The 144,179-nt window shown below is 43.6% G+C and overlaps 2 protein-coding genes across 3 annotated transcripts in view; both read left to right on the top strand.

The window, feature by feature from the left end:
• Nucleotides 1-1,079, top strand: part of IPO9 (importin 9) — a 130,031-nt gene extending 128,952 nt beyond the window's left edge. Inside the window, exon 24 of the mRNA XM_044287319.1 lies at nucleotides 1-1,079. This exon is cut by the window's left edge and continues 908 nt beyond it. The gene's annotated coding sequence lies outside the window, so the exon portion shown is untranslated.
• A 14,917-nt stretch (nucleotides 1,080-15,996) lies between these two features.
• Nucleotides 15,997-68,161, top strand: SHISA4 (shisa family member 4). Of its 2 annotated transcripts, XM_044287177.1 has the most exons (5): nucleotides 16,008-16,171; nucleotides 35,415-35,586; nucleotides 62,477-62,610; nucleotides 67,382-67,693; nucleotides 67,799-68,161. In XM_044287177.1, the coding sequence occupies exons 1-5, from the start codon at nucleotides 16,114-16,116 to the stop codon at nucleotides 67,831-67,833; spliced, it is 711 nt and encodes a 236-aa protein (XP_044143112.1). In that variant the 5' UTR covers nucleotides 16,008-16,113; the 3' UTR covers nucleotides 67,834-68,161. The 2 variants fall into 2 exon arrangements, with proteins under 2 accessions (XP_044143113.1, XP_044143112.1); XM_044287178.1 differs by lacking the exon at nucleotides 62,477-62,610 and having other exon boundaries at nucleotides 15,997-16,171; nucleotides 35,415-35,594.
• The last annotated feature ends 76,018 nt before the right edge of the window (nucleotides 68,162-144,179 follow it).

Raw genomic sequence — 144,179 nt, forward strand, 5'->3', positions numbered from 1 at the left:
TAATCATGTGCCGGTATATGCATATCAGTTTACAAACAAATCAGTGAATCTGAAGACATTTGATGTGTTTTCTCCTACGTCCGTCAAGAAAAATAAAATATATAAATAATTTATATCATGTAAGGTCTCAGACATATTCTGTAATATTAACAAAGACATGTCTAGGTGTTTGCCAAGCAAAACGTATATTTGGAACAGTGTTACATAGGCTGATGAAATGAACAGCCTGTGACAGGTAAACTACTTTGATTATTGATTAATTTCCATTCCACTGTAGCTATGTTAAAAGAACTCCCACCCAAAAATTTTCTCTGACCTGCTAGAAAGGTACATGATATAACCTGTAGCGACTAATTTTCTTACCAGTGACTGTCTTTGTGAGTTATCCTCTCCCTTCTGCTTCTCAGCTGTGTCATGTGACCAGCAATCAGGCTCCAAATAACACAGCATCTTGTGTGTGGACAGGAAGTCAGTTTCTCTATGTATTCGTATGGGAGCCTCGGTCTCATAGGAGTTAATAGAGACATAACTGGCTTCCTGTCCTGTCAGTTGGAGATCAGAGAGTTGGTCAAATGACACAAATACAGTCACTGACGAGAAGATCACATTCACTACAGCTTACACTATGTACCTTTCTAGCAGGGCACAGAATAAAATGTTTACCAACTGAATTGAAGTTGTTTTTTTTGTTTTTTTTTTGTATTTCCCCTGCACAAAAATGTTAATCGGTAAGTCTACTTTCACAATGGCGTTTTGGCTTTCCGTTTCTGAGATCAGTCATGGGCTCTCACAAGTGGTCCAAACGGATCAGTTTTGCCCTAATGCATTCTGAATGGAAAAGGGTCTGCTCAGAATGCATCGGTTCACTCTCCATTCCACTCTGGAGGCGGACACCAAAATGCTGTCTGCAGCATTTTGCTGTCTGCTTGACAAAATGTTGCCAAACAGATCTGCCCTGACACACAATGTAAGTCAATAGGGACGGCTCCGTTTTCTGACACAATAGAAAACTGATCCGTCCTCCATTGATTTTCAATGGTGTTCAAAACTGATCCGTCATGTCTATAGAAGACATAACCGGATTCTTTCATGACGGATGCATGCGGTTGTATTATTGTAACTGAAGTGTTTTTGCAGATCCATGATGGATCCACTAGTGTGAAAGTAGCCTTAGTCCCATGTAACCCCAAATGGTACCAATGAAAACTACATCCCATCCCACACAAAGCAAGCTACATATGGTTATGTCTGTGAAGGTTCTCATTTATCCAGGTCATGGTATATATCTGTAAAGAGTAATTCAAGGCAACTGGACAAACTGTAGATTTCTTGAAAACGTTTCACTCATTCTTCCAACGAGCTTTCTCAATTCTGAGTGATTGTACAAAAATTCTGGGAATAAATATGTAACTGAATCCACATCTGGTAATTATACCCAGCATTGGGTCAAAGGTGTTGATTCCATTATCCTACTTGGAGTCAGTAGGTGATAAACTTCCCAGAAAAAGGTGTCAAGACAGCATTGTATGTGGCAGACAATAGATGTCTAACCCCCCCCCCCCCCCCCCTAGCTTCTCCAAGCTTGAATAGAGGTTGGGGGGGGGGGGGTAGACATCTATTGTCTGCCACAAACAATGCTGTCTTGACACCTTTTTCTGGGAAGTCTTTATCACCTACTGACTCCAATTAGGATAATGGATTCAACACCTATGACCCAATGCTGGGTATAATCACTCAGAATTGAGAAAGCTCGTTGGAAGAACGAGTGAAACGTTTTAAAGAAATCTACAGTACGTCCAGTTGCCTTGAATTATTCTTTACAGATATACATATGGTTATATTAGCTGACAGACACATTTGTAGGTTAAGGCTATTGGAACGTGGCGATATATAAAAAAAAAAATACATTTATTACCAGATGTACGCCATGCAACAAAAATCTGCTCGCTACAGTTTTATGGGAATCTCATCCCTAGTGCTCATATACATGACCTTTTAAAAACAGCAGAACAATGAATTCTCTCAACCCCTTCCCCCTATATGCATGTAGTAGGGTCTTGGTAACTAAACAATTGTTGCATTTAAAGAGCTATACCTGTATTTTTTATTTTATTTTTTTAAACGTAACTGTATGAAGGCTTGTTTTTTGCAGGACAAGTTGCAGTTTTTTAATGGCACCACTTTGTGTTACAAAACTTAAGCTGTAAATTTTGAGACATTCACTTTGTGGCATTAATAACATGATAACTTTATACTCTGGATCAGTACGATTACAGCTATACAAAACTTTTATTAATAATAACTGGGGTTTATCATTTTATTTTTTGGCTCCCCTTCATTAAGCTTGCAACTATCGCATTGATAACTTCCCTACTGAGCCAGTACTGCGCAGTTAGGCCAGGCCTGGATCACATGCATAGTGTAGGGCACGTGACCCAGGAAGTTCCGGGAGCCCAATTATAGTGGTTATAAGCCACAAGAAGGGGCAGCCCTTGGTTTTCTGCCACTTGTAACATATAGGACATTTACATTTAGAAAGGCAACTAATGCTAATTTCTGTTTCATTTTCCCTGGAATATACTAGCATTAACAAAATTATACAAAAATATCTTCCCATTCTATATCGGGAGGCTGAATATTCCAGGGTGTTAGGACATGGATGTAGATATGTTTCTAAATTAAAGCACCCATATTAACTACTTTGCCACCTAGTCTTTTTCCTAGTACTCATGTTCACATTGCTACATGGCACAGGCATCTGGGATCATTTAAATGTGGTTACAAAATACATACCTATTGTGACATTATGGAACCAAATAAAATTATACATCATCTGTAATACCAGTCATGTTTATTTAATTTGGTGTAAATCGTGCTGGATATGTACTACAGACAGCTTAAATGTTAGGGATAGGAGACACCTGTCAGACATCTTGAGGCTATTCACTTTACAGAGAAGCATGGAGGAAATATTTCTGGTTTAACTTGTGTCGGTAGTGAAAGAGTTAAAGGGGTTTCTCGCCCATATTCATTGGGGGACACAGGAACAGAGGGTATAGCTATGTCCTCTAGGAGGCCTTGACACTAGGTAGAAGCTGTTAGCCCCTCCCCTGGCAGCTATACCCCCTCCAGCCTGGAGAGAGAGCTTCAGTTTTTTCTAGTGTCAATAGGAGGCAAGACCTCTGACCGCAGGGTAGCTCCTTGAAGATTTTTTTTTTCTTTTTCAGTGGGAAACAGTGGTCACCTTTTTTTCCTATTCTCCCGGGGGAGCATGCCAGCGTTGGCCCACCACACTGCCTCCTCCCCCACAAGAAGAGAAGGTGGACCAGGGCAGCATCGCTCCCCTGCATCCCGCCAGTGGGTCTCACCCATCCAATTCCCTCTTCCAGTGTCCTGCCACTACGGTGCCAGTAACTGAAAGGGGTGACCCTGCTGGAGAAGAGGAAGGGTGACGATGGCGGCATGACAGATAAGTAATACCTGCTCCTGTCCTTCGACCTCCCCCCCCCAACAGGGTGGGGTGCCGCCTCTTCTAGGACTTCTGTCGGACCCATGTCTCCGACACTTGAGCACTCGAGATTGTATCACACAGGGTTTCTGTGAAAGCCGGAACATTCCCCTACTTAGTTTTTCTCTCCCCACGGTCCTGTCCTTTTTAGATCAGGGTTGGACTTTGGTCTGGCCCTTAGTTCTTTGAGGGGTCCAGTGTCGGCGCTTTCTATCCTTTTCCAGTGCCCTCTGGGGCCTGTAAGTACCTTCCTTCAGGGAGTGGCACATATGGTTCCTCCTTTACCGCCTTGGGATCTGAATTTAGTCCTCTCAGCGCTCCAGGCTTCCCCCTTTGAGCCCTTGAGCGAGATTTCACTCAGACTCCTGTCCTGGAAGGTAGTTTACCTTGTAGCTAAAACAGCCATCAGACGGGTGTCCGAGTTGGCAGCGCTCTCTTGCAGAGAACCCTTCCTGGTTCTTCATAAGGATAAAGCTGTTCTCCGGCCTGTTCCTTCCTTTCTCCCGAAGGTGGTCATTGACTTCCATATCAACAAGGAAATTGTCCTTCCCTCACTGTGTCCCTCTTCTGCACACCCTAAGGAAAGGGAGTTACACAATTTGGATGTTGTCAGGGCTCTGAAGATTTATTTAGCAGCCTCCGGTCCCTTCCGGTGCACGGACTCCCTTTTTGTAATTCCGGGGGGTCCTCGCAAGGGATTGGCAGCCTCAAAGATGGCAATCACATGTTGGATTCGGGCTGCAATTGTGGAGGCATACCGCACCCGGGCAAAGTTCTACCCTTAGATGTCACGGCTCATGGGCTCAGAGAAATCCCTCTTCTGCTGGGCAGTTGTGTAAGGCAGCTACTTGATCCTCCTTACACACATTCACAAAATTTCATCAGGTGCATACTTATACAGCGGCGGAAACTGTGGCAGTTTCTTAGATGCCTGCAGGGACACTTGCTTCCATGGGGTTGTGTTTTTTTCTGTGGACTGCTTTTGGACGTCCCATGGTTCCTATGTCCCCCAATGAATATGGGCGGGAAAATGAGTTTTTTGTAAAACTTTCCAGTAAAATCTCTCTCGCTCTTCATTGGGGGACACAGCACCCACCCACTATTGTTGTTCGGCCACAGTTGTGGTGGTTGCTGGTTAGAACCCCGTTGGGTCCTTGGCATGGTTAGTGTTCCACGTTTTTTCATTTGTTGGCTTGCTTCTCCTACTGCTTGTGCACAAACTCAAGCTCTCTCTTCAGGCTGGAGGGGGTATAGCTGCCAGGGGAGGGGATAACAGCTGCTACCTAGTGTCAACGCCTTCTAGAGGACATAGCTATACCCACGGTTCCTGTGTCCCCTAATGAAGAGCGAGAGAGAATTTTACTGGTAAGTTTTACAAAAATCTCATTTTCCCCATCTCAGACAATAGGGGCATATTGCTAGGATATGCCCCCATTGTCTGACAGGTGTGGGTCCCTAAATGGAGCCCTGAAAGTTGCAGAGAGCACATGCGCAGCTTCCCTCTATTTCTATGGGGCCACCAAAAATAGCTGAGCGCTGGCTCAGCTATCTCCGTCGTGGCTATAGAAGTAAATGGGAGTGGTGGCCGGTCATGCGTGGTTTGGGGAGAGTGCTTGGTGGTGGCCGGACCGGAGTCCTCCAGCCAATACTTTAGCCTGCTCCATTCTTGATGTAGGTGTGTCTCCCAGCAGTGGGACCCACATCTATTGGACAATCCTTGCTATATGCCCCCATTGTCTCAGATGAGACAACGCCTTTAATCCGCTAGTAAGGGGTAGGAATCTAAAACAAAACGTTTAACAGGTTTTTTGGCTTTGTGAGACACAAGAACTCCCAAAGGATTAAATTGTAAACAAGATTTGGTTTTTGATTGTAACAGGGATCAGCAACCTTCTGCAGTTTCATAATCTTCAAAAATATAACTATGTATGAATGTCAATCAGTCCATCCACCCCTCTCTAGCTCACCCTCCATACAGATCGATACAGGTGACTGTGTATAATTATTGGCATACATAGACATGTATTGCAGATATCTAAAGTACAATATCAAAATATATGGAGCTAATATGAGAGGTAATAGAATAAAAGGTGGAGAGGAAGAGGGCAATGCTTGTGTTGTTTCAAGTGCATCTCTGAAACAACACAGGCACTTTTTATTTTCCAGTAGAGGACAGTCCTGGAGACAGAGGATCACTAAAGGGAAGATGGGATAGCTGGAGAATTGTTTGGCACACTGACGGGCTGCAGCTCCTCCCAGGGAAGACTGGAAATGAAAGGAGGTGTGGCTTGCTGATGACTGACAGCTGAAACCTACCAGAAGGGAGTAGCGCCAAGCTGAGCTTACAGATACCTGGTGAGCGCAGGGGCAAAATGTAAACAGGAAATGGCCCACAACAATGTACATATAGTGAAAGCATATGCTGCTGACATCTAATTTTAAGACCTTTTTAAAGTCTTCCTAAACTTTTATCCAGTTTTTTTAAAACTCTTACAAATGTCCTAAAAATAATTTTGTAACTGATTTTTGTTTTACTAGCAAAACATAGTGCTTTTTACTACAGCCGTATATGCAGTGTATATATTCGGACTTCTACAGTACAAGCTGCAGTGAGCACCATACTGGCAGGAGCATCGATGTGAGTGCCAGGCTTTAGAGAGGAGTGGGCAGACAGAAGTTCTCGCTTCCATAAGGAGTTCTCTGCTTATGTCTAATTAAAGAATGCAGTGAAAATACATGCTTTTCACCCTTCAAGCCGACTCCATAGCAGCATGTACAGCTTTTAACCATTCCTTAGTATCCGCAGACTAAAATAAATATTTTTATATTTCGAGTCCTCATTCGATGAGTCATCAGATTCCAAAAAAGATACTTGGAAATCAGAGGAAGAGGTGGGAGTAGATCTTCTTTCTGTGTTTAGAAGTAGACCAAACATATGAGAAATATTCCACCACAGCCGCGTGAATCTTTTAACAAACGAGACCCTTCATTTCTTCTCTCAAAGAAGGAACTTCCTCTATGGACTTTTTACAAATCTTTGAAGCATACTTTTCAGGTCTTTAACTCAACGAATGCCACATCTAATAGTATGCAGCTTTTGTGCCAGTTAAGGTCTGCTGGACGTGTCACTGTAAATCAGCTAGAGAGAGAACATGTGCAGAAAAAAGTCCATTAAGACGGAGCTTTCCTACTTGCAGCTAGCTTCCAGGGGGCAACTTTCACCTTTGAAGTTGGCCCCAGTATTTCCACGACTGCACTTAATGTACCTGAGATGTCAGAGGGGCCTTGCCTACAGCATACAGGCAGCATGTGAGCCGCTCCACCTTAGGACACCTGCTGACATTGCTTGCCAAAGTCAAGACACTCAGGTAGCGGGATCTGGCAAACAGACGGGAGGGATGCCCTGAGTGTTCAGTTTCCGCTAATGCAGGCATGTCCAAACTGCGGCCCTCCAGCTGTTGCAAAACTACAACTCCCAGCATGCATGGATAGCTTACAGCTATTAGGGCATGCTGGGAGTTGTAGTTTTGCACCAGCTGGAGGGCCGCAGTTTGGACATGCCTTCCCACACCTCCACTGGTGCAGGCTCCATAAACAGACTTAAACCTCATTCACACGTCTGTTTCACGGATGTGTGCTGTATGTGTTGTCCATGGAGAGCACACGTCCCCATTCATTTTAATGTGTATATTCACACATCACTGATTTGAGCACGGACGTGTGAATGAGGCTTTACTTGCACAAGGTAAAGCCTGGATGACAGCACCTTCTGCCATACAATGATGCTTCTCTCTCCATCTGTCACCTGAGAAGATCAAACTGCCTGATCTGTGGCATGAGAGCCGTGGCAGCTGAAGGCATGTGTTGGTCCCATATTCATATGTGGGTGCATTGCAGGAAAAAAAAATATGTTTTACTATATGTATAGTCAGGTCCATAAATATTTGGACATTAACACAATTCTAACATTTTTGGCTCCAACACCACCACAATGGATTTGAAATGAAACAAACAAAATGTGCTTTAACTGCAGACTGTCAGCTTTAATTTGAGGGTATTTATATCCAAATCAGGTGTTCATCTGATTTGGATGTAAATACCCTCTAATTTGAGGGTATTTACATCCAAATCAGGTGAACACCTGATTTGGATGTAAATACCCTCAAATTAAAGCTGACAGTCTGCAGTTAAAGCACATTTTGTATGTTTCATTTCAAATCCATTGGTGTAGGAATTACAACAGTTTGTATATGTGCCTCCCGCTTGTTAAGGGACCAAAATTAATCGGACAGAATAATCAGAAATCAAACTTTCACTTTTAAATACTTGGTTGCAAATCCTTTGCAGTCAATTGCAGCTTGAAGTCTGGAACACATAGACATCACCAGATGCTGGGTTTCATCCCTGGTGATGCTCTGCCAGGCGTCTGCTGCAACGGTCTTCAGTTCCTGCTTGTTCTTGGCGCATTTTCCCTTCCGTTTTGTCTTTAGCAAGTGAAATGCATGCTTAATTGGATTCAGGTCAATGACTTGGTCATTGCATAGCATTCCACTTCTTTCCCTTAAACTCTTTTGGTTGCTTTTGCAGTATGCTTTGGGTCATTGTCCATCTGCACTCTAGTGCCATGCAATGAGTTCTGAAGCATTTGGCTGAATATGAGCAGGGATAATAGTAAGTGCAATGAGATTCCTGGGCGCCGCTCTCCATGTCTGTATACTTAGTTCACCATGTCAGGATTGGTGAAAGGTCCTCTTTAAATGTGCATGGGAGACTAACACAGCCATGCTAAGACCCACTATAGCGGCCACTTGTACTTCTAGATCTCTATTCGTCTGGCTAACGCAACTAGAAGAGCACCTGGCAGCAGGGACCCCAAGGGAAGAAATACTAGCTTCAATTCCCATGTTAAAGTAAGCTTCAAGTTTTCTATCCGATACCTCGGCAGACCTATTAAGACTCCCAGCCAGATCCTCGGCCCTCTCAAATGCCACACGAAGAGCTATATGGCTCAGGTCATGGTCTGGAGACGCAAGTTCAAAGAGTCGCCTATGCTCAATTCCATGTGAGGGGGATAGATTGTTTGGTTCAGTCCATGAAGATATATTGGATAAAGCATCAGATAAGAATAAAGGATTTCCTTCTGAGGCAAGATTCTACCAACAGCGCCGTTCCTTTCGAAGTCGAAGGCTAGACCGGATCAGAAGAGAAAGGAGGGTTCTGGAAATGGCAACCTTCTAGAGGAAGGGGGAAAGGATTCTAAATTCAACCCTGAATCAACTACAAAACCTGCCCAATGATGCCGGGCTTCAGGTAGGAGGCAGACTTAGAATGTTTTCCTCGGTCTGGAAAAAATGTCAACCTCTCCATAGGTAAAAAAAAATACTATAAGCATGGGGTACAAGCTTGAATTTAACACCCCTCCGCTGGATTACTTCACTTTCAACAGACCATTACGCCGAATAGAAAAAAGGCAGGCTCTAGAATCGGAGATATTATCTCTCTCGCAAAAACGGGTGATAGTTCCAAGGGAGCAAGAAGGAAGCGGGTTTTATTCGCCCATCTTCCTAATCAAGAAACCAAACAAGACCTTCAGATTAATAATCAATCTAAAGAAACTAAACAGTTACATGGCCATCAAGAAATCCAGAATGGAGACAATCAGATCTACAGTAAACCACCTGTCTCACGACTGTTACATGGTAAGGATGGATCATTTAGACACATACTACCATGTTCCCATACACAGAGGATATCAAAGATTTCTCAGAATCACAATATTTCTAAAAGGTCAAAGATGTCACTTTCAGTTCCAGGCACTACCCTTCGGGCTGTCGTCAGCCCCAGAATATTTTCAAAGATCATGGCTGAAGTAACCAGGTTTTTACATCTCCAGGGGATAGTAATTGTCCCGTATTTTGACGATCTGTTGATAGCAGCCCCATGCCTTCGAGATTTTCAGATACAGCTAAAGATCGTCCAGGCGAAAATGGTGGAACTAGCCTTGTTAATAAATATACAGAAATCAGATCTAGTCCCCAGCCAACAAAAGACATTTTTAGGAATCCTTCTAGACTCCCACAGCCTTATGTCTTTTCTCCGTCAGGAGAAACATATTTCCTTGTGTCAGAAGATCTCACTATTCTGCGAGTCCAGAAGAGTGTCAGAGACATCATGACACTATTGGGTCATCTGACATCCACAACACCACACAAGGATCCTACAGAGCTTTCTCTTAGAGTCCTGGCACTGAAATCAGGACTCTTTTAGACAGACGAGTAAAAAAATCCATTAAAGGTAAAACTGTCTCTTCTGGTGGAAGATAAGAAAGAATCTTCAAAGAGGAGTCTTTTGCCGACCAACAGATCAGTTTGTCATAACAACCGATGCCAGCAGCCAAGGTTGGGGAGGTCACACAGAAGATCAGATGGTACATGGCACTTGGAGTTCAGAGATGGCCTCAGCTACTTCAAATATAAGAGAATTGATGGCGGTTTTCAAAGTGCTTCTGTATCTACATCTATCAATAAGGTCCCATCACATAAAGATACTATCCGACAATGCCACCACAGTGGCCTACCTAAATCGGCAAGGAGTGACCAGAAGCAAAAAACTGCAGGATCTGACAGAAAAGATTTTCTGTTGGCCAGAATAAAAATCTGAAATCATTTAGTAGCCATCCATCTAAAGGGCGAGGAGAACATAGTAGCAGATTAACTCAGCAGAGAGAATCTAAGAGTGGGAGAGTGGTCTTTAGACCCTAATATGGTCAAAGAAATGGGGGATTCCGAAGGTGGATCTTTTTGCAAGTCGGAAAAACGGCTACTTATTCTGTTCCCTCTCCAACCGGGAGCAGCCACTAATGGTGGATGCCTTGTCAGGCCCATGGCCAAAAGCTCTCCTTTGTGCATTTCCTCCTTACAATCTGATTCCAAGAGTATTGATAAAGGCGATGGAGGAAGAGGTGCAAATGATACTAATTGGCCAAAGAGGTCTTGGTTTCCTTTCCTGTTCAATTTGGCAGCGGGACAATTCTGGACTCTCCTAACATATCCAGGCCTACTACAGCAGGGTCCGGTGTTCTATCCAAATGTGGCAAGATTGCACCGAACAGCCTGGAGAGTGAGCAAGCTCGATTAAAGCAGAGAGGTCTGTCTGAGGCTGTAATCTCCACACTCTTGTTCAGCAAAAAGGAGACAACTTCCAGGATCTATACAAGGTCTTTTTTGATTTTGCAGGAGACAGTTTGTACCACAGTCAAGGTCCCAATATTCTGCTGATACTGGACTTTCTACAAGCAGGCTTCAATAAGGGACTCAAACCAAGCACCCTTAGGGTACAGGTATCGGCATTGAGCAACCTGTTTAGCGGTAAGACTTGCAGACTTGCCGTTAATAAAACTGTTTATAAGAGGCGCATCTAGACTATGCCCATTTTATACATTCCATTGTTCCACCCTGGGAGATAAGTCGGGTTGGAGGTCTTAATGGATGCACCTTTTGAACCTCTAGATGAGATCTTACTTAATCCCTAACTCAAAAAAAAGCCACCTTTTTACTAGCAACATCAGCCAGAAGAGTAGGAGAAATCCAAGCCTTCTCTTGTAGAGCATAAAACAAAAAGAGGTTGTGGCGCTCACCAGGCTTATTTCACACGGGAAGCACAGTTTGCACTGGAAACCAAGCGCCGATATACAGACTATGGCGAAAGAAAATTTGTGCAGACCTCCAGCTTCCATACAGTGACAGACTTTATTCTCTATGTTGCAGTAAAAACGACAGTGCATTCACACCTACGCGTTCCGGATCGATTATTCCTGATCCTTCCTCATGACAAAAGTGAATAGCTACACTATGTAGACACAGCTATTGATTACCAGGTGAGCACAATTTACATAACACACGTCCAACTTTCGTTCAATGACACATTTTAGTATTGTGAAAAAAGACTAAAAAGTAATTTTAAAAAATGCAATTCATATAAGAACTTCATAATTTACATACGAGCAAAGAATTGGTAATGTAGGATTAAATCTTGCTTGCGGTTTATTCCTTGTGGAACAGAGGTACCCATAGAAAAAAATCCCCAAAACCTCCATGTTTAGCAACTTGCGTTTATAATCCCCTCCCCTGGTGGTGGGGGGGGGGGGGGGGGGGTTTAACCCTTTCCAGGCCTTGTACCTGGAAATCTGTTGTATTGCTCTGATGAACTGCAGCATAATGGAGACTAACTGCTGATACATTCCTGGTTCTGGTAAGGAGTATGTCTGACAGGTGTCTGCGGATGTTTCATCGACAGCAGGAAGTATCTCTTCCATCCTTTTGTAAAAATCCATCATCTGAGCTTGAGAGGAAATATTATAATTTGGACGTCAGAAGATGCCTACTAATTTACCCAAGTATCTCCAAAGAATCATCTCTCTGATCATCTCCTTCTTCAATATCAAGGCCAGCATAAGGGATCAGCAGCAAGCAAAAGTACCATCGCCAGATGGATAAGAGGCACCATCGAGTTTTATCATCAAAATAACCTGACTCCCCCCTAAAGGGATAAAAACTCATTCTACCAGAGCTGTCTCTGCCTCGGTAGAACAAATTTGTAGAGCAGCTACATGGGCAAGTCCAAATACCTAGGCATTATAAGTTGGATGTTCTTCAAAATCATGATTTATCATATGGCAGAAAAGTATTGTCTGCAGTAGTCCCTGTCAATCCTCCTGGAGCGCAGTTGTGAAGGCGCCGGGGAAACGGGTTTATAAGGCTACTTTCACACTCGTGTTTGGTGCGGATCCGTCATGAATCTGCACAAATGCATCCGTTCAGATAATACAACCGTCTGCATCTGTTCAGAATGGATCAGTTTGTATTATCTTTAACATGGCCAAAACGCATCCATCTTGAACACCATTGAAAGTCAATGGGGGACAGATCCATTTTCTACTTTGCCATATTGTGTCAGTGAAAACGGATTCACCCCCATTGACTTACATTGTGTGTCAGGACGGATCAGTTTGGTTCAGTTTTGTCAGACGGACACCAAAACCGTTCGCCTCCAATGTGCAATGGAGACTGAACTGAGCCAAACTGATGCATTCTAAGCGGAGCACTATCCATTCAAAATGCATTAAGGGCAAAACTGATCAGTTTTGGACCGCTTGTGAGATCCCAGAACGGATGTCACAAATGGAAACTAAAACTGCCAGTGTGAAAATAGCCTTACTCTTACCGGTAATTGTTTTCTCAACAAGCCTCCACAACAGTACTGGATTTCCCTACTCATGTTATTATATTTATTTGGGGATGTATTATGTTATTGTACTGTTGAATATTCCAATCCAATACAGTGCATTACTAAACGAGTCCTATCTCATTAACTGAAGCAGGTAAAGGGAGGGGGCCTTTTAAACTTGAGCTTCTACGTTGTTTCCTGTCCTGGGGAGGCGGGGACACCCTCCTGGAGTGCCGTTGTGGAGGCTATTGGAAAAAACAGTTATTGATAAGGGTAACTTACCCTTTTTTATTGTCTTTTAGGCTACTTTCACACTAGCGTTCGTCGGTCCGCTCGTGAGCTCCGTTTGAAGGAGCTCACGAGCGGACCCGAACGCCTCCGTCCAGCCCTGATGCAGTCTGAATGGAGCGGATCCGCTCAGACTGCATCAGTCTGGCGGCGTTCAGCCTCCGCTCCGCTCGCCTCCGCACGGCCAGGCGGACAGCTGAACGCTGCAAGCAGCATTCAGCTGTCCGCCTGGCCGTGCGGAGGCGAGCGGATCCGTTCAGACTTACATTGTAAGTCAATGGGAACGGATCCGCTTGAAGATGACACCATATGGCTCAATCTTCAAGCGGATCCGTCCCCCATTGACTTTACATTGAAAGTCTGAACGGATCCGCTCAGGCATCTTGCGCACTTAGAAATTTTTCTAAGTTATTAATGCAGACGGATCCGTACTGAACGGAGCCTCCGTCTGCATTAATATGATCGGATCCGTTCAGAACGGATCCGATCAAGCGCTAGTGTGAAAGTAGCCTTAGCCCCATTATTTGTAAAGAATTGCTAATTTCTTATATTGGCCTGCCACCTGCAGCTTCAATACCCTGGGTCTCTTCAGAGACCCAGCGCATTGAAATCAATTACAGGCATCATCATTGGCCGGTAATTGATTTCTTGTTTTTTTTTTTTACAGAAAAGTATGTGCCCCTGTAATGTTATGTCACCTATAGAATTGTATGGGTGGAAAAAAGACACCATGCAAAAGTGTCATAACAAATACCAACACACAACACGTGTTTTTGTTTGAAGCTGCAACATAACAATGGAGGTCTATGGGAGAAAAATGCCACTTAAAAATCAGCTCAAGGGTGAAAAAAATGTCTGTGTCCCACTTTTAATATTTACCACAGACTACCGTACAAGATCTAGAGCTGGTGTTTTTCTTACCTATAAAACACAAAAGCAGCAAAAAAAATTGCAGAAAAAGATTGTGTGACACCAGCGAAAAGGTACAGCCACATACAAGCAGAATTATGTGTAGAAAATCTGCAGTTCTGACAGTAGCAGCCTTGTGGATGTAGCGAGCCTCCTTATCTCAGAGCGCCTGCGCTGAATCAACACAGGCGCGCGATTTTTGAAATGCTGACAGGGCCAGAGGAGGGGGCGGTTTTCTGCGGCGACTACCAGCAAGTAGACGCCCTACTTGCTGGTAGAAAGGTAATTAGCATATCATAAAAGTACTTTTTTTTTGTTGCAAAATCTACTGAATGAAAATTATTAATAACATAAGGTATAGCAATATCGCAGGATAGGGATTATAAGTACATTAAAAAAAATAAAAAATACAGTTTAGTGGGGTGACAGAAGCCCTTTACCTCTCCTTAATCCACTTGTTTGCGCAGCTGGCATCTCTTCTGTCTTCTTTTGTGAGGAATAGGACCTTTGATGACGTCACTACGTTCATCACCTGGTCTGTTACATGATCCAGCACCATGGATGGAGAGCAGGCCAAGCTATATACTCACACTAATTAAAATCAGCCTATGGGGCAGACAGGCTGGTCAGGAGTGCAGGACTGAGGTGTCAGCCACCCCTCTAGTACAAACTGCAAAGAAAAAGGGGGTCAGTCAGCACATCCCAAAGCGCAGGGGCACGTTGCTATGTCTGAGAACAACACTGTGAAACAGAACATGCAATGCAACAGCTCACTGCAAACCAAATAAAGTACAAAAATGCATAATAATTGCTAGGGCTATACTTATAAATTAGATCCTCGGGTAATCCACAATAATTGGTGTCATCTGGAAAAACAGATCCGGTATTATTATTATTTTTTGCATTTTTAAAGGTATGCGCATGCGCAGACTGGAAAGCCGGATCAGTTTTGCCGGAACACTTACAGGGAATCTGTCACCAGAATCGTCACCATTAAACTAAAACTATTGTCTTGCGGCACTTACTACCTCCTTTCCAGATGTGCTTTTCTTTCCTAGCTGCTTGGTTTCTATTGCGATAAAATCCACTTTATTTGTTATGCAAATGAGCTAGTAAAGCGCCCAGAGGGGCGTTATTTTTGTTCAAAGGCGCCCAGGAACACCCCCATTGAGTGCCCAGGCCCGCCCTCCAGCAGAGCCCAAGCACGCCTCTCCTTGACTCCTGCTCTACGCCCCCAGCAGCGCCATTGTTCCTGGGTGCCTCTGGGCACCTTACTAGCTCATTTGCATAAGGAATAAAGTGGATTTTATCGAGATAGAAACCAAGCAGCAAGGAAAGAAAAGCACATCTGGAAAGGAGGTAGTAAGTGCTACAAGACAATCGTTTTAGTTTAATGGTGATGATCCTGGTGACGGATTCCCTTTAACTATGTATCTGGCACTAATACACTTCAATATCAGGATTTTTGGCCGGAGCGGAAACTGCAGCATGGTGTGGTACTACTATTTTCTCCGGCCAAAAAAACGGAAGAGGGACTGAACTGATGCATCCTGAACGGATTACTCTCCATTCAGAATGCATTAGGATAAAACTGATCAGCTCTTTTCCAGTATTGAGTCCCTAGGACGGAACTCAATGCCGGAAAAGAATAACGCTAGTGCGAAAGTACTCTAAGTCCATGTGCACATCTGTATCCAGCAGGAACCTGCTCTGCACATTCTGGAAAAACGGAAAGACAAAATACCTCTGCGCCAGCGGCGTCCGCCATATGCCGGATCTGGAGATTCTGGTATTCTGCTCCGATATTGCAACTGAATACCAAAATCCAGACGGAAAGCCGCACCTACCCTCATCTCCTATGGCAAATCCGCAGAAATGTGTGAACCGCTCACCAGGGTGCATTCACAGCTCTATTTTTGGAACCCCCTCCCCAAAAAAAAAGTATAGAGAGAATATCTTAACAAAATATCTGTGTCCGAGGCAGGGCCATTTCGGGCTGACACTCCGGCATGCCTCCTCCGGCATATCAGGCAGGCTCCCACATGAATACATCCTCACAAAATGGGGCGGAATTGCAGAGAGAGGTCACGTGACTGCGCGATACATCATCAAGTACACCACAAGCGTATCCAATCCGGACCTGAAGAAGGCCCGCAAATACCTCGTCTTGTGGCAGAGAGAAGATGGCTGCGCCGCTCCTGGGAGCCGCCTGGATTGTGCTTTCTGCCGTGGCACCCTTCGGTGAGCCTGTATTTATGTATCTGGGCACTGTGTGTGTATAGACGTCAGTAGTAATTGTAGAATGGTGGAGTGAAAGCCCCGGGGCTCCGTGTGGCACACACCCTTTCCTTCAGGAACTGCAGTGTCTGTCGGAGACGGGTCTCCAGGAGGGGAATAATTCTATATGGAGCCGACTATCTGTGTATAATCCTCAACATCCTATTCTTGTAAGGACCACCTTCAAAAGGTTCTTATCTCCCAGATCCTGCAACATGGGACTAAACACTGTAGTTATAGAAAGTGCTGTTGTCACATACCAGCAGCTGGGGTGACTGCTGCAGCCAACCGTGGGCCACAGCAGTGCTTCTGGTAAATATGGCTGCACAGTGGTCACCAGCAGTGGCGTGCCATAATGTGCCCCCTCCATAGTAGAAATCCCCATTTTGCCCCCTTCACAGTAATAATACCCACAGTGCCCCCTTCATTGTATTAATGCCTTCTGTGCCCCCCCTCCATAGTAGTAATGCCCTCTGTGCCCCCCCCCCCCCATAGTAGTAATGCCCTCTGTGCACCCAGCTTTTTGAAGAGAGGGCAGCGCTCATATGAGAGCCGCTTTCTCTGTTCTTCACCTGCTCGCCGTAGCATTTGCAGTGATGAGCAGGTAAACAGAGCAGAGAAGGTAGCGGTCGTACGGGAAAAAAAAGCAGATAACCCCTTTAAAGACATACTTGGAAAACAGAACATACAGGGTAATACAGCGCCACGTACCTCTTACGTCCAGTGACTTCTCTGATGTAGATATTCTCTTTCCTCTTCTTCTCCTGTTAGACCAGACCACCATGGTGACTTCTTTGAGCCACGCCTCACAATGTTAGAGTCTGCATGTAAGGGCTCTTTCACACTTGCATTGTCCGGATCCGTTGTGTACTCCATTTGCCGGAATTACACGCCGGATCCGGAAAAACGCAAGTGAACTGAAAGCATTTGAAGACGGATCAGTCTTCAAAATGCGTTCAGTGTTACTATGGCAGCCAGGACGCTATTAAAGTCCTGGTTGCCATAGTAGTAGTGGGGAGCGGGGGGGCAGTATACTTACCGTCCATGCCCGTGGGGCGCCCTGACGTCACTCTGGAGCGCCCCGGGAGCCGCACGGATGGTAAGTATACTGCTCCCCCGCTCCCCACTACACTTTACCATGGCAAACTGGACTTTAGCGTTCTGGCAGCTATGGTAACCATTCAGAAAAAGCTAAACGTCGGATCCGGCAATGCGCCGAAACGACGTTTAGCTTAAGGCCGGATCCGGATTAATGCCTTTTAATGGGCATTAATTCCGGATCCGGCCTTGCGGCAAGTGTTCAGGATTTTTGGCCGGAGCAAAAAGCGCAGCATGCTGCGGCATTTTCTCCGGCCAAAAAACGTTCCGGTCCGGAACTGAAGACATCCTGATGCATCCTGAACGGATTTCACTCCATTCAGAAAGCATTGGGATAATCCTGATCAGATTCTTCCGGCATAGAGCCCCGACGACGGAACTCTATGCCGGAAGACAATAACGCAGGTGTGAAAGAGCCCTAAGACATGCAGATTCTGCGGTGGAGTTGTCTGTTGTGTCAAGAGTTTTGTACCACAAGTGTGAATTCACTCACAGCAGATTTGTAAACATGTCAGTATTGGCCAAAAATCCATGGGAGAGATTTCTCAAAACTGGTGTAAATGAAACACTGGGTTTATGAATGTTTTACACCATAAAATGGCATAGGGGATGATACATTTCCTGCATTGGATTTCTTCATATCGGTTGATTAATATGTAAGCAATCTGCTTTTTCACGAATGGTTGCTGGGAGATAAGACCCCTTTACACAGGCCTATGCATTGGCAATGATTGGAAACAAACTGTTCATTCCCAATCATTGCCTGATCTTTTAGCAGAGATGATAGTTGCATTTATGTGCAGTCATCTCCTCTGTATTGGGATGAGTGGTCAGTATGTAATCACTAACGGATTACCATTTTGCCTGTTTGCCAGGTGATAAGTGGCACCTTCAGACATGGCAATTATCAGTAACGACCATTCGTATGAGCACTCATCTTGAAAATTGCCCCAATCCTCACCTGCTGATGACTGACCGTCTTCTACCTAGTTTTCTCGCTTTCTCTGTAGGAGATAACTGCCAATCACCAGCAGGTGGGCAGGAGATTAGGAATAACCAGGACTCTTCTCAGGTAGACTGGACTCTTTTCAAGGCCTGGGCTGCAATGATTATGATCCTGGTTCTCGGCAACCACTTTTAGCTGATGTGACACACCGCTGAAATCAACATTTCTGTCACTATTTTATGCTGCCCTCAGTGAGGTCACCATAACGTTGATGACCGGTTCCCTTCAAGTTTAGATGTGTCAGATTAGTCTGAGGTTTTCGTTGCAAATTCTATACTGAAAATCCGCTACAAGTTACAATACCTGTGAATGTGCACATGTAGCAGAAAGTATTCCATACGTCCCCACCGGCAAGTGCTTCATCCTCTCTTTCAGCTCCTGTATGGTTCATTGTGCTGGCAGCAAAATGGATACCACAAGCATTACTTTACTTTTTTTGTTTTAAATAATCAGAAAATGTTGTAAAATAGACAAAAAACACTACTTGTCTCTTCTGTCCTGTGTTCCAGTGCAGACGTTTTAGCAGTCTGGTCTTTCCTTACAAGTGGGTGAGTGCAGACTCGGTGACCCAGATTTGCTAATGTGTCTGCGTCTGTCAAAAAAAGTGATGCAAATTGTTAAAAATTGTAGCTCCTAATGTTTCTAAACAATTTTTGCAGACTTGCTTGGAAACGGGGTGGGTGTTATTAGCATGGGGGCCTAAGATGTGCCATCTTGTGGCACAATTCCGGCATAGAAGTCTATGTAACTCATTTACACGGACCAATGTTTCAGGCAATTATCAGGAACAAACCAAAGCTCGATCATCAGCTGCATTTATATGCAACAGAACCAATGGTTGGTATAGAGTTGGTCTTATTGTCCAGTACAGAACTTGTCTGAGCTCCATCAGCGAAAAACTGACCATATTTGCTTCAGTATTTTCTGCAAATCTGTTAAACGGACAAGAAAAATGAAACGTAACCAGCTCTGGAAAGTTTGCCTGTAGTCCAGACTGCTGCAGTAAGCAGTTAGGCAGATATCCGGCAGTCACCAAAGGGTCTCCTTGTTTAGTCGGTGACCCAGTCTGTACAGGAGCAGAGCTCAGAAGCAGACAGGAAGTTAAGCCAGGGGGCGGGGCCTAATGCTTCTTTCCCTTTAACAGACTTCGGGGACTGTGAAAGAGTATGGAAGCTGCAAAACTGCTGCTGTACGGAGGCAGCATTAACATCCAAGTGTTTGACCGAATAGACTTTGGATCAATGATGGAAGGCTCGATTTGCTCAACACTAATGGAGACAGAGCTCCGCAGTGCAGAGAAGTGATGATAGACCTTCAAGGACCTAAGGCTACTTTCATACTGGCGTTTTGGCTTTCCATTTGAGATCCGTTCATGGCTCTCACAAGCGGTCCAAAACAGATCAGTTTTGCACTAATGCATTCTGAATGGATAAGGATCTGCTCAGAATGCATCAGTTTGCCTCCGTTCCACAACCATTCTGCTTTGGAGCGTTTGCAGCGTTTTTGTGTCCGTCTGACGAAACAACAAAGCCATAGTTTTCTATGACACAATCTGGCACAATAGAAAACGGATCTATCCTCCACTCAAGACTGATCCATCTTGGCTATGTTAAAGATGATACAAACGGATCCATTCTGAACGGATGCAGACGGTTCTATTATCTGAACAGATCCATCTGTGCAGATCCATGACGGATCCGCACCAAACACAAGTGTGAAAGTACCCTTAGTGATGTCACTGTGTGTGCGCACACCATGAGCTTAGTGTTTCCTGTGTCGAATATTATCCCTCTCCATGTAATGACCTCTGATGCCTCGTAACAACAGTCTGAACATACTAGGAGTTGTAGTTCTCTCCTCTTATTTCCCTCTCCTTATAGTGTCCACTGTTGCTCCGTAATAACAGCCTTAGGCTACTTTCACACTGGCGTTTGCATTATTAGTGCGGATCCCGTCTGTGCAGATACAAGACGGATCTGCGTAAAACGCGAGTGTGAAAGTAGCCTAACACGCTGACAGGTGGGGAAGGTTTCTATCAGACATTTTCTCTCACTGACTGTTGCTACAAACCCCTGTCTGGGATATATTTGAGAGGGAACGAGGTTTATCTGGTAGATTTAGTACACTGAAGTTTCTATTACAGCTCCACGTGGTGCTAACCAAATCTGTTTGTACTACCGGTAACTAGGAGATTCCTTGCAACAAAATGGCCACTTTTGCTGTGTGTGACAAGAAGACTAAACCCAGCCCCCTCCTCCTAAAATTCCTGCCTTGCATGCACCAGCATGAGACAGGGGAGAAGGAGACATGGCTGCAGCCTGAGACAACAATGCACTGCCTTTATATTGCATTTTTCATGTTCTTTTTTTTTTTTTATATCTGACATAACAAGAGCAAATAACAACAGACATCTAAGGAGATTGTTACGTTTTGTTGGTGTGTATTTTACCTGTATTCTCCTTTACGTTTTCTACGTGGATGTAGTCTGTTTCTGATGCATTTTTCACGCGCATGAATGAAAACTGCAGGATAACACTCAACATCTCCTAGCAACCAGCATTCAAAAATGGACAGTCCTGTGTGGTTCAGGTTTTTTTTTTGTTTTGTCTTTGTTTTCAATAACCCATTGACTTGAAGTGACCAGTCTTGCAAGAAAAACGGATAAACATGCTGTGATTTCTTTCCCGAACGGAAATATGGTCATTGAAAAACAATGCATATTTTTGCATACATGTGCATATACCCATTGAAATGAATTGAGTCAAGGTTCAGTCCGGCTGCTGTCTTAGCAAAACGCATCCGGATGGAAATTAGCCTTGGGTCTCTAACCTCTGTGTTTAGCTTTCCGTTCTTCTGATCCATCAGAAAAATGACTGATCCATCTTATTTTGGCAGATCATATTTTTTACATTTTGCATGAAGGACTTTTTTTCCCTTCAAAAATAGCTGATGTCTGACAAAAGTGTCACCACCTCATTCAAACTGAACACAGCTGATGCTCAAAATAAGACGGATCAGTTACTTTTCATTTTTCAGTTCTTCTGACAGATGAGAAGAACGGAAAGCTCAACGCAGATGTGAACTCAGAGGTGTATAGCCCAGCACCAAGTTATTATTCAGCCTGAGCCTTTGCGATAAATCTGCACCAACTATAGGATTAGTAAATATAGACCAGTGTGACACATTTTATTCATCACGCTGTCCCCACTAGGACTCGATAAGTTCCCTCCCAGTATGTCTTTGATATTCCACACAGAAGTTGCCTCCCCTCATCTCCACAGGGCTACCACACCATTTTACTGCCCCAGCGTATAGTTACATGTTGCAAACAATTGTCGCTGTAATTGCAGTAAGTTGCTGTCTATATGATTCTGTAATAACTGAGGCAAAAAAAAAACATGATTTGACCTGTGTGAATAAACCATAGCTTGTTACAGTGTGGCGCCCCAGCTTGTAACCTGTTCCACACCCTCCTCCAGCAGCCAGACAACTTACAAGAACTTTGCAACTCCTAAGTGGTCCACCACAGCACGGGACATTTCTCAGAACCCTAAGTATCTTAAAACCTATCCCATGGCTGCATGTTGGAGTTTGTTTCCATCACAGATAGGCTTTGGTGGACTGGCTCCCTCCTGCTTTGACCTGACGACAACACACCATGCCAACCTTGACTACAAGTCCACTGCAAGCTGCTAACAAGCTCATCAGACCTGCCCCAACTCATATTCCCCAAAATATTTACACTTCTTACTACTGTATTATGTGGCTTAGGCGGGTGCTGAATCTCCCTGTATGAAGATTTACTAGAGTACTCCATGGGAAACGAATATGCAAAGATATATGGATATGGATGTATGGCCTAGCTATATGCCCTTGTCAATCTCAAGGCTTGTTGGAAATTCGTATCTTGCATCATAGGTGGCGCTGGTGAGAGAGTTCTCTTGGGATATACCTCTTTGCATATTCTTTTCCCATGGAGCATTGCCAGTAAGTCTCCAGTGCTTCCAGTAAATCTCCACACAGGACTGGTCTCTTTAAAGGGAGTCTGTCACCTCCATATGGCCATATACAGTGCTTACATGGCTCTGTAGCACACCTATACAGGATTGTAACGGTACCTTTGTCTTTGTCTTTAGACTTGTACCAGCAGGAAAAAACGAAGTTTAATTTATATGCAAATGAGCACTCGCAAGTGCCCAGGGGCAGCGTTCAGTGTGTAGGAGCCCAGGCTGCTCTGCCTTCTTTTCACTGTACTCCTCCCCAGCCTCTGCCTTTGCCTGCCCCCAAAAAGTCCAGACCTATCGATGAGGCAAGAGACTTGGAGGGCGGGCAAAGGCAGAGACTGGGGAGGAGTAAAGTGAAAAGAAGGCAGAGCAGCCTGGGCACCTACACACTGAACGCCGCCCCTGGGCACTTGCGAGCGCTCATTTGCATATGAATTAAACTTCGTTTTTCCTGCTGGTGCAAGTCTAAAGAAAAGAACAAAGGTACCATTACAATCCTGTATAGGTGTGCTACAGAGCCATGTAAGCGCTGTATATGGCCATATGGAGGTGACAGACTCCCTTTAAGGACATTCAGCACCCTGCCTAAGCTGCTTCCAAGGTATCTCGCTGAGCCAGCAAGAATACTACTCCTTACTGACGAGGGGTAAGAAACCCAAAACAGCTGTCTACAGGTGATGGTCTTGCTATATTTATTTTTCAAATCCCAAGGGTTGCTGAAAAGTAAAATCTTGACTCATGGGTAGAAACTTACAAAACATGACACTGGCTAGATGGTTCTCATTCTTGGGAGATACTTCTGCATACCCTATGATGTTAAAGGGAGTTTCTGACATTAATGACCTATTTTCATGATAGGTCATTGTTTGTTGGGGGGAGAGAACATCTGGGATCCCGCTGATAAGCTATTTGAGGAGGCCTCCTCGCGGCTTACCAAGCTTAGCGCTGTCCATTGGATAGTGGCTGTGCTTTGTAAAAGCTGAACAGCAGGGGGTCCACCTTAATCCACGTGCAGCCCAGCATCTCTTCTGTCTTCTTTCTTCAGGACTTGGGTAAAGGACCTGTGGTGACGTCACTGCGATCATCACATGGTCCATCACATGATCCATCACCATGGTGATGGATCATGTGATGAGCGCAGTGACGTCACCACAGGTCCTTTTCCTCACAGATGAAGGCAGAAGAGAAGCCGGGCTGCACGAACAAGTGGATTAAGGTGAGTTCAATTATTATTTATCTTAACACCTCCAGCACTATTGTACTATGCATTCTGTTTTAAGAATGCTATTATTTTCCCTTATAACCATGTTATAAGGGGAAAATAGTAAAATCTACAGAACACCTAACCTAAACCCGAACTTCTGTGAAAATTGGGTTTGGGTACCAAACATGCACAATTTTTTCCACACGCATGCAAAACGCATTACAATGTTTTGCACTCGCTCTGAAAAATCGTGCATGTTCCTGCAAAGCACCCACATCTTTTCCCGCAACCCCTGTGTGAAACCAGCCTAAAACTGCTGCCATTTACCTAATGAACGAGGAAACACTTGTTCATGGAGTGATTGTAATCAGATTGGGATCGGATGCATACCAAAAATGGGGCCTAAAGGGAATGAAGTTTTTATTTTACATATTTTTAAAGAATTTATGATATTTTTAATTTTCCATGACTATCTATATTTAACCACCCAACTATTCTGTCCGTGCTGGGGAAAAAGTATTTAACTGTCTGCCTGAGCTGGGCTTGGGCAATAGTAGAAGGGGGTGGGGGGGAGGACTGCTTTAGCTGCTGATATCTCCTGAATGGTAGCAGCTAGAAGAATGCAACTGGTCTTGTTTGAAAGCTGGCGTTGACCTCATTAGTCCAAGCTAAACTTGAGATATCACAGAAATTGAGTCAGGAATAATTGTGGGTAAAACCTGCTTTTACTTTCACTTGCAGCCGCATTCCCTGCACCCTACTTCTAACAGATATCCTCCTATGAACTGAAGATATTGCTGTTATTCTTGTATTGTTTAAAAGCTTGCAATGCCCAAACCAGAGATATGAGCAGCTAAAGCAGCCGCCACCCCGCATGTCATTCTGGAGGAGAATGAGGGCGCAGTTGCAGAGCTGACAGACTGCAGGGGGAAAGGAAAAATGGTAAAAAAAATATATGGCATTATAGTCACTGTATGGACCCACATAATGAAAGTCGTAAATAAAGTGAAATCCATGAATAAATTCCACAAAATGTAAAATTTGCAGTTTTTATTTTTCCACCTAAAAAGAAAATAAGTTATTTAGTAAGGCAGAGGACTGTGATGTGAACATATAAGTCATGGCTTTCCTATAAATTTGGAGGCCACTATACCAGTATAAAGCCAATCAAGTGTCATATGTATCGCACGGCCGTCCAGTAATGACCAAGGACCTGATTGTGACTAGCTAATTGTCACGGGTATAAGCAGTGCAGACAGAAAACTGTACAATGGGTAGGTAGTATACAGAGACCGAGGTATGGGAGCATATTAGTAAGTGTCCAGCTCTAGCTGAGGTAAGTCCAGCTCAAAGGGCACTGACATCAATGTAAAGTGGTCTCTCTGGGAATAGAAGTTACATGGGAACTGTGACTGACCCAAGACGCCAACCAACCCAAACCCTAACTATCTGCCCCATTTAGCTAAAACTCCCACATATATAGCGTCTAGGCAAAAGTTTTGATGCGTTTCATCACTAAGAATCATCAGGAGCGGCTTTCAGTGCACGTGGTGAATAAGAAAAGCGCTGTCACACTGATGGTGTGCGGCAGCGTGTCCGGCGCTAGGATGGCCGTGAAGCGGTCTCCTAGAATGTGTGTGTGTGTGTGTGTGTGTGTGTGTGTATGTATGTATGTATGTATATATGTGTGTGTGTGTGTGTGTGTATATATATATATATATATATATATATATATATATATATATATATAGACACCCCCCCCCCCGGAAGGCAAGGCAGACGTGCGGCCAATGAGAGCCCAGGGAGGTGGAACCCTCTGCTCGTTAACTCCCCGGCGTACCAGCAACCGCACATAAGTTGCCCGCCCTCCTCTCTATAAATAAATTGAGGAGGGAGAACGTTAGACAGAGGATCCCTAGCAAGGACAAAATATCAATTAAGGAACGGGACAAGGCAAGTTAAAATGACCAAAGAAGATTACTCATAACATGTAACGTAATGTAATGTAACACTGTGTCAACACAATAAGACAAAATGTTGAAACATACACTTCCGCACATAAAGAAAAAACAGGCCAGTTGAAAGCGTGACTGTACACAAAGTGGTTTGTTAGTCAATAAAACACGCATAGGAAATATGGTAATTTAATCTTAGGGGACGGACAGTGCCCAACCTAAATGTCCACTGGACCTCTTTTTGGAGGACCCGTTGGTCAAAGTCGCCTCCCCTCGGCGACAGTCTCAATTTCCTGAAACAGAATAGATTGAACATCACCGGAATGATGTATATTGATGTGACATGCGATTGGTGTATCCGCCTTCTTCCTAACATCATTCAGATGCTCACCAAATCTGCGGCGGAATCCCCGGGTGGATTTGGCGATGTACTGTAACTTGCTAATACAAATGCCCAAATAGACCAGGCCAGAGGATCTGCAGTTCAAAATCCTTCAACATCAGATCCTTTGTGAAGTGGTTGTGCTGGTGACGATAAGGCTACTTTCACACTAGCATTTTGGCTTTCCGTTTCTGAGATCCGTTCAGGGCTCTCACAAGCGGTCCAAAACTGATCAATTTTGCCCTAATGCATTCTGCATGGAAAAGGATCCGCTCAGAATGCATCAGTTTGCCTCCGTTCAGTCACCATTCCGCTCTTGATGCGGACACCAAAACGCTGCCTGCCTGACGAAGCGGAGCCAAATTGATCCGTCCTGACACACAGTGTAAGTCAATGGAGATGGATCTGTTTTCTGGCGCAATAGAAAAAGGATCCGTCCCCCATTGACTTTCAATAGTGTTCATGACTGATCCGTCATGGCTATAGAAGACCTAATACAACCGGATCCGTTCATGACGGATGCATGCAGTTGTATTATTGTTTCCTGAGAGCACACCATAGCAGTCAAGACACATTTTGCGGTACTGTAAATGTCCCAGCACTACAATGTTACCCCCTTTATTTGCTGCTTTCAGTATTATAGAGGTGACTTTGTCAAGCGATAACGGACCCTCTAATTCATCTTTTGTTATATCGTTGCTGCATTTGAATCCCTTTAATTGTGACAAACCATCAATGACCAATTTAAAAAAGATATCCTTCGGGGTGGTATCATTAATAGAAGGGTTCAAATGAAAACTTTTTTTATTTTTATATATGGACGTGACAGGTCCTTCCCTCGTGGTCTTTCATCATCAGCTTACCAACATTCGCTTGCATGCACACACGAGTCCCATCTCAACCCCAGAAGAAGGAAAATGGAGGATAAACAGATTTGCTTGATAGAAACGTTTGATGCGGCCAATGAGCTGGTCCAAAATATCCTTCGTAAACACTTGGGTATTTTAAAAATGGATACCAACACTTAGTGGTGGATCGTCCAGCCATTATTTATGGCCAGGGTCATAATATGAAGGATCGGATAGTTCACAGCTTCTTCCAGACTCCGCGTCCAAATACTTGGCTGGGTAACTCGACACAGGGGACTTTTCGCTGCAGTGGTTGTGTTGCATGTGACTCCATCAAGCCGGGACGTACCATAACCAGCACAACCACTTCAAAATCCTTCAACATCAGATGCTTTGTGAACTGCAGATCCTCTGGCCTGGTCTATTTGGGCACTTGTATTAGTGGTTTACAGTACGTCGCCAAATCCACACAGGAATTTCTCTGCAGATTTGGTGAGCATCTGAATGATGTTAGGAAGAAGGCGGATACACCAATCGCATGCCACATCAATATACATCATTCCGGTGATGTTCAATCTATTCTGTTTCAGGAAATTGACTGTCGCCGAGGGGAGGCGACTTTGACCAACGGGTCCTCCAAAAAGAGGTCCAGTGGACATTTAGGTTGGGCACTGTCCGTCCCCTAAGATTAAATTACCATATTTCCTATGCGTGTTTTATTGACTAACAAACCACTTTGTGTACAGTCACGCTTTCAATTGGCCTGTTTTTTCTTTATGTGCGGAAGTGTATGTTTCAACATTTTGTCTTATTGTTTTGACACAGTGTTACATTATTTCATATTTATCCGGAACACTATTGTCTGCCATCAGCCTACTGGTACTCTTTACGCTTTTTATTTTTATTGATTTGATGTTATGAGTAATCTTCTTTGGTCATTTTAACTTGCCTTGTCCCGTTCCTTAATTGATACTTTGTCCTTGCTAGGGATCTGTCTATCTTTCTCCCTCCTCCTTTATTTAGAGGGCGGGCAACTTATGTGCGGTTGCTGGTATGCCGGGTAGTTAACAGCAGAGGGTTCCACCTCCCTGGGCTCCCATGGCCGCACGTCTGCCTTGCCTTCCGGGGGTGTCTCTCTTCCCCTATATATACACCGGCATTCTAGGAGACCGCTTCACGGCCATCCTAGCGCCGGACACGCTGCCGCACACCATCAGTGTGACAGCGCTTTTCTTATTCACCACATGCACTGAAAGCCGCTCCTGATGATTCTTAGTGATGAAACGCATCAAACTTTTGCCTAGACGCTATATATGTGGGAGTTTTACCTAAATGGGGCAGATAGTTAGGGTTTGGGTTGGTTGGCGTCTTGGGTCAGTCAAGGTTCCCATGTAACTGCTATTCCCAGAGAGACCACTTTACATTGATAAGGAAAATGAGGATTGGTCACTCTTATATGGAAATACAGGATGTTTTATTTGACATTAATATTTAAAATAGATTAAATAAAAATAATAAAAAGTATACAGGTATAGTATAAAAATACAATGTAAAATCTTCTAACAATCGTTTAACACAATGTTATATGTTTGTTCCCTGTCAAAATGTCATATATTCTTTCTTGATATGCTCGATTGTGTGACCGAACAAAATTTAGATAGGTACTGGTAGTGTCAAAAACCTCTCTCTCTATGTCCTTCACCTGGACTAGTATTGTCCCAGGTGTGATAGATGATCTAGTTGGTTAGAGAGATAATATGGCACAGACAGTAACCATCTAATTGATGGCAAGAAAATGCCAAATAGATAAAAATGACATTACATCCAACATTCAGTTGTGCAAAAAAATTCTATTAGGCCACGTGAGTAGGCCAGTTCTTAGATCTTTTTCTTATATCTGCACAGGTCTATCTAGATATCTATATTAAGAATAGCCTTCCTACTTCATGTACACAGATAGTGGGTTGTGTCCGCTTTCCAGTTAGTGAATTGTCCTACTGTAGTAGCATACAGATATAATCTAACAGCAATCCTTTGCTTAGGTGGCCAAAGTGATTTACTTATGTCCAAAGTCTGTGTTATACAGCGCTCTGGCTGCCGCACATAAATACTGAAATGTATCCAGCTGATAGCTCCTATGGTAGGTTAGTGCACAGCTACAATGTAAATTATTCGCTTCAGTAGCCAAGGACAGTTCATTCACTTATTCAGTGACAAAGTATTCTTTATCGTTGTACCCACAACTGTGGGCTTACCTTCACTTGCGCCGTCGGGTACGTCGGGACTTGGATTCGAGCCCTTGCTTCGTTCGGTCTGCCGGCGTCCCGGCTATGGAGCCGCTCGCGTCCCGCGTGTCTCTCACAGATGATGTTGGTTCAATGTGAGGATCACAGACCTCTCTGTTGGCGCTGCTAAGTGACGTATTACAATCTTCTGTTACTGAATCCAGGAAATCCTTTTCTTTATAGTGCACTAGATGAAAAAAGGGGTATTTGTCCAAATGCTTGGCGCTGTATAACACAGACTTTGGACATAAGTAAATCACTTTGGCCACCTAAGCAAAGGATTGCTGTTAGATTATATCTGTATGCTACTACAGTGGGACAATTCACTAACTGAAAAGCGGACACAACCCACTATCTGTGTACATGAAGTAGGAAGGCTATTCTTAATATAGATATCTAGATAGACCTGTGCAGATATAAGAAAAAGATCTAAGAACTGGCCTACTCATGTGGTCTAATAGAATTTTTATTTGCACAATTGAATGTTGGATGTAATGTCATTTTTATCTATTTGGCATTTTCTTGCCATCAATTAGATGGTTACTGTCTGTGCCATATTATCTCTCTAACCAACTAGATCAGGGGTGTCAAACTCAAATTCATCGGGGGCCGCATCAGCAGTTTGGTCACCGTCAAAGGGCCGGTTGTATCGGACTTATGGGGGGGGGGGGAGATCTGTGGTGACACTTATGGGGGGGGATCTGTGGTGACACTTATGGGGGGGGGATCTGTGGTGACACTTATGGGGGGGGGATCTGTGGTGACACTTATGGGGGGGGGGATCTGTGGTGACACTTATGGGGGGGGGGGATCTGTGGTGACACTTATGGGGGGGGATCTGTGGGTACTTACAACTACAAGCGCTCGCCGAGACTGAGAGGAGGGAGGAGGCAGGAGGCAGGCCGGGAGGACAGGCGCTGGCAGCGTGAGTCATACGCCATGCGCCAACGCCGCCTGCTTCATTCATAAAGTGGGCGGTGCAGGCGCGTGACGTATGACTCACACTGCCAGCGCCCAGCCTGCCTCCTCCCTCCTCTCAGTCTCGGCGAGCGCTTGTAGTTTTATTATCACTTCCTGCAGGGGCCGCCTGCAGGAAGTGATAATAAAAGGTTAAGGCTGGCGGCCGGCGGCGGGCCACATGACAAGGTCTGGCGGGCCGGATCCGGCCCGCGGGCCTTGTGTTTGACACCCGTGAACTAGATCATCTATCACACCTGGGACTATACTAGTCCAGGTGAAGGACATAGAGAGAGAGGTTTTTGACACTACCAGTACCTATCTAAATTTTGTTCGGTCACACAATCGAGCATATCAAGAAAGAATATATGACATTTTGACAGGGAACAAACATATAACATTGTGTTAAACGATTGTTAGAAGATTTTACATTGTATTTTTATACTATACCTGTATACTTTTTATTATTTTTATTTCATCTATTTTAAATATTAATGTCAAATAAAACATCCTGTATTTCCATATGAGTGACCAATCCTCATTTTCCTTATATATATCCGAATTTTTGAGGGGTGACTCAAGTTTTGGATTGGAGCACCTACCCTGAAAGAATAGAGGTGAGCGGATCCCTTTTTTCTGTTAGTTACCACTTTACATTGATGTCAGTGCCCTTAGAGCTGGACTTACCTCAGCTAGAGCTGGACACTTACTAATATCCTCCCATACCTCGGTCTCTGTATACTACCTACCCATTGTACAGTTTTGTGTCTGCACGGCTTATACCCGTGCTAACTGGTTTTAACAGGCAGAGAAAAATTTTGGTGATACGTTTCTTTTAAATAATGGCAGTGTTATCAGCATGTGGATTCTGGGAAGAGTATGGAGAGCGCCTTAAACAGTGTGAGGAGTCTTACAAGCCAGGCAATGCTCCTCTGGAATTGTGTCAAGAGGGTATAACAAGCTCTGCCTCTAATACTACCAGATGTAAGGCAGCTATCCTATAAGTCCCAGAATTCCAGAGGACCGTTGGCCAGCCTATAAGACTCCTCATTCTGTTTAGACACTATCTATAAGGAGATAGAGTATCCCCCAAATCCTGACTTAGGCCCCTCACCTAGTTAAGCCAGAACTCTGGGCTCTGCTCTGACGAGGAGCCATCAGCCTGAAACAGCTGTCTGCAGATGAGATGCTGACTTATTTATTATCCAAGTCATGTCTCAAGGCCTATTTAAAAAGTAAAACATTGACTTAAAGGAGAGCTGCCTTTCATCTGGTGGCATTAGAGGCAGAGCTTGTTAAGAGCATACATAGCTTGTTTACAGCATGTGGAACTGTTATTCATGTTTAAATGATATGGCAGCATTATTGATGTGTGCATTATATAGTTAACTTATTTTGTGTACGGTATGTGGCAGTTTTTTGTTTTTTTACAGTGTATGGTGGAACAATTTAGATAAACAGTTTTATATATTGCAGTATAGTATTGTAATGCTAATATTTATGTGTACAGTGAATGGTTGCAATATTTATGTCTTTGCATGAGGCGTTTTTGGCTGTGCAATCAAAACACCATAAAAAAACATGGCATAATTGTAGATGCTTCTGCTATGTGGTTTTTGACCACACAGCTTATACAGATGAAGCAAATTGAAATCATCTGCCTTTGACGTCAAAAACGTCTCATGTAAATGCACCCTAATTAAACCCGTTTGCAGGAGATGATGTAAATACGGTTGTTTATAGGGAGCGATTATTTGCTTTATTATGGGTAGTAGGAACAGGACGTGCATTCTGCCGTGCACCATGTAACACATTTGTCTCAAATTTCTTCCAGCTAGCTTCATCATTTAGTAAGTGTGGGCCATAACATTCATTTTTTATTTATTTATTTTTTTAGTAAAATTTCCTTTAATGTTTCCTTTAACCCCTTAGGGACACAGCATTATTTCACCTTAAGGACTAGCCCATTTTTTTCCAAATCTGACCAGTGTCACTTTAAGTGGTGATAACTTTAAAATGCTTTGACTTATCCAGGCCATTCTGAGATTGTTTGTTTGTTTTTTCGTCACATATTGTACTTCATGACACTGGTAAAATTAAGTAAAAAAAAAACATTTTTAGTTATAAAAAAATAACAAATTTACCAAAAATTTGATAAAAATTGCTAATTTCCAAGTTTCAATTTCTCTACTTCTATAATACATAGTAATACCTCCAAAAATAGTTATTACTTTACATTCCCCATATGTCTACTTCATGTTTGGATCATTTTGGGAATTATATTTTATTTTTTGGGGATGTTACAAGGCTTAGAAGTTTAGAAGCAAATCTTGAAGTTTTTTCAGAAATTTTCAAAAACCCACTTTTTAGGGACCAGTTCAGGTCTGAAGACACTTTGTGAGTCTTACATAAAAGAAACCACCCAAAAACGACCCCATTCTAGAAACTACACCCCTCAAGGTATTCAAAACTGATTTTACAAATGTCGTTAACCCTTTAGGTGTTCCACAAGAGTTAATGGCAAATGGTGATAACATTTCTGAATTTAGATTTTTTTTGGGCAAATTTTCCATTTTAATCAATTTTTTCCAGTAACAAAACAAGGGTTAACAGCCAAATAAAATGCTATATTTTTTTTGCCCCGATTCTGTAGTTTGCAGAAACACCCCATATGTGGTCGTAAACTACTGTATGAGCACACAGTAGGGCGTAGAGGGAAAGGTGCGCCGTATGGTTTTTGGAAGGCAGATTTTGCTGGACTGGTTTTTTTAACACCATGTCCCATTTGAAGCACCCCTGATGCACCCCTAGAGTTGAAACTCCATAAAAGTGACCCATCTAAGAAACTGCACCCCTCAAGGTATTCAAAACTGATTTTACAAACTTTGTTAACCCTTTAGGGTGTTCCACAAGATGTAATGGAAAATAGAGATACAATTTCAAAATGTCACTTTTTGGGCAGATTCCCATTTTAATATTTTTTTCCAGTTACAAAGCAAGGGTTAACAGCCAAACAAAACTCAATATTTATGGCTCTGATTCTGTAGTTTACAGAAACATCCCATATGTGGTTGTAAACCGCTGTATGGGCACATGGCAGGGTGCAGAAGGAAAGGAATGCCATACAGTTTTGGAAGGCAGATTTTGCTGGAGGTTTTTTTTTTTTTTTTTTTACACAATGTCCCATTTGAAGCCCCCCTGATGCACCCCTAGAGTAGAAACTCCCCAAAAAAAGTGACCCCATTTTAGAAACTACAGGATAGGGTGGCAGTATTGTTGGTACTAGTTTAGGGTACATATGATTTTTGGTTGCTCTATATTACACTTTTTGTGAGGCAAGGTAACAAGAAATAGCTGTTTTGGCACCGTTTTTATTTTTTGTTATTTTCAGCATTCATCTGACAGGTTAGATCATGTAATATTTTCATAGAGCAGGTTGTCACAGACGCGGCGATACATAAATAAAAAAATAGTATACATATTTGGTATCGCCGCGTCCGTGACAACCTGCTCTATAAAAATATCACATGACCTAACCCCTCAGGTGAATACCGTAAAAAAAAAAAGCTATTTTACCTCTCCTGTCCTTATACTATAATCAGTGATAAGCACGGTGTTCTAGTGGTGATAGGTAATCAGTTCTCACCTCTCCTGTCCTTATACTATAAACAGTGATAAACAGGGTGTTTTAGTGGTGATAGGTAATCAGTTCTCACCTCTCCTGTCCTTATACTATAAACAGTGATAAACAGGGTGTTTTAGTGGTGATAGGTAATCAGTTCTCACTCTCCTTTTCCTTATACTATAAACAGTGATAAGCAGGGTGTTCTAGTGGTGATAGGTAATCAGTTCTCACCTCTCCTGTCCTTATACTATAAACAGTGATAAGCAGGGTGTTTTAGTGGTGATAGGTAATCAGTTCTCACCTCTCCTGTCCTTATACTATAAACAGTGATAAACAGGGTGTTCTAATGGTTATAATCAGTTCTCTCCTGTCCTTACACTATAAAGAGTGATGAGCAGGATGTTTTAGTAGTATTAGATAATCAGTTCTCACCTCTCCTGTCCTTATACTATAAACAGTGACAAGCAGGGTGTTTTAGTGGTGATAATCAGTTCTCTCCTGTCCTTATACTATAAAGTGATAAGCAGGATGTTTCAGTTCTCACCTCTCCTGTCCCTTATACTATAATCAGTGATAAGCAGGGTGTTGGTGATAGAAAATCGGTTCTCATCTCTCCTGTCCCTTATACTAGGTATCTTCATGCTGCTCCAAGGCCCTTAGTTACAATGCGTGAAACTATCCTGTACATGCTCAGTACTAAGGTTCTCCTCTAAAGACCAAAGGAGAAAGTTCACTACTGGTCATGCCTGCAGTCATCTCCGAACTCCTAGACAGAACAATACGACAGTCATAAAGATGTTGTCCGGGAATAAGTAACTTTTCACAAGTCACCCTCTTGTCTCTGCTATGGAAAGAATCAAACTAAGGGTACTTTCACACTAGCGGCAGGACCGATCCGACAGGCTGTTCACCCTGTCAGATCCGTCCTGCCGATATTTAGCCATGCCGCTGGACTGCCGCTCTGTCCCCATTGACTATAATGGGGACGGGGGTGGAGCTCCGTGGGCGAAAGGCCGCCGGACTAAAAGTACTGCATGTCCGGCGGCCTCTCGCCATTATAGTCAATGGGGACGGAGTGGCAGGACATCCTGTCGGATCCATCCTGCCGCTAGTGTGAAAGTAGCCTTACCTATAGTACCTACTTTATAAATATGTGGTGCGGGTCATTTTAGTTATGGGGATACCAGATAGGTCTTAATAGATGTTATCTAATTGCCAGCTAATCAACTTAAAAAGTGTTTGTTTTTTTTGTATAGAAAATGGTGACTAACTATTTTTTCATTTTAATTTTTTGCATTGCATAAACTGTTTTATTGATAGGTTTTTGGCATTTTGTAATATACTAGAATTTATTTATATGCTAGTATATCAGCTGGTATATATAGAATGAACAGGCAGTTGCTGGGGTATCTGTCAGTATGCCTAACAACTGTCACAGTAAAAGATGGCGCTCCTGGGGTCATTCAATGGACCCAGGCCTCTCTGCTTATACTTTTTTTTTATTTTTTTATTATAGGCAGAAATCTCGTCACAATAAATCCCTGTGATGACAAAAAAAGGGCTCCCCCCATGATCTACCTTATGTATGCTCTGGTCAGGATTGACCAGAGCAGAGAAGGGGTTACAAGAGGATTGGAGTGGTTTCTGTGATATTCGCTGTTAGAAAGGAAGTGTGCACTGCTCCTGATCTTTCTTTCCTCACTCAATGTTGGTTCTGTAATGGTCTGGTTGTATGCGGGAACTTGCTCTCACAGGGCAGTACTATTCAGACTGTACACAGCAACATGTTAATGTTTTAGAAGACTACACTGAAACTAATACATTTCTTCTGCTTTTTTTTTAGTATTGGGAGATGAAGACTGCATCGGATACCATGATCCTGCAGGCTTTTGGCGTCCTAAGTTTGATTGTAGATTTGGTACATTTTGCTGCGGTAACTGTGAGCACAGATATTGCTGTATCGACCCTAGTAAATTCATCACCGAGAGGATGCAAAAGAGCTGTCTGTTTATAAGGTGCCTTGGTAATCTTAACTTACTTTCATATATAGATCTATAAATATATGGACTTTGACCAAGCTGTTGTTATTTTAGCTGTCTACTACAGCATACTGAACTTGATAATTAAGGGGTTCAGAGCACTGACCTACATGCTTTATATAAGGGTATTGCCATCAAAATTGGATGAATGATGTTAAAAGTATCTAACATAGGGTGAGTTCACATCACAGCTACATATTTTTGTACTTCTACTCCATTAGAGCAGAACAATGGAAATAACGGAAGTGCCTGGCCTGTCTTGGTGGTAAAGAGCTATAGAATGAAAAAGATTACCTTTATTTTTTTCTTATCCCTACATAAAACAAAACTTGAAAAAAACACTCAGGGCCATTAAACCACAGTGTTTAATGTACAGATTAAGGGGTTAAAATAATATTATTCTTTTTTTTTTAAAAAAAGCTGCATTCTTTATTTGGGTTAAAGGGGTGTCTCAAGTGGCATTTATTATGTAGAGAAAGTTAATATAAGCCACTTACTAATGTATTGCGATTGTCCATATTGCCTCCTTTGCTGGCTGTATTCATTTTGCCTTCACATTATACACTGCTCGTTTCCATGGTTATGACCACCCTGCAATCCATCGGTGGGGGCCGTGCTTGTAAAAGTACTGGCCTCTCTGAGAGCGCATATAGACTAATGCTTTTTTCCTATAGTGTGCAAGCGCAGCCACCGCTGATGGATTACAGGGTGGTTGTAACCATGGAAATGAGCAATGTATAATGTGATGGAAAAATGAATCCAGCCAGCAAAGGAAGCAATATGGACAGTCACAGTACATTAGTAAGTGGCTTGTATTAGCATTTATTATGTAGAGAAAGTTATTTGCTGAAGTGACATATTCCCTTTAACCACCTCACATCCGCCCATAGGATATAAACATCCTATGAGTGGATGTTTTTCTCTGAATCGACATTCTGGAACGTCTATTAAAAGATGGCAGCTGCACGGTAATCATGCTGCTGCCGAGCAGGCCACCCCAGAGAGAAGGCAGGGACAGTTCCTAGGTGTGTGTGTGTGTCCCCCCCCCCCCCCCCCCGCCGCTCCAGTATACAAATATAAAATGTCTTATTCAATTAAAAGCTTCTGTAGAATTCAGGCAAGCCGGACGGCCGGCGTGTCACTCACTGACGTCACTTGCATGCGCCCCCTGCTTCATTCATAAAGTAGGCGGCGCAGGCACGTGACATCAGGGAGTTACGCTGCCGGCCTGCCTGCATTCTACAGAAACGTTTAGGATGTACAGTTATATTAGGAGTGGGGGGACATGTGTAATTACTTTAAATTGAATAAGACATTTTATATTTGTATTGTGCAGCACTGGAGCGGCGGGGCCGGACTACAGTGACTGCATCGGCCCCCAGCTCCTCCTCTCAGTCCCTCCACACTCTCTCATATATCGCAGCCAGCGATGTAAAAATGTCAGCATTCGCCCCATAAGACGCAGGGGCATTTCCCCCCCCCCCCCCCAGGAGTGGGAGGGGCGTGGCCTAACCAGATCTGGGTGTGGCTAAGCGGGACCTAGAAGTTGATTGATTTATTTTTTTTAACTTCATTTTTTCAATCTGTCGGCTGAGGAGTGGGAGGGGGCGTGGCCTTTTGAACAGCTCACTCTCACACAGCAGCACTTGTACTGTCTGAGTGTGAGCTACAGGGAGAAAGTAGCCCTCCCTCCTACCCCTGCAGCTAACAGAAGTTGATTTTTACCTTCATTTTTTCAATCTCTGTCGGCTCAGGAGTGGGAGGGGCGTGGCCTAACCAGATATGGGTGGAACCTGGGGGTGGGGTTTTAAGTCTTTTGAGGGTGGACACATTGTGGCAGGGGGCGTGTCTGGGCTCCTTCCTGCAAGAGTAGTGCCCCTCTGGGCACCTTACTGGCTCATTTGCTGGATTTTCAGAGGATAAAAACATCTATTGCTGGAACAAAGGCACATCTGGAAATAAGGTACTAAGTGCTATGAGGCCATAGCTTTACTTCAACAGCAATTGTCCTGGTGGCAGATTTCCTTTAAAGCTCACCTACAACAGTGAAGAAAAATGGCTGGGTTGTTATGGAAACCTGAAGTAAAACTGTATGTGGAGGCTGAAGGACTTGAGAGCTTCTATTGGCTGATAAGGGTCATTGCTTCTATTGGCTGATGCATTTTTTGGGAATATCTCTGAAACTGTACGTCCTAGAGATCTGAGACCTGTTCTAAAACCTTCCTGGACACTTGATGTACCAGTGTGCCAAATTTCATGATTGTAAATGCAACGGTGCAGATTCCTTGAGCGGACATATATTCGCTTAAGCATCCTATTTTATTCCCACAGTGTTATATTTTTTTTGCCCCATAAGACACACTCCCCAGAGTGGGGGTAAAATGTCCCTGCATCTTATAGAGTGAATACTAATGAGTGCTTCCATATTGGGGTCTGAGCTGAGGTCTTATTAACATTGGGGGTCTGATTGGGGCTGTGAGCTAAGGTCTGATTAATATTGCTGATCGGATGTCTAATGAAAAATATATTTTTTTTCTCATCGTCCTCCTCTAAACCCTAGGTGCGTCTTATAGGGCGAATAATACGGTATGCCTCATATAAAGAGACATGGAGAACTTTTTAGGAAAACCTCCTCCTGTCCGGCACACATACTGCCACACCTCATTTCTAACCAGAGGTCGCACAAAATTTTTTCAAGAAGAGTAACCATACTCCTCTTAACAATTTTGAGGAGTATTTTTAGCCGAGGAGGAGTACGAATTTTGTGGTAATTCATATATATAATGCATAGGCCCACATAACGTTATGAGGCTGATATTTCTGCAGGGAAACCATTGTTAGTCTCCCATGCAGAAATAAATGTAGACAATTTTACAATTATCCAACATCATACACTAAACTTAAGACCACTGCTGCCATACACAGGGCCCACCTGACCAGGGGCGTAGCTAGAACTGACTGGGCCTCACAGCAAATTTTTGTGCAGAGCCCCTCCCCAACCTAAAGGGATTGTTTGGATTCAGAGCTGAACCCGGACATACCCTTATTTTCACCCAGGCAGCCCCCCTGAGGCTAGCATTGCAGCATCTCATGCTCCGATGCGCTCGCATGCCCTGCGCTAAATCGCATAGGGCAAGGATCTGCAAAAAATGCTTTTGCCCTGCGCGATTTAGCGCAGTGCAAAGGAGAGCATTGGAGCATGAACTGCTCCGATGCTCCTGACAGGGGGGCTGCCGGGGTGAAAATGGAGGTATGTCCGCGTTCAGCTCTGAACCCGGACAACCCCTTTAATGGACACACTCGTACACGCACTCGCCACATACATGGACGCACTCGTACACGCACTCGCCACATACATGGACGCATTCGTACACGCACTCGCCACATACATGGACGCACTGGCACACGCACTCGCCACATACATGGGCGCACACGCACTCGCCACATACACGGACGCACTCGTACATGTACTCACCACATACATGGACATGTCTGGTCCTCACAGGCAGCCTGGAGAAGTAGGTGCCATCACCCCTCTGTGCCATCCAGGGACAGCAGTGGAGGGCTTAATCAGTAACCAATTAACCAACTATGGGGGGGGGGGGGGGGCAGGCATTCTAGAGCTCTGAGTGCTGGAGCAGCCAGCCATAGGAGGAGGAGAAGACGGCAATTATACTGTAGAATAAGAATAGGACATGCAATATTTTTTTTGCGGGGCCTCGGAACGGAGCAACGGATGCGGAAGTGAATGGGTCCGCATCCGAGCCGCAAAAACTGCGGCTCTGGTGCGGACCATAACTACGGTCGTGTGCATGAGCCCATAGTAAGGACCTTCAGTGGGAGGAGCTCCAGCACTGCTGCTGTAAGTGGCATTTGCTTCTATAAAGTGCAGCAGTTGGGAGTAGGGGCAGGACTGCTATGGGGCCCCTTCTGAGCTCGGGCCCTTAAGCTTACCTGATGGCTACGCCACTGCACCTGACACTGCCATACACGGGGCCCACCTGACGCTGCCATAAACGGGGCCCACCTGACGCTGCCATACACATATTACATACATAGCTCTACCACATGAACATTACACAGATAGCACTACTGTGTGCACGTTACACACAGAAAACTGTACAAGAGACTGGTTACACTGACATAGCTCTGCTTTATACACACCTTCCATACATAAAGTACCGCTGCATTCTCCTCCAGCACAGTACTACACAGTGCATGTGTTCCCCTAACTCCTCCCACACACGGCTGATCACATGACTGTGACATCAGCACAGGTCCTGTAAGTAGTCTGGAGCTGCTCCTGGTGAGAGAGATGAGGGGCATGGCTTTCTTTATGTGTGCCGGACCTGGCAGCTTTTGATACAGCTGCTCCTGACTAGAAAAAGACCATGTGTAAAAATACGCATGGCTCTTTTTCCAGGGAGTAAAATGGTCTGTACAGGCATTATTCTGCTTCTAACTTCTCTAAATTTTCTTGAAATGTACTGTATTATTGATGACAAAGATTTAGGCTGGGGTGTGAGGCATAATATAAACATGATATATATACATAAAAATGTAACAATTATAAAAGGGAACCTGTCGCCTGCAAAACGCATATTAAACCGACCACAGTACCTACAGTATCCTCCAGTGTGTTGCTAATCATGTTTCTTTCCTTTGTGTTTCTTCATACTTGTTAAAAACGCTGTTTTAATGTTGGTTGGCGCTGTCTCAGACGAAGCTGAGGCAAAACGCGCATCGAGGTCGTTTGCCTGTCCTGTGCCTGCTGTCTCTGCCCTCCACCATGTCTCAGGGTATGCTGTGATTTTTCATCTGATACTTATGGTTGAGTCTCTTTTTGCTTACAGCTTTCTAGTTAGCCTGGTCTATGGGGTCTCATTTATGTATTTATTTTGAGTTTCCCATATGGGTATTGCCTTCTGTCCATGTCTTTATTTGTGATATATTAGGGGCTAGTGTTGTATCTCATCCTGCAAGTACGCACCTAGGTGATGATCACAGATAGTATTACTTTTTAGGGTCTATGTATCACACTACCCCTTCTTTTTTGTGAACCACCACATTGCGTATTTTAGGCTACTTTCACACTTGCGTTCAGAGCGGATCCGTCTGAGACGGATCCGCTCATATAATGCAGATGGTGGCTCCGTTCAGTACGGATCCGTCTGCATTATAATGTTAAAAAATTTCTAAGTGTAAAAGTAGCCTCAGACGGATCCGTCCAGACTTTCAATGTAAAGTCAATGGGGGACGGATCCGTTTGAAGATTAAGACATAGTGTGTCATCTTCAAACTGATCCGTCCCCATTGACTTACATTGTAAGTCTGGACGGATCCGCACGGCCAGGTGGACACCCGAACGCTGCAAGCAGCGTTCAGGTGTCCGCCTGCTGAGCGGAGGCTGAACGCTGCCAGACTGATGCATTCTGAGCAGATCCACATCCACTCAGAATGCATTAGGGCAGTACGGATGCGTTCGGGGCCGCTTGTGAGCCCCTTCAAACGGAGCTCACAAGCGGACACCCGAACGCTAGTGTGAAAGTAGCCTTACACATGCCCTACATGTACTCCATCTTGTGGTGGGTCATAGAGACACCAGCCGGGGGACTGATGCCCAATTATCATGTATTGTCTATTATTATGAAATAACATATATATTTTTAATATACTGGGCATCCATTTGTTGTTTGTTGAACAACATTTTAGGTTTATATAGTTGGTTTTCTTGCTTGCCCTCGATTATGACCTTATGAATGAGGCCTCTTTCTTGTTTGGTTCACTGTCTCAGAGTCAGGCTTGAAGTTAAGAGGGCAGCGGCCTCCTTGCTTCAAGTAAAGCTAAGCCCCGCCCCTTACCCCTCCTCTCTACAATTAGATGGAAGTGATGCCGGGATTGCGCTCTTCTAGCGCATGCGCAGTACGCTGCCTGTTACAGCACGATCTTCACTCTCCCGCGTGCATTTTGTTGACTACGGATGCTCCGGACAGTTGAATCGTGCGCCCGGCTGTCACGCCGTAACGTAACAGCGTACCGTGCATGCGCTAGAAGAGCGCGATCACGGCAGCATGTCCATCTAATTGTAGAGAGGAGGGGTAAGGGGCGGGCTTAGCTTTACTTGAAACAAGGAGGCCACTGCCCCCTTGACTTCAAGTCTGACTCTGAGACAGCGCCAACCGACATTAAAACAGCGTTTTTAACAAGTATGAAGAAACACAAAGGGGGAAAAAAAAACATTATTAGCAACACACTGGGGGATACTGTAAGGTACTGTGGTCAGTTTATTATGCGTTTTGCAGGTGACAGGTTCCCCTTAATTAAAAACTCATCAAAAAAACATGTATGTGTTTGTGTGGGAAAGGGTTTAAGATCTAGAACAGTCCCTAGCAGTGTGTCACGGCTGAGGATGGGGAACACCCTCAGCCATGCGGTGCCAGGTGATGGTAAGGTTGCTACTTGGCCAGAACCACAGAATTAGGGAGCAGGTCACCTCCTAGCGCTTCCCTAATCTGACCCTGACTCCTAGCTGCATGGGCCGCCCTTAAAGGTAGGAGGGCCCATACTCGGGAACTTCGGATCCCTACTGACCCTCCGTCGTTCCCTGAGCTAGGAGCTGGGTAGACAGCCCGTTCCTCCTGGACACGGAGAAACAGGAGTCTAAAGTGGCCAAGCTACAAGGGGAACAGAAACAACTTATGGCAGTGACAGGCAAATGCAACCAACACAACACTCACCTGCCACAGACAACAAAACCTGGAACCCATGTGCAAGTGCTGCTGTTCAGAACACAAACTAACACAGCACACACCAGACATCACACAGGAACCCAGGACCATAAGTTGCAATAATAAGGAAAACCCCACACACACCTTCATAACACCGTGTAACGTAGTTTTATGACCAGAAGGGAGGCCCCCACTGGCAGATGGTAAAGTAACCAGGAGGATGTCTCCAGCAAGCATGGCTGAAGCACCCTCTCTGACTACTGCCTTCCACTGAGGCTTTATAGGGCCAAGTAGCCACACCCACAGTCAGACACACCCAGGGTTCAAAATCAAGAAGAATATAATCAAAGTATGGTGGCTCACTCTGTATACGGTTGTGGAAATGGGTGCTACTAAGTCTGGTATGACTTACCTAGTCATAAATAGAATAATATCTTCCTACACACTCTTACACCCAGGGTTCACACAGAAAGAAGGGAGTTAGCCCTTCCTACACCAGGCAGGGTAGTGAAGCCACACAAAGGGAAAAGCACACAAACACACTCACCTGTTACCGCCGGCAACGGCATGCGTGGCAACCATGTCCTGAAGAACAGCCAGCCGGCCGAGACACTGCCACCACATGCACACAACACCAGACGTTGCCACGGACAACCGCAAGTGAAGGGAGGTGTCTAAGTGCATACAAACATGACCTCGTGCACAACAAACAGACAAAGGAAGGGCACACAAAAACACACGTTGCCAAGGGCAACCGCATGCATGCCTGTTGTCCGTGGCAACCGCACCTGAGGCAAACCACAAGTGCCCTCAGCTGCGGTTGACACAACACCAAACCGCGGGCAACTGCATGCGGCTCCCAAGGAGTCACGACCATGACCAAGGGTCGTGACTAAATGATTGGAGGCTAATACACCTATATATTATGTTTATAGATAATGATTTTAATCCGTATGGTCCACTACAGGTTTTTGATGTTTCACATTGAGCTACAGTTGCAAGAAAAAGTATGTGAACCCTTTGGAATGATATTGATTTCTGCACAAATTGGTCATAAAATGTGATCTGATCTTCATCTAAGTCACAACAATAGACGATCGCAGTCTGCTTAAACTAATAATTTGTTCTGCATTTAAACCATACGACTCCACGTGTTGAGAGTGCCAGTCTTCTAATATTATAAAGAATCCTAGAGTGTCAGCTAAAGACTTACAAAAGTCTCTGGCATATGCTAACATCCCTGTTAGCGAATCTATGATACGTAAAACAATAAACAAGAATGGATTTCATGGGAGGATACCACAGAGGAAGTCACTGCTGTCCCAAAAAATCATTGCTGCACGTTTACAGTTTGCACAAGAGCACCTGGATGTTCCATTGCAGTATTGGCAAAATATTCTGTGGACAGATGAAACCAAAGTTGAGTTGTTTGGAAGAAACACACACTATGGGCCAGATTTATCACGACTCTGACAGCTCACTCCACTTTCACATATGGCTAAAGTCAGTTTTAGCCAAGTCAGATTTATGATCGCCCCTTTAAGACTGTAATAAATGTGGTTTGACGGTAGCAGTTTATCCGTCAGTAAGCAGCTTTACAAAAGTCGCACGTTTTTATGAAAAAGTCGCACGTTCTATTAAAAAGTCTCATAAGATAAGCATGGTCTTCACTGGAGTGAAGTTGCGACTTTTTTGCGACTTTTTAAAAAAGTCCCAATAGTAAATCTGTCTAGAGATTCATTTACATACGAAAACACGCCCACTTTTAGAAAACTGGCGAGCATAGTGCAGAGCAGAAAAAAGTCGCAAATTTGTGCGCAGTTTTAGCCTGTGGGACTTTTTTGCGACTTTTCCACTCCACAAAAGTGACTTTGCCTAATGATATATCTGGCCCTATGTGTGGAGGAAAAGAGGCACAGCACACCAACATCAAAACCTCATCCCAACTGTGAAGTATGGTGGTGGGGGCATCATGGTTTGGGTCTGCTTTGCTGCATCAGGGCCTGGACGGATTGCTGTCATCGAAGGAAAAATGAATTCCCAAGTTTATCAAGACATTTTGCAGGAGAACTTAAGGCCATCTGTCCACCAGCTGAAGCTCAACAGAAGAGGGATGTTGCAACAGGACAACGACCCGAAGCATAGAAGTAAATCAACAACAGAATGGCTTAAACAGACGAAAATATGCCTTCTGGAGTGATCCAGTCAGAGTCCTGACCTCAACCCGATTGAGATGCTGTGGCATGACCTCAAGAAAGCGATTCACACCAGACATCCCAAGAATATTGCTGAACTGAAACAGTTCTGTAAAGGGGAATGGTCAAGAATTACTCCTGACCGTTGTGCACGTCTGATCTGCAACTACAGGAAACGTTTGGTTGAAGTTATTGCTACCAAAGGAGGTTCAACCAGTTATTAAATCCACATACATTTTCCACCCGCACTGTAAATGTTTACATGTACATGATGTGTTCAATAAAAACATGGTAACATTTAATTATTTGTGTGTTATTAGTTTAAGCCGACTGTGATTGTCTATTGTTGTGACTTAGATGAAGATCAGATCACATTTTATGACCAATTTGTGCAGAAATCATATCATGCCAAAGGGTTCACATACTTTTTCTTGCAACTGTATATATATTCCCAAAAAAATCATGATAATCTTTGCAACTAAGGAAGAAACTTGGATAGTTTCAAAACGCGATTTTTGAATATGGAACGCTCCTTTTATACCTCCTATATTTGTTGCAATTGTTAAGCTACAAACAGTAAGAAAAATCTACCCCTAATGTGGTTCATGCCTACTATCTATAACCCCACTGTCAGCAAGTTCAAGCTTATTAGTCACGTCCATGCTGACTGGTTATTTCAGCAAGACAAACTAAGTGCCGGGAGGTGGTAAGGAATGCAAGGCACTCAACATCCATATTCCGTATACTGCTGATCTTATCTCCTATTATAAAAATGAGTTTGTCTGTCTAGACCGGTGATGGCGAATCTTTTATAGACCGAGTGCCCAAACTGTAACCCAAAACCCACTTATTTATCACAAAGTGTCAACACGGCAATGTAACCTGGATACTACAGTCCAATATAGTATATCTTCCATGTACTTTAACATTTAGCTATAATAGCCTGCCTGCATTCAGTGCGCTGCCTGTGCTGTTGATAGTGCGCCCTGCACTGATGAATGGCAGGAAAAGTCTAAGGCATATTGGTACACCATAGACTTTTTCCAGGGCACGGGTGCCCACAGATAGGGCTCTGAGTGCCGCCTCTGGCACCCGTGCCATAGGTTCGCCACCACTGGTCTAGACGTTCTTTATGCATGACCAAACGACTGGACTGATTTTAACCAAATTTGGCACACGGGTACATCAGGTCTCCGGGAAGGTTTTAGACCAGCTCTCTGAAATCTTCCTGAGATTCCCCAAAAATGACCTGCATTAGCCATAAGCCAGCAAGCCTTTCACTTAAAGCCGAACTGCCATGTACATGGTCACATGTCCCTTATCGGCCAATAGAAGCTCACAGTCCTACTCCAGGTTGTCATAACAACTGATCACAGGTTTTAGCAGTTTGCACGTCCTGATGGCACAACTACACTGCTACATGCATGGGGGACAGGGGCCACTTTTAAACGGACAGGCACTGTGGAGGTCACTGTTAAAGGGCCAGGCACTGTGAAGGTCATTGTTAAAGGGGCTGGTACTCTAGAGGTCACTGTTATGGGGGATACTGTTGATACTTTTACCTGTGCTTAAAATAGGGTTGCTAGGCATGGTCCGTCTAATCTGTTGAAGGATTGAGGCAGAAGCAGGCAGCGTACAAGGTCACATTACTGACAGCCAGGGACTGTAAGTAAATGATTACCAGGTCCTCCCCAGCAGCTGATAACAGTGCCATGGCTGTGTGCACTTCTCCCTGTCCCTGCGCTTGGCAGACGCTCCCTCACTCAGCAGAGCTGGAGAGGTAGAGTTAAAGCAACGCAGAGCAGGGAAGGGAGAGCTGCCATCTGCTCAGTGTATAAATAAAAGCAACATGTGGTAAGAGGACCCCTTTGTGCTGCAGGAGATTAACCCTTTAGGAGGGAGGGCTCTGGTTACTGACACTTTTGGGGGGCTATTGTTACTGGCTAGTGAGGGAAGGCGGGATTAGCCTCAGGGGGTTGGCAGTGGCGGCCATCTTAACTGAATAGCGAGATTGCAGTTTTACGCAGACTGGTTGCTAAGGGCTGAATCTTATTAAATATGGGGTAAGTCAGTCTAATAGGAACTGATTCTGGAATATCATGTTTTTAGTAACTACATATATGAACATTGAAATTAGGGTCTAAGTGTGACAGTTATCCTTTAAAGTGGAGGTCACTGTTAAAGGGGTGGTCACTGTGAAGGTCACTGTTAAAGGGGTGGTCACTGTGAAGGTCACTGTTAAAGGGGTGGTCACTGTGAAGGTCACTGTTAAAGGGGTGGTCACTGTGAAGGTCACTGTTAAAGGGGTGGTCACTGTGAAGGTCACTGTTAAAGGGGTGGTCACTGTGAAGGTCACTGTTAAAGGGGTGGTCACTGTGAAGGTCACTGTTAAAGGGGTGGTCACTGTGAAGGTCACTGTTAAAGGGGTGGTCACTGTGAAGGTCACTGTTAAAGGGGTGGTCACTGTGAAGGTCACTGTTAAAGGGGTGGTCACTGTGAAGGTCACTGTTAAAGGGGTGGTCACTGTGAAGGTCACTGTTAGAGGAGCGGTCACTGAAAGTCACTGTTAAAGGGGCGGGCACTGTGGAGGTCACTGTTATGCGGAAACTGTTTATCTTTTTATGACAGATATACACAAATTAGTTTATCTGGACGTTCTTTATGCGCGACTAAACGACTAGACCGATCTTCACCAAATTTGGCACACAGGTACATCAGGTGTCCAGAAAGGTTTTAGACCGGGTCTACGCTCTCTAGGAGGTACCGTTCCTGAGATATTCCCCAAAAATGACCTGCATTAGCCAATACAAGCCTGCAAGGCTTTCTATTCATATTAATTTGCCATACACACGGTCACATGTCCCTTATCAGCCAACAGAAGCTTGCAGATCCTACTCCAGGTTGCCATAACAACTGATCACAGGTTTTAGCAGTTCGAAAGGTCCTTAACAACCTCCTGTCTGCCTGTTGACTGTAAACATCCGGGAGGTGGATCTCTATTTCTGAATGGACGTTTTTGAACATCCATTCAAAGATAGCAGCTGCACGCTAGCTGTGCAGCTGTAGAGTGGGTTGCCTGCTGTCAGTGACAGGTGTCCCTGCCTTCTAGATCTCTGTATACACAGTGCTCGTTGAGTGCTGTGTGTACAGATCGGGAAGCGCTCAGCGATTCCTGTCCCGGGGTCGGGAGAGTGCATGAGCTGTCGGGTCTTCTATAGATCTCGATCAGCCCTGCAGTGAGGCTGTACACCGTTGTATAGTGCTGTACAGCCTCTCTGGGGGGTGTATTTCCCCTGTAACTGGGGCTACTATGTCAGCCCCAGTTACAGGAGAAATCAATAGTGGAAAAAATAAAGTGAAGTTAAATGTCCTCCAAAGGCCTTGTATGACCTTATGGGGGATGCAAAGTGTAAAATAAAAAAATAAAGTGTTAAGATAAAATAAAAATAAAAAAATTGAAAAAAGGGCTTCACATGTAAAAAAAAAAATATTGAAAAAATTCCCCAAGTAAGGAATAAAAAATACATAAAAAAAAATGTTTTAAATAAAATAGACATATTTGCTATAGTTGGTTCTATATACCTATCACATGATCCACCCAGTCCAATAAACAGCATAAAAAATTAAAGCTGTGTCAAAAAAACATTGCAAAAAGTGCAACACCAAGTGATCAAAAAAAGTGCAATACCAAGTGAGAAAATTGCAAAAAAAATATATATATCTCTCAGAACATGGACACATTAAAGCATAATTTCTTTGTTTCAAAAATGCTATTATTGTGTTAGGGTCCAGTCACACGTCCGTCCGTGTGTGTTTTGAGGATCCGCAAAACATGGACAGCGGCAATGTGCGTTCTGCATTTTGCGGACCGCACATCGCCGGCACTTAAAGGAAAATTCCTATTCTTTGCGGACAAGAATAGGACTTTTTTTTTTCAGGATCGGAATTGCGGACCCAGAAGTGCGGGTCCGCATTTCCGGATCCGCACAGCATATCATGTGGCCCCATAGAAATGAAGGGGTCCGCTATTTCCATTTCGCACGCGGAAAAAAGTATACATATTAGGTATCGCCGCGCCCGTAACAACCAGCTCTATAAAAATTTCACATAACCTAACCCCTCAGGGTTATAAAATAAACTAACATCACATATAAAGTGCAACACCAAGCGATCAAAAAGGCGTATATCTCCCAAAATAGTACCAATCAAACTGTCACCTCATCCCACAAAAAATGAGACCCTAACTAAGACAATCTGTAAAAAAAATAAAAAATCTATGGCTCTCAGACTGTGGAGACACTAAAACATTTTTTTTTTGTTTCAAAAATGATATTATTGTGTAAAACTTAAATAAATAAGAAAAAGTATACATATTTGGTATCGCCATGTCTGTAACTATCTGCGCTATAAAAATGTCACATGACCTAACCCCTCAGGTGAACGCTCTAAAAATAAATAAATAAAAACTGTGCTAAAGAAACCAATTTTTTTGGTCACATTGCCCCATAAAGTGTTATAATGAATGATCCAAAAATCATATTTAACCAAAAATAGTACCAATAAAAACGTCAACTCATCCTGCAAAAAATGAGCCACTGCACAAGACTATCGGCAGAAAAAATTAAATAAATATGGCGTTCAGAAAATGGAGACACAAAAACATAATTATTTTTTTTCAAAAATGTTTTATTATGTAAAACTGAAACAAAGAAAATAGACATTTGATATAATTGCGTCCGTAACAACCTGCTCTAAAAAATTGCACGTGATCTACCATGTCGGATTAATGTTGTAAAAAATATAACCGTGCCAAAACAGCCATTTTTTTGGTTACCTTGCCACACCAAAAACTTAATATAGAGCAATTAAAAATTATATGTACCCTAAAATATTACCAATAAAACTGGCACTTTAGCCTCTAGTTTCCAAAATGGGGTCACTTTTTGGGAGTTTCTACTGTAAGGCTTCATCGGGGGGCTTCAAATGGTACATGGCATCTAAAAACCAGTTTAGCAAAATCTGCCTTCCAAAAACCATATGGCGCTCCTTTTCTTCTGTGCCCTGCCTTGTGCCCTTACATCAGTTTATGACCACATGTAGGGTGTTTCTGTAAACCGCAGAATCAGGTTAATAAATATTGAGTTTTGTTTGGCTGTTAACCCTCAATGTGTTAAATATATATTTTTTTTTATTAAAATGGAAAATTTGCTCCTCTCGTCCTCCTTTTGTGTTCAGGAGCCGGAGGAGAGAGGAGCTGCCTGCACCAGTCTCGTCGATCGCTGCCAGCAGCACCCGATCTGTGCCCCCAGGACCCGATCTGTGCCCCAGCACCCCCCATCAGGTACATAGGGAAAGCATAGGGAAAGTTTGGGCTAGGCAGGGAAAATAAAGGGAAAGTTAGTTTGGTAAACTTTTATTACATGACCCTAAGTTAGGGTGTCTGGGGTCCACAGCACAGCTGTGTGACCTTAGACCCCCCAGGGGTGCTGCCGCTTGAGCCCCCCCCCCCACAACTTTTTTGGGGTGCAGGTTTTTTTTTTTGTGTACGCTGACTGTTGGCGCATCGCACACCCCACCTCTGATCCAACTTCGGACGGTTGATCAGCGGTTTTGAATTTTTTTTTTTCAAATTTTTTGCCTTTTTTTATTTTATTTTTCTGTTAGTTTTAGGGGGAATTCGTTAATGGCCCGCCGGACGTTTTCGGCCGAGGAGGCATACGCCCAGCTTGCCTCTGACTCCCGAGAGGCCCAGTGAGGACAAGGATGACCCCACATTCCTGTTGTCATCCGCGTCCTCCTCATCATCTAGCGATGATGATGAGCCCCCAAGGCGGCGGAGACACTGCCAGGCGGAGCAAGGGGACCGCCATGTTAGGGACCCTGTGGCCCAGCCTAGTACGAGCAGCTCTGGGGCTCGTACTGGTTTCCCGGCCCACCAGTTAAATCCACCGGAGCACCCTGCCGGTGAACTAGTCTGGTGTAGCCCAGAGCGATACGAGCCCGTGATTCCTGATTTTGTAGGCCAACCAGATTTCCACAGTGGGCTACACTGAATATGACTTTTTTTGTCATTTTTTTTCAGTGACCCACTGGTAAATCTGATGGTGGAGCCTGTACGCCCAACAGTTCGTTGCTCAACACCCGGGCTCCTTTTTGGCCAGGCCCGGTGGCTGGACGGCGGTCAGTGCAGCCGAAATGAGGACATTTTGGGGCCTCGTGCTGCATATGGGCCTGGTCAAGAAACCCAGTGTCAGGCTGTACTGGAGTGGGGGCGTCCTATACCAGACCCCACTTTATAGTACGGCCATGACACGCTCCCGGTTTGAGGCCATCCGGAAATATCTGCATTATTCAGATAATGCAGCATGTCCCCCCTCGAGGTGATCCTGCCCATGACCGTCTGTATAAGATACGGCCGGTCATCGATTACTTTGGGGCCAAATTTATGGAGGCCTATGTACCTGGAAGGGAGGTTGCGGTTGATGAGTCTCTCATTGCGTTCAAGGGGAGACTCATTTTCCGCCAGTGTGTGCCCTCCCAGCGGGCGAGGTATGGCATGAAGCCATACAAAATTTGCGAGAGTACCTCAGGGTACACTTACAAATTTCATGTATACGAGGGGCGAGATTCCCGGATTCAACCCCCAGAATGTCCCCCCACTCTGGGTGTTACCGGGAAACTTGTGTGGGACCTTATGTACCCACTGCTGGATAAGGGTTACCACCTGTACGTGGATAACTTTTATACCAGTATCCCCTTGTTCCAGTCCCTTGCCGCCAGATCCATGTCCGCTTGTGGGACAGTGCGGAAAAATCAACGCGGCCTCCCTGCCCACCCTCTCCAGGTACCTATCTCCAGGGCTGAGACCCGTGCCCTTACCACTGGAAACCTGTTGCTGGTCAGGTATAAGGACAAGAGGGATGTCCTTATGCTGTCCACAATTCATGGTAACGGCATCACCCCTGTCCCTTTGCGAGGTACCGCGGCAACGGTCCTCAAGCCCGATTGTATCGTCGACTACAATCGTTATATGGGAGGAGTTGATCTATCTGATCAAGTCCTCAAGCCATATAACGCCATGCGCAAAACTCGGGCATGGTACAAAAAAGTTGCGGTCTACTTGGTACAGGTTGCCATGTACAACTCTTTTTGTGCTGTCCCGGAGCGTTGGCAACACAGGGACATTCCTCCAGTTCTATGAGGCAGTCCTCAAGGCCCTGATCTTTTCGGACCGGGAAAGATCAGGCCGGCGTACCACTGGAACTGTAGGCGCCCGGATCGTCCCTGGCCAACACTTTCCAGGTGTGGTCCCCCATACTGGAAAGAAGGGACGAAACCAGTGCAGAGTATGTCACAGGAGGGGGATACGGAAGGACACCACTACTCAGTGCGACACGTGCCCCGATCATCCGGGCCTCTGCATTGACGGTTGCTTCAGGGAGTATCACACTTCCATGGAGTACTAAATTTGTATCCCAATTTAGCACTGACATTGGATAAAAAACTGGTTCTCAGACTTGAGACTAAAAAAATAATAGCAAGTCATATAGCCCCCAAAATAGTGCCAATAAAACCGTCTGCTCATCCCGCAAAAAATGAGCCCCCAAATAAGATAATCGGATAAAAAAAATGACAGACTTTAGAGATACAAAAAAAATTATTGGGTATCGCCGCGTCCTTAAGAATCTCCTCTATAAAAATATCCCATGACCTAACCCCCCAGATTAACACGGTCAAAAAAAAAAAACTGTGCCAAAACTGCTATTTTTGGCACTTTTCCATTTCAATCCGTTTTTTTCCGGTAACAAAACAAGGGTTAACAACTAAACAAAAGTTAATATTTATTACCCCGATACTGCAGTTTACAGAAATGCCACATTTGTGGTCGTAAACTGCTGTATCAGTAAAAGGCAGGCTGCAAAAGGAAAGAACCGACATGGTTTCTGGAAGGCCGATTTTGATGGCCTTTTTTATAGACACCATGTCCCTTTTTGAAGCCCCCTAGAGTAAAAACTCCCTAAAAGTGAGCCCATCTAAGAAACTAAACCCCTCAAGGTATTCAAAACTGATTATGCAAACGTTATTAACCCTTTAAGTGTTCCCCAACAGTTAATGGCAAATGGAGATGAAATTTCAGAATTTCAAATTTTGTTAACCTTGCCTCACAAAAATGTAATATAGAGCAACCAAAAATCTTATGTGCCGTAAAAATAGTCCCCCAAAAAATGCCACCTTATCTCGTTTCCAAAATGGGGTCACTTTTAGGGAATTTCTACTCCAGGGGTGCATCAGGGGGTTTGAAACAGGACACGGTGTAAATAAACCGGTCCATAAAAATCAGCCCTCCAAAAACCAAACAGCGCACCTTTCCCTCTACGCCCCGCTGTGTTGCCGTACAGTAGTTTACGGCCACATATTGGGTGTTTCTGTAAACGGCAGAGTCAGGGCAATAAAGATACAGTCTTGTTTGGCTGTTAACCCTTGCCTTGTTACTGGAAAAAATGGGTTAAAATGGAAAATTAGGCAAAAAAATGAAATTCTCAAATTTCATCCCCATTTGCCAATAACTCTTGTGCAACACCTAAAGGGCTAACGACGTATGTAAAATCAGCTTTAAATACCTTGAGGGGTGTATTTTCTTAGATGGGGTCATTTTTGGGTGGTTTATATTATGTAAACCTCGCAAAGTGACTTCAGACCTGTAGTGGTCCCTAAAAATGGGTTTTCGTAAATTTCTGAAAAATTTCAAGATTTGCTTCTAAACTTCTAAGCCTTGTAACATCCCCAAAAAAATAAAATATAATTCCCAAAATAATTCAAACATGAAGTAGACATATGGGGAATGTAAAGTCATCACAATTTTGGGGGGTATTACTATGTATTACAGAAGTAGAGAAATTGAAACTAGGAAATTTGCTAATTTTTCAAAATTTTTGGTAAATTAGGTATTTTTTATTCAAAAAAATAATTGTTTTGACTTCATTTTACCAGTGTCATGAAGTACAATATGTGATGAAAAAACAATCTCAGGATAGCCTGGATAAGTCAAAGAATTTTAAAGTTATCAGCACTTAAAGTGACACTGGTCAGATTTGCAAAAAATGGCCTGGTCCTTAAGGTGAAATAAGGCTGTGTCCCTAAGGGGTTATGTAACTTGAGGGGTGTAGTTTCTACAATGGTGTCATTTATGTGGGGTATCCACTATGTAAGCCCCACAAAGTGACTTCAGACCTGAACTGGTCCTTTAAAAAGTGGGTTTTGGCAATTTTATGCATTTTAAGAATTGCTTCTAAAATTCGAAACCTTCTAACGTCCTAAAAAAATAAAATGACATTTACAAAATGATGCCAACATAAAGTAGACATATGGGGAATGTTAAGTAATAAATATTTTATGAGGTATCACTTTCTGTTTTAAAAGCAGAGAAATAGAAATTTAGAAAATTTGGATAAGTAAAAGCGTTCCAAAGCTATTACCACATAAAGTGACATGTCAGATTTGCTAAATTAGGCCTGGTCAGGAAAGGGGCAAATGGCCCAGATGTGAAGTGCTTAAATATTCAGACTTATGACGGCACAACTACACTGCTACATGCATCGGCGGCAGGGGCCACTATTAAACGGACTGGCGCTGTGGAGTTCACTATTAAAGGTGCGGGCACTGTGGAAGTCACTGTTAAATGGACGGCCACTGTGGAGGTCACTGTTAAAGGGGCTGGCACTGTGGAGGTCACTGTTATGGGGAATACTGTTTATTTTTTTATGGCACACGGAAACATGAAATGAAAGGGATGAAATATACCCGTGCGAAGCCAGGTCCTTCTGCCAGTATACAATATATATCTGACCGCATTTGTATTATTCAACCTACCATATTTATTGTATATATTGGAGAAAAGGAGATGATAACTATTCATTTATGAACAGTACCAATAACTAATATAGGACTAATCAATACAGTACTGGACAATAACTACTAATACATAAGATTGAATAACATTTTTGATTTTTATTTATTTGGCGGACAGTTCCATTATTTTGTTGGATGTATGGGGCGGCTCACCCTGATTTAGGAATGCTAAGGTGCTCCAACTAAAATTGATGCACCCAAATCAATAGAATAAGAAAGTAGCTGGAAAAAAATGTGGATAAGGGCACTTGGCATAAGGAGTCGCATCGAAATCAGAGGATTCGAAAATATTACGATTTATTAAACATGGTCTAAAATAGGCGACAATAGCAGCATAAAACAGAATGGCAAAAGATATGGCAATGGATGATATTGTATTAAAATGTCCAGTATCACAAAGAAAACGCAACTGCAACAATGTACAGGCCAGTAACCCATCCAATCTTGGATCCTAAATCTTGTAAGCATGGAGACTTTCAATAATACGGTCCTGATCAAAAGTTTAAGACCACTTGAAAAATGGCAAAAAAATAATATTTTACATCGTTTAGCATGGCTGGATCTTAACAAGGTTCCAAGTAGAGCTTCAACATGCAACAAGAAGAAATGGGAGTGAGACAAAACATTTTCTGAGCATTCAATTTAAAATAACGAATAAACTGAAACAGGCTGTTTTTCAGCTAATCCAAATTTTAGGACCACATGCCTTTTTAAAAAGCCAAATCTGTGCAAAGATGTGGATTCATTGTCATTTTCTGTCAGGTAGTCACACGTTGTGATGGCAAAGGCAAAAAAACTACCTTTTTGAACGTGGTCGGGTTGTTGAACTGCATAAGCAGGGTCTCTCACAGCGCGCCATCGCTTCTGAGGTGGTACGCAGTAAGACAGTCATTTGGAATTTCTTAAATGATCGTGAGGATTATGGAGCAAAAAAGTCAAGTGGAAGACCCCAAAAAATGTCATCAGCACTGAGCCGGGGGATCCAATTGGCTGTCTGTCAAGACACTGGACGATCCTCGACCCAAATTAAGGCCTTTACTGGTGCTGACTGCAGCCCCATAACCATCAGACGGCATCTGAGACTGAAGGGCATCAAAAACAAAAAAACGTCTTCAAAGACCTCGTCTCCTTGAACGCCACAGAACTGCTCGTTTGGACTTTGCAAGAGAGCACCAAACATGGGACATTCAAAGGTGGAAGAAAGTTTTATTCTCTGATGAGAAAAAATGTAACCTTGATGGTCCTGATGGTTTCCAACATTTCTGGCATGACAAGCAGATCTCATCTGAGATGCTTTCTACGCGCCACAGTGGAGGGGGAGCCATAATGGTCTGGGGTGCTTTTTCCTTCAGTGGAGTGCAGGGGCGTCAAACGGCCACTGGCTATGTTCAGATGTTGCAGAGAGCATTCCTCATGACTGAGGGCCCTTGTCTGTGTGGTAACGACTAGGTTTTTCAACAGGACAACGCTACATTACACAATGCACGCAGGACAAGGGACTTTTTCCAGGAGAATAACATCAATCTTTTCGCCCATCCTGCGTGTTCCCCCTGATCTAAATCCAATTGAGAACCTTTGGGGATGGATGGCAAGGGAAGTTTACAAAAATGGACAACAGTTCCAGACAGTAGATGGCCTTCGTGCGGCCGTCTTCACCACTTGGAGAAATGTTCCCACTCACCTCATGGAAACGCTTGCATCAAGCATGCCGAAACGAATTTTTGAAGTGATAAAAAATAACTGCGGAGCTACTCATTACTGAGTTCATGTTTGGAAGTTGGATTTCTGTTTTTATTTTTTTTAACCCCTTAAGGACATAGGACGTACCGGTACGCCCAATTTCCCGAGTCCTTAAGGACCAAGGACGTACCGGTACGTCCTAACTTTAAAATCGGCATTCCGGCACCGCAGGGGTTAATTTGAACAGGATTCCGGCTGAAATCATTCAGCCGGCATCCTGTTAAAACGCCAGGGGGGGTGACCCCCCGTGTCGGCGATCGCAGCAAACCGCAGGTCAATTCAGACCTGCGGTTTGCTGCGCTTTTTGCAGTTTCTGATCCCCGTGGTCCCTGACCGCGGGGATCAGAAACTTTAGAGTGCCTAAAATCAATATAGTACACCCCCCCCCCCTGCACCCCTGCACGATTTGATGGCGGCGGGTGGTGCAGGGGGGGTGTCGCAGGCGGTGGGGGCGTTGCGGGAGGTGGGCGGTGCGGCAGGCGGGATCGCGATCCCCCGCCCGCCTCCCATTGCGTAATCGTTGGTGTACAGTGGGTATACCAGGGTGCCAGCACATTGCTGGCACCCTGGTATAAACGGCTGACATCGTTGATGCAATGTCAGCCGTTTAACCCTTTCCATACAGCGGTCCGTACGGACCGCTGTATGGAAAAGGTTAACAGTAAGAGGGAGCTCCCTCCCTCTCCGATCGGTGGGCTGCTGTGCCTTTGCAGCCCCCCGATGGGAGAGGGAGAGAGCCCCCAGACAGCCCCCCTACACCCCAGTCCTCACCCTTCCCCGTCTGCGAAGTTGTGGCAGACGGGGAAGGTTCCCATGGCAACAGGACGCCTGCTCAGGCGTCCTGCTGTCCATGGTGCTGAACAGATCTGTGCTGAAAGCATAGATCTGTTCAGTGTAAGTAAAATACAGTACAGAAACCTATATAGGTTCTGTACTGTATTTTACAGACATCAGACCCACTGGATCTTCAAGAACCAAGTGGGTCTGGGTCAAAAAATACAAAAAATAAGTGAAAAAAGTTAAGATATAAAAAAAAAAATATCGTTGAATAAAAATTTAAAAAATAAAAGACTACACATATTAGGTATCGCCGCGTCTGTAACGACCTGATCTATAAAACGGTCATGTTACTTTCCCCGCACAGTGAACGCCATAAAAATAAAAAAATTAAAACTATGAGAAAATTGAAATTTTGCCCACCTTACTTCCCAAAAAAGGTAATAAAAGTGATCAAAAAAGTCGCATGTATGCCAAAATAGTACCAATCAAACCGTCATCTCATCCTGCAAAAAATGAGACCCTACTCAAGATAATCGCCCAAAAACTGAAAAAACTATGGCTCTTAGACTATGGAAACACTAAAACATAATTTTTTTTGTTTCAAAAATAAAATCATTGTGTAAAACCTACATAAATAAAAATAAAGTATACATATTAGGTATTGCCGCGTCCGTATCGACCGGCTCTATATAAATATCACATGACCTAACCCCTCAGGTGACCACCGTAAAAAAAAAAAAAAAAAAAAACTGTGTAAAAAAAGCAATTTTTTGCCATCTTACGTCACAAAAAGTGTAATAGCAAGCGATCAAAAAGTCATATGCACCCCAAAATAGTGCCAATCAAACTGTCATCTCATCCCGCAAAAAATTATACCCTACTCAAGATAATCGCCCAAAAACTGAAAAAACTATGGCTCTCAGACTATGGAGACACTAAACAATTTTTTGGTTATTGTATAAAACTTACATAAATAAAAAAAATTGTATACATATTAGGTATCGCTGCGTCCGTGACAACCTGCTCTATAAAATTACCACGTGATCTAACCTGTCAGATGAATGTTGTAAATAACAAAAAAAAAACGTGCCAAAAAAGCTATTTCTTGTTACCTTGCCGCACAAAAAGTGTAATATAGAGCAACCAAAAATCATATGTACCCTGAACTAGTACCAACAATACTGCCACCGTATCCCGTAGTTTCTAAAATGGGGTCACTTTTTTGGAGTTTCTACTCTAGGGGTGCATCAGGGGGGCTTCAAATGGGACATGGTGTCAAAAAACCAGTCCAGCAAAATCTGCCTTCCAAAAACCGTATGGCATTCCTTTCCTTCTGAGCCCTGCCGTGTGCCCGTACAGCGGTTTACAACCACATATGAGGTGTTTCTGTAAACTACAGAATCAGGGCCATAAATAATGAGTTTTGTTTGGCTGTTAACCCTTGCTTTGTAACTGGAAAAAAAATATTAAAATGGAAAATCTGCCAAAAAAGTGAAATTTTGAAATTGTATCTCTATTTTGCATTAAATCTTGTGCAACACCTAAAGGGTAAACAAAGTTTGTAAAATCAGTTTTGAATACCTTGAGGGGTGTAGTTTCTTAGATGGGGTCACTTTTATGGAGTTTCTACTAGGGGTGCATCAGGGGGCTTCAAATGGGACATGGTGTCAAAAAAACTGTCCAGCAAAATCTGGCTTCCAAAAACCATATGGCGCACCTTTCACTCTACGCCCCGCTTTGTGGCCGTACAGTAGTTTACGGCCACATATGGGGTGTTTCTGTAAACGGCAGAGTCAGGGCAATAAAGATACAGTCTTGTTTGGCTGTTAACCCTTGCTTTCTTAGTGGTAAAAAATGGGTTAAAATGGAAAATTAGGCAAAAAAATGAAATTCTCAAATTTCATCCCCATTTGCCAATAACTCTTGTGCAACACCTAAAGGGTTAACGAAGTTTGTAAAATCAGTTTTGAATACCATGAGGGGTGTAGTTTCTTAGATGGGGGTCACTTTTATGGAGTTTCTACTCTAGGGGTGCATCAGGGGGCTTCAAATGGGACATGGTGTCCAAAAAACTGTCCAGCAAAATCTGGCTTCCAAAAACCATACGGCGTACCTTTCACTCTACGCCCCGCTGTGTGGCCGTACAGTAGTTTACGGCCACATATGGGGTGTTTCTGTAAACGGCAGAGTCAGGGCAATAAAGATACAGTCTTGTTTGGCTGTTAACCCTTGCTTTCTTAGTGGAAAAAATGGGTTAAAATGGAAAATTAGGCAAAAAAATGAAATTCTCAAATTTCATCCCCATTTGCCAATAACTCTTGTGCAACACCTAAAGGGTAAACGGAGTTTGTAAAATCAGTTAATACCTTGAGGGGTGTAGTTTATAGAATGTGGTCATTTTTGGACGGTTTCTATTATGTAAGCCTCGCAAAGTGACTTCAGAGCTGTAGTGGTCCCTAAAAATTGGGTTTTTGTAAATTTCTGAAAAATTTCAAGATTTGCTTCTAAACTTCTAAGCCTTGTAACATCCCCCAAAAATAAAATATCATTCCCAAAATAATTCAAACATGAAGTAGACATATGTGGAATGTTAAGTCATCACAATTTTTGTGGGTATTACTATGTATTACAGAAGTAGAGAAACTGAAACTTTGAAATTTGCTAATTTTTCCAAATTTTTGGTAAATTTGGTATTTTATTATGCAAAAAAATTATTTTTTTTTACTTTATTTTACCAGTGTCATGAAGTACAATATGTGACGTAAAAACAATCTCAGAATGGCCTGTATAAGTAAAAGCGTTTTAAAGTTATCAGCACTTAAAGTGACACTGGTCAGATTTGCAAAAAATGGCCTGGTCCTTAAGGTGAAAATGAGCCTGGTCCTTAAGGGGTTAAGGTGTGGTCCTAAATTTTTGATCAGCTGAAAAACAGCCTGTTTCAGTTTATTTGTTTTCTTTTAAATTGAATGCTCAAAAAATGTTTGGTCTCACTCCCATTTCTTCTTGCTGCATGTTGAAGCTCTACTTGGAACCTTGTTAAGATCCAGCCATGCTAAATATGATTTTTTCAAGTGGTCTTAAACTTTTGACCAGGACTGTATCATATGCTAGAGTTAAAGATCGTATCTTAGGAATCCGTCTATGCTAAAACAATTTGTGGCGTCCCACGTTTTCGAATGGTAACATAATCAACAAAGCAGCAATATTCGATGGAATATTTTTATGTCGCTTGGGCCCTGCGACAGTGTGTGTGTGTGTGTGTGTGTGTGTATATATATAAGGAGATATGTAGGCACAGTAGTATATTTTAATTATTTTTATGTACTGTTTTATGAATTGGTATTATAAATAATATATCTGTATTCATCTATAGAGGAGTGGATCGGGTTTATTATTTTCATTTTTATATTTTCGGTTTACAATAAACTTAATAAAAAAAAATTTGGTCCAGATTTATACCAGAGTGTGGTTGTACTGGTCCATTGTTGCTATATTTCAAAAGTAAAAATAGCTGTAATTCCTACATCACTTCACCAGATTTGCTTTTAACTTCTGTGAAAAAAAAGTGAAAAATTGTGGATGGGGTCTACATTTCTCCTGATCATCTGAGTTAATGTAATAGCGACAGAGATACTTCTCTCTAGTAGGTTTTGGTTAACCCCTAGAGTCCCAGAGCCATAACCTTTTTATTTTCCTGTTCACATAGCTTGTATCTAATGACGCCACTTAATGTTGCATACAGGGTAGCGGGAAGTAGGGGCAAAAAATTTCAAATTGTGTGGAATTGAAAAAAATTGTATCCCACCACAGTTTTACAGGTTTGGTCTCTACGGCGTTTCCTATTCAGTAAAACTGACCTATACCCTTCATTCTATGGGAAACTAATACCTCACATTACTGATATTTGAAAGTCTGCATTTAATTTCAGCTCCATCATGTTGTGGTAGACCCTAAATTAACATTACCCAGGTCAATGTTCAAATATTTATGAGGCTAACAGTAATAATATATTTACTGAAATTCCTTTGATAGCTAAACATTTCCCCTATAGACATGTTTTTGAATTTCAGTGATGGGCCTTAAAGGGAATCTGTTGGCTCCGAAACACCCTCCAAGGTAGAGTAAACGGTTTATCGTGTAAGTCTGGTTATGTCCTCCCACTGCATTTTACTGCTGGTTTATCGGAGCAAGACTTTGGAATGCAAGTTAGTAGGAAGATAAAAATTACATAACCGGACTCGCATCACTTACACCATACACCGCTTACTGTAGTTTGGCAAATGTTTTGTAGCTGACAGATTCCTTTTAAAGCTTACCAGTCACGTTGAACAAGCAGTCTGAACTGACAGCATGTTATTCTAGAGGAAGAGACGCTGAGTAGATTTGATTATATTGTTTTATGTTTGAGAAAAGATTCAGTATAACTTGTATTTTATTCATTTAAATCTGTGCTTTTTCTGAGCTCCGTAGCCATGTGGACGGTTCTGCTCTGTGATTGACAACTGTCTCTGTATGCACTCATGTATGACACAGATATAGCTGTCAGTCAATGAGTAGGACCGCCAAAAGGCTCGGACTGGCCCACAATGGTACAGGTGAATCCCCTGGTGGGTCCCCCGAGCAAGTTATGCCCCTTGTCTTCCACCCCCTGCACAAGTGGCACTTAACACGGTAGACATACTGCACTGCAAATAGATTGTACAACACTTCAATCAGCCTAAGTTGACATTAAAAAAAACTGGCTTGAATATTTAAGAAACTACCCAGTTTATTATTATAGACACGTTCATGTGACTGAGATGACTTATAGGTACAGAGGCAGGACAGTCAGTATCCTCCTTTTCCAGAAACCTGCCTTCTCAAAATTGCTGCAGGGACCTTATAATCATCTTGTAGCATCTTGCTGCCATGTGAGCAGGTAATATTTGTATGTATCTGTATGGTGGGCCCCCAAAATAAATTTTAATGGTAGGCCCTAGTCCGTCTTGAATACCATAGAAAGTCAATGGGGGATCGGTTTTTTGTTGTGCCAGATTGTGTCAGAGAAAGTGGATCCGTCCCCATTGACTTACATTGTGTGCGAGGACTGATCCGTTTGGTTCCGTTTAATCAAAAGGAAAGCAAAGCGCTGCAGGCAGCGTTTTGGTGTCCGCCTCCCGAGCACAATGGTGACTGAACGGAGGCAATCTGATGCATTCTGAGCGGATCCTTTTCCATTCAGTATGCATTAGGGCATAACTGATACGTTTTAGGCCGCTTCTGAGAGCCATGAACGGATCTCAAACGGAAAGCCAAAACACTAGTGTGAAAGTAGCCTAACGCTGACAGAACATGCTGGGGTAGATAACTTATTGAACAGCCCTCATATATGTATAGGATGAGAAGTAGCCTGTGACTAATGCAACTAAAATAAACAGCATGATTTAGTTTACTTCCTTTTGGCTTCAAGCCTTCTTGTGTTCACTAGTGATAACTAACTAATAAAAAATAACCTTGCCTTTGCGTTCTCTGCAGCCCAAAGACAATCGCTGGAATTGGCTTTGCTGTCGTCCTCTTCTTTGTGGTGATTGTGACACTCATTTGCTGCTTCATGTGTTCTTGCTGCTACTTGTACCAGCGGCGCCACCAGCGCGGAACACCTTATGTTGGTGAGTCTGATATTTAAATGGACACTTAATTAAATGTTTTCTGTTCATTTTAAGTGTGTCTGTCAGTAGCTTTGACCTCTCAAAACTGCTTACAGCACTGTGGGTGATGATGGGAACAGTGTAAGCATACTTGGGGCAATAGTTGTTGTAATGGGGGACGGATCTGTTTTTTTATTGTACTAGATTGTGTTGGAGAAAACGGATCTGTCCCCATTGACTTACATTATGTGCCAGGACGGATCCGTTTTGGCTCCAGTACGTCAGAAGGAAAGCAAGAAATACAACATTTAATCACCCTGGCATCACAATGTCAAGTAGTGCCAACTGTCAAAGGCACGGAACGCTAAGGGACCACATCTTTGGCAATTGCGATGGCAGCGACTGAATGATAGTTAGATTTCTTAGTCATGCATCTTGCTTGACTATCTTCCCATGTATGCTTACACTGCGCCTCCCATCATCTATATAGCTATGTCAGCAGTTTTGAGGAGTCAAGTCTGCTGACAGGCTCCCTTTAAATGAAGTACAGTAGCATCGCTGTAATCCAACATCATTCGGTGCCATTAGCTTATATAAGGGCTCTTTCACACAACCGTGGCCCTTGCTGGAATCATGCTCCATGTGAGAAGATGGATCCTGCGTTCTGGACTTAGGAAGCACAAAGCATTATCATGATTGTGAGAGAATTATACTGACAACTTTGTCAGTAAGATTCCGTTACAGAAAAGTCATGCACAGGCACACAGCATTATAAATCATGATAATGTTGTGCGCTTTCTAAGTCCAGAACGCACGATCCCTCTCTCACACGGAGCATGATTCCCGCAAGGGACACGCTTGTGTGACAGAGCCCTAGAGCTCACTTGCTAGGGTATAGGACATGGCCAAGGAGACCTCAACGCAAAGCAAGCATATGTACAGTCTCTGAACCAGAGAAGACTGGGCATTTATTTTGCTGTTTGACTACCTGTCTATATTGTTTACAGTATAAAATGTGTTCTATACTGCTGCTCCCCCGTGCTGCTACTCATCAGTATGTATGATGCATTTAAATAGGACCTGTCACCTCTCCTGACATGTCTGTTGTAGTAACTACTTTCATTCCCCATGTCATAACAATTCTGGAGCGTATATTCTTGTGACTCTATGTTGTGCCATTCCTCTATTATTCCTGCTAGAAGTTATAAATGAATTGCCAGCAGCTTGCAGTAAAGGTACAGATGAGTATTGCCATTGGGGTGTGGGGGGGGGGGGGGGTGTCCCTGTACAGCATCGGCAGCACTGATTGGACAGAGTCAGACACACCCACTACTGGTAACACCAAGCAGACTTTTAACAGGAATAATAGAGGCATGGCACAATATACAGTCATAAGGACAGATGTTCCAGAATTGTTATTACATGGGGGTGCAAGTAGTTACTAAACCTGACGTCAAGAGAGGTGACAACATGTACAGTCGTGGCCGAAAGTTTTGAGAATTAGATAAATATTGGAAATTGGAAAAATTGCTGCTCAAGTTTTTATAATATCAATTTGCATATACTCCAGAATGTTATGAAGAGTGATTAGATGAATTGCATAGTCCTTCTTTGCCATGAAAATTAACTTAATCCCCCCAAAAACTTTCCAGTGCATTTCATTGCTGTCATTAAAGGACCTGCTGAGATCATTTCAGTAATTGTCTTGTTAACTCAGGTGAGAATGTTGACGAGCACAAGGCTGGAGATCATTATGTCAGGCCGATTGGGTTAAAATGGCAGACTTGACCTGTTAAAAGGAGGGTGATGCTTGAAATCATTGTTCTTCCGTTGTTAACCATGGTGACCTGCAAAGAAACGCGTGCAGCCATCATTGTGTTGCATAAAAATGGCTTCACAGGCAAGAATATTGTGGCTACTAAGATTGCACCTAAATTAACAATTTATAGGATCATCAAGGACTTCAAGGAAAGAGGTTCAATTCTTGTTAAGAAGGCTTCAGGGCGTCCAAGAAAGTCCAGCAAGCGCCAGGATCTTCTCCTAAAGAGGATTCACCTGCGGGATCGGAGTGCCACCAGTGCAGAGCTTGCTCAGGAATGGCAGCAAGCAGGTGTAAGCGCATCTGCACGCACAGTGAGGCGAAGACTTTTGGAAGATGGCCTGGTGTCAAGAAGGGCAACAAAGAAGCCACTTCTCTCAAAAATAAACATCAGGCACAGATTGATCTTCTGCAGAAAATATGGTGAATGAACTGCTAAGGACTGGGACAAAGTCATATTCTCCGATGAAGCCTCTTTCCGATTGTTTGTGGCATCAGGAAAAAGGCTTGTCCAGAGAAGAAAAGATGAGCGCTACAATCAGTCCTGTGTCATGCCAACAGTAAAGCATCCTGAGACCATTCACGTGTGGGTTTGCTTCTCATCCAAGGGAGTGGGCTCACTCACAATTTTGCCCCAAAACACAGCCATGAATAAAGAATGGTACCAAACAGCAACTTCTTCCAACAACAGTTTGGTGAAGAACAATGCATTTTCCAGCATGATGGAGCACCGTGCCATAAGGCAAAAGTGATAACTAAGTGGCTCGGGGACTAAAAACGTTGACATTTTGGGTCCATGGCCTGGAAACTCCCCAGATCTTAATCCCATTGAGAACTTGTGGTCAATCCTCAAGAGGCGGGTGGACAAATAAAAACCCACTAATTCTGACAAACTCCAAGAAGTGATTATGAAAGAATGGGTTGCTATCAGTCAGGAATTGGCCCAGAAGTTGGTTGAGAGCATGCCCAGTCGAATTGCAGAGGTCCTGAAAAAGAAGGGCCAACACTGCAAATACTGACTCTCATAAATGTCATGTAATTGTCGATAAAAGCCTTTGAAACGTAGGAAGTGCATGTAATTATATTTCACTACATCACAGAAACAACTGAAACAAAGATCTAAAAGCAGTTTAGCAGCAAACTTTGTGAAAACGAATGTTTGTGTCAGTCTCAAAACTTTTGGCCATGACTGTACACCTTTGGGGGCAATGTTTTTTTAAAAATATTTTGTTGTACTAATTTTTAGCTAAAAAGACTTTAAGTTGGTATTTATTAGAAATATAGAGTCCTTTTTATGTACATAGCTGACATGCTCTTAGCAGCAGCCTTTGGATGTTCTGTCTCTTCCATCAGACCAGGAGCAGATGGACTTTCACTTTGTGCTGGTCATCTAATAAACCTTATCTTTTCTCTCTGACCTTTAGAAACACTGATTATAGCTCAGTTCTTATCTTACGGATAAGAATGTGGCTTAAAAAATTGCCTCCGAAGATATATCCATCACATGATGTCACATTTCTCAGTTATAGCCTATTCAAACAATAGATAATATATAAGAGACACACACCCAATTATGGGTAAAAACTGCCTGCTGTCTTTATTAAGGGGTTAACTACAAATCATGACACAATGTTTTTGTAAGTGCCCAATAAATAAATAAATGTCCACACTGCTAATCCCGAGTAGAGTTAAATTAGCACTGTACCAGCAACCGGACAGCAATGCAGTAGGTCAATCACAGCCGTTGCCCAGCCACTGGCATAATCTGCGGGGCAAGCACCTATAACTATAAATATTTGGTAGAGGTTTTGGGATTATGTGACACAGAAATAAGACTTGTATTTTATGACAAGTATTTATATAATGAGAAAACCACATGTTGCACAGTTGCTTGGCTGTTCTCATAACGCCATAGAAATGAATGGAGTATGCTGGGAGTCATAGTTTCACGACAGCTGGAGTGCCGGAGGTTAGCCATCACTATATCTAGGTGATGGTCTCCCGGGCGTCCTCTTGGGGGTTCCCCTCTTGTTCCTTCAGTTTCTTCTCTTCCTCGCTTTCCCTTCCTTGCCCTCTTCCGGGTTTCAAGCTCTGACTATTTATATGTTTTAAGAGCTGGTTCAAGAACCTACTATAATATACCTTGGCAGGTTCTGATTGGTTGCGTTAGTTCACTAACACTTTCCAGGTAATTTCTGACATGACTGAAACTAGCATTTGATACTTCTAGGAGTTTCCACCACTCTCCTGAACATTTAGGACTTTATTGACTAAGAGACTTTTGTTGTTGTTTTTCATATGCTAATGGTGTTTGACCACTTGGATCCTATCTTAATATCACTATCTAGCCCTAACTGATTTGGAGAGAAATGTATCTTTTATAACTGGAGGTCAAAAGCCAAGACATTACAATAGATGTGAAGATATACAAAGTGAAATAAAATGAGACAAATACAATCTAATTAAAAATATTTACCATGTTTTTTTGCTCCATAAGACACATCGGACCATAAGACGCACCTATCTTATAGGGGAGGAAAATAAGAAAATAAATATTTTTCATCAGGCCCCTAAGCCCCATCATTCCTCAGATCAGATCCCCATTCATTGTACTGACCTGTACAATAAAGTTAACATGTCATTTTTGTGTAATCCCAAATGATGCCATTAGAAAGTGCAACTTGCTCCGCCAAAAATAAGCCCTGATATGACTATGTGAATGGAGAAGTAAAAAAGTTATGGCTCCTGGAAGGCATGAAGTACAAAAAAATGACTGCGTCGGGAAAGCCGAACGTCTTCAATCTCATATCTAGATAACTTGATTTCAAACTGCTTCTAGACCAAATGTTTGTTGCCATGGTATTTCTATTAAAAAGCAACACTGCTTTGGTGGAGTTATTTAGTAAAGCAACATCTGAAAACTGTGCAAATAGCATAAACAGTTCACTTTATTTGTAATAATTTTTGTCTTAGTGCAAGAAACACAGATGTCAGGAATTTCTCAGCAGCCTTCATATCCTACGCAGCCTTCATATCCTACGCAGCCTTCATATCCTACGCAGCCTTCATATCCTACGCAGCCTCCATATCCTACGCAGCCTCCATATCCTGCGCAGCCTCCATACCCTATGCAGGCTCCTTATCCATCACAACCACCATACCCAGTTGACCCCAAGTTTGCTCCACCTCCACCAGGATATGAACCTGTACCTGTGTATGCACCAAGTGGTCAAACAGTCCAATACCCTGCATATCCTCCAGGACCTCCTATGTACAGTTCAAATGGTAAGAGACATACACTCCCAAACATAACAGATAATTTAAATTATTCATTTTTGTATATGTACTGCATTCTCTTAAACATATCTTTGTCTTCTTTCTTTTCCTTAGTTGCTCCTCCAAACATAACTTATCCTGGAGTATGATAAAACTTAACAGGAAAATGGTTGCCACTGGTTTGTTTTAGAGTTAAATTCATTGATTTCATATTTCTTCATAAGGATATCTTGTATTTATTTTTTGTTGTTTTCACACCTGTATAACCACTTTACTACCCTGTAATGTCAATGTATATCCCTCCATTGGGAGACAATTTGTTTTAACTTGCGTCACACTGACTGTCATGGGTTTATATGTTTTACTGTTGTTAAATATTTTACTTCTGTTTATGTAATCGTACACAACTGTGATACCTGTTGGCGCAAACATGTCTCCAGTAAATATTTGCTAAATCATTTTTTTATTTAGGTGTAGAGTGACAACGCGTTTCGGAGTAAATATACTCCTTTTTAAAGTCTGTGGGGTCCGTGCTAATGCAGATAGCGTAGCTTCTCACATGTGGATAGTCCAAGCTGATATGTGGAATCCTCAAGGTCTGGAAAACAAGGAAGGAGTCCAGTGGCTCTGACAATTGCAGGAAGCTCAGGAGCAGTAGATGGCCTTAAGGCAGGACGCACAATCTGGCCAGTTTGTGCGTCCTGCCTTTAGGCCATCTACTGCTCCTGAGCTTCTTGCAAACTGTTCTTATATGTTACCTGACTATGCCTCTGCCTCACACCGCAGCTATCACAATCTGTGTACCAAACTTGGACTATTACTCGACTACCTTGCTTCACTAAACTCCAGTCATCCGAATTGTCAGAGCCATGGGACTCCTTCCTTGTTTTCCAGACTTTGACGATTCCACATATCAGCTTGGACTATCCACATGTGAGAAGCTATGCTATCTGCATTAGCACGGACCCCACACTCTTGAAAAATTAGTATATTTATTCTGAAACGCGTTGTCACTCTATACCTAAATAAAAAAACATTTAGCAAATATCTACTGGAGTCGTGTTTGCGCCAAGAGGTATCACAGTTGTGTACGGTCTTGGTACATATTCCCCCATTGATCCTTACATCACTCCTCTGGAGAATTGGCCTCTCCACTCACGAGAATTGAGAGATACCGGCAGCACCGACCCACTGATCTCACGAGTGTTGTGCCTCTGATACACAATACACAAAGGTGAGCACATTAATTGGCACCTTTCGTGTTTGATTAACCTCACAATTTCATACTGTCCTATGAGCGCCTTTCCCCCTTTTTTTGCCACATATACTGTTTATGTAATGGCAGATTTCAAGAGGCTGTGTCTCCAGGATCAACTTTATTAAACCAGGTATACTGTCTGGAAGAGCTCATGATGCTCATTAAAACAGTATCTTTATTTTGCTCGTATCCTATATAGCTGCAGAGATAGTGGTGTATTTATTTATTGTCAGATGAGAAGTTGAAGCACTAGGGGGCAGGGCTGAATCCTTAGAGCACTGCTATGTAACACTCCCTGTGCTCTGCACATTTGTCCCTCACCTTGATTGACAGGACTTGTTCTCAGCATGCTGAAGCCAGAGCGGTGTCCTAGCATGTACATATCGTATACACTATTTAATATAACTTTGCCACATTGAGATCTGCTTAGAAAGCTAATAAACATATTATTGCTTTATTCACAGGCAGCATATATAATTAGAAAGACACCAGTAATGTGTTATCTATCTTAGCATAGAAAAAACATTCTTCTCTGTGGTAATCCTATAGCTTAGTGATAAGTGGTCTGCCATACATGTAGAAATCCTAAATTCAAGTTCCAGGATAGACTTGCATAAACTTTTATTTTTTTATCTCTCTCTCTATCTCTCTCTCTATCTCTCTCTCTCTCTCTCTCTCTCTCTCTCTCTCTCTCTCTCTCTCTCTCTCATATAAAAGCCTATACTATCATAAATAATATATATTCATATAATAACAATAAAAGGCTTTATTGTATTGAGAATAGTGTTTGTTTGGTTTTGTTTGTTTTTGCTTAGAAACCTAAAATCTATTACTGGTTTATTCACAGGCACAATACAAGATTATAAAGAAAGCAGCAATATCTATTAGCTTTTTAAGCCTAAAACCATTGTCAATATGATAAGGATATAGACTTTTATTATGGGTTAAATGTAGAAGAAGAAAAAATATTTGAAGAAAAAACCTTGAAGTCTCTCCCAAGATTCTAATCTGGGATCTCTATATGCAAAACCAAGCATTTTTTTTTCCTTCTATGCATATAAGCTTTATACACATTACTGGTGTCTTCATATATTCCACCTGTGAATAAAGTAGTAATATGTATGTTAGCTTTCTGAGTATATCGCAGTGTAGTAAAGCTACAGTATGTACAGACAAGGACACAGCTCTGCCCTCTGTCAATCAAGGGGAGCGAGAGTGTGCAGAGCACAGGGAGTGTTACAAAGCAGTGCTCAAAGGATTCGGCCCCACCTCATGTTGCTCGAACCTCTCATTTGCATATCAATAGAAACGCAGATATCTCTGCAGCTATTTAGCATACAGATAAAGGCCGCTTTTTATACCAGAGTATTTGTAATCCATATATGGCCTGGCTTTTATGTACCAGAATCAGCTGCTAATATTAATGACTAGAGCTCTTCACATGGGCATATAATATCCATCCGTATTTGAATTCCGCAGCATGTCCGAGTTTTGTGCATATTCTTTTTTCCAAATACATCCATTACAGTCTATGGGAGAGCATAAAAAATGCAGGGAGGAAGTAATATGCGTATAAGGACTCATGCACACGGCAGTGGCCGTATTGCGTCCCGCATACAGCATTCACTTCATGGGTCCGCAATATGGGAGATGTGGTGCAGAGCGGAGGCACGGATCTGCACCGCATGCACTACATTTTTGCGGTGCGGTCTGTCTGATGCGGATCGCAGACCCTATTCAAGTGAATGGGTCTGCACGCGGCGGCCCCACAGTCAGTGCCTGTGCATTGCAGACTGCAAATTGCGGTCCGCAGCATGGGCCCAGCCAGCACACGGTCGTGTGCATGAGCCCTAAATCCTGATGAAATACTGAAGCAATACTGATGGTATGTCATGGTGATACAAAGAAATGTTTTATTTTATTTATTTATCATTTTTAAAAGTAGTAAAACAAAACAAAGTACCGTATTTTTCACTTTATAAGATGCACTCCCCTTTGGGTGGGGGGAAAAAGTCAGTGCATCTTATAAAGCGAATGTGCCTCAAATCAAGATGGCCGGCCCTATTGCAGGATAGCAGGAGCTGTTGCTAAGCCTGCTCCTGAGTGTGCTTAAGTGTGGAGCAGGGGGCAGTTAAGCATTCAGTGATGCTGAATGCTGCCAGCCCGCACATCCTTACGACAGATGTGCCGGCCGGGTCCGCTCCATACCAGAGGAGAAGAGAGGAGAGCAGTTCTTCTCCTCTGCATTGCTGTCCGCATGTAACGCTGATTGGTGGTGTGCGCTAGCGAAAACTACTGCTGCTCCCTGCCTCCACCAATCAGCTTACTCCCTCCCATTTGCTTACCAGGAGCGCCACTGTAACAGAGCTTTGCCACTGCTGCTGTGAGAGACAAAGCAACAGAGTGTTCATGATGTGAGAGAGAAAGCAACTGGCCACCTGTCGCCCTCTGCTATTCCCTGGCCTGTCACCTAAAGTCCTGGGTGAGTGACAGCTCAGGGGCCGTTCTACAAATAAAATGTGTGCTAAATCTGACTATAAGGCCCCTTGCAGATGAGCGTTCCTCCCACAGCGAGTCTGCATCGCAGCACCCGGCCTGACCTCCCAGCACTGACTGGATTGACATAGAATGATATTGATTTATGATGCTTTGTAACCCTTACAGTTCTGTAATGTATAATGCTGCCAGTATTAGCCAATACATTCCGGAACTGTAAGGGTTACATAGCATCATAAATCAATATAATGCTATGTGACCCCCGACAGGCCAGGAGCTGCGAGAGGAACGCTCGTCTGAAAGGGGCCCAACTCCCCTAATCCATAGGAATGCACCCATGTACTGCAGCACATCGGTGCACTCCTATAGTGCATCATCCACAGATTGCCCCATAACAGTACATCATTCACAGATTCCCCCATAACGGTGCATCATATACAGATTCCCCCATAACGGTGCATCATTCACAGATTCCCCCATAACGGTGCGTCATTCAGATTCCCCCATAACGGTGGTCATTCAGAGGTTCCCCCATAACGGTGCGTCATTCAGAGGTTCCCCCATAACGGTGCGTCATTCAGAGGTTCCCCCATAACGGTGCGTCGTTCAGAGGTTCCCCCATAACGGTGCGTCGTTCAGAGGTTCCCCCATAACGGTGCGTCGTTCACAGGTTCCCCCATAACGGTGCGTCGTTCACAGGTTCCCCCATAACGGTGCGTCGTTCACAGGTTCCCCCATAATGGTGCGTCATTCAGAGGTTCCCCCATAACGGTGCGTCATTCACACCCCCATCCACAACCATCTGCATCATCTACAGACCCACATTAGTTTAAAATCCACAAAAAGCACACCATTTGGTTCAACCTATTTTTTTCTTATCTTCCTCCTCAAAAACCTAGGTGCGTCTTATCAGGTGCATTTTATGAAGTGAAAAATACGGTATATAAATTAGCGATCACCATAATCGTACTGACCCACAGAGTAAGCTCATCATGTAATTTTTAGTGTATAGTGAAATCAAAACCCCAAAAAATGACTAATATGCATTATTTTTCACCAAGAAAGAATTTTGTTTCCCATTATTCTATACAAAATATATTAATTAATGTCATTAAAACCTAGCATAAGGCTTTGTTAACGGAGAGATAAAAATGTTATGGGTCTTGGAAGTTGAGGAGAAAAATGAATAATTGGTCTGATCCTTAAGGGGTTAAACAGGTTTTCGGATACTTAGATACAGATGCCCTATACTCAGGATAGGTAAACAGGTAATCAGTATGATATCGGTCAGCACTGAGACCCAGCACTGCCACCTATCAGCTTTAAAGCCTCTGCTGGAAAATGTACTGTGGACAAAAGGTTCTGTCCACCGTGTAGCTTCCAGTGTCGACTTATTGGAGCTCAGCGGCCTAAGCTGAACTGCAATACCTGGGAACCACCACTACACAGTGGAGGGAACCTTATGTTACTGGTTCCATCCACCGAATAGTTTCCAGCGCAGCCACTGCCCGAAACAGCTGATTAGTGGGGGTGCTAGATGTTGGACACCCGCCAACCTGATATTGATTACCTATCCTGAGGATAGGACATCAATATCTTAGTACTGGAAAATCCCTGTAAATTTTATATTTTACTGTGTGGTTTGCTTGTGGATTTGTCATCAGTAGCAGCCGTTTCTATCGTAATAAACACAGCGTGTATTTTAGATGTTTAGTATAATTGTCTTGTCCATCTGTTCCCAAAGTGGTAAAAGCAATTGTAGAACCAGAAATAGAAATACATTGAACAAAAATATAAACACAACACTTTCGGTTTTGCTCACATTTTTGTATGAGCTGAACTCAAAGATCTGAAACATTTACATCTACATACACAAAAGACCCATTACTCTCAAATATTGTTCACAAATCTGTGTTAGTGAGCACTTGTCCTTTGCCGAGATAATCCATCCCACCTCACAGGTGTGGCACATCAAGGTGCTGATTGGACAGCATGGATATTGCGCAGGTGTCCCTTGGACTGCCCACAATAAAAGGCCACTCTGAAATGTGCACACTTTTGCCTTGCTGGGGGGGGGGGGGGGGGGGGGTTTAGAAAAACAGTCAGAATCTGGTGTGGCCACCATTTGCCTCACTTGGCCTGTGGGAAGTTGCAGAATATTGGCAGGAACTGGAACACACTGTCTTATACACCGATCCAGAGCATCCCAAACATGCTTAATGGGTGACATGTCCGGTAAATATGATGGCCATGCAAGAACTGGGATGTTTTCAGCTTCCAGGAATTGTGTACAGATCCTTGCAATATGGGGCAGTTCATTATCATGCTGCAACATCAGGTGATGGTGGTGGATGAATGGCACAACAGTGGGCCTCAGGATCTGGTCACGGTATCTCTGTGCGTTCAAAATGCCATCAATAAAATGCACTTGTGTTTGTTGTCAATAACATACGCCTGCCCATACCATAACCCCACCGCCACCATGGGCCACTCAATCAACAACATTGACGTCAGCAAACTGCTGACCCACACGATGCCACACACGCCGTCGCCATCTGCCCTGAACAGTGAAAACCAGGATTCATCAGTGAACAGAACGCCTCTCCAAGGTGCCAGACGCCATCAAATGTGTGCATTTGCCCACTTAAGTCTGTTACGACGACGAACTGCAGTCCGGTCCAGACCCCGATGAGGACGACAAGCATGCAGATGAGCTTTCCTGAGACATTTTCTGACAGTTTGTGTAGAAATTCTTTGGTTATGCAAACCGATTGTTGCTGCAGCTGTCTGGGTGGCTGCTCTCAGACGACCATGGAGGTGAACATGCTAGGTGTGGAGGTCCTGGGCTGGTGTGGTTACAAGTGGTCTGCGGTTGTGAGGCCGGTTAGATGTACTGCCAAATTCTCTGAAACATCTTTAGAGACGGCTTATGGTAGAGAAATAAACATTCATTGCACGGGCAACAGCTCTGGTAGACATTCCTGCAGTCAGCATGCCAATTGCACGCTCCCTCAAATGTTGCGACATCTGTGGCATTGTGCTGTGTGATTTAAAAAAATGTAAAAAGCTTTTTGTTTAAATGGTAAATTAAAAAAATATTCTGCCAACAGAATTGTGTTAGGGCTTGCTTTTTTGCAAGTGGAACTATTATTTGTATGAGATGACATAACTATTCTGGAGTTGTTTTTTATACCGCGCGTGATAAGTATATTTTGGAAATTTATGGACACTGCAAAACCAATTATGTTTAGCTTTTTTTGTTATTTATTTTTATGTATGAGAAATGGGAAGAGTTTTTTGTTTGTTTTTCATCCATCTAACCCTTCAGATGCCACAGTCCTATAGTTATATAGTGCAGTAGTTGTTCTTTCATCCTGTGCTTTGTTAGAACAACATACTAATCTGCTTATAGACATGAATTTAGGGACATGAGTGCAAATTGTTCTTCCCGTTTCATTTGATTCAAATATGCTTCATAGTTCTAAAGATTGGATTAACAGAGTATACATTTGGATTTTGCAGATTAAAGGGGTTGTCCGGGTTCAGAGCTGAACCCGGACATACCCTTATTTTCACCCCGGCAGCCCTCCTGAGCCTGGCATCGGAGCATCTCATGCTCCGATGCGCTCCTGTGCCCTGCGCTAAATCGCGCAGGGCACAGGCTCTTGTGTTTTCAATAACACACTGCCGGGCGGTAACTTCCGCCCAGCAGTGTGTTCGGTGACGTCACCGGCTCTGAGGGGCGGGCTTTAGCTCTGCCCTAGCCGTTTTACTGGCTAGGGCAGAGATAAATCCCGCCCATCAGTTGCGGTGACGTCACCGGGCTGCCTGTCAGCCCCATAGAGAGCCCGGTATGTCACCGGAACTCAGAAAAATGCCTTTGCCCTGCGCGATTTAGCGCAGGGCAAAGGAGAGCATCGGAGCATGAACTGCTCCGATGCTCATGTCAGGGGGGCTGCCGGGGTGAAAATGGAGGGATGTCCAGGTTCAGCTCTGAACCTGGACAACCCCTTTAATATGCTGTCGTTAAAAACACCTAACTCTCATTTAGGTTTGCTATTGAATATCTTTTCAAAGTAGGGGCATTTCTGGGGATGTTTTATCATTTTACAAGCTCATTTGGCCAGACAGCAGATTATAGAAAAAGCAGAGGCCAGGTCATAAATGTTGCAATGCTGCTATTCAGTTTCATATACTCTGTAAAGAAAATGTTCTATAAATGATTTAAATCCTGGAACATGCACGCTTAAAATACTCACATCCCCTAGATTAATATCTTAGGGGTGTAGTTTTTATATCTATTCACCTCTGGGGGTTCTGCATAGCTCTACAAGATCAAATTCTCTTCAAGTGTGTAATGGGGCACAAATGTGTGCCCTGAAAGCCCCAGGATGCTCATTTCCTATTCAGCACTGCCATGTGGCCAGGCAGCAGATTATGTTTCCTATACAGTATGTACATCATATATATATTTACGGCAAATGTGTCCTATAAATGTGATACTAATTGAGATTGTAATTTTTATCATTGGCTTTACACTTATTGCTGCAAAATAAAAATACAAATCTGTCAAAATATTACCCATTGAATACCTTGAGGGATATACGTTAGTTTTAACTTTGGGTTATTTATGGGGGGTACACTTGCTGACATCTCTACAAACAGTGCATGTAAATGGCGTACTTCAAAATTACTTAAAGGAGTTTTAATGTAGTTAAAACTTTTTGAAGCATAATTTTAAAATATTGTCCCATGTTGGTCTTTATTGGCTGGCTGGAGGTGGCGGAATCGCGGAACCATCCGAGCATCCGTTGCTATGTCTTTCTGTAACTCCCGTAGTAGTGAATGAGAGTTACACAAACAGCGTAGCACAGCAAGCTATTATGTTTCTGTAATTCAGAACTTAAGGAAACTGCATAGCTTGCTGTGCTATTGTGTTTGCGTCGCACCAATACACTGCTATGGGAGTTAACAGAAACACAAACAATACATCTGTTTCTGTATAATGTGTTTTTAAAAAGTTTTTAATTATATTATAAAAATAAAGTGGACATATTGAAATTTGAGGAAACGGTGTACAAAACTTGCGTGTGTATAAACGTATTACAGTTCAAACGTATTTTCATTATTTTTTTATGTTAAATAAAACGCAAATGGTAAATGTTATTAGCTGCTATAACGTCTCCCATACACTGCACACATAAAGGTGATCCTGTTCTCCTGTCTCTCTGTAGCACACCCTCAGGAGCAGCTGTGTGAAGAACATTATACACCAGTACTGAGCAGTGCAGCTTTGAATTAACCACCAGGGTGGTGTAAAAAAATTACTAGAGCCCTTAGAATAATCTCTAAGTGTATCGCTGCCTCGCTGCAGCTGCTTCCTCACTTCCTCCTCACCTCCATAGACTTCTATAGGCAGCATGTACTCTTACCTCTCAGCGAGTTCTTAAGATAGATTTCAGCAGTGAATTTAGAGTGAGAGATATCAGTGCAGGAGGAAGTTGGAATATATGAGTCATACCTAGAGAAGGCAATTTTATTTTATAAGCGATGTTACAGAGTTTATTATATCTGTTCGTACCATTGATTTATGCAAACTTTGTTGAAATGACAGAACCCATTAAAGGCCAAAACGGCTCAGTCCTGAAGGAGCTGAATACACAACCCTCTTTTTGTAATATAATTTGGTTGAGTCATGCACTGCCTAGATAGATGATGTTATAATTATAGAATTATAACTCATGATCTGTATTTGGAATTTAATGTAGTCAAACAGAAAGTACATCTGTTCATCACAAACCGGGATCAATAATTATTATACTCAATACAACTAACAATCATCCAATAGATATGATAAAATCTATTTGCTAAGGAGAATTTGTAAGAGCAAAAAGGATATGTTCTCATGAGGACACTTTTAAGGAACAATGTGACATCATTGGTAGCGATTTAAAAGAGAGGCTGTAAGGATGATATAATAACTAATGCATATACACAGGTTCAAAGTAAAGAGAGAAAATTATGTATATTGAAAGAAAAAAAGGATATGAATAATGGGACAAAAATGCTATTCCAACTTTTCCCACACCTGTATAGCAATCAGTTTGGTGCCATAAGAAAGATTACACAGAAATTAATGTATTGAATCAGTATAAGGTGCTATCTGGGATAGTGAAGCAAGGCTATCAATGTGTGGTGAGGAGAGGGAACACATTTGTAAACAAAAAATCCTGTTCATCAGAAAAAGTTTTTTTTAAATGGGGATATGCAAAGTGAATGTGGTTAAAAAAAAAAAAAACTAATTTGGAGAATAAAAGTTATAAAATCCTTTAAATTGTATTTTCCCATCATGTTGGGTATACAATATGGTGCACCATGTGTAATCTGTCTTGTGTAGGATGTGCAAGTAAAGTAATAACATTTCTTGTGGAGCATGTAGGCTATATATCCAAGAAAAAAGAGAATTTGGCAGCTGCTAAACATTTCATAGATGTTTATAATGAACCGGTAGATAACTTGCAATTTTCAAACTGGTTGATTGGAAAATAAAACGGTTTATGATAGAAGCCGATTATATTATTGAAATTTAAACACTAGGTATCCAAAGGGATTAAACTTTAAGACTATTATGTATATTAGACAATGTTTACATATTGATGTCCATCACAGGGTTAAATGAATAATAGATGGTCTGAAAATCATGTCATTAGTGAAGTAGCAAGATTTGATTGGTTATATTTGTTAAAACAGGTGTAAGTGTACATCCTTTTTTATGGTATGACTAAGAAAATAACTAAAACGTCAGAAAGCTCATGGATACATAATGACATAAAAAAAAGTTATGGCGGTCAGAAATGGCGATGAAAGTTATTTTTTTGAGTATTAAAATACAAGAAAAACTATAAAAATGTGAATATAACAGATCAGTAAATATAACTGGTCAGTTTTACCTCATATGGATTGCCGTAAAGCAAAACCCCAAAAAATTGAATTGCAGAGGTTTTTGAATTCCACCCCATTTAGAATGTTTTTTCAGTTTATCACTACATCATATGGAATGATGTCTGTGTCTGAAAGGGTTAATGGATACAAAGTAAATCTGGATGTTTTTATACAAGTTTAGCATTATTTAAACTATTTTTGTTTATGTATCATTGATGTTATAATTATGTCTATTAGAGATGAGTGAATCAAAGTTGGCGAAGTGGAATTCTATCAAATTTTCAGGAAAAATTTCATTTGTCCTGAAGTTGAATTTTCTCGCGCTTTGTGGTAACGAATCATATTTTTTTCTAAAACGGCTGCTGCACATGTTCGAAAGAGGAAGTAAGAACCCTGGAAATGAGGGGTCATCCCTAATTGGCATCCAGATAGCCAATCAGCAGCTAGCTAGCCCCTGTTATATCACAGCCCTATAAAGTCTCCTTATGCCCTGTCTGAACAGTGCAGGGAGAGACATTACAGGCACTAGGGACAGCGTTTAGGAAAGACTTTATTCACCAAATATTACTAATGAGCAGTTCAGGGATAGCTTATTCATAGTGTAGCGATATAATAGGGAGGCATAATGCACACTGTTCATCCTTGATTCTGGGGTGAAATTGCAGCCTGATACTGCACATTTTAGGGTGCTCACGTTCTTATAAGTACATCAATTCATCTTTGTCTTGGGAGTGAAACTGCGGCCTTACGCTACTGCCCTTTTAAACTTAGTTACTGTTACAGTGCAATATATCTCACAGATGACAAGCTGTTCTAAGGGAACTGGCAGTGGCCAAATTGTTTCTGGAGCTGGCAGAAGTAGCAGCAGAAGAAGGGGGGGGGGGGGGTGGTAGGAGCAGTCTCACCGACAGGCTAGGGATGCCAGTGTCATCCAGCGGTCGTGTTTTGACCAGCAACCCAATTTTCAGTTTCTGAATGGTTGACTCGGTCTTCTACTTCATCTCAAGTGACATCAGACACCCCCAGCCAGGAGTCAGTGGATTCCTCTGACATCACGCTTAGTTGGCATGGCCCAGGAACAAGCTCTGTGACTCTACCTGTCCTGAACCTGCCTCTTTCATTTTTTGTTCCTTCTGCTTGGGAAGTATTGTAGGCCGTTGGCTCGGCTCCGCCTTTTAGCAAGGACAGGCAGCAGCTACTGTCCAGCCAAGATGTGGAGGAGATATCCACTGCTTCCTCCGGTAGGCGGGCAAGTAGTGACGATGAGTCACGTGGAAGCTGGTGTTGGGAGTGGTCAGGCATGTGCCCTTGAGACTGGTGAGGTTGACATTAGTGACGTGCAGACAGTAGTGGATGATGATGTAGCCAATCGCACGTGGGAGCAGAGTGACGGGGGGGCTTCAGCATCATCAGGAGAAGAGGGTGGAAGCTTGCATGTGAGGCAGTGGCTGAGCCAGCAGGGTGGTAGTGTGGCCATAAGGATTGGAGCCAGATGTGTCCCAGGTAGACAGTTTGCTAGGCAGGAGCCTACCTTTCCAGAAAGAATTAGCGGTTTATGGAGGCAATGGTAGCAAGCAGTCAGCATGAAGTGGTGGGGGGAGAACGCCCTACTTGGCGGTGTAGGGATTTTTCATCAAGCTGCCGGAGGAGGTCAGCATGGCTATTTGTAGAATCTGTGACCAGAAAGTGAAGCATGGCCAGGGTGCCAATTTTGGCACCACGGCACTGCGTCAACACATGCAGTGTCACCATAAAGTGGCCTGGGAAAACCGTGGTGCTAATGTAGTGGTACAGCCTGACAGCAACTTCTGCATCACCCAGTGGCCCGTATCCTTTCTCCAGCAGTCAAGGCTCCACCACCTCAGCAGAAGGGAGAGGTTTCCTTCCCATAATCTACCGTTCCTGATGCTTCTACTCCTCCTCAATTGTTTAGTCAGCAATCAGTCATTGAGGCGATTGTAAAAAGACAAGAGTACGCATGCATTCATACAACAGCGCAGGTGCTGAACGTGCTCCTTCCTGGTCAAGTTGCGGGTACTACAGTCCCTCACTTTCCATGTGGTGGACGCTGCTCCTTTCAGAGAACTGATGGCTTGTGCCGAGCCAAGGTGGAGGTCCCAAGTCTTCATTACTTCTCCAAAAAGGAGCACCATTTCTGCATACATACATTGAGGAACAGAAGTATTTGAACACCCTGCAGTTTTGCAAGTTCTCCCACTTAGAAATCATGGAGGGGTCTGAAATTCTCATTTTAGGTGCATTCCCACTCTGACAGACAGAATAAAAAAACTTTTATTTTTCAGGAAATTATATTGTACGGTTTTTAAAGAATTTATTTGTCTTGCCCTGCTGAACGAAAGTATTTGAACACCTGAGAAACAGCAAGAATTCTGGCTCTCAAGAACCTGTTACTGTGCCTTTAAAAAGTCCACCTCTACTCCACTCATTAATCTAACTTAGTAGCACCTGTCTAAGCTCTTTAAAGACCCCTGTCCACCCACAGTCAGTGCAACGCCAACTACTACCACGGGCAAGACCAAAGAGCTGTCAAGACACCAGAGACAAAATTGTGGACCTCCACAAGGCTGGAAAGGGCTACGGGGCAATTGCCAAGCAGCTTGGTGAAAATAGATCAACTGTTGGAGCAATGGAAGAGGCTAAAGACGACTGTTAGTCTCCCTCGGACTGGGGCTCCATGCAAGATCTTACCTCGTGGGGTATCACTGATGATAGGAAAGGTGAGGAATCCGCCCAAAACTACGAGGGAGGAGCTGGTCAATGACATGAAGAGAGCTGAGACCACAGTTTCAAAGGTTACTGTTGGTAGAACACTACACAGTCATGGTTTAAAATCATGCATTGCACGGAAGGTTCCCCTGCTCAAGTCATCACATGTCCAGGCCCGTCTGAGGTTTGCCAATGAACATCTGGATGGTCCAGAGGAGGCATGGGAGAAAGTCATGTGGTCAGATGAGACCAAAGTAGAACTTTTTGGTCTAAACTTCACTCGTCGTGTTTGGAGGAAAAAGAAGGATGAGTTGCATCCCAAGAACACCATCCCTACTGTGAAGCATGGGGGTGGTAACATCATGCTTTGGGGGTGCTTTTCTGTGAAGGGGACAGGACGACTGCACTGTATTAAGGAGAGGATGAATGGAGCCATTTATTGTGAAATTTTGAGCAACAACCTTCCCTAAGTCAGAGCATTGAAGAAGAGTCATGGCTGGGTCTTCCAACATGACAACGACCCGAAACACACAGCCAGGATAACCAAGGAGTGGCTTCGTAAGAAGCATATTAAGGTTCTGGAGTGGCCTACCCAATCTCCAGACCTAAATCCAATAGAACATCTTTGGAGGGAGCTGAAACTACGTGTTGACCAGCGACAGCCCCGAAACCTGACAGATCCAAAGGAGGTCTGTGTAGAGTGGGTCAAAATCCCTGTTGCAGTGTGTGCAAACCTGGTCAAGAACTACAGGAAACGTTGACCTCTGTAATTGCAAACAAAGGCTTCTATACCAAATATTAACACTGATTTTCTCAGGTGTTCAAATACTTATGTTCAGCTGTGCAAGACAAATAAATTCTTAAAAAAATCATACAATGTAATTTCCTGATTCTGTCTCTGAGTGGGAATGCATCTACAATGTGAATTTCAGACTCCTCCATGATTTCTAAGTGGGAGAACTTGCAAAATTGCAGGTTGTTCAAATACTTCTGTTCATCACTGTATGTTGAACAGAAGGTGGGCCAGTCCTTGAGGCTGTCGGTGTCTGCTAAAGTTCACGGTAGTGCCGATGTGTGGAACTGTAATTACGGTCAAGTACAATATGTCCTTTTAAGGCCCACTGGGTAAATATGGTTCCTACCCAGCGACACCAGCAACGTGGCTAGGCAATGGCACTGCTGCCTCCACGTTTTCAAGCTGTAAGTTTTGCGCCAATGTCCTCTTCTGCTTCCTCATCCTCCACCTTGTGCTCAGCCTCTACGGCAGGCACAATTCACAGTGCTACTCCAGCATACCACCTGTGCAGAGCATTGCAGTGTCATGATGTTCTGCACCTGGTTTGCTTTGGTGAACGAAGTCACACAGGGGAGGAACTGCTCAGCAACCTCCATCAAGAAATCGAATCCTGGCTGTCTCCACGCCAACTGAAAATCTGAACCGTGGCCACCGACAACGGGAAGAACATTGTGTCGGTGCTGCATCAAGAAGGGCTGACCCATGCGCCCTGCACGGCTCACATCTTTAATCTGGTTGTAAAGCAGTTCCTGAAGTCTTCCACCCAACCGCAAGACATCTTAAAAATGGCTAGCAGCAACAAGACACGGAGCAGAACCTGAATGAGAAGCTGGCGGCATACTTGGACTGCACCCTGCCACTCCACATCCACTTGGACTACTGGGCAGCCAAGCTTGATTTGTGGCATCAGTGCGGGTGTTTAGTGTGGCAGGGTACATAATTACCCCAAGGACAACTCTTCTTTCCTCCCAAAATGTGGAGGGACTGACCTTTTGTGAAGATGAATCAGGGGTGGATCAGCCAGGATTTCCACATGTCAGTACTTGATGCATCAGATTAGATCATTCTGGGTGCCACAGCCAAACTTTGTGAAAGAGATCAGTTTCTTCTGGCCACCTGCCTCAGCCACTATTCTGATTCTGCCACCCACCTGATGCCATACACCTGCTGCCACTGTTCTCTTACTGCCACCCTCCATCTTATGCTGTTACTGCCACTGCTGTTGCCCTCCACCTCCCCACTCTGTGACTCGGCCACTGTTGACTTTTCATGTGGCTGCCACCCTCCCCATAATGTAACTGGGCCACTGTTTTAACTTCTCATGAGGTTGCCACCCTCACCACTCTGTAGCTGGGCCACTGGGTTGACTCCTCATGCTGTTGCTTCCTCACCACCCTGTAGCTGGGCCACTGGGTTGACTCCTCATGCTGTTGCTTCCTCACCACCCTGTAACTGGGCCACTATGTTTCCTAATGCAGTTGCCACCTCACCATTCTGTAACTGGGCCACTATATTGACTCCTCATGCGGTTGCCACCCTCGCCACTCTGTGACTGACCACTCTGACTCCTCATGTGGTTGCCACCTCACCACTCTGTAACTGGGCCAGTATGTTGACTTCTCATGCAGTTGCCACCATCCCTACTCTATGACAGGGCCACTATTGTCCCTGTTTTGCCTTGTTGACGTCACCATTTATTTTACCCTTCTGATCTGTCAGAAAGTTGGAAAAATGATAAACACAACGGATCCCGTCTTTGGAGCAGCCATAAGGCCTGTATCACACAGTCCCTATTTTGCATTAGGTTATGCTCATGATTTGAAAGCCAAAAGCAGGAGTGGGTACAAAGACATGAAAACTTCCCAATCGCATGTCAATCTCTGTTTTGGATCTTTTTTTGGGGGGGGGGGGGGGGATTTAGCAATACTGAAGGATTACTGACCAAATGCTGACCATGTGAAGGGGCAGATGCTCAAGACAGGATCCGTTTTTTGTGGGTTGTTCTTCTGACTGATCAGAAGAAGGGCAAAATAAACAGTGACCTCAACACAACTGCTGACACCCTCTCCACTCTGGCATGGGGGCACTACTTGTATAAGGATAAGTTCACACTTGAGTTATTTGGTCAGTTTTGGCCCCATAACTGACTAAGGGTACTTTAACACTAGCGTTATTCTTTTCCGGCATTGAGTTCCGTCCTAGTGGCTCAATACAGAAAAGAACTGATCAGTTTTATCCTAATGCATTCTAAATGGAGAGCAATGCGTTCAGTATGCATCAGGATGTCTTCAGTTCAGTCTTTTTGCCATTTCAGGGCGGAGAAAATGCCACAGCCTGCTGTGGTTTTATCTCTGTCCAAAAAGACTGAACACTTGCTGGAATACCGGCATTAATTTACATTGAAGTGTATTAGTGCTTTGCGCAGACCCCAAAAAATCAGATTTTCCGGATGACCCTGGAGAGATGGATCCAGCATTTCAATGCCATCAGCTTGCATACGTTTTGCCGGATCCGGCAGGCAGTTCCTCTTCCGCAAGTGTGAAAGTACCCTAAATAAGTGAAGTGATTCTAAGTGTGATGCCTGTCATATAGACGCAAAGTAACTGTTTCACTACCACAACATACTACCTATGCAAGTTTCTGCAATGTAGTGTTCTACACCAGTGATGGCCAGTTCGCATTGTTCGCCCGCGAACATATGCAGGCTGCCATCTTTTTTTCACAAGTCCGGCGCGGCACAGGTAAGCCCTTACCTGTGCCGCAAGCCGGTCTGAAAACAAATGCGGTCACCGGGAGCAGGCAGTTCCGAGAACAGCCCGATAAAGGCCCCCGGTGTCTGTTCTGGGAACTGCCTGCTCCCGCTGACCGCACTTGTTTTCAGACCGGCTTGCGCACAGGTAAGGGCTTACCTGTGCCTCGCCGGAGTTGTGAAAAAAGATGGCAGCCCACATATGTTCGCATGCGAACTGGCCATGGTTTTACACCAATATACAGGCTCTCTGCAGCCGGGAAATAACAGATTTTTTTAACGTGATTCGTCACGAATAAATTTGGATCAAATCAAATTTTTGAAAATTTCACTCATCTCTAATGTGTATTAACCGCCTCCGGACCGCCTAACGCAGATCTGCGGTCCGGAGGCGGTAGCTCTGCGCAGAGTGACGCATATACGCGTCATCTCGCGAGAGCCGTGACTTCCTGTGAACGTGCGCACACAGGCACGCGCGTTCACAGGAACGGAAGGTAAGAGACAGGATCTCCAGCCTGCCAGCAGCGATCGTTCCCTGGCAGGCTGGAGATGCGATTTTTTTTAACCCCTAACAGGTATATTAGACGCTGTTTTGATAACAGCGTCTAATATACCTGCTACCTGGTCCTCTGGTGGTCCCTTTTGTTTGGATCGACCACCAGAGGACACAGGTAGCTGTGTAAAGTACCACAAAACACCACTACACTACACCACACCCCCCCTGTCACTTATTAACCCCTTATGAACCCCTGGTCACCCCATATAGACTCCCTGATCACCCCCTGTCATTGATCACCCCCCTGTCAGGCTCCGTTCAGACGTCCGTATGATTTTTACGGATCCACGGATACATGGTGATCACCTCATATACACTCCCTGATCACCCCCCTGTCAGGCTACGTTCAGACGTCGGATACATGAATCGGATCCGCAAAACACATACGGACGTCTGAATGGAGCCTTACAGGGGGGTGATCAATGACAGGCGGGTGATAACCCATAAAGATTCCCTGATCACCCCCCTGTCATTGATCACCCTCCTGTCATTGATCACCCCCCTGTAAGGCTCCATTCAGACGTCCGTATGATTTTTACGGATACATGGATCGGATCCGCAAAACACATACGGACATCTGAATGGAGCCTTACAGGGGGGTGATCACCTCATATACACTCCCTGATCACCCCCCTGTCATTGATCACCCCCCTGTCAGGATCCGTTCAGACGTCCGTATGATTTTTACGGATCCACGGATACATGGATCGGATCCACAAAACACATACGGACGTCTGAATGGAGCCTTACATGGGGGTGATCAATGACAGGCAGGTGATAACCCATAAAGATTCCCTGATCACCCCCCTCTCATTGATCACCCCCCTGTAAGGCTCCATTTAGACGTCAGTATGATTTTTATGGATACATGGATCGGATCCGCAAAACACATACGGACATCTGAATGGAGCCTTACAGGGGGGTGATCACCCCATATACACTCCCTGATCACCCCCTGTCATTGATCACCCCCCTGTCATTGATCACCCCCATGTCAGGCTCCGTTCAGACGTCCGTATGATTTTTACGGATACATGGATCGGATCCACAAAACACATACGGACGTCTGAATGGAGCCTTACAGGGGGGGTGATCAATGACGGGGGTGATCACCCCATACAGACTCCCTGATCACCCCCCTGTCATTGATCACCCCCTGTAAGGCTCCATTTAGACATTTTTTTTGGCACGAGTTAGCGGAAATAGATATTTTATTTTTATTTTATTTTTCTTACAAAGTCTCATATTCCACTAACTTGTGTCAAAAAATAAAATCTCACATGAACTCACCATACCCCTCACGGAATCCAAATGCATAAAATTTTTTAGACATTTATATTCCAGACTTCTTCTCACGCTTTCGGGCCCCTTAAATGCCAGGGCAGTATAAATACCCCACATGTGACCCCATTTCGGAAAGAAGACACCCCAAGGTATTCCGTGAGGGGCATATTGAGTCCATGAAAGATTGAAATTTTTGTGCCAAGTTAGCGGAAAGGGAGACTTTGTGAGAAAATACAAAAAAAAACAATTTCCGCTAACTTGTGCCCCAAAAAAAAAAATCTATGAACTCGCCAGGCCCCTCATTGAATACCTTGGGGTGTCTTCTTTCCAAAGTGGGGTCACATGTGGGGTATTTATACTGCCCTGGCTTTTTAGGGGCCCGAAAGCGTGAGAAGAAGTCTGGGATCCAAATGTCTAAAAATGCCCTCCTAAAAGGAATTTGGGCCGCTTTGCGCATCTAGGCTGCAAAAAAGTGTCACACATCTGGTATCGCCGTACTCAGGTGAAGTTGGGCAATGTGTTTTGGGGTGTCATTTTACATATACCCATGCTGGGTGAGATAAATATCTTGGTCAAATGCCAACTTTGTATAAAAAAAATGGGAAAAGTGTTTTGCCAAGATATTTCTCTCACCCAGCATGGGTATATGTAAAATGACACCCCAAAACACATTCCCCAACTTCTCCTGAGTACGGCGATACCAGATGTGTGACACTTTTTTGCCGCCTAGGTGGGCAAAGGGGCACACATTCCAAAGAGCACCTTTAGGATTTCACAGGTCATTTTTTACACGTTTTGATTTCAAACTACTTACCACACATTAGGGCCCCTAGAATGCCAGGGCAGTATAACTACCCCACAAGTGACCCCATTTTGGAAAGAAGACACCCCAAGGTATTCCGTGAGGGGCATGGCGCGTTCCTAGAATTTTTTATTTTTTGTCACAAGTTAGCAGAAAATGATGATTTTATTTTTTTTTTCTTACAAAGTCTCATATTCCACTAACTTGTGACAAAAAATAAAAAAATTCTAGGAACTCGCCATGCCCCTCACGGAATACCTTGGGGTGTCTTCTTTCCAAAATGGGGTCACTTGTGGGGTAGTTATACTGCCCTGGCAATTTAGGGGCCCATATGCGTGAGAAGTAGTTTGAAATCAAAATCTGTAAAAAATTGCTGGTGAAATCCTAAAGGTGCTCTTTGGAATGTGGGCCCCTTTGCCCACCTAGGCTGCAAAAAAGTGTCACATATCTGGTATCGCCGTACTCAGGAGAAGTTGGGGAATGTGTTTTGGGGTGTCATTTTACATATACCCATGCTGGGTGAGAGAAATATCTTGGCAAAAGACATTTCCCATTTTTTTATACAAAGTTGGCATTTGACCAAGATATTTTTCTCACCCAGCATGGGTATATGTAAAATGACACCCCAAAACACATTGCCCAACTTCTCCTGAGTACGGCGATACCAGATGTGTGACACTTTTTTGCAGCCTAGGTGGGCAAAGGGGCACACATTCCAAAGAGCATTTTTTACAGATTTTGATTGCAAACTACTTCTCACACATATGGGCCCCTAAAATGCCAGGGCAGTATAACTACCCCACAAGTGACCCCATTTTGGAAAGAAGACACCTCAGGGTATTCCGTGAGGGGCATGGCGAGTTCCTAGAATTTTTTCTTTTTTGTCACAAGTTAGTGGAATATGAGACTTTGTAAGAAAAAAATAAAATAAAAAATAAATCATCATTTTCTGCTAACTTGTGACAAAAAATAAAAAGTTCTATGAACTCACTATGCCCATCAGTGAATACCTTAGGGTGTCTACTTTCTGAAATGGAGTCATTTGTGGGGGTTTTCTACTGTCTGGGCATTGTAGAACCTCAGGAAACATGACGGGTGCTCAGAAAGTCAGCTGTTTCAAAAAGCGGAAATTCACATATTCTTACCATAGTTTGTAAACGCTATAACTTTTACCCAAACCATTTTTTTTTTACCCAAACATTTTTTTTTTATCAAAGACATGTAGAACAATAAATTTTGCGAAAAATTTATATATGGATGTTGGGGTTTTTTTTGCAAAATTTTACAACTTAAAGTGAAAAATGTCATTTTTTTGCAAAAAAATCGTTAAATTTCGATTAATAACAAAAAAAAGTAAAAATGTCAGCAGCAATGAAATACCACCAAATGAAAGCTCTATTAGTGAGAAGAAAAGGAGGTAAAATTCATTTGGGTGGTAAGTTGCATGACCGAGCAATAAACTGTGAAAGTAGTGTAGTGCAGAAGTGTAAAAAGTGGCCTGGTCATTAAGGGGGTTTTAGCTAGCGGGGTTGAAGTGGTTAGTGGTTATACTCCTCTCCTTCAGCTTGCATACGGGTTAACGGATTGCTATCATCTCCTTTTCTGATTCGGAACGGGACAAGACAGGGATGCCCCTTATCGCCATTTCTATACATCTTAGTGATGGAGTCCCTGGCAAATTCCCTCTGAGCAAACCCTTCCATTAGTGGTTTTAAAGTCGGTAATTCCAAACATAAACTATCATTATTTGCTGATGATTTGCTCATCTATTTAACCACCCCCAGAGTTGGCTTACCGTCTGTACTTAAGGAATTTGAGATGTTCGGTCGCATCAGTCATTTCAAAGTTAACGTCCAAAAGTCTGAGATACTAAATATTTTATTGCCCTCTCGAGAAGAGACCTCTCTTAAAGACTCCTTTTCTTTCCGATGGACCTCCCAGTCCATAAGACATCTGGGAGTCCATATCCCAGCAAACCTTGCCCATTTATTTAAGCTGAATTACCAACCCATGCTTTGTACGATAGAGGCTGACTTACAAAAGTGGTCCTCCCTATACATATCCTGGTTTGGTAGAATTAATACCATCAAGATGGATATTTTACCTAGGCTCCTATATATATTTCAAACTATACCCTGCGAAGTCCTGCTCACCTACTTTAACAGATAAAAAGCCTGATTTCCCGTTTCACTTGGCATAATTCCAAGGCTAGACAAAGCTACGCGACACTCACAAGAGCCAAAGCGGCTGGAGGGGTGGGTCTTCCCAATCTGCTCACCTACTATAGAGCTGCGATCATGAACTGTATTCTAGACTTACACAATAATTGTGCGTCAAAGTTATGGGTTGAACTACAACTTGAGGAGGCCCCCAACCTGGTGACTGGAATATTTTGGTTATCAAAATCGGCCTTTTATAAGCTACCCCAGTGCAAATCCAATCAGCTTTATTCTCTTGCCAGGACATGGTTTAGAGTCGCAATTAAGCTCCGCCTGGCACACATACCAGGCCCTCTAACTACATTATCTGATCATCCGGACCTACCAAAAGGTCTTAAGAACATCCTGTCCTTAGGCCCCCACAACTTTGAGCCTGTTAGGATACGAGACGTTAGCTACCAACAGGGCATCCTTCCATTGAACACTATTTCACATATCATTCCCTCGGCTCCTGGGCAATGGTTCTTATATTTTCAGCTCCGTAGCTTTGTCTCCTCCCTGCTGCCTGACTTGCAGACTCGCCTTGGGTTATCTGACTTTGAGAAATGATGTATAACGGGCAGTGTACCCAGATATGCCATTTCACTGCTATATGCTATGCTGAACACCGAGGAGTCGGGGGGCTCTGCTTCGGATCCCATCCGCACCAAGCTTAAATTTATGACGGATTGGGAGGCTGAGCTCGGTTCCTTGTACACCATCGACCAGTGGAAAAGGTCTTTGCTTTTCTCACATGCTCTGTCAATATCTTGCAATCTGCAAGAACTGAACTATAAAGTGTTGACTAGGTGGTACAGGACCCCGGTTAAACTTCACCAGTTCTATCCGGCAGTACCCACCACATGTTGGAGGTGCTCATCGGGTGTGGGCTCCATGTTGCATATCAGGTGGGAATGTCCGGGGGTTGCACACATATGGCATGAGGTGTTCGCCCTGCACAATCATATATATAGAACGAATGTGGATGCTTCACCTTCCATAGCCCTACTATCAATTTTCCCAGGGCGCATGGCTCAGGTCAAAAAAGGGTCCCTGCGATTGTTTGTTCTAGCCGTAAAACAAATAATCCCACGCAAGTGGAGATCGGCCGAGAGCTTGGAGAGGTCCCAATCGGTTGTTGCTCTTGACTCCCTGGTGCACATGGAGGAATTGGGCACCACGGATCAAAAAGCTTCACAGGCCTTCTTTAGGATATGGGACCCCTGGCATCTCTTTCGCTCTTCAGTGGCGTTCTCAATCTGGGTAGCTTCTGGTACCTTACCCGCAGACACAGCATGAGCTGTTTGATAGATACCATGTCCTACGGATACACCCTTCCTCTATCCCCCCCTTCTCCCATGTGTCCCTTCTGTGTTGTCCCCCCATGACACGTGTAGGTTGTTGTGTTCAGACGTTAACAGCAAATATATATACATGTTACCAGTCCTTTACACTCATTTGCTCTGATACGTGTAATAGGTTTGTTTTGATTTGATTTTTTACCATACGTCATACCTGATGGGGGTTGATTAACTCACCTCTCGCTTATTTGGAATACTTTGATGCATATACATACCCTGATATCAAAGTCCTTATATCACAAAATTGTATAAGTAGATAGATATGCATGGTAATGGGAAGTTTTTCTCCTCCATATACATGCAATGTATGGCATTATACTTCTTTTTTTGATTGTGTTATTGTGTACTCATACAACACTGGGGAAGTGTCTTGATTCAGATCACTCCATGACTTACAAATGTTTGTAAAGCTTTATTGTTAAAATGCTTCAATAAAAAAAGAGATTGAACCATAAAATATTTTAGGTGGAGGGAACAAAAAAAATAAAATAAAAATAATGTGGTTGCATAAGTGTGCACACCCTCTTATAACTGGGGCTGTAGCTGTGTTCAGAATTAAGCAATCACATTCAAAATCATGTTAAATAGTAGTCAGCATGCCTGCCTGCCATCATTTAAAATGCCTCTGATTAACCCCAAATAAAGTTCAGCTGCTCTAGTTGGTCTTTCCTGAAATTTTCTTAGTCACATCCCACAGCAAAAGCCATGGTCCACAGAGAGCTGCCAAAGCATCAGAGGGATCTCATTGTTAAAAAATATCAGTCAGGAGAAGGGTACAAAATAATTTTCCACGGCATTAGATATACCATAGAACACAGTGAAGACAGTCATCATCAAATGGAAAAAATATGGCACGGGGGATCGGAGCCTGACCGCAGAGTGAGATGGCTGCATGAGCTAGCAGCTCCTCACAGACACCGTGCTACCTTTAGCAGAAGCAGCTACAGCTGACCCAATGGTCAAAATTGGGAAAGACAAAACCAGAGACCCTCCAGTGTCACAAGGAGCCGCAAAACAGCAAGCTGAAATGGATAGATTCCTTTACAAAGCGAAACCCCAATATGGCGCAGCTTCCCACCTCGGATGCAGAGGCAGACTCAGACACTGATACAGACGGTCTAACATCTCAGGCAAGTGACCAAGAGCCTATAACTAAAGTGTTTCTAAAGAAAACGATTTTACATGCCTTAAACCCGATGTTTCAAGAGCTGTCGGAGATTAAAAGAGAAATACACTCTATATATAGGTCACAGAGTCGACCAAGTTGAAAAAGTGGTCTCTGAATTGCTTAATTTTTATGATACAACTTGGCACATGATTAAAGCTCAAGAAACACGACTTAATCGAGCGTTTATGATGCTAGAGGACATGGAGAACAGAAGAAGACGCAAAAACATCTGAATTAAAGGACTATCAGAAAAATACACTAGCGACATGTTGGAGAAGGTAGCCCGGCAGATATACACCTCACTCCTGGGCCCGGAAAGAGCTGCAAAGATCACGGTAGAACGCATACACAGAGCATTGCGCCCTGCACCGAAGGAGGGAGAGCAAGCAAGAGATGCCATTTGCGGCCTCTTAAGCTTCGTGAATACATTTTCCACCTTTATCAAGATGTCTCGCCGACCACACTAACCAAGCGGTGCATACTTCGCCCTCTCCTCCTACGAGAGCTACAGATTCCATACACGTGGCTATATCCTTTTGGACTGGCTATCCACAAAGATGGCCGCCAAATCACCACACAGGAGGGGAGCTGTCTGGGCTTTCAGCGTTCAGCAGCGCAGTGAATGGTGAGGAGATCGGAGCTGCGCTGCTGTGTATAACTGTGCCGCCGCCCCCACCTTCAATTTCAGTATGGCCGCGGATTTATTAAAAATAAAATTCATGTGGCAAAATCATTGGTGGGCAGCGTAACCCTCCCCCCGCCCTTCCCAGTATTAAAAATCATTGCTGGGCAGTGCGCCTTCTGCCCCCCCCCCCCCATTCATGCATTGGTGGCAGCGGCAGTTCTGATCGGAGTCCCAGCAGTGTAATGCTGGGGCTCCGATCGGTTACCATGGCAGCCAGGACGCTACTGAAGTCCTGGCTGCCATGGTTAGTTAGTCATCATTATACTTGCATGCTGGATGGCCAGCCGGTGCTCCTTCTTCTTGTAACTTACAGGTCTGTGTGGCACATTGCTTATGCTTATAGTGCATTCGCACCAGCTAGTAAATAGTGCACTATTGCACTATTTACTAGCTGGTGCACTATTTTCCTGACGCCCGCATCTTGGAGACCCATCTAAACAAGCGGCACAAGTCTGATGAAGGCCAATGTGTGGCCGAAACGTCACATTGTGTGGCCCGAATTTTGCTTACAAAAAATTTCAAGACATTCTTCTGCCACGTCTTACATTATTATGCAACAATCTACTTAATGGGGGTCATCTTCCACGACAACCACTAGAAGCACACATAACAATCTTGCCTAAGGAGGGGAACGACCCAAACCTATGTTCCAGCTACAGGCCCATATTATTAAACATTGACATCAAAATTTGGGCCAAACTACTGGCTAGACGCCTGACTAATATCTTACCTAATATAATTAATGTGGGAGGTTCAGCCCGCACAACCCTGTATGCAGGTGCACATTGTTATGGCGAAATACAGATACAAACGTAAAAACACAAATGCAAATCGCACTCTGCAACCAGCACTCTGCCCTGCCTCTCTGCTGGATGTTGAATGAGGCATTGGTGTACATTTTGGCCAAAGCGTAACAAGCGTAACTCCACTTTGCAGATACCTACCTTCAATTCATCTTATGCGTGATTTGGACTCACATACCAGTGGATGTGATATTTACTCTTCCTCCCTCTCCTCCTATGAATACCATCTGATCCATTTTTAATTTCATTTTTGTCTGTGATTTGACACCACTGAAAGTTGAACGGCCTTTAAGATCCAGTATATGGATACCCTAGTATATTCTGGGTCTCCATCCGTTCCACGTCTTTCAATTTTATTATTTTTCATCTACCTATACTATATATATAAAATTATTTACCCCCTGATGATTAGTCTCATGCACCCTGTACCTCTTGGTGAACCATACCATTAGGGCTGTATACAGTGTGCATTTTTTGTTATGTGTTTTGTCCTTTTTGTCTGGTTGTACATGAGTCCACTATTAGTCTTATAACTATTAGCCCACTTACAATAGGGCAATATAGGAGTTGCTAGCCTAGGATCGAGGGCAGGGGGTCCCCACCATTAGGGGTCGCCCCTGGGCAGAGGGTCTAGCCTCAGGGCATGCATTCAGGGAAAGTTCCCCTATCGAGGTAATGAGCATGTTTGTTCTTGGTGGATCCATGTACAACGGGACATCAGTGGACCTTTTCTGTTGTGGAATTATTTTTAAAAGCGCAATCTCTCTATGAAGGGTTATTACCTAGCTGGACTTTAGTATTCTCTACTCCTTAACCCCTTAAGGACTCAGCCCTATTTCACCTTAAGGACTTGGCCATTTTTTGCAAATCTGACCAGTGTCCCTTTAAGTGCTGATAACTTTAAAACACTTTGACTTATCCAGGCCATTCTGAGATTGTTTTTTCGTCACATATTGTACTTCATGACACTGGTAAAATGAAGTTAAAAAAATTATTTTTTTTGCATAAAAAAATACCTAATTTACAAAAAATTTGGAAAAATTTGCAAATTTCAAAGTTTCAGTTTCTCTACTTCTGTAATACATAGTAATACCCCCAAAAATTGTGATGACTTTACATTCCCCATATGTCTACTTCAGGTTGGAATTATTTTGGGAATGATATTTTATTTTTTGGGGATGTTACAAGGTTTAGAACTTTAGAAGCAAATATTGAAATTTTTCAGAAATTTACAAAAACCAAATTTTTAGGGACCACTACAGCTCTGAAGTCACTTTGCGAGGCTTACATAATAGAAACCACCCAAAAATGACCCCATTCTATAAACTACACCCCTCAAGGTATTCAAAACTGATTTTACAAACTTTGTTAACCCTTTAGGTGTTGCACAAGAGTTATTGGCAAATGGGGATGAAATTTGAGAATTTCATTTTTTTGCCTAATTTTCCATTTTAACCCATTTTTTCCACTAACAAAGCAAGGGTTAACAGCCAAACAAGACTGTATCTTTATTGCCCTGACTCTGCCGTTTACAGAAACACCCCATATGTGGCCGTAAACTACTGTACGGCCACACAGCAGGGCGTAGAGTGAAAGGTGCGCCATTTGGTTTTTGGAAGCCAAATTTTGCTGGACTGGTTTTTTGACACTATGTCCCATTTGAAGCCCCCTGATGCACCCCTAGAGTAGAAACTCCATAAAAGTGACCCCATCTAAGAAACTACACCCCTCAAGGTATTCAAAACTGATTTTAAAAACTTTGTTAACCCTTTAGGTGTTGCACAAGATATAATGGAAAATAGAGATACAATTTCAAAATTTCACTTTTTTGGCAGATTTTCCATTTTAATATATTTTTTCAAGTAACAAAGCAAGGGTTAACAGCCAAACAAAACTCATTATTTATGGCCCTAATTCTGTAGTTTACAGAAACACCCCATATGTGGTCGTAAACTGCTGTACGGGCACACGGCAGGGCGCAGAAGGAAAGGAATGCCATACGGTTTTTGGAAGGCAGATTTTGCTGGACTGTTTTTTTTACACCATGTCCCATTTGAAGCCCCCCTGATGCACCCCTAGAGTAGAAACTCCAAAAAAGTGACCCCATTTTAGAAACTACGGGATAGGGTGGCAGTTTTGTTGGTACTAGTTTAGGGTACATATGATTTTTGGTTGCTCTATATTACACTTTTTGTGCGGCAAGGTAACAAGAAATAGCTTTTTTGGCACCGTTTTTTTTTTTGTTATTTACAACATTCATCTGACCGGTTAGATCATGTGGTAATTTTATAGAGCAGGTTCTCACGGACGCGGCGATACCTAATATGTATACTTTTTTTTTATTTATGTAAGTTTTACACAATGATTTCATTGTTAAAACAAAAAAAGTTTTAGTTTCTCCATAGTCTAAGAGCCATAGTTTTTTCAGTTTTTGGGCGATTATCTTATGTAGGGTCTCATTTTTTGCGGGATGAGATGGCTGTCTTATTGGCACTATTTTGGGGTGCATACGACTTTTTGATCGCTTGCTATTGCACTTTTTGTGACGTAAGATGACAAAAAATTGCTTTTTTTAAACCGTTTTTATTTTTATTTTTTTACGGTGGTCACCTGAGGGGTTAACTCATGTGATATTTTTATAGAGCCGGTCGATACGGACGCGGAGATACCTAATATGTATACTTTTTTTTTATTTATGTAAGTTTTACACAATGATTTAATTTTTGAAACAAAAAAAATGATGTTTTAGTGTTTCCATAGTCTAAGAGCCATAGTTTTTTTTAGTTTTTGGGCGATAATCTTGGGTAGGGTCTCATTTTTTGCGGGATGAGATGCCGGTTTGATTGGCACTATTTTGGCGTACATGCGACTTTTTTGATCACTTTTATTACCTTTTTTGGGAAGTAAGGTGGGCAAAATTTAAATTTTCTCATAGTTTTTATTTTTTTATTTTTATGGCGTTCACCGTGCGGGGAAAGTAACATGACCGTTTTATAGATCAGGTCGTTACGGACGCGGCGATACCAAACATGTGTAGGGAATTTTATTTTTTTCATTTTTAATTAGTGATAAATGTGTTTTTTGATTTTCATTTTTTTTTTACTTTTTCTTACTTTTTTTTTGACCCAGACCCACTTGGTTCTTGAAGATCCAGTGGGTCTGGTGTCTGCATAATACAGTACAGAACCTATATATGTTTCTGTACTGTATTTTACTTACACTGAACAGATCTATGCTTTCAGCACAGATCTGTTCAGCACCATGGACAGCAGGACGCCTGAGCAGGCGTCCTGTTGCCATGGGAACCTTCCCCGTCTGCCACAACTTCGCAGACGGGGAAGGGTAAGGACTGGGGTGTCGGGGGGCTGTCTGGGGGCTCTCTCCCTCTCCCATCGGGGGGCTGCAAAGGCACAGCAGCCCCCCGATGGGAGAGGGAGGGAGCCGCATCTTACTGTTAACTCTTTCCATACAGCGGTCCGTACGGACCGCTGTATGGAAAGGGTTAAACGGCTGTCATCCATTCACAGATGTCAGCCGTTTATACCAGGGTGCCAGCAATGTGCTGGCACCCTGGTATACCCACTAGAAGCCAACGATTATTCGGCGGGAGGCGGGCGGGGGATCGCGATCCCGCCTGCCGCACCGCCCCGCCTCCCGCACCGCCCACACAGCCCGCAACACCCCCCCTGCACCTCCCACCAGGCTAAAATCATGCAGGGGTGCAGGGGGGGGGTGATCACTATAGATTTGTGCCACACTAAAGTTTCTGATCGCCGCGGTCAGGGACCACGGCGATCAGAAACAGCAGAAATAGCAACAAACCGCAGGTCTGAATTGACCTGCGGTTTGCTGCGATCGCCGATACGGGGGGGTCATATGACCCCCCCAGGCGTTGTGACAGGATGCCGGCTGAATGATTTCAGCCGGCATCCTGTGCGGATTAACCCCTGGGGCGCCACAATCTCAATTTAAACTCATGACGTACCGGTACGTCATGGGTCCTTAAGGACTCGGGAAACATGCCGTACCGGTACGTCATGGGTCCCTAAGGGGTTAACCCATTATATATAATCCTATTTAGAATTGCTGGACTTTCATTGTATGAGAGTTGTCCCCCACTTTGCTACAGTGGCCGCACCATTGACAGGCCTTTTGAAGGGACGCAAGTCGGTGACGGTCCATTAGAATGAGCAGGCGGAAAAGGCTTTCTTTAAAGTCGGCCCTGTGTGGCTCCCCAGTTTTGGTGACGCCCGACTTCAAAAGGGAGTTTATAGTGCAGACCGATACCTCCGATGTAGGTCTCGGTGCTGTACTGTCTCAGAAATCAACGGGAAGGAGCATCCCGTTGTCTTCCTCAGCCGGAAGCTTACCACAGCCAAGACCAGGTATAGTATAGTGGGGAGAGAGTGCCTGGCTTTCAAGATGGCACTCAAGTCTCTCTGCTATATTTGTTGGGGAGAAAGTTTCGTCTGGTGACCAACCACTACCCTCTCAAATGGATGAGCCAGGCCAAGGACAGAAAAGCGGATGCCCTGTCCCGGGTACACTGTTTAATGTGTGTCCACCCCCTCAGGGATTAACAAAGGGGGGAGGTATGTAGGAAAAAACAAGGGGTCTTCATTGATGGCTGGTACGTGCCACCGAGGTTTCTGGCCTCGGTGAGGTAAGAGACGGTTTTTCTCAAAGTGTCAGTTTTGCAGATTGCAGTCTGACACTTCAGCTGTTTTAGTATGGCTGTAAAGCTAACCCGGGACGGCTCTTATTGGGAGTAGTCAATATGATGGGTGGGTGGCTACTCCCTACGTTCCAGGCCGGGTCTTGGTTTGGGATATAAAACAGGCAGGTGGGGTGGATTACTCCTATCTGACAGTGGAGCGCTGCCAGTCTGTGTTGGGGCCTGGGAGTTTGGCCAGGATTTCGACCTGCTACCTTGTTTGTGTGAAAGCACGTGGATTCTGCTTTATACAAGGACTTCTGCGTTACTGCCTGGTGTGAACGAACACCAGAGTCAAGGTTTTTTCTGGAAACTGAGTTTTTTTATCAATTAATGTGTGAATAAACACTGAACTGTTTAACCCCTTCCCGTCATATGACGTAATAGTACATCATGGCGGCAGGTGCGTTCCTGCATTTTGACGTACTATTACGTGATGGTGATCGGACGGGCACCGGAGCTGTGCGGGCCCGATCACTGCAGGGGTCCGGTAGTCCCCGATAGCCAGGCCCCTGCTGTATCCGCCGGCATCGCTGTACAAGCTGATGCCGGCGGATTAACCCCTTCTATGCCGCGATCAGCGCTGACTGCGACATAGAAGGGATTTGAGGCAGTTGAGGGAGCCCATCGAGTCCCCGCGCTGCTGTGGCAGGAACCCGATGGGTGAGAAGGCAGCCCGATGCCGTGCAGATGCTGCCCAATGCCCTGCATGGCATCAGGCCCTGCTTTCTAGGGGTTCCCAGGAGATCCAGCCTCAGGCTTGGTCTCCTAGGAAACCTGTTAGTGTATTACTCAGTGTAATACACTAACAGGCAATGCATTACAATACAGATGTATTGTAATGCAGTGCAGAGGGAATCAAACCCCCAAAAGTAAAGTTTCAGAGTGGGACAGAAATAATGTTTTAAAAAAAGTCAAAAAAAGAGTTTTTAATAGAAAATAACATTTCAAGGAAAAAAAAGAGAAAAAAATGCCCTTTCCCTGATTTTATAAAAAAAAAAGAAAGAAAACACACACATATTAGGTATTGCCGTGTCCGTAACGACCGGTTCTATAAATATATCACATGATCCACCCCATTTGATAAACATCGTAAAACAAATAAAATAAAAACTGTTTAAAAAAAACCCATTTTTGTCACCTTACATCACAAAAAGTGCAACACCAAGCGATCAAAAAAGGCGTATGCCCCCCAAAATGGTACCAATCAAACTATCACCTCATCCCGCAAAAAATGAGACCCTTCCTAAGACCATCGCCCAAAAAAAAAAAAAAACTATAGCTCTCAGAACATGGAGACACTAAAACATAATTTTTGGGGGTTTCAAAAATGCAATTATTGTGTTAAAGTGAAATAAATAAAAAAAGTATACATATTAGGTATCGTCGCATCCGTAACAACCATATATATGAAAATATGACATGAATTAACGCCTTAGGTGAACACTGTAAAAAATAAAAATAAAACGGTGCCAAAAAAGCTATGTTTTGTCACCTAACATCATTTAAAGTGCCACACCAAGCGATCAAATAGGCATGTGCCCCCCAAAATAGTACCAATCACCTCATCGCGCAAAAAATGAGATCCTACCTCAGATAATCGCCCAAAAAATATAAAGAAATATGACTCTGGCAATGGATACACTAAAATGTTTTTTTTTTGCTTCAAAAATGTTATTATTGTGTTACAGTGAAATAAAATAAAAAATAGTAGATATGTTAGATATCACCGTGTCTGTAAAAACCTGCCCTACAAAAATATCACATGACCTAACTCAGGTGAACACCATAAAAAATAAAAACAGTGCCAAAAAAGCTATTTTTTGTCACCTACCATCCTTTAAAGTGCAACACCAAGCGATCAAAAAGGCGTATGCCCCCCAAAATAGAACCAATCAAACCATCATTTCATCCCTCAAAAAATGAGCCCCTACCTAAGACAATCGGTCAAAAAACTATGGCAATGGCTCTCAGACTATGGAGACACTAAAACATCTTTTTTTTTGTTTAAAAAATGCTATTATTGTGTAAAACTTAAAAAAGAAAAAGTATATCTATTAGGTATTGCCACATCCGTAACCACCTGCTCTATAAAAATATCACATAACCTAACCCCTCAGGTGAACGCTGTAAAAATAAATAAATAAAAACTGTGCCCCAACAACCATTTTTTTTGGTTACCTTGCCTTATAAAGTGTAATTATTAATGATCAAAACATCATATGTGCCCAAAAATGGTACCAATAAAAACATCAACTCTTCCTGCAAAAAATGAGCCCCTGCACAAGACGATTGGCAGAAAAATAAAAAATATATGGCGTTCAGAAAATGGAGACACTAAAACATTTTTTTTTTAAATGCTTTATTATGTAAAACTGAAACAAATAAACAAAGTAGACATATTTGATATCACCGCATCCGTAACAACCTGCGCATTATCTAACCTGTCAGATGAACGTTGTAAAAAATAAAAACAGTGCCAAAACAGATATTTTTTTGTTACCTTGCGTAATATCATATTAAATATCATATGTACCCCAAAATAGTACCAATAAAACTGGCACCTTATCCCCTAGGTCAGTTTTGGGAGTTTCTACTGTACCTTTTATCTGCTCATTGTAATTGGGATAATGAGGGAATAACACATACCTAAGTAGTATAGTGGGACATGTCTCGTCAAACTCAAAGTGATAGATGCCCCGTCCCGTTTCCACACCATAACCCCTCCCAGAAACACCCTAACCCCACCCAGATCCGCCCATTTCTCTCCCCTCGCCGTCCCAAACCATGCCTAAATGCCTCCCACTTTGATATGATTTTCATATTTTATATGTCTTAATATACATTTTATATCACTTTATAAGTCCTTATAAAATGATAAGCTTTTGTTAACACTTTATACCCCATTTATAACATTTTGATACGGTTTTATACCATTTTTATGTCATTTTGTGATTTGAGATCACTTTAATATCATTTTGATGTCCAAAAGATGTATAATACATGGCCAGGCATCTTTTAATTATAATAGCAACAATAAAAAATCAAGGATGACAAAATTGAAATAATTTTAAAAAGTTTTATACATTTTTCTTTATTTACAAAACGTCAACTTACATTTTTAACAGCCACTTAGGGATCAACAGCGTATATATAATTGTTTCATGCGTTTCGCTACAAAGGAGTGCACAACACGATCATTTTTTCTAAAATCACTCGTAAACATTTTTAATACACTTTCAAAACGTATTCCTTTAGCTATACAATGTAAGATATAGATGCAATAATGGCTGCAGACCGAACTAGTGACATCCTGGATTTGTCTGTTTTGATACCTTATAGTCTTAGAATTTTTGCATCAAATTTTTTAAAATTCTGCAGAAAATAGCTCACTGGACGGCGATAATCCATAACTATCAAAAAATATAGATACATCGTCAGGCTATAATATAATTAAAATCCAGTGTCGTCCCCGCTTATACGAATTGTCCGTATTTACAATGTAGGCCACCGGGCGGTCGATGATTTTATTTTTAGGTAATAAATTGCAGGGAAATACACCTTTAAATATGTGACGGGCGTGAAAGTCGGTTTTAATAACACAGGAAATTTCATAATTATTCATTTTTATTGAAAATCATATAAAACTTCCCTTATATTATTTATTTCACAATCATGTTAATAGTGTTTACAACCGTCTCAGCAAATCTAATTTCAGCTCTGAGATTTCCGCTTTTTACTAGCAAGAAATGACCACCGGGTTCTTGATCCGGCGATAAATCAAAAGCGAACAATGTGTAGCCGTTCAAAAATTTGGACCGGTCCACGGATAAAGCATTGTCAGCCTTATGCTTTCTCGAAATATGCACGAGCGACATATATTCTCGAACCGCTGATTAGTCTTGGAAATTCGGTTGAAGCGGTTTTCGGGTATCTGTTGCCCGTCCAAATACAAGTCTGCATAATTCACATTATAGTGGTTGAAGCACAAAGGATTTCTTTGGTAATGACCTGAAAATGACTCGTTGTCCACAAACGTTAGTATTACTGTTCTCGGTATGTTCCCCAGAAAAAGATTCTCGTGGTTAGATATGCGAGTACCGGCAGGTATACTATACACTTTAAGCGACGTGCGATCGACCAAATACTTTGCATTAGCAGTTAACAGAGTGCGACTGTGCCCGATTCTCACAGCGGGCGATACTTGTACTCTTTTGACAAACAGGGAAGCATGCTGTATTTGGACTTTAAAATGGGGTGCCTCGGCGGACATAAGGCAGAAGGTTTCTTTGTTTCTGGTCAATTTTATCTTTAGATCTAATCCGTTCAGTATTAACTTCGGTTAATTAAATATATCGGCGTAAATGGGTCCCATTAATTCCACACTTTTAGAGTACGCGGTATACTGCGCTCTCTTGGCGAAGCCGGCATTGCGACCGTCGAGAGCCCGGTCATCATGATGGCCGGCTGTGTCTTTATAGAATAAGCCGGCAGTAGATTGGGCCGCTAAAGTTTGAGAATTATAATTTATTAGGGCCTCCATATACGCTCTATAAGTATAAAGGTTGTCGCTTCTTGAAATCAATGTGTCGCCGAGCGTTATGTCCAATTGGTTAAAGAGGCTTGCGATAGGGTAGGTAATAAGGGCAACGCGGGAGCCATCGGGTATGGCGGTTATTAGGACTAACGATTCTACAAATGACGTGTAACAGAGTGTTATTTAGATCGTAATAATATTCACCACTGCCCGAGATGAAGAATTCCAAAGGCGCGTTATTGGTGATTGCGGCGATCGGCTGTACCTCTACATAAAGCGATTTTTCAATACTTGTTTGCGTAGGCGGTATTTGAAAGATATCCAGCTCTCATTTGGCGTACTCGGCTGACACGTCATGTGCAAAAGCCATAGCGTTTGATTAGAAGATGTCGCCCAGTGAACGACTTCTTGTTTTCTGGTGACGACGTCTCTTAGGTGGCGATACTTTATTCTTAAAATGTGACAGGACTATGGCGTCGCGGACTCGCTTTCTTTTCCGCATTTTCTTGCGATTTTGCACAATGCCGGAGCCTTCTTGTGTTTGCGTAGGCCTATTTATTCGTTCCATAAAGGCAGTCGACACCGTAGCAACAACCTCTTTAGCTATATTCCCAGCGGCCATTTTTACGTGCGGTTTTACAAGTTCTATGCCTTTTCTGAATAGGAGAATGACTCGTCGGAACAAACCATGAAATAAACCCGCAAGACCAGAACCGTACATGAGTTAATCGCTGTGAAACCCTTCTAACACTCTCTCAGACAACATTTTAATACGTCGTCACAGCACATGGTCTAAAGTGTAATCGTACGATAGTTTTACCGTATTTGAATTTAACGGGTTTAGCTTGATCTGTGAGTATCGATATTGTAACAGTACCAAAGTGTCGCTTGCAGAGAGGTATATAGTCCGGTCTGTTATACTTTTTGCGTGACTATTTCGGTATTTTTACCGCTTAATTCCACAGTTCTTAAAAGCTGAACTTAACTATTGCCGACAAGTTGATGTTGAATGATGTCGGTACGAACAAACATTGTATAAAATCCAGCTTTAATATTGGGATAAATTTTTCTCTTTATAGGTAAAGAATCATTATCTTTTGTTGAAGCTAAATCAGCGTCCACGAAATGCTCTAAAACAGGTAAACCAGTAGTTGTAGCACAAAACGATGTGCTCAGAGTCTACATTCCTAATCGAGCAATCGCGCGAATAACCCTGAAGGCCCAATATATTGCCCAACTTTTCACAAGGCATGAACGCGTATAAGCGCGATTTCGTTAGATAAACGGTTCTGTCAATATCGTCGTATCTTAACCGCAATTGATCAGGCGGTATTTTTATAGATTCAAGTTTGTTATTAATTGCTTTGATTAGTTCATGCATATTAGGGTAATAACCCGATTTAACAAAATACTCTGAGCGGTTCGTCGCTACGCGCAATGTAGAATACGCCATCTCCGGGACCGAAGGTTTCCCACGTATGGGGGTACTGAATCTCCACTAAAGCCACTTCATAAGGGCCTTGAAGATGAACGGCTTTTGCTAATTTAGTAGTGTAATCGGCGATGGTATATTCGGGGTAAAGTTTGGCAGAGGCGTTGTAGGACAGCGTGTCTTCCATAGTTTACACGCTCGTCAACTGTTTTTCGACACCCAAGAGTTAAACTTTTCTGGGTATCCGACCCACTTTACCAAATGCAACGTTTCTCCCCTAACCTTCTTCTTTTTACAATTTTTTCTATCGGATAAACGCGTCTGTTATCGAGGGGTACTTTTTGGACCTCTTCAGGGTAGAACGAGCCTTCAATGAGCTCGTCAGCCAGATCTTTCAACTTATAAAGGGGCCTGAGTCCCCTTGTGTTTACAGCGTAAATGGTAAATATCTCGTCCTTATAGGTTTGATCATACCCCTTTGCGAACGTTCCCCTATTTTTAACAACGGTTTATCTTTTTTAATAGCGGCATAATGTCCGTAGTAATTCGAGTTATTGAGCCAAGGACTCCAAGTGAGAAGCCTGGACTTCAGGGGGATAATCGTGGAAGGCACTAGGCTTTCATACCTACAAGACTTGTTAACCTCCAGTATAACCTCTGCTATGGTTGGTGAAGCAGTTTGTTTCCAATAGTGTGTAATAATCAATTTAGCACTAAGTAAGATGTGCCCAACTAAGCTCCTGTATTCTAGGGGGATATTGTGTATACCCAAAAACAAGAGAGCCAGTTCAGAGTGAGGGTCCACAACCTGGGAGGTAATCCCAGTGATCAGGTCAAAAACACTGCGCCAGTAGGGGGAGAGTACGAGGCATGTCCATGAGATATGGAGTAAAGAACCTCTAGCCCCACATTCCCTCCAACAGTTGGGGGAAGATGAAGGGTAAATTCTGCTCAGTGTCTGTGGAGTGAAGTACCAGTGCAGGAGAGTCTTCAGCCCTGCTTCGTAGTGGGAGACACATTTGAAATTGGAGACTAGGAATCTGATAGCTTGAGCCCACTGCTCATCTAGAAAGGTTTCCCCCAATTCTGTTTCCCATTTCTTGATGGGCAAAGTTTTGGCAAAAGTGTCTTTTTCCCCCAAAACATCATACACATACCGCGTAGTATGTTTTTTAAAAAGGAATGGGGACTGGAATAGTCTCCATATATCGGAGTTGATTGAGGGTGGACTTTGCTTAATCTTAGCGATGAAGTGTCTGATTCTAAGAAAGTTGTAGAATTCTGTATGCGGCAATGCAAACAAGCGGTGGAGAGAATCGAAGGGGAGGAGGCAGCCATTTGACATAATCTGGGAGACCAAAGTGATCCCTCTCTCTCGCCAGACTGTCAAATTAATGTCAGGGATGGTTAGCTCCAATGTTCCTATAGTGGCTTGTGTAAGAAGGGTGGTTACCGTATCCTTCTGCATCTTGTGGATGGAAGACCACAGGCTACTAACTAGTCTTATCGTCAGTAAGTCTCCACGTGGTTGGGATGGGTTCCACAACAGATGGATCAGGTAATCCTTCAATGAAGCGCGTTTTATAGTGTGTTGCTCAATCTGGATCCAGGCCTTTATGTCATCTGGGGACCACCATTCCCGGGCAAAAGAGAGTGCTATTGCTTGAAAATCATCTCTAATGTCCGGAAGGCCTAATCCGCAAACTTGCTTTTTCATGGATAATAATGCCCATGCTACTCTAGGTTTGGTCAGACCCCAAATGTATTTACCCAGGGTGATCTGTGCTTTTTTTTTTTTTAAATGTCATTGGGATTGGGAGGGCTTGAAATATGTATATGAACTTGGGAAGGGTCATCATTTGAAATTATGCCACTCTACCCACCCAGGATAAAGCTTTCATAGAAAAGCTGCTAAGGTCCCTCAGCATGGTATCAAGAAGGGGGAGGTAGTTTCTACTATAAAGCAAGGAGCAAGGAGAGGTAATCAAAGAGGTAAACACCTAAATAAGGGATCTCTGAAGTTTGCCAGTCCAAGTCATGGGAGGATTTCAAAGAGGCCACCTCAGCTAGCGGAATATTGATAGGTAAAGCTTGAGACTTGGCGCTATTAATTTTATAGTAGGAAAGAGACCCGTAGTGTGAGATAATAGTAAGAGCAGCGTCTAGTGAATTACTGGGGTTGGTTAACGTGAGAAAGATATCATCCACATAGAGTGTGATCTTAAGGGATCTACTCCCTACTTCCATTCCGGTTATTAAAGGCGAGTTTCTTATTGACTGTGCCAGTGTTTCCAATGCCAGGATAAACAATAGAGGAGACAAGGAGCAACCCTGCCTGGATCCATTAGTAATTTCAAACGGATCCGACACCACACCATTAACCCAGACCCTCGCGGATGGAGAGGAATATAAGCTATGGCTAGTCTGCAGTATCTGCCCCAAAAAGCCCATCTGGCGGAGAGTAGAGAATGCGTAGTCCCAATGCAGGCGGTCAAATGCTTTCTCCGCATCTAATGTGATCGCCAGCATTGGGAGGTTATGTAATTCGGCATAATTAAACAAGTCTACAATCCGTCTAGTGTTGTCAGACGATAATCGGCCAGTCACAAACCCTGTTTGGTCAGGATGGATCAGGGAGGGGAGGGGAGGAGTGGAGCCAATCTATTGCCGATAAGTTTGGCAAAAAAAATTTATGTCGGAATTGAGCAGCGAGATAGGGCAGAAGTTCTGGGGCACATCAGGGACTTTGCCAGGCTTCAGGATAGTGACTATTAGTGCTTCCAACATATCTGGGGGAAAAAGATGACCGTCCAGCACTAACTTAAACATGTCAAGCATGTAAGGAGCAAGAGTACTCTGGAAGTGGCGGAAGTATTCATTAGAGAGTCCATCAGGACCTGGGGACTTACCCATCTGAAGAGACCCGATAACCTTATTAATTTCAACAAGTGAGAATGGTGCGTTAAGGGACTGCAGTTGTGTCTGAAAGAGAGCAGGGAGAGACGCCTGAGTGAGGAAGTTCTCCACCGAGGTAGAGTAATCCTCAGGGAGAGGGGTAGTCTCTTTCAAGTTATAAAGCGATTGGTAATATAATTTAAATTGGTTGGCGATCTCACAGGGATCTGTCAGTTTTGCTTTATTTTTTATTTTGATTGTTGAGTTTTTAGTTGTTGCGCTAAAAGTCTACCAGCTTTGTTGCTCTGAGAATAGTATTTGGAACGAAGCCTTAAGAGAGACTTACGGTAGTTTTGGAGAAGTAGGCTACTAAGCTTGTTTCGTGCTTCCCTAAGCTCATTGGAACCTTGATAGGTTGGAGCCGACTTATTGGTTGCCTCCAATCTAGCGATGCACTCCAAGGTCTGTGTAATGTCTAGTTCTCTGAGCCTTCTCACAACAGAATTCAGTTTGATCAGAGAGCCTCGCATATACGCTTTGTGGGCCTGTCACAAGATAAATTTATTGGAGACTGAACCATTATTAAACTGGAAGTATTCATTCAACTGTGCAGAAAGCTCAGATACATGTGGTGTTATTCCTCCAAATAGGGGGTCTAGTGGACTGAAACTGCTCCTATAAGGTAATAGTAATCGGGGCATGGTCAGACCACTTAATGAGGCCAATGTCAGTGGAAAGAGTATGAAGTAAAGCTGTGTGATCCACCATAAACATGTCGATTCGTGAGTAGGACAGATGTATCGGGGGAGAAAAAGGTATAGTCTCTCTCAAGGCTGTGCTGTGCTCTCCACACATCTGTGAGGCCCTCAGAGTGCAGGAAGGCGGAAACTCCCGCATCCGAACGCCTGGCAGAAGATGAGGAATCAATAGTGGGGTGCAGGACAGTATTAAAATCCCCGCATATAACCACTTTCCCTTGTTTAAGCTTGTTTACATTGCGCATAACTTTATGTAAAAAAGCCAGCTGGCGCGAGTTAGGGGCATATAAGTTAACCAGCGTGTATACAATGCTATTAATGGAGCAAACTAGAATAACGTATCGACCTTGTGGGTCAATTTTGGACTTAATAGGAGTGTAGGTGACAGTGTTTTTAACCGCGATCAGGGTACCTCTCTTTTTCTTGTCACAATGCGAATGCAGGATATCAGGAAATAAGCGGTGGCATACTCTGTCAGCATCTGCTTGCAGTAGATTGGTCTCCTGAATACACAGAACATCAACATTAGCTGCCAGAGCTTCTTTCCATATATAAGACCTCTTCTGAGGGCAGTTCAGGCTTTTAACATTAAGGGACATGATCTTGAGACCCATGATGTTAAGAGGGAACCGCTATTTTAACTCTTGGAGTGGGTGAAGAAACACAGTGGGTACAATAGGAAAGAGAGGGAGGAGAGAGGGAGGGAGGGAAGAATAACAATCAAACAAATAAGACTTAAATATCCGTCTAAGACTCAGTAGGTACTGAACAGGACGGGTATAACCGTCTAGGTAAAGACAGGGCGAAAGTTCAATGCTAGATTAGAATAAACCAAGAGGGTAATGGTGACAGAGGGACCTGCACCTAAACATATACTTTGCAAATTCAGCGCCCGAATATAGAACACGGGGAGTCCCAATGTGGTAGACAAAGCTATTCAGCTCCACTGCAGAAGTCCCTGCACATTAGTCGTCGGTTGTAGGGGGTCAGTCCTCCGATGTGAGTGGGGCATCAGGAACAACGGTGGTAGGGTCAGCGCCCACTTTGCTGGAAGACAGTGGAATCTGTCAGAGGTGAAGTAACTGCTTCCCTTCCTCCAGGGTCTTGATGGCGTGCGTTTGTCCATTCTAACGGACGAGGATCTTTAGAGGATAGCCCCATTTGTATGGGAAGTCATTATCTCTGAGGGCAGTTGTGATGGGCTGTAGTGCTCTGCGCCGTCGGAGGGTGACCATGGAGAGGTCTGTGTAAAGTTTAACCTTCTGGTATAGAGCAGGTAATGCAGTCTTGTTCCTTGCTGCAGCCATAATTGCCTCTTTGGTATGAAAGAAATGAATACGCGCTAGAGTGTCGCGCGGGGTATTAGGGCCAAGGTGTGGAGGTTTGGGAAGCCTGTGAGCCCTATCGATGATCATATCAGGAGTTGGAATCTGTGGCAAAAGAGCCCTTATTAGCCCTTTCAGGTATGTTTGCAGATCCTGGGGGGCTACATCTTCAGGGATACCCCTAAATTTTACATTATTCCGTCTGGAACGATCTTCCAGGTCTGCCATTTTCCACTTGATAGCCTCCAGCTCATCAGCCATGGCGTTATGGGCATCAATTATGGCATTTTGTGATGCTGCAAATTCACCCATTTTCACCTCCACATGCTGCACCTTATCCTCTGTGGTTTGCAGCCTGGCAGCCAGGGGGTTAATCAGTCCTGCTATATCTGCCTGCAGGGAGGATTTCAGTGCCAGAAGCATATTCTTAAGAGAGTCCTCAGTGACTGGCTTATCTGAGGTGGGGAGTGATTGGAAGGGATCCAGGGGTGCCGTATTGTGAGAAGTGTACTCACTCAGTTGCAGTTGGCCACCGGGATACACCGCGGTCGGTTGCGGGTGATGGAGGCTGAGCGGTTGTTCTTGCTGCGCCAGAGGGCGGGCGCCATCTTGGATCCTCAGTGTAGCATGCCGCAAAGCTCTGGCCTCCTCCGGAGTCGGTGGAAGCGACGGGGGAGACACATGCAGCAGGTCAGTGGTGCCTGATAAGTCCGGTGGGGAGGGTGAGCGGTCTTGTGGTAAATATCTGCAGGGACTATCGCTATGGTATTTTCGAGAAGAAATTTAAACCAATACATAGCCATACATACTGACGCCAACGTGATAAGTTGAAATGGGTCAATACATTTAGTGACTGTTTTGTATTTATTTTCACATTTAAAGTATTGTGTAACTTTTTTTTCAGTCGTGGTCATAATCGTGTCTCTGTAACATTCACAAGCCCTTCTCAAGACCTCAACATCCTGCTTACATTAAGCTCTTAGCTCTTCCTGAAAATTAAAGGCGTCATCTTTATGTTCTTCATACCACACCATGAATTATTTTTTCTCAGCGGGCATCATGTTATCGCAGCCGTAATACCACGCATCTGGGAAGACGCCTTATGCAAAATGCAGGAAGTGACCCTTGTCACCTGAAAAGCCAGTAGCTTTGGGCATCTTACTGAGCTTCATCGGTATGAAATTCAACGAATCTATGAATCTAACTTTTAAATCAGTCAGCGTAACGCACATTAACCTTGGTTTATAATAGAAATTTTAAATTTTTCATTGACCAGCTCCTGTATAACAAAATAAGCATCTTAACGACCGGCATTATGCACTATGAACGTGTGACCGGAAAACTTTCCGTCGATAAAGCGTACAAAATCGTGCGTACAGGATTTATTGCTAAATTGCCAGGAATTAGGGCCGTATAATGTAGTCGTGTAAATGTAATTGGGTATATGTATGCCTGTTTCTTGCACGCACTCAAAGTCGTAAAAGATGTACTTGTCAGTCGCTTGTTTGGGGTTGTAAGGCTGCATGTAACAGACGTGGTCGTCAAATTTGCCAACCAGTCCCCCGCAGACACTGCATTTTAGACCGCTACACTTGTGCTCAGCGCCCCAGTCTATATATCTGTAAGAAAAACTTCAAAAAAGTTTTTTTCTTACATAACGCGTTATCACTAAGTTATGTAACATTCCAGCTCTGAATCCTCCTCCTGCAAATGACAGGGGAAGGAGCCGGAGCATACCGTATCTCTTTCCTCATCTTCTCCATTCAGACCAGACCGCCATGATATTTTTTCAGCCATCTCCCGTCTCTGCAGAGATTGACAAACAGACATTAGTTTCCCACATTTCCATAATCTGAACACCCTTTCCTGCCACCCCCAATACTATACTGCAGGAACAGTCCCCCTGGAAATACTACTACCACACAGATAGTGCCCCCAATACTGTGCCCACTGTGCTCCCCAATACTATACTGCAGAGACAGTCCCCCTGGAAATACTACTGCCACACAGATAGTGCCCCCTTCAACAATTATTGGCACACAGTGCTCTAAAAAATAACTGCTCCCAGACACTAATAGTATAAAGATATTGTCCCCCCAAAATAATTGTGCTAAGCTGATACTGTGCCAGACGCCCCCCAAAATAACAGTGCTCCTCAAAATCCCACCAATAGAAATAATTCTCTGCCAGAGCACACTTAGTAATAATGCCCCTATAGTGCCCTTACTTGTAATCATGTTCCTCATAAAGCTCTGCATAATACCTCCTAGTAGTAATAATTCTCCTTATAATATGACAGTACATGAAATACCCCCGCTTAATGCCTGCAGTTGAGCTAATGTCCCCATAATGTATGCCAGTATAAAAAAAACTATATAGTGCCCCAATAAATGCCCTCATAGTGCTCCTCTCCCCCTTCCCCATAGTGTCCCCCATAATATGCCAGTAAAAAATGGCCCTTCTTAGTGCCCCCTGCAGATGCCCCTATAGTGCTTCTCTCTCCCATAATGTGCCAGTAAAAAATGCCCCTTCTTGGTGCCACCAGATGCTCCAATAGTGCTCCTCTCCCCCATAGTGCCGCTCTCCCCTATAATGCCTCCCATAATGTGCCAGTAAAAAATGCCCCCTTAGTGCCACCAGATGCCATAGTGCCCCCATAATGTGCCAATAAAAAAAGTCCCTTAAGAGCCCCCACTTCCCCATAGTGCCCCCAAATAATGCCCCATATAGTGCCAACAGAAGCCCCATAGTGCCGCTCTCCCCTATAGTGCCCCCCCCATAATGTGCCAATAATAAAAAAAAGCCCCTTCATATGCCCCCACAGTGCTCCTCTCCCCCATGGTGCAACCCCATAATGTGCCAGTAAGAAATGCCCCCATAGTGCCCCCCCAAATGGGCAAGAAATAAATGCCCCCAGGATGCCACCCCAAAAAAATGGGGCTGTAAGAAATGCCAGCTCCCCCCACAAAAAACAAAACAAAAAACACTAATACTTACCTCCATCAGCAGTGATGCGATGCAGGCCTCTTCCGGCCTGTGTCCCCCACTGTGTGCTGCCCGGCTCAGACGGCGTGATGATAATGACTCCATCTCGCCACCTGAGCCAGCCTCTAATAGGCTGCAGGCATTAATGCCTGCGTCCTATCAGAAGAACAGGGAAGGGACACGCCTCTCCCTCCCCTGCCGCAGCACAGACATCTGTATGTCCTGGCGATACAGATGAATATGGAGATGAATGAAAGCGCTTGTCTCCTACTGCCTGCTGCCGCAATTACATCCAGGGCCTGTGGTAATCAGCGGTGCGGCCCTGAGGAATAAAAAAAAAATGTATTATTTTTTTAGAGCGGCCTGGCGGCAATTGCCTCCCTGCCCCCCGTCCCAGCCCGCCCCTGGGCATCACTCAAAGCGACCCCCTCCAAAATAGCATAAACACTAGTGGCCCAGACAAACGTTATTATCATAATTGTTAAAGTCGTATAAATGTTTTTTGCGTTCAATAATACGGCTATACGCTACGCCGCACAAACGAATTCGGGCACCACCGCAGCGGTCCCTGACAATGATGACGACTAGTTTAAGTGAATTACCGGCTATGCACTCCGCGTTGCTCTGTAAAGCGTTAGCGATATCGTTCAAAACTGTTTGAATATCTATTTGAAAAAACTGAGTCAAACGTCTCGCCACCATAAGCGCAGTTGGATATAATCACCCAGCTCCGCGGCCTGTAAAGCTCTATCTAGCAAAGATTGTATAGCTGCATGTATAGTATCAAGAGCGTCGACAAATGAACGAATGGCTTCGAGGTTAGCAAATCTAAAATGTTCTGTGTACATGGTACTGTTAAAATTCACTAAGTCACGCTGTTGATGGAATACACGTTCTAGATAAATGATTCTAACATTGTGGGGTCCAGGGGGTTTGTCTGTGACGACTGTGTTACCGGGCATTTCGTCAGATTGTGAGTCGCTGCCTCAAGAATGATTTGTTTGGTAATTTAAGCGCCTGTTCATTTGTGAGCTGTTTGGCTGAATGTGCTCTGCTTGCGATACCTGAGGCTGCTGTGGTGTTTGTTTAGCGTTCAGACAAGCCGTTGCAACAGTCTTGTTACGCAGGCGTCGTCTTTTTAACCTAGCTATTTTAGAGCGTTTAACTGCAAAGTACATGTTCATAGACGGGTTTTAACTTTCTAGCTCTAACGCTTACACATGTTTTTGCGCTTTTAAAAGGCTGTCCCCCGCCAACCATATCTAGTCAGTACCTGTCTAACATCTCTTTATCAATAGCGTCAAGGTGAGTAATCAGTCTAGCGTATTTACCACACGTAGCGTGTATTTTCAACGCTGTCATTTTGTTGGGTCTGTTAAACGCTAAAAGAGAAAGGGTCTTTAACGCAACATATTAAATACCTCGCTACGCGTAATATTTTGTCATTGCATATTGAGAGAGAACTCAACGCGTCATAAGTATTCTCATCCCAACAAATGCAAGAACAAGCATGAGGTGCGCGTACCTGTTGGTCGTCGTGTGGCTGCACTAGGTCCGTCTGTTGTACGTCATAGGGCGTATCTGGCGTCTCAAATGTGATGCGCCTTTTAAAAGACGTTGTACCTTGTGTATCGAACACCGGCGTTATGTCGCAAAAATCAGTAACATCATTTATTACGCGTGTTGGCTCACCACTCTGCGGAACCGGCTGTGGGGTTGTTAGAATTTTGTAAATCAGCGTTAACAGTTCCGGCTACTTTGCGCTTGTTCGTCGTTTCTCTTTAACAGAACAAAATATCTCAAAAGAGATAACATTAAGATCTTACTATTTAGAATTTCAAACATAGTAATTAAGTTAGGACGCCGTGATATTTTAACTCACGCGCGTTAGGGCATTAGATAATTGGTATCGCCGGATCTTCATTCCGCCAACTGTCGTGGGCACTGGTGCATGGTTCTGGCGCTTCTGCAGTCTAAGTATTTCTAATGACACTTGCATCACTACAGGGCGTCTGAGAAACTTAAATTACAAGAATCTAATAAACATTAATGTTTATACACGTTTAAAGCTATAAACATTGTTATTTCAGAGGTAGTCAGAGAACCTTACCGATAGTGTTAGATTTCTTTGACCGCGCTCTGGAAACACCGGTAGCATCCATTTTTCTTTTCAACACTGCGATTTTAGAAAAGCGTATTAGGATTATAGATAATGCTTAAAATTAGAATACATTGACAATACGGGTTATGCCTTGCTCTGTTTGGGACGCATGCGCTGCTGTTGTAAATCATTGTCCGTGAGATCCGTTAGATCATAAAAAGTATACATTTTTATTTTCAGGGCTGCGGTTTTAAAAAGCGTATTAGAAATATAGACAGTGTTTAAAAATAGAATACATCAACAATGTGGATCGCTACTTACTCTGATTGGGGTGCTTGGGCCGCTGTTTTACGGCAGCTGGCACAGGTGTAGATAGATCGATAATAGCCAGCGGGTCGTTCTCCTTTAGCTCGTCAGAATTGTTGGTGATACTAGCCGCCGCGCTTGAATACGTTGTATTTTCTTCACCGGTAACACCATTCAAGGTTCTTAGAACGTTATCAATGTGCTGGTCTATAATAAACATATATGAAATATAACAAACGTAATAAACATATATGAAATATAACAAGCGCTGCTATAAACTATGTATATATAATAAAAGATTATGACTGTTACGCTTACCGGCCTGTTGCAGCGATGTAGTCATGTAGTCGTCGTCGATTGAAATATGTTGCTACGCTAACGCCGTACTGCATGCAGCATCGTCTGAAATCATTCGCAGACAGCTGTCGCTGATGAACGATTCATAAAAGTCTTCTTCTGCTATAAGCATTTGAGCATCGGGATGATATCATCGCCCCATAAAGTATCTTGGTAAGCTGACATCTAAAAACAATTTGAATATTGTAAATTATTGTATAAATAACAAAATAATATACGTTCCAAATAAATGCGTGGTATATAGCGGTGCAATAATCGTTGTGAAATAAAATTTACATGTATATAAAAATAGTCGGGCGTTATAAGCAGTTAATACAACCATATAGCTATTACATATTACAACCATTTTTCAGACTGTGTTAGATAGATAAAGTGGATAGATAGATAGATAGATACAGTAGATGAAAAGTTCTATAGATAGGATAGATAGATACATAGATAAATGCATGACATGACCCGGCGTAATAATCGCAGAGAAATTAGTCAAATGTTGCATGTTATATTGCATTAATAAAGAATTTAAAACAGGCATGTTAAAAATACTAAAAAAGAAGGGTAATATGGCTATACTCTTACCTTGAAATACATTTTCTTACAGAGCCTCAATGTCAAATGATTATGCCCTGTGGTGATCTGCCCACATGTGTATATATATAGATCCTGCTTGGGTTTTCTTACCATTAGCATATGCAATAGGTGGTGGCGGTGATGCAGCCAATCTGCATAGTGTTTGCTGCAGCTGTTGCAGCGATACCAATAATTTTGTGTTAACTCTGCTATAGACAGATCCTGAGACAATTAACACATCTCAGGTTGTCACAGCTGCGACCTGAAACTCATCTGTGGGGTCTTGCAGGATGTAAAGGGGGAATATTAATCACCAATATTATGCGAATATCGATAATTAATATTCCTAAATAGGAAGAGCCGTCTAGTGATGACTCCACCTATTTTTACCTTTATATAAAAATAACACAATACTTTCGCTATGCTTTACACTAATTACTATACTAACTGCATGCGCCTTACTTACTACCGCTAACAAGTACACGCTACACAAAGGGTACAAATATAACGGTATTTATTAAATACACTAAGCACACAATACACTAATTACACAACACTAAATACACAGTACTCCACTACACTACACGTTCCCAAATTTCACCCACAAACTAACTATACAATACACACATACAAGTAACATTAACAACCCACCCACCTGACTAATATTCTATCCCTAGGGGGCACGACGAGGGTTAACGGTGGTCTTACAGGGGTGTAAGCCGACCACAAACACAAAGGATTAACAATGGGGATAATTGTACAGCAATGCAGGGGTTAAGGACAGCAGCAATGCTGCTGGGGTGCCAGTGTCCACAGAGGGGGGGGGGTTGCTGGGCACAGTACGGGTTAACCAGGGGTGGAAGTCAGAGGCAAGGGTATCAGGCATTGCTAATAATTATATATATCTATAGCAATAGAATAGATATATATATATTTATAGCAGCACACTACAATATAAATAAGGGGGTAGATCAGGGGTTATAGGGTTGATACTTAATCCTTCCAGAGTAGGCCTTTTCCAGCTGGTCATCATGTAGCTGCTCTCTCCCATGTGTGTCTGGTTCTGGTCTGGTTGCAAGAGCCCCTCTTTCTTTGTCCTGGACTGATATATGAGTCACTCTCACCCCCCCCCCCCCTTCCCCCATCCAAGGTGTAGGGAAATGACATCATCGTGTGCGTGTGACGGAATGCATGCACTCAGATTGCAGCAGACAACTTGCTGGCCCCCTGAGGCTAGCAGCACCACACGTCCAGCCATGTCACAAACACAAGGTGGGGCCGCATAGTAAATAGGCTGATAAACTCAACAAAGTGGCTTTGAAGTCACCAGCCACCTGGAGACATATCCACCCCCTGCAGGAAATTTAAGTATATATATATATATGTATATAGATACTTGGGGCGCATCCATATACATATATATACTCATTATAAACCTGGGGGCATACATGGGCAGTTATAGGCCCATATACATATATATATATATATATATATATATATATATACACACACACCTGGGGGAGAGCCATGGCAGATACACATATATGTCCTCCTGATAATATATATACACATATACAAGGGGATATATAATGTTATAAGGGGCCACAGCCATATATATATTATAGGGGGCACGGTCTAAAGGAGGCACATATTTCCCACAGGGGCCACCATGAGCCCCTGGGGATCACCATGGGCAGACGTGCGCAGATGCTGGGCACATCTGCGCACATCGTCCCATGATGCTGTGGTTAATGTATGCACATATATACCATACATGCCCGCACGTGTTTGCAGGCATGCATGGATATATATGCATACGTCTCAACCCTTCCTCAACAATCCCCCTGTTGTCGGACTATATAATATGACAATATATTGGGGGAAGGGGTTGAGATATATTTGCCCCCCCCTCAACCCCATCCTAGGTGGAAGTTCAGGAAGAACTGTAGTGTACACTGTTCTTTAGGTACTTAGACATCCCTAATCCATTTTCCTCCGACCTGCCCTTCACCGTAACCTACTCCTCCGTCCACAGGATACACAGTCTTCTTCTTGACATCTTTAGGATACCACACACCCACAGTCTCTCGGTTAACTGGCCTTTCTTTATCAGTCTCTTGGTGTCGGCCACCCCCACTTTGGAGTGACCACACCCCCACAGTCTCTCGGTAATTCTGCCGATCTTCAGGTATGGCCCGTCTCCAAGGAATCTGGAGCGGGTTCACCCTCGCAGTCTTTAACTGGCCTTTCTTTCGCAGTCTTTTAGTGTCGGCCACCCCCACTTTGGCCTGTCCCTATCGTGACCTAACCTTATCCCCATTCACACAAAATACATGTTACATCCCTCCCAACACCACCAAATTCCATTACATGTGTGTACCCATAGAGACTCATGCAACCTGGCATTCCTCTCTACCTCCAAAGACACAGGTAGGTCGTAGACCCCTGTGTCAATGGGAAACGACTATAGGATACAAATGTGTACAGTCAAATGATATCTCACCGCAGTGCGTTGGGCGAGTTTTGGGCTGTCACACATTTGTACCTAGAGTGTCTATGGGTACACCATCGACCGACAAACAAAATCAATAAATACAATGTGTTATGGGGTTTCAGGGTAGTACAAGTTATACATCCCGAACCCTCATAGAAAACAATGTGTGTCCATACAATAATATTTGGCTACAGGAACAATGTTTGGTTATGTCCTGAGCCTCCTCCTCCGGATAGTTCTGTACAGTTCTGTCTGGTTCTGGTGTATTTTGGTCAATAAGTCCCTTGACCCTCCGACTGTAGATGACGATCACCAGAACCAGAAGAAGTTTCACTGGGTGAAACAAGTGATATGCTCTTCCACCCGAACGTCTCCAAATCTTCCTCCAGAGCCTTAAATAATGCTCCCGCTGGATTGTGGCACAGTCTTCCATCTCTAGAACACCTCTAGGCAGAGGTCGCTTGGTTGCCAAAATCCAGTGGGATCCTCTGGAGTCTCCCAAGAGTGTCAGGGGGAATAGCTGGCCTCTTCCGTGGCCTCTCCTGGGTTTTTCTTCCGCTCCATATAAAACCTATGGCAGAAGAAAATACCAGGCGCTCCCAGGGGAATTTCTCCCCTAACAGTGCAGTTAAATGTACAAAAATTCCCAGCACCAATACCTTTGACCCATGGGTAGAGAAAGGTATTGGGCTGCCCTTTGTCTCACAGGACTCCTCATTATCCCAACACTGGTGTCTGAACACCCTACCTTCAGAGGATCGCGTCCTCTGCTACACATCCCTCTGCACCAACAGATAAGGATGGCCTCCCTACTAGGTTAGGATAACTTAAGTTCTGTGGACAAAGCACCATCTTGATGGCACCGCATCCCTGTCCACTCATGTGTACCCAGGCTGACTCCCCCCTGTGATCCCATCTTGTGGAGGCCCGTAGAACCAACGGCATAGGCATGCCCTGGCTCCCCAGGACCCCACAACACAAGAACACAGTCCACACTCTGCTGCCAAACACTCCGCGTCCAATCCCTATCAGAGCTGTGCTACCTGCTCGGACTAGAATTAAGTGCGCAGCACAACATTACACCAATGTTGTCTGTCCGCCCCAGTCCCCAGCGCAACACAGCCCTACCGAAAAACTTGAGCACAACAGTGTTATCTGTATCGATCCGAGACCCTGGTTGCCCAGAATAATATCACATCATCCTTTGTGTGCTGCATGAAGAAGGTCCTTATGCCTTCTCCCGACCAGCAAGATTTCCCGTGTGATATTATCTGCTCGCGACCCTATACGTTCTCGATCCACAGTATAACACTGCTCCACTCCAAGGGGACACAGAATGAAACAAGACAGCAGACGGGACATTACAACACTACATAAATCAGCCTGGTGGAACACACTCATAGACAAGGACCACCATCAACATCAAGAAGAACGTTACAACAGACAACAAAAACACACAACATGGACATGTACAGGGAACAAATGGTGTAACAAATAGTACAGGGGGTGTCAAATGTTGCCTAGCCTAGCTTGGCCACTCTGGCCCCTCAGCAGCTGATGATGCTGCCGAGAGGTAACCTCTTTATGGCCAAGCTGACTAGACCCCACTGCACAATTTGCTACCTGAATCCCATCACTGGACACATTGCAATTACTTGCACAAGGGCAATTCCTTGCAATGTGTCCTTTGTTCCCACACCTGAAGCACCTGATTGGGCTTTCTGTCCTGTGTGTTTTGCAGTGCTTCGCTATATGAGCCAAGCCACCACACGCAAAACATTTGATGTTTGCCTGGCGTGGCTTAGGTCCGTCCACACTGCAACCGCGCTCCCTGAATTGTTCCATCTTCAGGGAGGCACTCTTCACGATATTTCTTTTCCCCAAAGTCAGGGAAAAATCTCTGTTAGTCTGGACAGGCTTGGTCTGGTGATTTGGCCTGTCACAGACTACTCTCCCCCCTATTTGCCCTGCATAGGGCAAAGTTTTGGGATATTCCGACCCTGACTTTATGGGAAAAGAAAGGGCCGGCACCAACTTGGTGATGACCTGTTGCATGCCAGTCATTATCTGGGAGCTTACAGCAACCTGAGCCTTCAATTTGGCTACCGTCACATTAGTAGAGGCAGTCCGCTCCTTGAAGGCCTTGACCTCAGTATAAGACTCAATTTCCTCCTTCTGCAGCTCTACTAACTGTGACTGTATCCTAGCCACCTGCACATCTCGGTCAACAGTAGACTGCACATTCTCCGCCAGCTGTGCCCGTAATGCCGAAACCTGGTCGGAATTATTGGCACAGCACTGGCAGTGAACAGCCGGAGGAATTGTCTCTGTTGACTGAGACACCAGCGCCACTTCCTTTGGCTTACAGATGCTAGCCTCAAACGTATGAACAAGTTTGGCTAGCATCTGAAGCCGTTTAGTGGCCTTGTTCAACACCATCCGTTTGTTCACACAAAGCTTGTCATAACTACAAGCCTGTGCCAACAAATCGGACCACAGCATTTCTGCTGACTTGTATGTGGTGGGGAGGATGGGATTGAATGTGCTGTGTCTGCTCAAGTGTTGCAGTGTGGGGAAGTACATACTCACCGTTTGATGAGCGTCCATCTTCTCCTTGGGGCCGTACCTCTTCGTCCTAGCAGCTGCTTGGAAGAAGTCCATTTTCCCGGATCGCTTCTTCCCGTTTCCCGCTGGACTTGTACGCCGCTCCAATGAAGATAAATCTCCTTCAGTGACGTGTCCTCTTCTCCCTCGCAATTACTTGAGCGATGCAGTGACCGTGTAAAGCAAATAGCAAAATATTAATTCACAGAACAATTATAGATTCTCTGCTAAAGATTTTGATCTGCGCTTGGTGCTGTGAGGAAGAGTCGCGTTACCTGTCCGAATTATCAGGTCCTAGACGCTCAGACCGCTGACCACGTCTCTCCTAGACGCTCAGACCGCTGACCACGTCTCTCTTGCCTGACAATTCACAGGACAACCGACCTCTAGCCTCAAACACCATAAGGAAGAGTCGCGTCACCTGTCCGAATTATCAGGTCCTAGACGCTCAGACCGCTGACCACGTCTCTCCTAGACGCTCAGACCGCTGACCGCGTCTCTCTTGCCTGATAATTCACAGGATGACCGACCTCTAACCTCAAAACCAAACACAGATTTCAAAATCTAAGCAGTGGGCCTGACTCGCCAATGTAAAGGGGGAATATTAATCACCAATATTATGTGAATATCGATAATTAATATTCCTAAATAGGAAGAGCCGTCTAGTGATGACTCCACCAATTTTTACCTTTATATAAAAATAACACAATACTTTCGCTATGCTTTACACTAATTACTATACTAACTGCACGCGCCTTACTTACTACCTCTAACAAGTACACGCTACACAAAGGGTACAAATATAACGGTATTTATTAAATACACTAAGCACGCAATACACTAATTACACAACACTAAATACACAGTACTCCACTACACTACACGTTCCCAAATTTCACCCACAAACTAACTATACAATACACACATACAAGTAACATTAATAACCCACCCACCTGACTAATATTCTATCCCTAGGGGGCACGACGAGGGTTAACGGTGGTCTTACAGGGGTGTAAGCCGACCACAAACACAAAGGATTAACAATGGGGATAATTGTACAGCAATGCAGGGGTTAAGGACAGCAGCAATGCTGCTGGGGTGCCAGTGTCCACAGAGGGGGGGGGTTGCTGGGCACAGTACGGGTTAACCAGGGGTGGAAGTCAGAGGCAAGGGTATCAGGCATTGCTAATAATTATATATATCTATATCAATAGAATAGATATATATATTTATAGCAGCACACTACAATATAAATAAGGGGGTAGATCAGGGGTTATAGGGTTGATACTTAATCCTTCCAGAGTAGGCCTTTTCCAGCTGGTCATCATGTAGCTGCTCTCTCCCATGTGTGTCTGGTTCTGGTCTGGTTGCAAGAGCCCCTCTTTCTTTGTCCTGGACTGATATATAAGTCACTCTCACCCCCCCCCCCCTTCCCCCATCCAAGGTGTAGGGAAATGACATCATCGTGTGCGTGTGACGGAATGCAAGTCACCAGCCACCTGGAGACATATCCACCCCCTGCAGGAAATTTAAGTATATATATATATGTATATAGATACTTGGGGCGCATCCATATACATATATATACTCATTATAAACCTGGGGGCATACATGGGCAGTTATAGGCCCATATATCTATATATATATATATATATATATACACACACCTGGGGGAGAGCCATGGCAGATACACATATATGTCCTCCTGATAATATATATACACATATACAAGGGGATATATATATGTTATAAGGGGCCACAGCCATATATATATTATAAGGGGCATGGTCTAAAGGAGGCACATATTTCCCACAGGGGCCACCATGAGCCCCTGGGGATCACCATGGGCAGACGTGCGCAGATGCTGGGCACATCTGCGCACATCGTCCCATGATGCTGTGGTTAATGTATGCACATATATACCATACATGCCCGCACGTGTTTGCAGGCATGCATGGATATATATGCATACGTCTAAACCCTTCCTCAACACAGGAAATGAAAAGTTTGATGTTAGAATGTATGGACCATGAGTTTCAGGTAACAGCTGTCTTCCTGTGCTATGATCACAACCCACTTCAAGTTTCAATCTAATGTACGCTTGTGGTCCTGTGGGAAAATGTATTGAGGTGTTTTAAGGAGTGACAAGAGGTGTCGGTATGAAGAGGTGTCGTTATGCTTCCTGCAGGATGTACAGTGCATGAGAAATGATTGAAGTAGTATAGCAGGAATGTGGCATTTCAGGTTTTTAATTCAAATTCAGTGTGTTGACTCAGTTGTCCAGTGTGGTGGGAGTTAAATTACACTCATGTATAAGAACCGCACTCACAATGGAGATAAATTAAACTTACTCTTCATAGACATACATACACTGTAAGCTGTATATGAAAGGCTGCAGTTATAAGAGAACTTTTAATTTACATGGTATTGCATTAAAATTAAATCAATAAAACTTTTTAACTTTTTAAAATGATTTAATGATATAAATTTTGACATTGTTGATTTTTTTATCGTTGCTATTATAATTAAAAGACGCCCAGCCGTGTAGTATACGTCTTTTGGACATGCCCCGGCATGCCAATATATAAAAGTCATATCAAAATTATATCAAAGTGATATCAAATCACAAAATGATATAAAAGTGGTATAAAACCGTATCAAAATGTTATAAATGGGATATAAAGTGTTAATAAAAGCTTATCATTTGATAAGGACTTATAAAGTGATATGAAAAGCTTATCATTTGATATAAAATGTATATTACGACATAAAATTATATGAAAATCATATTAAAGTGGGAGGTATTTAGGCGTGGTTTGGGACGAGCGAGGGGAGAGAAATGGGCGGATCTGGGTGGGGTTAGGGCATTTCTGGGAGGGGTTATGGTGTGGAAAAAGGGGCGGGGCACCTGTCACTTTGAGTTTGACGAGACATGTCCCACTATACTACTCACCTAGCGATGGAACAGCTGAGAAGCCAATTTTCCCATTACTTTTGGTCCCTTAACAAGTGGGAGGCACATATGCAAACTTTTGTCATTCCTGGCAATACCCAGTTCCCATAGCTCTGTATGCTTTTATTGTGTAAAAAAAAATATTTGATACATATGCAAATTAACATAAAAGAGACATATCTTACTTGTGTGACCAGAGAAGAGTCCTATTTTCAAGCTCTGAGTCATCTCAGGTTAATTTGCATATGTATCAAATCGGTTTTTATACACACAAAAAGCACACAGAGCTATGGGGACTGGGTATTGCGGATGTGCTAGCGGCCATCTAGCAACCGATGTCCTCAGCTCTGTACCCCAAATCCCGGTGACAGGTTCCCTTTAAAGATTTGACGCATATAAGCGCAGAGTTGACTGCTGAATAGTTCAATAAAGATTTTACTGCATATAACCGCAGCGCTGATCGCTGAATAAATTTTGTTTTTCAAAATAAATACTTCAATAAAGATTTTAATGCATATAACCACAGCGCTGACCACTCAATGAATTTAGTTTTTTGACCGAAATACTTAAATAAAGATTTTACCACATATAACTGCAGCACTGAACACTGAATAAATGTAGTTTTTCCACCTAAATAAGTCAATAATCACTTTACCACATATAACTACAGCAATCAACGCTGAATAAAAAGAAAAATTTGACCGAAATACGTGAATGAATATTTTAGCACATATAACTGCAACGCTGAACAAATTTTTTTTTTGCTACCGAAATACGTCACTAAAGGTTTGGGACTTCAATAAAGATTTTACCGCATATAACTGCAGAGCTGACCACTGCATACATTTTGTTTTTCCACCGAAATAAGTAAATAAACACTTTACAACATATAACTGCAGCGCTGAATGCTGAATAAATTTAGTTTTTCCACCAAAATAAGTCAATAAACACTTTACCACATATAACTGCAGTGCTGACCAGTGAATAAACTTTGTTTTTCCACTAAAATACTTCAATTTAGATTTTACCGCATATAACCGCAGCGCTGACCGCTGAATACATTTAGTTTTTCCACCGAAATAAGTCAATAAACACTTTACCACATATAACTGCAGCGCTGAACGCTGAATAAAATTTGTTTTAGGATCGAAATACTTCAATAAAGATTTTACCACATATAACCTCAGCGCTGACCACTGAATAAATTAAGTTTTTCCACCGAAATAAGTCAATAAAGATTTTACTGCATATAACCACAGTGCTGAACCCTTTGGAATGATATGGATTTCTGCACAAATTGGTCATAAAATGTGATCTGATCTTCATCTAAGTCACAACAATAGATAATCAAAGTCTGCTTAAACTAATAACACACACAGAATTAAATGTTACCATGTTTTTATTGAACACACCATGTAAACATTCACAGTGCAGGTGGAAAAAGTATGTGAACCCTTGGATTTAATAACTGGTTAAACCTCCTTTGGCAGCAATAACTTCAACCAAATGTTTCCTGTAGTTCCAGATCAGACGTGCACAACGGTCAGGCGTAATTCTTGACCATTCCTCTTTACAGAACTGCTTCAGTTGAGCAAAATTCTTGAGATGTCTGGTGTCAATCGTCTTTTTGAGGTCATGCCACAGCATCTCAATCGGGTTGAGGTCAGGACTCTGACTGGGCCACTCCAGAAGGCGTATTTTTTTCTGTTTAAGCCATTCTGTTGTTGATTTACTTCTATGCTTCGGGTCGTTGTCCTGTTGCAACATCCCTCTTCTGTTGAGCTTCAGCTGGTGGACAGATGGCCTTAAGTTCTCCTGCAAAATGTCTTGATAAACTTGGGAATTCATTTTTCCTTCGATGATAGCAATCCATCCAGGCCCTGACGCAGCGAAGCAGCCCCAAACCATGATGCCTCCACCACCATACTTCACAATTGGAATGAGGTTTTGATGTTGGTGTGCTGTGCCTCTTTTTCTTCACACATAGTGTTGTGTGTTTCTTCCAAATAACTCAACTTTGGTTTCATCTGTCCACAGAATATTTTGCCAGTACTGCTGTGGAACATCCAGGTGCTCTTGTGCATACTGTAAACGTGGAGCAATTTCTTTTTGGACAGCAGTGGCTTCCTCTGTGGTATCCTCCCATGAAATCCATTCTTGTTTAGTGTTTTACGTATCGTAGATTCGCTAACAGGGATGTTGGCATATGCCAGAGAGTTTTGTAAGTTTTTAGCTGACACTAGGATTCTTTTTCATCTCATTGAGCAGTCTTTGCTGTGCTCTTGCAGTCATCTTTACAGGATGGCCACTATGTGTGAAGAAAAAGAGGCACAGCACACCAACATCAAAACCTCATTCCAACTGTGAAGTATGGTGGTGGGGGCATCATGGTTTTCGGGCTGCTTTGCTGCGTCAGGGCCTGGACGGATTGCTATCATCGAAGGAAAAATGAATTCCCAAGTTTATCAAGACATTTTGCAGGAGAACTTAAGGCCATCTGTCCACCAGCTGAAGCTCAGGGAGAGTAGCAGCAGTGCTGAACTTTCTCCATTTATAGACAATTTGTCTTACCGTGGACTGATGAACAGCAAGGCTTTTGGAGATACTTTTATAACACTTTCCAGCCTTATGGAAGCCAACAATTCTTAATCGTAGGTCTTCTGAGAGCTCTTTTGCGCGAGACATCATTTACATCAGGTAATGCTTCTTGTGAAAAGCAAACCCATAACTGGTGTGTGTTTTTTTTTATAGGGCAGGGCAGCTGTAACCAACACCTCCAATCTCATCTCATTGATTGGACTCCAGTTGGCTGACACCTCACTCCAATTAGCTCTTGGAGATGTCATTAGTTTAGGGGCTTGCATACTTTTTCCACCTGCACTGTGAATGTTTACATGGTGTGTTCAATGAAAACATGGTAACATAAATATTTGTGTGTTTATTAGTTTAAGCAGACTGAGATTGTCTATTGTTGTGATGTAGATGAAGATCAGATCACATTTTATGACCAATTTGTGCAGAAATCCATATCATTCCAAAGGGTTCACATACTTTTCTTGCAACTGTATAACTGCAGCACTGAACGCTGAATACATTTTTTATTTTTGCTACCGAAATACGTCACTAAAAGCTTGGGACTCTCCACCTCGGCTCGCCACAAGCCATCAGTTCTCTGAAAGGTGCAGAGTCCACCACTTGGAAAAGGAGGGACTGCAGCACCAGCAACTTGGACAGCAGCACGTTCAGCTTCTTCGCTGTTGGATGCGTGCGTGCATGCATACTGTTGTCTCTTGGCAATCGCTTCGGTGATCGATTGCTGGTGGAATGACTGACGTGCAGTAGTAGGAGCAGGAGCATCAGGACCAGCAGACGATTGGAATGACAGACAGCTCTCTTCGCCTGAGGTGGTGGAGCCTTGACTGCCTGAAATCAGGTGCGGCGTGCCACTGGGTGATGCAGCGGTTGCTGCAGCAGGCTGGACCACCACATCAGAGCTACTGTTCTCCCAGGCCACTTTATGGTGACGCTGCATATGTTGACGCAGGGCCATGGTGCCAACATTGGTACACTGGCCACGCTTCACCTTCTGCCCACAGATTCTACATATGGTCATGTTCACCTCCTCTGGAGGCTGTACAAAAAACTGCCACACCGCAGAGTAGGTGATTTTCCCAACAACACTATGCACTGACTGACTGCTACCGCCACTGCTTCCGTGAACCGTGGAGACCCCTCCTTAATAAGGATTGTCTCTGAGGGTTCTGGCTAGGCATTCCATGACCAGTATATTTAGGAGGGGGGACCGCGGACACCCCTGCCTGATTTCATTATTTATCTTAAAAGGGGAGGATATGGACCCGTTAACTCTAACCTGAGCTCTAGGGTTAGTATAGAGGGCCATAATATGACCCATCATACGAGAAACCAGGCCACTATATCGAAGAGCTTGTTCCAGAAAATCCCAGTCAACACGGTCAGTAGTGTGGTTATTCGTAGCTTGTGTCTATTTGTATGGTCTCCCAGAATTGCCATGTCTGCATGTTCAGCGAATAAAGGAGCTTAGGTAAAGCTATCATTTTAAGGAGGTTAATCCTGCCCACCACAGACAGGTAAAAGTTCTGTTTTTTTATCTCTGAGATGTGTTAATAAGGGTTAAATATTGAGAGAGTATGTCACTGCGTGTCTCGGTTCCGGTGTAGTTTGCCGTGACACGTCTGCCATGCATGCAGTTACCTGGGGCAACGTGTTGTTTCTGTATGTGTGTGCACTGCTCTGTTTCCTGGCCTCTCCCCAGTCTAGTGGTTATGGAGTTAAGGTGTGGATCTGGTTGTGGTCTCATGGCTCTATTTATCCTCTTACTGTGAGCATGAGGTCACTTGTATTCCAGCCTTGGTTGGTGCCGAAGCCTTGCTTCTTCTTGGATATTCCCTCTGTCCAGTGTGAGGGCCACCTAGTTTGACCTCAATGTCTTCTACCCTACCTTCCCTATTCTATGTGTGGTGTGGGGTATATATGGGTTGGTGTTGTTAGTTGTTGTTCCATGTTTGGTCTGTGTTTTGGTGTGTACAGTCCTGTATGGATGCTAGACACTTCCCCCTGTTTGTGCCTTCGGTGAGAGGGCTCCTGGGTTCCCCAGAGGGGAAACTACAAGTCAGTCAGCAGCTCTGCCTGGTGCCATCATGTATCCATTTACATGGGGGTCCAGGCAGTTTCTGGTGTGTTGCTGCAGCAGGTAAGTGCTAGTTGGGTTCTTACCTTCCAAACTAGTTTATTTTCACGGCCTTCCCCTTTCCTTGCAGCTAGGCCAATGGGAGACTTCTGGTTCATCCGCGTTTTGGAGAAACCGATTGTCTCTGGTCCTGACCCTATTCCAGGGATCTTTAGGGTTAGGAGGGCCCGAGGTTACTGTGTATGAGCCCTCCTACCATCTGGGTCCGCTCATACGGTTAGGAGTCAAGGCGAGGTTTAGGGATGCTTTAGGAGATTCCTTACTCCCTTTTCCTTGTGTCCTGGCCTAGTTTTGATTCCCGCTTCCTTACGGTGTTTGTGTGGAGTCTCCCTCCCTCACCGTACCGTGATAGAGTAAGAATTAGAGCTATCTCTAGCAATATGTATTCCCAAGTATTTAATGTGAGAGGCTGTGCATATATAATGGACACCAATTTGATAAATACACTCCCAAATTCTCGGAGGACCTCCATGACATAGGGGCCTTCTACATAATCAAAAGCCTTAGCCTGGGCCCAATCGTGCTGATGGCGCCATCCTATTCGGGTGAGGACTTGAACCCTTCTAATATTATTGGTTGGCCTCGCATAAAGCCTGAACAGAGTGAACAATATCTAATCTTGCAAGATTGAGTCTGTTTGCGAGAATTTTTGTGATAATCTTGTAAGCAGTATTAAAGAGCAATATAAGGTGATATGAACTACAATGTTCAGGGTCTTTATCTGGTTTTAGCAGAACAATAATGCTGGCATCAGTCGATGAGTCCAGAAAACTCCCGAAGATAAAAACTATAATATCTTTTTATTTAACATAGACCCCAATCGGTATTCCGTCAGGACTCAGTGCCTTGCCCTTTGCTATATGGAGGATTGCAGAGTTAATCTCCAGTGTAATGCGGGAGTGTAGAAGCTCAACGTGTGCAGGAGTAAGAGTTGGAAATCGAATATGGTCCAAATACTTACATCCGACGTATATTGTGCCTGATAGCTGTACAGATCACAATAAAATCTCAGAAAAAGGTTTACTACAACAGAGGGGGCCATTAATGAAGCACCATCCATGTCTCATATGCTAAGTATGCAGTGTCCCACTTATTTGAGCATGTCATTACAACCATTCACCCCTAGGTGGTGCTGGCACCACATATATATATATACAGTACAGACCAAAAGTTTGGACACACCTTCTCATTCAAAGAGTTTTCTTTATTTTCATGACTATGAAAATTGTAGGTTCACACCGAAGGCATCAAAACTATGAATTAACACATGTGGAATTATATACATAACAAAAAAGTGTGAAACAACTGAAAATATGTCACATTCTAGGTTCTTCAAAGTAGCCAACTTTTGCTTTGATTACTGTTTTGCACACTCTTGGCATTCTCTTGATGAGCTTCAAGAGGTAGTCACCTGAAATGGTCTTCCAACAGTCTTGAAGGAGTTCCCAGAGATGCTTAGCACTTGTTGACCCATTTGCCTTCACTCTACGGTCCAGCTCACCCCAAACCATCTCGATTGGGTTCAGGTCCGGTGACTGGAGGCCAGGTCATCTGGCGCAGCACCCCATCACTCTCCTTCATGGTTAAATAGCCCTTACACAGCCTGGAGGTGTGTTTGGGGTCATTGTCCTGTTGAAAAATAAATGATAGTCCAACTAAACGCAAACCGGATGGAATAGCATGCCGCTGCAAGATGCTGTGGTAGCCATGCTGGTTCAGTATGCCTTCAATTTTGAATGAATCCCCAACAGAGTCACCAGCAAAGCACCTCCACACAGTGGCGACTCTAGGAACAATATATAGGGGGGGCACAAAGATACCACAGTCAAAAATGGGGGGGCACAAACAAAATAAGTATATATCAATAAGATTACAAAATACGAGAGAATTGCGGTATGCAGGGATACAGTTATAATAAAGCAATTTACTTACAAAAGAAGCTATTCAGTCGTCTGCAGTGCCGTCCTCTGCTTGCTTCCACGGATTCTTTCCCCTTCTTTCTGTCTCTCGTCAGTGCACAGGCGCACTGTTATGGTGGATCTGTGGAAGACACACTGTTATGGGGGCATCTGTGGATGACACATTATGCCTCTCATTAGCCCTCATTATGCCTCTCATATCAGCCCCCATATCAGCCCTTATGCCTCATTAGCCCCCATATCAGCCCTTATGCCTCATTAGCCCCCATATCAGCCCTTATGCCTCATTAGCCCCCATATCAGCCCTTATGCCTCATTAGCCCCCATTATGCCTCTTATTAGCCCCATTATGCCTCTTATTAGCCCCATATGCCTCCTATTAGCCCCCATATGCCTCCAATTAGCCCCCATATGCCTCCAATTAGCCCCCATATGCCTCCTATTAGCCCCATATGCCTCCTATTAGCCCCATATGCCTCCAATTAGACCCCATATGCCTCCAATTAGCCCCCATATGCCTCCAATTAGCCCCCATATGCCTCCTATTAGCCCCCATATGCCTCCTATTAGCCCCATATGCCTCCTATTAGCCCCCATATGCCTCCTATTAGCCCCCATATACCTCCTATTAGCCCCATATGCCTCCTATTAGCCCCATATGCCTCCTATTAGCCCCATATGCCTCCTATTAGCCCCCATATGCCTCCAATTAGCCCCATATGCCTCCAATTAACCCCCATATGCCTCCTATTAGCCCCCATATGCCTCCAATTAGCCCCCATATGCCTCCAATTAGCCCCCATATGCCTCCTATTAGCCCCCATATGCCTCCTATTAGCCCCCATATGCCTCCTATTAGCCCCCATATGCCTCCTATTAGCCCCCATATGCCTCATATTAGCCCCATATGCCTCCTATTAGCCCCATATGCCTCCTATTAGCCCCATATGCCTCCAATTAGCCCCATATGCCTCCAATTAGCCCCCATATGCCTCCTATTAGCCCCCATATGCCTCCTATTAGCCCCCATATGCCTCCAATTAGCCCCCATATGCCTCCAATTAGCCCCCATATGCCTCCTATTAGCCCCCATATGCCTCCTATTAGCCCCATTATGCCTCCTATTAGCCCCCATATGCCTCCTATTAGCCCCATATGCCTCCTATTAGCCCCATATGCCTCCTATTAGCCCCATATGCCTCCTATTAGCCCCAAATATGCCTCCAATTATCCCCCAAATATGCCACCAATTATCCCCCAAATATGCCACCAATTAGCCCCCATATGCCTCCAAATGCCCCCATATGCCTCCAATTAGCCCCCAAATATGCCTCCAATTAGCCCCCATATGCCTCCAAATGCCCCATATGCCTCCAATTAGCCCCCATAATGCCCCCAGCAGCCACATTTTCTATAAAATAAAAAATAAAAACACTTACCTCTCCTGCTCCTGGACGGACGCCGCCTGCCATTTTCTCCTCAGTCGACTGTGCTCTAAACTGGCGCGCACAGCGTGAGGTCACAGTGCGACCTTACGCTGTGCGCAGCCCTGCACAGCCGACAGCCGAGGACCAGGAAGTGGTGAGTACAGAGCGTTCACCACTTCCTGGTCCTTCGGTACTAATGAGCGCTTCCATAATGGAAGCGCTCATTAGTATTCACTCTGGGGAATCAGCGGGGGGGCACCCGGGGGGGCAAGGGACAACATAGGGGGGGCAATTGCCCCCCCTCGCCCCCCTCTAGCGACGCCACTACCTCCACACCATCACACCTTCTCCACCATGCTTCACGGTGGGAACCAGGCATGTAGAGTCCATCCGTTCACCTTTTCTGTGTCGCACAAAGACACTACATGGTTGGAACCAAAGATCTCAAATTTGGACTCATCAGACCAAAGCACAGATTTCCACTGGTCTAATGTACATTCCTTGTGTTCTTTAGCCCAAACAAGTCTCTTCTGCTTGTTGCCTGTCCTTAGCAGTAGTTTCCTAGCAGATATTCTACCATGAAGGCCTGATTTACACAGTCTCCTCTTAACAGTTGTTCTAGAGATATATCTGCTGCTAGAACTCTGTGTGGCATTGACCTGGTCTCTAATCTGAGCTGCTGTTAACCTGCGATTTCTGAGGCTGGTTACTCGGATTAACTTATCCTCTGCAGCAGAGGTGACTCTTGGTCTTCTATTCCTGGGGCGGTCCACATGTGAGCCAGTTTCTTTGTAGCACTTGATGATTTTTGTGACTGCACTTGGGGACACTTTCAAAGTTTTCCCAATTTTTTGGACTGACTGACCTTCATTACTTAAAGTAATGATGAAATATGTAAATTATAGTGAGCACTCAATATCTGTGGTCATATATCAGGTCTGTTGATATAACTATTTTATTAGATCATGAAATTATGCATACAATAGATAGGAAAATATAAAATATAATACCTTAAAATTATAAATAATAAAATATGGAAAAACACAATTTGTTATACTGATAAGAAATTGGTCACTTAAGATTAGAATTGTGTCCTTATAGAGGCTGCAATTTTGTTCTTATGGATGTTGCAACATTGTTCCCAACATTAAATGTCTCAGTTATCACTGATATATCCGTGAGTGTAGTTAACCAGAAGTACTCACTATTTGGGGTCCGGCTCGTGTGTAGCTGTCCGTGGTGGCGTCCCACCGTGGGTCAGTGCACTCACCCGATATGGTGTTTTTGGAGTATCTTCCGATATTCACGGTCCGCGGTGTTGTTACGGTAATCCTGCTCCCCAAGAAACCGCTGTGCGTCCCACGTGTAGCTGGCGTCCTGCTTTTTGGCTAACACTACACGTAATCAGGGCGCCGGGGAGATCTTTACCCGATACAAGGTTGTGGGATACCTCCCGATGTTGAAAGTCTGCGGTTACGGTAATCCTGCTTCCAGGTAGCTGCTGTGTGTCCCACGTGTGGCTGGCGTCCTGCGCTTTTTGCCGGCACTCCACGTGATCAGGGCGCCGATGAAGTCTCTACCTGTGATTGGTTCAAGACTCCTGTGATGAGTTAGGGATAGTTTCGATCGCCGTCTATGCGGTCGTGTCCGTGGTTACGTGTGCTGATCAGCTCCTCAGATCCAGCTGATCAGCACACGTAACCACGGACACGACCGCATAGACGGCGATCGAAACTATCCCTAACTCATCACAGGAGTCTTGAACCAATCACAGGTAGAGACTTCATCGGCGCCCTGATCACGTGGAGTGCCGGCAAAAAGCGCAGGACGCCAGCCACACGTGGGACACACAGCAGCTACCTGGAAGCAGGATTACCGTAACCGCGGACTTTCAACATCGGGAGGTATCCCACAACCTTGTATCGGGTAAAGATCTCCCCGGCGCCCTGATTACGTGTAGTGTTAGCCAAAAAGCAGGACGCCAGCTACACGTGGGACGCACAGCGGTTTCTTGGGGAGCAGGATTACCGTAACAACACCGCGGACCGTGAATATCGGAAGATACTCCAAAAACACCATATCGGGTGAGTGCACTGACCCACGGTGGGACGCCACCACGGACAGCTACACACGAGCCGGACCCCAAATAGTGAGTACTTCTGGTTAACTACACTCACGGATATATCAGTGATAACTGAGACATTTAATGTTGGGAACAATGTTGCAACATCCATAAGAACAAAATTGCAGCCTCTATAAGGACACAATTCTAATCTTAAGTGACCAATTTCTTATCAGTATAACAAATTGTGTTTTTCCATATTTTATTATTTATAATTTTAAGGTATTATATTTTATATTTTCCTATCTATTGTATGCATAATTTCATGATCTAATAAAATAGTTATATCAACAGACCTGATATATGACCACAGATATTGAGTGCTCACTATAATTTACATATTTCTTTACTGTTAACCCCTTATGTGGTTAGGGTGAACCACATCATAGTTAGAGCACCGAACCTGGTAAGCAGAAGGGTGAGCCACTATAAACTCATATTAAAGTAATGATGGCCACTCGTTTTTCTTTACTTAGCTGCTTATTTCTGCCGTAATACAAATTCTAACAGTCTATTCAGTAGGACGATCAACTGTGTATCCACCTGACTTCTCCACAACGCAACTGATGGTCCCAACCCCATTTATAAGGCAAGAAATTCCACTTATTGAACCTGACAGGGCACACCTGTGAAGTAAAAAACATTTTAGGTGACTACCTCTTGAAGCTCATCAAGAGAATGCCAAGAGTGTGCAAAGCAGTAATCAAAGCAAAAGGTGGCTACTTTGAAGAACTAGAATATGACATCTTTTCAGTTGTTTCACACTTTTTTATGTATATAATTCCACATGTGTTAATTCATAGTTTTGATGCCTTCAGTGTGAATCTACAATTTTCATAGTCATGAAAATAAAGAAAACTCTATGAATGAGAAGGTGTGTCCAAACTTTTGGTCTGTACTGTATATATATATGTCAGGGTGTGTCAAGTCAGAGAGAAAGGGAAGGAAGTTACCTGAGGAGTAAGGAGAAAGGTAGTGATGTGTGTGGAGCAGGAGAAGCAAAGTCCAACATATAGTTGCCATTTTAGCCCCTTGGCCCTGGCCAAGCTGAGAGAGTAGGGAGAACATCCTTACAGCTACCTAGCACAGACCAGAGTAAACTGTGGATATAGAAAAAGTCTAGTGGAGATAGAAGCAGCATTAGCCCATGGACTCCACAGCACCAGTGACCGGGAGAAGCCTAAAAGCACCTGGACACATCCGGGCGACTAGGCGCAAGGATGCCCATTACCACATACCTCTATGGCTAGAGTGTGGACAAAGTGAGGCCAGTTAGAAAGGAACTCTCTCATACCAGCCAAAGGAAAATCTCAATGCACCTATTGTCAAGCATGTTACGAGGATTGCAGCTAATGCATCATATGGGTTGTTACCCTTGCCATGTAAATATACTGCACTAACTACCTAATGGTGCTGGTGTCACAAACACCAGGGACCCTGCCTCCACGGCACCTTAAACAAAGTGTGCCCTGAAGGAACTGGTGCTGTCCTTCCATTCACACCGGCCCAGGGAGCTCTACAGAACAGTGAGTAAACAACTAGTACCCCCATTGGTCCACCAAAACTCACATTTTGCCCCTGCGGCCCGGTCGCCGCAAGTATAAGTGGGCCGAAGAACTCTGGCGGACTATATGAGAGGTCCAGAAGATGAGGGCACGTTTCTTGGATGTTAAGAGGAGACTCAGAAATTTGCAAATCCTATATTCTATGTTGTTTCCGGCTAAATTAAGAGTGGTGGCCCGGGGATTTACATGGTTCTTTGAGGATCCAGCAGATGAGGCAGCACAATGGCTGGATTGCCACGAAAATCAATTGAAAGAGCAAAACAAGGTCACCTGAGAAGTTGGCTTCCAGGAGGATATGTTTTTGTTATTCGACCTGGCTTCTTGGGGTGTTTTCCTGTTCCACCCTTTTTTTTTTTCTCTCTCTCTCTCTTTTTACCAGACTGTCTAGGATGACAACTAGAAAAGGTAGGAGGCCACAGCAGCATATCCACGAAATCCTCTTTATTCAAACGAGCGCCTCACGACAAGGCATAAAATTGACAGCGACGTTTCGGCTATGACTAGCCTTTATCAAACATATTTTGTTTGATAAAGGCTAGTCATAGCCGAAACGTCGCTGTCAATTTTATGCCTTGTCGTGAGGCGCTCGTTTGAATAAAGAGGATTTCGTGGATATGCTGCTGTGGCCTCCTACCTTTTCTATATACCTTTGGATCACGTTGGATCTGTGACCCCTTGCCCAGCTATTGCAAGACCACTAGATCGCCCTTCACAAGCCGTCTGCTGTGCTGCTCCTGACCCAATTTCTTTCACTAGGATGACAACTAGTCACAGGACGATTCTACTGATTCGACAATCTGACATTTTACTACAAGTTCCTATGATGCAGGAGTGTGAGTTGCATGGAAGATATTGTTAACAGTTTATGTTTCTGAAGTTGGGAATTGTAGGGCTGAACATGCTGTGTACAAAGGTGGGCAAGGTTCCTTGGGATTGCCCTATTCAAAGGAAGAGTTGGGGCTATGCCTTTTGGAGCAGGTCCTATATTTATGGCAGGGGAATAGGGCAGGGGAGGGTACTCACTCTGGCATGGTTATGGGAATAATTTAGTGCTCTGTTTTTAAAGGAGATTTTTTATTTTTTTACTTGAAACTTTTTTTTAATTATTATTAAAAAACACTTTTTTATTTTTGTCCCATTTCAGGGGTTGATCCCTGTTTCAATGCAGTACAATACATTGTTACAATGTAAGACGCTGACAGTTGCTTAGGAGACCGAGCCTGGGGCTGGATCTCATGGGCTTCCGTAGCTGGCAGGCTCCGATGCATAGGATGCTGTTGTAAAGTGGGGACTCTGGGAGTAGCTCTCGAAGCCACTTCTCAATAAGGTCCTCTGGCCGGTGGTCTTCAGCCCTCTTAGGTAGACCAATAATGCAAATATTATTTCTCCTGGAAAAATTTTCAAAGTCATCTGCCTTCTGCCACCATAGCTCAGATTTATGTGCTAGGGCTTGTAGTGTCACAGACATAGGTGTGATACAGTCATCCAGTGTGCAGATGCGCTCCTCATGTTAGCCACCCTGGAGACCGATGTCCACTTTGATTTTGTCGATTTGGCCAGTTAGAGATGCAGCAGTCATTTTGATATCCAGCAGTAATCGATCTGACACCTGTTTCAGGGTCAATTCAGGTTCCTCTGTTTCGTCCCTTGGGGAGACACCCTCAGCAGGAGGTTTAGTAGAGATAGATGGGGGCATAGTAGCACTTTGAGAGGACTCATCCCTGGCATATTCCTGCAAGCTGGCCTGTCTTGTGTGGTTCATTATCACCACGAGTTGGCAGCTCTTTTGCTTTTTGGAGGGAATGGTGGAACAGTGTATTCACCACAGCAATAGAATACCCAGATAGTAGAGGCAATAATAACAATGTATTTAGCTCACAAAATCTCCAACGTAAGCCAAATTTACCGACCAACGATAGTTGAATTTCAAATAGCAGCAGTGAAACACTTGCATCCTTGGTAGGCGGTCCCACACTGCATGGGACAGAGCCCACATGAATAAAATTTCTGTAAACCACCACATTTGCTGACCAATGAGAGTTACATTTCAAATAGCAGCACCAGCAGAACCTTTGCATGCTTGGTGAGAAGTCCAACACTGACACCGCATAGGACATAGCCGCAAGAATAAAATTTAAGAGAACAGACATATTTTCCAACCAACAAGTTACATTTCGAATAGCAGCAGAACTCTTGAATGCTTGGCGAGAAATCCCACACCACCTGGGCCGCACCCTAGACAAATGATATTTAGATGAAAGTGAGGAAATGCACCACATTTACCACAACTAAGTGGTACAGTAGCAATTGTATCGCCAAGCAACTTGATCAGGTGGGAGTTCAGCTTGCACATAAGCTTATTGCTAGTCAAGAATAGTTTTTTCATGGCCACACAATTTGTTATGGATGTCTCATGAAGGATCAGAGCAGGAGAAGGAGTCTAAGCAGGAGAGGAAGCAGCTTGGGGTTGCAGGCTGGCTATAGGAGAAAGACTTGTTCTGATTGAGAATGCTGCCCAGATTTATTTTCCCACAGGATCCGGTCATGCCGCCTCATGTACTGCAATATAACCCTGGTACCCATCTTTGTATATTTTAATTCTGCATATCTTACTCACAGATGTGATATTGTGTGCTGGCCTTGCTGAGAAAAAACGTTATACGGGAGTTTTTCACCAAGAGCTAGAGGCAGCCGAGCTTGGACTAGGACATTTTGAGCCTGCACCCACAGTATCAATGGCATTGCCAGTTTCCAAGCTGACAACAGAAACAGGTCTGACCATGCCAGTTCTTTTTGAGTTTCTGGCCGTATATTGCCTCCACTCTGTGGCCACCACCCTTCTCCTCTGATGTTGCCCCCTCCTCAGCACTTCTATTCAGTTCCCAGGTCTTGTTCAACACACAATCATCGTCATAGTCCTCACCCTCCTTGCCACTTTTATTGCACTGTGATATCTCATGGTGGCCTCCTTGGTCCCCCTCCCAACTCCTAGCTTTCTGTTTGCTCAGAGTGCCACCACTGTGCCTACAGGTGCTGCTACTACTGCCATCAACAGTGCTATGCATGTGGTGCTCCGCCTCCCCCTGAACCTCCTCCTCAGGACAGTTCACACCTGCTCTCACACAAGTTATCAACACGAAAACTTTTTTCACCCAAAAAAATGTAGTGTGTGGTAGTGTTTTGTTGCCTTTTCTTACAAAAAATAATGTACACCGCTAGGGTGGGGCAGTGAAGGTTTCTCTGGAGTTGCAAGGAGAAGGAGCAGGAAGAATGCAGTGACCCCTGGCTCCAAGGCATGGTGTCAGACTATTCTCTTGAGTCCTGTACTGTTTGTTAGGGCTTGCATAGGCGTATCTCTCCTCCCTGAGACAGCACGCACATGCCCTCTATGTTAACAGCCTATGGCTGAATTGCAGGAAGTATATAAAGGCGCTTCCTGCCCCAGGCGCCTGAGCAATCTTGGTCATTAGCTTGTCTAGTAGGTGTTTTGAAGTTCTGCTTTTCTGTGTACTGGACCCTGATTCTTTTTTTTTTTTTTTCATCAATAAATTTTTATTGAAAGGCATATAGTGATTGAGTCATTTTACAAATTATGCATATTCAAACAAAGGAATAATACATACATACAAACTAAAATAAAAATAAATAATAATGTATGGTACCAATTTTGCACGTACAAAAGTATACAATCCACGTAAACAGCTTATTCCAGAGAGGATACCCCTGCGACTATTGCATCATGCACAGAATATAGTATAACGAGAAGGTACATTGCAAGACATCACTGTACATTACTGGCATGCCTGGATACTAAAGCAGGTAGTGTGGAAGCGGAACCGCATACTGGCTAGATAACCAGAGCAGCCATGCGTTATGTGTTATTATTCTATGTTTCATAGATGAGGCGAATGTGAACTCACACTGCATATGATAGTTAACCAGATTAACAACTTCTTTGATCGAAAGGCTCTGCAGATCTTTCCACCGACGAGCGATCACCTTTTTAGCTGCTGTAAGAATATGCGCTATTATATTCCTACTTTCTTTAGGTATGTCCCCTAAGCCAATGCTAAGAATTGCCAGCTCCGGGGTTACTGCCCCCGTAAAACCTGTAACCTCCTTTATTAATTTTAATACTGAAGCCCAGAAGTGAGCTAGGACAGAGCAGCCCCACCACATATGATATGGTGTGGCAATTTGACCACACCCTCTCCAGCACATCGGTGAATAATCCGGATTAGCATGAGCTAACCTGTCTGGGGTAAGATACCATCTCATTTGAATTTTTCTATTCTGTTCGGCATGGTTAATGCACTTCGAAGTCTTCATGGACCAAAATAAAGCATCCGTCCATTCCTCCAGCGTGAACTCCTTCTCCATTTCAGCCTCCCACCTGTACATGAAGGGTTTCTTGACATCCCCGCCTGCTAACTGCAGGAAAGAGTACCAGAAAGAGAGGCTGGAATGAAGGCGAGTGTCCGCGCTAAGGATCCTGCCCAATGGATCTCTCTCATTCACCTTCATATCCAATTTAAGCGATGCGAGAAAATGACGGATTTGAAGATACTGATAAAACACAGAATTAGGTAAGTTAAAGCTGGTATGTAACGACTCAAAGGTACACAAGACAGATTGCTCAAACAGATTCCCTAAAGTGGCTATCCCACAATTTAGCCAGCTAGTAAGTTGGAGCGTGGGGATGTGATACTCAATGACCGTTATAGGAAACTGCCTCTTCTCTATAGAAACGGGAGTTCTGTGTTTACATCCATGGGCCCAGGCAAATATAGCGGCTTGCATTGTGTCTAATGGCAAGGGGAACATAAAGGGCTTCATTAAATATGCTGCCAATAGTGACTTCAATGACCTCCTTTTAACATAGACCTCCTCGATCGCCAACCACTTATGTGACGATGATGGAGACCACCATTCCATGGCCTGATCCAACAAATTAGCCATATAATAACTAAAGAGGTCAGGCACTCCCAGACCCCCCTTCCTAAGAGCCGGAAACAGTACATTCTTACTAATCCTGGGGTGTGAACCTCCCCATATAAACCCCATCATGTCATCTTGTAATTGTTTAATGTAGGCTCTGGGGAATTTCAACGGAATACATCTGAACATATACAAGATCTTTGGGAGCACCATCATTTTTACTACATTAATTTTAGCTATCCATGAAAGTACCCCTTTATTATATTTGGAATAGTCCTTCTTTATTTCAGCCCTTAATAATTTATGATTAAGCGATATCATACCTTGCAACGAGCTAGATAACTCTATTCCCAAATATCTTATCGATTCAGACGTCCAGTTGAAAGGATGCTCGACACTAAGAACCCTGTGCATGCTCTCAGGTATATTAATGGGTAATACATTAGTTTTACCAACATTCAATTTATAGTATGAAACAGAGGAGTACTGATCCAATATCTCTAATGCAGCGGGCAATGAGTTTAATGGGTCAGTAATCGTCAAAATGACATCATCTGCGTACAATCCAATGCAGTGTGAGTGTTTCCCCGCTGTGATCCCCGATACCCGCACACACCCACGCATCTTCTCTGCCATAGGCTCCATCACTAGCGCGAATATCAGGGGTGACAGCGGGCACCCTTGTCTGGTCCCGTTTGTTATTGAGAAAGGTGCAGATAAAAATCCTGAGGCCAGAACGTTCGCACTAGGTGCTGTATAAAGCCCCAAAATAGCTTGTAAGAAATGCCCCTGAAACCCAAACTTCCTAAGAGTTTGGTCCAGGAACCCCCAGTGCACTCTGTCGAACGCTTTTTCAGCGTCTAAAGATACAAAGATCGTGGGGGCCCTGGACCAACCCGCTATTTGGATCAGGTCTATCATTTTCCTTGTACCATCCCTACATTGTCTCCCTGGCACAAAGCCAACCTGGTCCTGGTTAATCAAAGCCGGCAATACAGTGCTAAGGCGGGTGGCAAGTAACTTAGCAAACAGCTTGAGGTCGGCGTTCAGTAGGGAAATTGGCCTGAAGTTTTCGGGGACATCAGGAGATTTCCCTGGCTTAGGTAGGGTGACTACAGTGGCTTTAAGCATTTCCGGAGGAATTTTCCCCGATACCAGAAATGAGTTGAATAATTTAGCTAAGTAAGGGATTAATGTTGAATGAAACGTTTTATAATACTCCACTGGAAAACCGTCAGGTCCCGGAGCCTTGTTAGATGGAGTGGCATTAATGGTCTTTAAGATCTCTTCTGGAGAGAATGGCCTGTTAAGACTGCTGAGTTCAGCAGCAGATATTCTAGGTAGTGTGAGGGAATCTAGGTATGCAGATATTGACTCCGCGGATGGTTGTACTATGTTACCGTCCTCTCGTAAGTTGTATAGGGAGGAATAATATGACGCAAAAGCGTCCGTTATTTCCTGCGGATGAGTGACTACTTTATTTTTATATTTCAAGCTAGTTATCCTAGCCGCAGCTTTATGACTTTTCAGTCTGCGAGCCAAGAGCGCACCCGCTCTGTCTCCAGCTTGATAATAATTAGACTGTAACCTTTTCAACCCTAATTCCTGTCGATAAAGGAGGATAGCCCTCAATGCTGATCTACACTCTTGAAGAGCTGTTGACGTAGCGTTATTATTATATAATTTATGACATTGCTCCGCTTTCTGCAAGCGAGTAAGGGCATCCTGTATTGCCTGGTTCCTGTTTCTGTTCACCCTCGCCGCTAGCTGCAGCAGGACCCCTCTCATAAATGCCTTGTGTGTAAGCCACAACGTATTAACACTGATATCAGGGAGATCGTTGAATGCCAGAAATTCTTGCATAGTATCAGTGATCTTCCTGACTCTATCCGGGCATTTTAATAAATAGGTGTTCAGTCTCCATTGCGGCCTAGGAAGGGCAGGAACCCCGTCTTCTATATTAATACTAACTGGAGCGTGATCTGACCAGGTTGCTCCCCCAATGTCGGACCGTGTCACCCTATGCAGGAGGCCTCTAGAGATTAAAATATAATCGATGCGAGACTGGGAGAGGCATGCTGTAGAAAGGAACGTATAATCACGTTCATTACTGTGCTGGTAGCGCCATATGTCATGAAACGCAGATTCATACAGCGTAGATTGGAGCTCTGCCCTAGTGCAGCCTTGCGCAGATTTAAAATCCATCTTTGCATTCACCGGAATGTTGAAATCTCCTCCCATTATAACTTCCCCTTCCGCCAATTTCTCTACTCTATTGAATAGCCTCCTGCAGAAGGCCACCTGTCCGACATTAGGGGCATATACAGACACCAAAGTGAATGGTTTACTATCCAATGTACACAATAGAATGACATATCTCCCCGCTGAATCAGTTACACATTTCTTTAAGGAGAAAGTGATTGCAGATTTTACCCCAATAAGCACCCCTGCCTTTCTTTTTTTCCTAGTGTGAGAGTGAAATAAAACAGGAAAATTTTTGTGTTTACATCTAAACGCGTCCTTACTCAACAAATGCGTTTCTTGCAGCAATATGACATCACATTTAGCTTTAGAAACTTCTGACCAGAGTTGCGTACGTCTGAATGGAGAATTCAGACCGTGCACATTAAGGGAAAATACCTTCAGCCCCATGACTCAAGTATAGAATGCCTTTGCATCACACACCTCCTCATATACTCCCGGGAACCCTCTTGGATCAGTACACCCTCCGCTCCACCCACATTTGCAATATACATTGGTACCAAAAAAAAAAAGAAGAAAGAAAAACAGGACAATTGAAAAATAAAAGAACACATTAACTGAAATGTGGTCGTTGAGGCCTAACTGGCCCGACCCTGTACTTGTAGGTCTATCGACCTATAGAACAAGTCCAGCAGGGGCAAAAAGAACTAAGTTAGCACCTTGCTTCGGACTAACATTACGAAATGAAAACAGTCAATCTTCTACTCCTGCACGAACAGACTCACGTATCAGGCAACGTCCCAGTCCGGAGGAATCCTGTCAGGACGCGCGGTGATCTCCTTTGCCGTGGGATTACCCTCACACATGATACCCCATTCGCTGAGACGTTTAACCGCTCCTTGCGGTGAATTGAAGACCTGTAGGCTGCCCTCATAGGTGACCAGCAACTTCACTGGGAAGCCCCAGCGGTATTTTATCTGATGTTGCCTCAGGACTGATGTTATCGAGGCAAATTCTCTTCTTCTTGCGAGGGTAGCTGCAGAAAGGTCTGCATAGACCGAAATGCCTTTAAAGTCCTCTGTCGGGTTCGCATTTTGTCTCAGGACTCTCAAAAACGCATCCTTAACTGTGTAGAAATGAATCCTGGCGATGGTGTCACGCGGCAAGGACGGATCAAGCCCCTTGGGCTTGGGCACTCTGTGTATACGATCTACTATCAGATCCCTTTCGGTGGTATCAGGCAATGCGGCTTTAATAAGCTGCTGCAAAAAATGCTCCAACTCATTTGCCTCCACGGATTCTGGAATGCCTCGGATTCTGACGTTATTCCGTCTATTTCTGTCTTCCAGGTCCTGGAGCATAGCTGTTAGTCTGGCTATATCTTCCTCCATAGCCTCATGAGCATCTATCAGCGTGTTGTGAGAGGAGGCGAATTCGGCCATCTTGTTCTCCATGTGGCACGTGCGCTCCCCGATTCTTTGAATATCAGACCTGAGATCTTTAAGGAGCCCCAGCATGTCCTCTTTCATAGAGGAACGTAAGCTCTCTAGCATGGAGCGCATGATGTCTGCCGTTAGGCATGTGGGATCGAGGGCTTCTCTCTCCTTTCCACGATCTGCAGCAGAGTAAGATGCAGAAGCCGCTGGTGTTCCCGCCTTAGAGGCCGGCGTGCAGACCGGAGATGGCGGCTCTCTCTGCCCTGAGTCGGCCGGCGTAGCTTTGCCAAAGAATTCTGTTAGT

Source organism: Bufo gargarizans, chromosome 3 (genome assembly GCF_014858855.1).
Source record: "Bufo gargarizans isolate SCDJY-AF-19 chromosome 3, ASM1485885v1, whole genome shotgun sequence".
Classification (NCBI taxonomy): domain Eukaryota; kingdom Metazoa; phylum Chordata; class Amphibia; order Anura; family Bufonidae; genus Bufo; species Bufo gargarizans.

Coding starts and splice junctions, on each gene's coding strand:
- SHISA4 (XM_044287177.1), top strand. CDS start 16,114: ATGGCTGCGCCGCTCCTGGGAGCCGCCTGGATTGTGCTTTCTGCCGTG. Junction 16,172..35,414: donor TTCTGCCGTGGCACCCTTCG/GTGAGCCTGTAT, acceptor CTTTTTTTTTAG/TATTGGGAGATGAAGACTGC. Junction 62,611..67,381: donor GCGCGGAACACCTTATGTTG/GTGAGTCTGATA, acceptor TTTTTGTCTTAG/TGCAAGAAACACAGATGTCA.